The sequence below is a fragment of the Homo sapiens genome, chromosome 1, assembly GCF_000001405.40.
Source record: "Homo sapiens chromosome 1, GRCh38.p14 Primary Assembly".
NCBI lineage: Eukaryota > Metazoa > Chordata > Mammalia > Primates > Hominidae > Homo > Homo sapiens.
The window spans coordinates 23843308-23981278 of NC_000001.11; the positions used below are offsets into that span (position 1 = coordinate 23843308).

At 45.2% G+C, this 137971-nt stretch overlaps 4 protein-coding genes, 1 long non-coding RNA gene, 1 other non-coding gene and 3 pseudogenes across 23 annotated transcripts, besides 23 other annotated features; 3 read left to right on the forward strand and 6 right to left on the reverse strand.

The window, feature by feature from the left end:
• On the reverse strand, positions 1770 to 24983 carry FUCA1 (alpha-L-fucosidase 1). Of its 5 annotated transcripts, NR_174382.1 has the most exons (10): positions 24417 to 24983; positions 23350 to 23572; positions 22603 to 22664; positions 22184 to 22318; positions 19827 to 19964; positions 16491 to 16596; positions 11053 to 11253; positions 5342 to 5532; positions 2767 to 2866; positions 1770 to 2548 (listed from the first exon to the last, which is right to left on the reverse strand). NR_174382.1 is itself a non-coding variant. In NM_000147.5 (8 exons), the coding sequence occupies exons 1-8, from the start codon at positions 24977 to 24979 to the stop codon at positions 2408 to 2410; spliced, it is 1401 nt and encodes a 466-aa protein (NP_000138.2). In that variant the 5' UTR covers positions 24980 to 24983; the 3' UTR covers positions 1770 to 2407. The 5 variants fall into 5 exon arrangements, 1 of the variants encoding a protein (NP_000138.2); NR_174381.1 differs by lacking the exon at positions 23350 to 23572 and having other exon boundaries at positions 24591 to 24983; NR_174380.1 differs by lacking the exon at positions 22603 to 22664 and having other exon boundaries at positions 24591 to 24983.
• Positions 21945 to 23144: an enhancer, noted in NCBI's record as "BRD4-independent group 4 enhancer chr1:24191742-24192941 (GRCh37/hg19 assembly coordinates)". NCBI's record gives its function as "activates an origin of replication core promoter dependent on BRD2, P300/CBP, MED14 and CDK7 cofactors, and independent of BRD4, by STARR-seq in HCT116 cells {active_cell/tissue: HCT116}" and the evidence as "EXISTENCE:reporter gene assay evidence [ECO:0000049][PMID:35650434]".
• Positions 24395 to 24614: a silencer, noted in NCBI's record as "silent region_427". NCBI's record gives its function as "represses an Ori minimal core promoter by ATAC-STARR-seq in GM12878 lymphoblastoid cells {active_cell/tissue: GM12878}" and the evidence as "EXISTENCE:reporter gene assay evidence [ECO:0000049][PMID:35858748]".
• Positions 27208 to 70055, reverse strand: CNR2 (cannabinoid receptor 2). Of its 4 annotated transcripts, XM_017000261.3 has the most exons (3): positions 39838 to 40290; positions 36197 to 36297; positions 27208 to 32355 (listed from the first exon to the last, which is right to left on the reverse strand). In XM_017000261.3, the coding sequence occupies exon 3, from the start codon at positions 32308 to 32310 to the stop codon at positions 31228 to 31230; it is 1083 nt and encodes a 360-aa protein (XP_016855750.1). In that variant the 5' UTR covers positions 32311 to 32355; positions 36197 to 36297; positions 39838 to 40290; the 3' UTR covers positions 27208 to 31227. The 4 variants fall into 4 exon arrangements, with proteins under 4 accessions (XP_016855750.1, NP_001832.1, XP_011538931.1 ...); NM_001841.3 differs by lacking the exons at positions 36197 to 36297; positions 39838 to 40290 and adding an exon at positions 69939 to 70055; XM_011540629.4 differs by lacking the exons at positions 36197 to 36297; positions 39838 to 40290 and adding an exon at positions 45069 to 47215.
• Positions 38948 to 39045, forward strand: LOC124904841 (uncharacterized; annotated as a pseudogene).
• Positions 44967 to 45196: an enhancer, noted in NCBI's record as "active region_378". NCBI's record gives its function as "activates an Ori minimal core promoter by ATAC-STARR-seq in GM12878 lymphoblastoid cells {active_cell/tissue: GM12878}" and the evidence as "EXISTENCE:reporter gene assay evidence [ECO:0000049][PMID:35858748]".
• Positions 45697 to 45806: an enhancer, noted in NCBI's record as "active region_379". NCBI's record gives its function as "activates an Ori minimal core promoter by ATAC-STARR-seq in GM12878 lymphoblastoid cells {active_cell/tissue: GM12878}" and the evidence as "EXISTENCE:reporter gene assay evidence [ECO:0000049][PMID:35858748]".
• Positions 53791 to 53850: an enhancer, noted in NCBI's record as "active region_380". NCBI's record gives its function as "activates an Ori minimal core promoter by ATAC-STARR-seq in GM12878 lymphoblastoid cells {active_cell/tissue: GM12878}" and the evidence as "EXISTENCE:reporter gene assay evidence [ECO:0000049][PMID:35858748]".
• Positions 53901 to 54030: an enhancer, noted in NCBI's record as "active region_381". NCBI's record gives its function as "activates an Ori minimal core promoter by ATAC-STARR-seq in GM12878 lymphoblastoid cells {active_cell/tissue: GM12878}" and the evidence as "EXISTENCE:reporter gene assay evidence [ECO:0000049][PMID:35858748]".
• BTBD6P1 (BTB domain containing 6 pseudogene 1) lies at positions 57742 to 59701 on the reverse strand (annotated as a pseudogene).
• Positions 61741 to 61820: an enhancer, noted in NCBI's record as "active region_382". NCBI's record gives its function as "activates an Ori minimal core promoter by ATAC-STARR-seq in GM12878 lymphoblastoid cells {active_cell/tissue: GM12878}" and the evidence as "EXISTENCE:reporter gene assay evidence [ECO:0000049][PMID:35858748]".
• Positions 66904 to 66953: a silencer, noted in NCBI's record as "silent region_428". NCBI's record gives its function as "represses an Ori minimal core promoter by ATAC-STARR-seq in GM12878 lymphoblastoid cells {active_cell/tissue: GM12878}" and the evidence as "EXISTENCE:reporter gene assay evidence [ECO:0000049][PMID:35858748]".
• Positions 68924 to 69093: an enhancer, noted in NCBI's record as "active region_383". NCBI's record gives its function as "activates an Ori minimal core promoter by ATAC-STARR-seq in GM12878 lymphoblastoid cells {active_cell/tissue: GM12878}" and the evidence as "EXISTENCE:reporter gene assay evidence [ECO:0000049][PMID:35858748]".
• Positions 69867 to 70381: an enhancer, noted in NCBI's record as "NANOG-H3K27ac hESC enhancer chr1:24239664-24240178 (GRCh37/hg19 assembly coordinates)". NCBI's record gives its function as "activates a minimal SCP1, AML or CMV promoter by ChIP-STARR-seq in primed H9 embryonic stem cells {active_cell/tissue: H9 hESC(primed)}" and the evidence as "EXISTENCE:reporter gene assay evidence [ECO:0000049][PMID:30033119]".
• Positions 73734 to 73783: an enhancer, noted in NCBI's record as "active region_384". NCBI's record gives its function as "activates an Ori minimal core promoter by ATAC-STARR-seq in GM12878 lymphoblastoid cells {active_cell/tissue: GM12878}" and the evidence as "EXISTENCE:reporter gene assay evidence [ECO:0000049][PMID:35858748]".
• Positions 85763 to 85840, forward strand: MIR378F (microRNA 378f). Its single transcript, NR_039615.1, has one exon. It is a non-coding gene; the product is annotated as a microRNA 378f (primary transcript).
• A 19661-nt stretch (positions 85841 to 105501) lies between these two features.
• Positions 105502 to 114807, reverse strand: LOC124903877 (uncharacterized). Its single transcript, XR_007065541.1, has 4 exons — positions 114795 to 114807; positions 113209 to 113211; positions 109763 to 109769; positions 105502 to 105578 (listed from the first exon to the last, which is right to left on the reverse strand). It is a non-coding gene; the product is annotated as an uncharacterized LOC124903877 (long non-coding RNA).
• Positions 105709 to 106076, reverse strand: H3P1 (H3 histone pseudogene 1; annotated as a pseudogene).
• Positions 106135 to 106355: a silencer, noted in NCBI's record as "fragment chr1:24275932-24276152 (GRCh37/hg19 assembly coordinates)". NCBI's record gives its function as "represses an EF-1alpha promoter that drives an FKBP-Casp9 reporter gene in an ReSE screen in K562 erythroleukemia cells {active_cell/tissue: K562}" and the evidence as "EXISTENCE:reporter gene assay evidence [ECO:0000049][PMID:32094911]".
• Positions 114751 to 115379: an enhancer, noted in NCBI's record as "H3K4me1 hESC enhancer chr1:24284548-24285176 (GRCh37/hg19 assembly coordinates)". NCBI's record gives its function as "activates a minimal SCP1, AML or CMV promoter by ChIP-STARR-seq in naive H9 embryonic stem cells {active_cell/tissue: H9 hESC(naive)}" and the evidence as "EXISTENCE:reporter gene assay evidence [ECO:0000049][PMID:30033119]".
• Positions 115558 to 115617: an enhancer, noted in NCBI's record as "active region_385". NCBI's record gives its function as "activates an Ori minimal core promoter by ATAC-STARR-seq in GM12878 lymphoblastoid cells {active_cell/tissue: GM12878}" and the evidence as "EXISTENCE:reporter gene assay evidence [ECO:0000049][PMID:35858748]".
• Positions 115698 to 115797: a silencer, noted in NCBI's record as "silent region_429". NCBI's record gives its function as "represses an Ori minimal core promoter by ATAC-STARR-seq in GM12878 lymphoblastoid cells {active_cell/tissue: GM12878}" and the evidence as "EXISTENCE:reporter gene assay evidence [ECO:0000049][PMID:35858748]".
• On the forward strand, positions 115857 to 120155 carry PNRC2 (proline rich nuclear receptor coactivator 2). 2 transcript variants are annotated; one of them, XM_017001691.1, is made up of 3 exons: positions 115857 to 115949; positions 117622 to 117827; positions 118133 to 120155. In XM_017001691.1, the coding sequence occupies exon 3, from the start codon at positions 118151 to 118153 to the stop codon at positions 118568 to 118570; it is 420 nt and encodes a 139-aa protein (XP_016857180.1). In that variant the 5' UTR covers positions 115857 to 115949; positions 117622 to 117827; positions 118133 to 118150; the 3' UTR covers positions 118571 to 120155. The 2 variants fall into 2 exon arrangements, with proteins under 2 accessions (XP_016857180.1, NP_060231.1); NM_017761.4 differs by lacking the exon at positions 115857 to 115949 and adding an exon at positions 116521 to 116691.
• Positions 116208 to 116317: a silencer, noted in NCBI's record as "silent region_430". NCBI's record gives its function as "represses an Ori minimal core promoter by ATAC-STARR-seq in GM12878 lymphoblastoid cells {active_cell/tissue: GM12878}" and the evidence as "EXISTENCE:reporter gene assay evidence [ECO:0000049][PMID:35858748]".
• Positions 116518 to 116787: an enhancer, noted in NCBI's record as "active region_386". NCBI's record gives its function as "activates an Ori minimal core promoter by ATAC-STARR-seq in GM12878 lymphoblastoid cells {active_cell/tissue: GM12878}" and the evidence as "EXISTENCE:reporter gene assay evidence [ECO:0000049][PMID:35858748]".
• Positions 120156 to 121039: 884 nt separating the features above from the next.
• Positions 121040 to 137020, reverse strand: SRSF10 (serine and arginine rich splicing factor 10). Of its 10 annotated transcripts, none has more exons than NR_034035.3 (7): positions 136884 to 137020; positions 135346 to 135510; positions 134604 to 134966; positions 131667 to 131744; positions 128543 to 128705; positions 128266 to 128319; positions 121040 to 124416 (listed from the first exon to the last, which is right to left on the reverse strand). NR_034035.3 is itself a non-coding variant. In NM_001300937.2 (7 exons), the coding sequence occupies exons 1-7, from the start codon at positions 136946 to 136948 to the stop codon at positions 124356 to 124358; spliced, it is 654 nt and encodes a 217-aa protein (NP_001287866.1). In that variant the 5' UTR covers positions 136949 to 137020; the 3' UTR covers positions 121040 to 124355. The 10 variants fall into 10 exon arrangements, 9 of the variants coding, with proteins under 9 accessions (NP_001287866.1, NP_001177936.1, NP_001287865.1 ...); NM_001300937.2 differs by lacking the exon at positions 134604 to 134966 and adding an exon at positions 128031 to 128132 and having other exon boundaries at positions 131667 to 131770; positions 135406 to 135510; NM_001191007.3 differs by lacking the exon at positions 134604 to 134966 and having other exon boundaries at positions 128266 to 128316; positions 131667 to 131770; positions 135406 to 135510.
• Positions 136247 to 137237: an enhancer, noted in NCBI's record as "NANOG-H3K27ac-H3K4me1 hESC enhancer chr1:24306044-24307034 (GRCh37/hg19 assembly coordinates)". NCBI's record gives its function as "activates a minimal SCP1, AML or CMV promoter by ChIP-STARR-seq in primed H9 embryonic stem cells {active_cell/tissue: H9 hESC(primed)}" and the evidence as "EXISTENCE:reporter gene assay evidence [ECO:0000049][PMID:30033119]".
• Positions 136247 to 137284: a biological region, named in NCBI's record as "NANOG-H3K27ac-H3K4me1 hESC enhancer GRCh37_chr1:24306044-24307034".
• Positions 136475 to 136524: an enhancer, noted in NCBI's record as "active region_387". NCBI's record gives its function as "activates an Ori minimal core promoter by ATAC-STARR-seq in GM12878 lymphoblastoid cells {active_cell/tissue: GM12878}" and the evidence as "EXISTENCE:reporter gene assay evidence [ECO:0000049][PMID:35858748]".
• Positions 136955 to 137284: an enhancer, noted in NCBI's record as "active region_388". NCBI's record gives its function as "activates an Ori minimal core promoter by ATAC-STARR-seq in GM12878 lymphoblastoid cells {active_cell/tissue: GM12878}" and the evidence as "EXISTENCE:reporter gene assay evidence [ECO:0000049][PMID:35858748]".
• Positions 137238 to 137971: part of an enhancer, noted in NCBI's record as "NANOG-H3K27ac-H3K4me1 hESC enhancer chr1:24307035-24308025 (GRCh37/hg19 assembly coordinates)", that runs on past the window's edge. NCBI's record gives its function as "activates a minimal SCP1, AML or CMV promoter by ChIP-STARR-seq in primed H9 embryonic stem cells {active_cell/tissue: H9 hESC(primed)}" and the evidence as "EXISTENCE:reporter gene assay evidence [ECO:0000049][PMID:30033119]".
• Positions 137295 to 137344: an enhancer, noted in NCBI's record as "active region_389". NCBI's record gives its function as "activates an Ori minimal core promoter by ATAC-STARR-seq in GM12878 lymphoblastoid cells {active_cell/tissue: GM12878}" and the evidence as "EXISTENCE:reporter gene assay evidence [ECO:0000049][PMID:35858748]".

A 137971-nucleotide genomic window follows, 5' to 3' on the forward strand; every position in this document is an offset into this window, starting at 1 on the left:
TTGGGAAATGGAAGCTGGAAACTTGGGGCCATTGGAGCTGCAATGGTTTGGTGCTTCTTGCACAACTCTTGCTAATTTCATTTTAGTTACTTATATCTTTGGTTATGATAAATGGAATATTTTCATTGTATTCTAGTTTCTGGACTGTAGAAATGTAATTGATTTTTGTCTCTGATCCAACAACTTATTAATTCTAATAATTCATTTGTATATTATTTGAGGTTTTCTATGTGGACAGTTTCATCACCTGAGAACAATGACAGTTTGGTTTAATCCTTGCTGCTCCTTACATCCCTTTACTTCCTTTGCTTTTTAAATTTTATTATTTAGAGACGGGGTTTTGATCTGTCACCCAGGCTGGAGTCTAGTGGTGTGATCCATCTCAGCTCACTGCAGCCTCGACCTCCCAGGCTCAAGCAATCCTCCCACCTAAGCCTTCCAAATAGCTGAGACTACAGGTGTGCACCACCACGCCTGGTTACTTTTTGTATTTTCTGTAGAGATGGGGTCTTGCTATGTTGCCCAGGCTGGTCTGGAACTCCTGGACTCAAGAAATCCACCCGCCTCTCCTTCCCAAAGTGTTAGGATTACAGGCGTGAGCCACTGTACCTGGCCTTCATTACTTCTTTCCAGCCTTCTTTTTAACATAAACATTTAACGCTATATTTTCCTGAAGTACTTTTATTTTTAAAGCTACATCTTATAAGGTTCAATATATAGTGTTACTATCATTCCAAGTATTTTCTTTTCTTTTTTTTTTAGAAGTGTGCATGAAGTTGCTTTAAGACTGTGAAGAACCATATAAGCAATATTATTATCATCAGCTTGCTCTCTAATTCTGGGCAGAAAGTGATCTAATTAAAATTGGCTGTGCTAATCTACTTACACTAATGTGTTACTTTTTTCTTTCACAACCAGGCTTCATTTGCCTCACAAGAACTACATATTTGGAATTCTTTATATCTCATGGCACAATCCATAAATTTATGAATCAGTAACATAATGAGTTAGTGTATTTTAACTTTTACAAACACAGTTTTTTCTTCTCCAAGTTTTTGTTATTGTTCTTTAATTATATTGTAGACACTAAATAGCTTATATGATGTTGCTTCTTTGGTATTTGAGATTTGCAAATGTTCCATATGTGCTTGAGAAAAACACATATTCCTTAAATGTTGGATAAAGATTTCTAAATATATCTACTTGGCTGGGTGTGGTGGCTCACACCTGTAATCCCAGCACTCTGGAAGGCTGTGAGGTAGGTGGATCACTTGAGCCCAGGAGTTCGAGACTAGCCTGGGCAACATGGTGAAACCCCGTCTCTACAAAAAAAAAAAAAAAAAAAAAATTAGCTGGGCATCGTGGTGTGCCTATAGTCCCAGCTACTTGGGAGGCTGAGGAGGAAGGATCACTTGAACCTGGGAGGTGAAGGTTGCAGTGAGCCGAGATCACACCACTGTACTCCAGCCTGGGCAACAGAGCAAGACTCTGCCTCAAAACAAAACAAAACAAGATTTCTAAACATATCTATTAAGGAAAAATTAAATAGAAAACTTGATTAGATCTCTAACAAAGAGGCTGAACTGGTAGTCAATTCAGAAGAATGGTATTAGAAGTGAGAAGCAGAAAAAACACAGGAATTACATTTTTTGTTCAGTGTTAAGGAGATTTTGCAAATCTCCTTAAAAAAAAAACACACACAAACCAGAAACTGATCTTAAAGCTATAAGCAGTATAAGTTGAAACTAGGAAAAGAAAGCTATACCATGTTTTTTTGGTAGAAATGATTGTGATGTACAAATTTTTTATTTGATCATACTTAAAAAGACAGAGCAGAATCACATTCATTTTCTTAATAGTATCACTGTAAACATAGCGAATTTTGGCGCTTTTAGATTGCTCTGAAAATTTCTGAAGAGTTGACCATAGCAGCCTGGTAAGCCTTTTCCTTTCCCCCAAAGCTCTCCTGCCCTTTGCAGAAAGACTGTTGGTGACAACTGATGCTAACTAAATAGCATGTGGTTGAGCTTGCCAAATCCTTCCACCTCCTCCCATAGGCAACAGGGTGACTTGGCTTAAAGGCATTGAGTAAGCAAGTAGGTTATCAGAGAACAGAGGGAAGATTCCATTGTAGATAATTTCCAAATATTACAATTGATGAACTCAGAGTTCAACTGCTCAGTTCCTTCTTCTGCTGACCTGATACAGATATAATCACAATGGATCTCAGATCTTTGGTCCATTTAGACATCAGGGTAATGTACTCAGTTCCTTTAATTAAAATGTGTTGGAAAAGCCATCTCTGGGTGGAGAAGAGAAGTTCGTTGATTATAGTGATGGTACTATAAGAGAAAAACTGAAGCAGGAAAACAGTGAGCAGCGCCTCTTTCTTCTTGCACTCAAATGATTACTTCACTCCTGTCAGCTTTATAGTCCAAGCAAACTCTGCGGGGACAGCAGAGGGTGGCAACTGGGGTAGAGAGATGAAGAGACCTTTATCTGGATCTGTGGACCACTTCAGATCTCCTTGAATTCCCAGCATTGTTATCTGCAGAAAACAAAAGGGAATGAAACAAACTGGTAATGCACTAATGAGTATAGAATACAGGCTGACTATGGTAGGAAACAGCCACGCTGGGCCAGGGCAGGAAAGCCAGTCTAAAAGAGGTGTGAATATGGGAGAAACCTGGCAGGGAAGGAAGAAAGGAAGGATCTGCCAATTCCTTTACAGAAAGTTACATCTTAAGACTGACTAAGCCTCTTTACCTTTGTAGTTGAGGTAGTTATGGGGGATTCAAGGTTTAAGACTCCATTTTCTGGCCAGTGCAGAAAAATGGCATAAACAGCCGATCCCTTTGAGGTATACCTGGGAAAACAGAAACAACACTGTCAAAGATACCTGACTTGTTATCCTGATATACAACTTTATACATTTCCTCCTTTTTAATGTTAATTTTCTTTTCTTTTCTTTTTTTTTTTTTTGAGACAGAGTCTCCCTCTGTTGCCCAGGCTGGAGTGCAATGGTGTGATGTTGGCTCACTGTAACCTCCGCCTCCTGGGTTCAAGCAATTCTTGTGGTTCAGCCTCCTGAGTCACTGGATTACAGGTGTGCACCACCACGCCTGGCTAACTTTTGTATTTTTAGTAGAGATGGCATTTTGCTATGTTGACCAGGCTGGTCTTGAACTCCTGGCCTCAAGTGATCCACCTGCATTGGCCTCCCAAAGTGCTGGGATTACAAGTATGAGCCATTGCACTCAGCTCCTTATTTATTTTTTTTTTGAGACGAAGCCTTGTTGTCCAGGCTCTTGTTGTCCAGGATGGAGTGCAGTGGCGTGATCTTGGCTCACTACAACCTCCACTTCCCAGGTTCAAGCAATTCTCCTGCCTCAGGCTCCTGAGTAACTGGGATTACAGGTGCCTGCCACCATACCCTGCTAATTTTTGTATTTTTAGTAAAGACGGGGTTTCGCCATGTTGGCCAGACTGGTCTTGAACTCCTGACCTCAGGTGATCCACCCGCCTCGGCCTCCCAAAGTGTTCGGATTACAGGCGTGAGTCACTGTTTTGGGCCTAATTTCTTTTTTTTTAAGTGATGGAGTCTTGCTGTGTTGCCCAACACAACTTGCTGTGTTGTGCTGGGCTCAAGTGATCCTCCCACCTTGGCCTTAGAAAGTGCTGGGATTACAGGCATGAAGCACTGCACAAGGCCACTCATTCCCCTTTCAATTATCTACCAAATCCCAGTCCTCGAGTCTGTCACTGTTACTAGGGAGCACCAATAACTCAATACCAATGAAGGTGTGCAGGAAGGAGGCAGTCTATAAAACTCTATCTGGTGATACTATCTATTTTCCCTACCAATTGGGTTAAGTTGTCTTTAAAAATTATCTCCTACATCAGTTACTGCAAATAAATAGAGCCATTTACCTTATTATTCAAATCTCTTTTCTATTCCAAATCCATGTGAAAATAGCAGAGACTATAACAAGGACAAGACATGCAATGAAAACAAATTTGTTGTTCAGAGATTTCTTTTTTTTTTTTTCTGAGACTGCACCCAGCCTGTTCTGAAATTTCACTATGTTTAGAGAAGAGGATGAAAATCACTACTATGGTTTGAATGCATCTCCCAAATCTCATGATGGAAACTTAATCCCCAAATTCATATGTCGATGGTATAGTATTTAGAGGTGAGGCCTTTGGGAAGTAATTAGGATCATATAAGGTAATCAGGGCAGGGCCCCATGATGGGACTGATGGCTTTATAAAAGGAAGAAAGACCTGAGTGGACATGCCCACTCTCATCCCCAACCATGTCATGATGTAGCAGGAAGGCCCTTACCAGATGCTGGTGCTATGCTCTTGAACTTCCCAGCCTCCAGAACTGTGAGCTAAATAAACCTCTATTCTTTAAAAATTATCCAGTCTAAGCCAGGTGCAGTGGCTCATGCCTGTAATCCCAGCACTTTGAGAGGCAGAGGCAGGTGGATCACTTGAGGCCAGGAGTTTGAGACCAGCCTGGCCAACATGGTGAAACCCCATCTCTACTAAAAATGCAAAAATTAGCTGGGCGTGGTGGCGGGTGCCTATAATCCCAGCTGCTTGGGAGGCTGAGGCAGGAGAATTGCTTGAACCTTGGAGGCAGAGGTTGCAGTGAGCTGAGATTCTGCCACTGTACTCCAACCTGGGTGACAGAGTGAGACTGTCTAAAAAATAATAATAAAATAAAATAAAAATCCAGCCTGTGGGATTCAGTTATAGCAACAGAAAATGGACTAAGACAACCACTAAACAGAAACTCATCCAAAACAGAGGGATTAATAGAGGGATTAGATCCAGAGACCTAAGCTCTCTGGTATAATAAAAGCAGTTCCCTTTAATTGAACACTGAGTTTGTGCCTGGCACTCATCTCATTTAATCCTCACAACACTATAAAGCATCATCACTCCATTCTGCAGTGGAAAAAATGGGGCCCAAGATCAAATAACTAGATCCAGAAGTCCAAGTATGAATGGAAAGAATTTTGGATGGGGCTCCGTACAATCCAAGCATTCATTATTACTATTTTTAGGGGGCAGGGTAATAATCTCAATAAATTGACTGATGCTTTGTTGCTCCTTCCCTTTTCACCAAACCCACTCTCTCCCTTCACTAGTCAAAGATAACCAAGTAGCCTGAGACATAACTCAAATGGGGTACAAATTTTATAGGAAAATAACCTTCTGGATTTTCTCAAGGCAACTTCCAGCCTGGCTTGTGACATTGTGGACCCAAGGAGATACCAGTTCCGGATGGGGCACTGTTCTGTTCTTACACACAACAGAAGACAAGACTCACCATACAGATGTTGTGTTCTTTTCCCATTGCACCCGCCATGGTTTGGAGGCATAGATAGCCTCCCCATTGATGCTCAGCCATTTCCCAACAGCAAGAAGCCTTTCTTGGAAGATGGGAACAATCAGTCCATCTTTAGTTGGTCCAATGTTCAGAAGATAGTTGCCTCCCAAACTTACTGTCTGAACCAGTTCCTGGAGAGAACAGAAACAATGAAAGTCTAGCTATGAATGCCAAGCCTGGCATCATGCTTAAAATAGACAGAGAAGAAAAAGAATCTAGGGCACACTCTGTTTTTTAAATATCCTCTGCTGTTTTAATTTTTTTTTTTTTCTTTTTGAGCTGGAGTTTCACTCTTGTCGCCCAGGCTAGAGTGCAATGGCGTGATCTTGGCTCAACTGCATCTCGGCTCACTGCAACCTCCACCTCCCTGTTCAAGCGATTCTCCTGCCTCAGTCTCCTGAGTAGCTGGAATTACAGGCATGCGCCACCACATCCAGCTAATATCATTCTATTTTTAGTAGAGACAGGGTTTCACCACGTTGGCCAGGCCAGTCTCAAAACTCCTGACCTCAGGTGATCTGCCTGCCTTGGCCTCCCGAAGTGCTGGGATCACAAGCATGAGTCACCGCACCTGAGCTAAAAATTCTCTCTCTATATATATTTTTGTCACTATAAAAGCAGGTTAGGCTCATGTGAGTAAATGAAAAATCAGGCTATATTATATTAACTTGAATTTCAGGGAGTGGCCATGGAGCACTTCCTGTGACACTGTACTTCTCATGGTGCTGAGTGCAGTGGGAAGGGTCATGCCCCAGAAACATGAGGTGTGGGCAGGGAAGCTGAGAATTTCAGGACATTCCTTACGCATTGGGCTATATAAATGAACATGCTGCCCCTTTGGGAAAACTGCTATAAAGAGATACGTTCTTTTTTTTTTTTTTTTTTTTTTTTTGAGACGGACTCTTGCTCTGTCTCCCAGGCTGGAGTGCAGTGGCACAATCTCGGCTCACTGCAACCTCCGCCTCCTGGGTTCAAGTGATTCTCCTGCCTCAGGCTCCCGAGTAGCTGGGACTACAGGTGCGCACCACCATGCCCAGTTAATTTTTGTATTTTTAGTAGAGATGGGGTTTCACTATGTTGGCCAGGCTGGTCTTGAACTCCTGACTTTGTGATCCACCTATCTCAGCCTCCCAAAGTGCTGGTATTACAGGTGTGAGCCACCGTGCTCAGCCAAGAGATACATTCTTTAAGACTTCTGGAGTGGGATTTGGGTGTGTGTGTTTTTACTGTGACCTTGAACAGGTATTATACATATCCAGGCAGCTCAGAAAAACTAAGGTTATATAGAGAAAATTTTAAATTCATTACAGAATTTGAAGAATTCAGACAGGCATGGTGGATCACACCTGTAATCCCAGCACTTTGGGAAGCCAGGACAGGTGGATTACCTGAGGTCAGGAGTTTGAGACCAGCCTGGCCAACGTGGTGAAGGCCCTGTCTCTACTAAAAATACAAAAATTAGCTGGGCACAGTGGTAGGCACCTGTAGTCCCAGCTATGCGGGAGGCTGAGGCAAGAGAATCACTTGAACCCGGGAGGTGGAGGTTGCAGCAAGCTGAGATCGTGCCATTGCACTCCAGCCTGGGCAACAAGAGCGAAATTCCATCTCAAAAAAAAAAAAAAAAGAATTAAAGAATTCATTATAAGAATTCATTACAGTACTCCAAGTGACACCACACCATTAACTTTTGATGTCTTCTTCTAGTCTTTTTCCTATGTAGTTAATTTTATATAGTTGTAATAATATGTAACTTATTTTATTTATTTATTATTATTTAAAAAAAATTTTTGTTTCAGACGGAGTCTAGCTCTGTCACCCAGGCTGGAGTGCAGTGGCGCAATCTCAGCTCACTGCAACCTCTGCCTCCTGGGTTCAAGCAATTCTCCTGCCTCAGCCTCCTGAGTAGCTGGGATTATAGGCATGTGCCACCACGCCCAGCTAATTTTTTTTGTATTTTTTAGTAGAGACGGGGTTTCACCACATTGGCCAGGATGGTCTCGAATTCCTGACTTTGTGATCCACCCTCCTTGGCCTCCCAAAGTGCTGGGATTACAGGTGTCAGCCACCGTGCCTGGCCACTTATTTTTATTTTTTAAAATAGAGATGGGGTCTCACTATGTTGTTTAGGCTGGTCTTAAACTCCTGCCCTCAAGCAATCCTCTTGTCTTGGTCTCCCAAAGTGTTGGAGTTACAAGTGTGAGCCACCACCATGCCCAGCCAATATGTAACTTTATTAAAAATAATAATAATAATAGAGATGGGGTCTTTCTATTTTGGCCAGGCTGGTCTTGAACTCCTGGCCTCAAAGGATCCTCCCACCTTGGCCTCCTAAAGTGTTGGCATTACAGGTATGAGCCACTGTGCCCAGCCAATATGTAACTGTTTTTTCATTCAGTGCTCTAAACATTAACCCATATTAAATTTGTCAACATTTTTATGGTTACCAGGAGTTCGAGACAAGCCTGGCCAACATGAAGAAACCCTGTCTCTACTAAAAACACAAAAATAAGCTGGGCATGGTGGCACGTGCCTGTATTCCCAGCTATTCGGGAGGCTGAGGCAGGAGAATTGCTTGAACCCGGGAGACGGCGGTTGCAGCAGACCGAGATCGCACCACTGCACTCTAGCCTGGGTGACAGAGTGAAGTTCGTTCATAAATAAATAAATAAATATACACATACATACATACATACATACATACATACATACATACATACATACAAATAATCCTGGGAAGGACCTCTGCACAACTTTCTTGTGTAACTCTAATTATTTCCTTAGGACAGGTTTCTGTTAGTCTATTCAATGTCCTTAAAAGGGTTCTATTGACCTGCACTTCTATCCAGAGTACTTCCATCACTCTTACATAAAAAAGCTGGTTTTGCAGCCATAAAAGAGAATGTGTCCTTTGCAGGGACATGGATGAAGCTGGACATCACTCTTACATAAAAAAGCTGGTTTTGCAGCCATAAAAAAGAATGAGTTCATGTCCTTTGCAGGGACATGGATGAAGCTGGAAACCATCATTCTTAGCAAACTAACACAGGAACAGAAAACCAAACACCACATGTTCTCACTCATAAGTGGGAGTTGAACAATGAGAACACATGGGACACAGGAAGAGGAACATCACACACCAGGGCTTGTTGGAATGTGGGGGTGAGGGGAGGGAGAGCATTAGGACAAATACCTAATGCATGTGGGGCTTAAAACCTAGATATCGGGTTGATAGTTTGCAACAAACCATCATGGCACATGTATACCTATGAAACAAACCTGCACACTCTGCACTTGTATCCCAGAATTTAAAGTAAAATTTAAAAAAAGAGGAAAAAAATAATTAAAATCAATCATATAGTATGTTAGAAGGTAATAATAATAATAATAATAATAAAAAGTGGTTTGAGATCCATAGTTAAAAAATAGTGAACTCAGGCCAGCTGCCATGGCTCATGCCTGTAATCCAGTGCTTTGGGAGGCTGAGGCTAGATCTCTTGAGGCCAGGAGTTTGAGACCAGCCTGGGCAACATAGCAAGACCCTGTCTCTACAAAAAATTTAAAAATTAGCTGGTTGTAGAGGTGCACACCTGTAGTTCTAGCTACTCAGGAGGCTGAGGTGGGAGGACCACTTGAGCCCCAGGAGTTTGAGGTTACAGTGAGGTATGATCGTGCCACTGCGCTATTGCCTGCATGACAGAGCAAGACCCCATTTCATTAAAAAAAACAAAAAACTCCCCTCTCCCTCTCCCTCTCCCCCCTCTCCCTCTCCCCACGGTCTCCCTCTCCCTCTCTTTCCACGGTCTCCCACTGATGCCGAGCCGAAGCTGGACTGTACTGCTGCCACCTCGGGTCACTGCAGCCTCCCTGCCTGATTCTCCTGCCTCAGCCTGCCGAGTGCCTGCGATTGCAGGTGCGCGCCACCACGCCTGACTGGTTTTCGTATTTTTTTGGTGGAGACGGGGTTTCGCTGTGTTGGCCGGGCTGGTCTCCAGCTCCTAACTGCGAGTGATCCGCCAGCCTCGGCCTCCAGAGGTGCCGGGATTGCAGATGGAGTCTGGTTCACTCAGTGCTCAATGGTGCCCAGGCTGGAGTGCAGTGGCGTGATCTCCGCTCGCTACAACCTCCACCTCCCAGCCGCCTGCCTTGGCCTCCCAAAGTGCCGAGATTGCAGCCTCTGCCCGGCCGCCACCCCGTCTGGGAAGTGAGGAGCGTCTCTGCCTGGCCGCCCATCGTCTGGGACGTGAGGAGCCCCTCTGCCTGGCTACCCAGTCTGGAAAATGAGGAGCGTCTCTGCCCGGCCGCCATCCCATCTAGGAAGTGAGGAGCACCTCTTCCCGGCCGCCATCCCATCTAGGAAGTGAGGAGCGTCTCTGCCCGGCCGCCCATCGTCTGAGATGTGGGGAGCGCCTCTGCCCCGCCGCCCCGTCTGGGATGTGAGGAGCGCCTCTGCCCGGCCGCGACCCCGTCTGGGAGGTGAGGAGCGTCTCTGCCCAGCCGCCCCATCTGAGAAGTGAGGAAACCCTCCGCCTGGCAACCGCCCCATATGAGAAGTGAGGAGCCTCTCCGCCCGGCAGCCACCCCGTCTGGTAAGTGAGGAGCGTCTCTGCCCGGCAGCCACCCCATCCGGGAGGGAGGTGGGGGTCAGCCCCCGCCCGGCCAGCCGCCCCGTCCGGGAGGGAGGTGGGGGGGTCAGCCCCCCGCCTGGCCAGCCGCCCCGTCCGGGAGGGAGGTGGGGGGGTCAGCCCCCCGCCCAGCCAGCCGCCCGGTCCGGGAGGTGAGGGGCGCCTCTGCCCGGCCGCCCCTACTGGGAAGTGAGGAGCCCCTCTGCCCAGCCACCACCCCGTCTGGGAGGTGTACCGAACAGCTCATTGAGAACGGGCCATGATGACAATGGCGGTTTTGTGGAATAGAAAGGGGGGAAAGGCGGGGAAAGGATTGAGAAATCGGATGGTTGCCGTGTCTGTGTAGAAAGAGGTAGACACGGGAGACTTTTCATTTTGTTCTGTACTAAGAAAAATTCTTCTGCCTTGTGATCCTGTTGATCGGTGACCCTACCCACAACCCTGTGCTCTCTGAAACGTGTGCTGTGTCCACTCAGGGTTAAATGGATTAAGGGCGGTGCAAGATGTGCTTTGTTAAACAGATGCTTGAAGGCAGCATGCTCGTTAAGAGTCATCACCACTCCCTAATCTCAAGTACCCAGGGACACAAACACTGCGGAAGGCCGCAGGGTCCTCTGCATAGGAAAACCAGAGACCTTTGTTCACTTGTTTATCTGCTGACCCTCCCTCCACTATTGTCCTATGACCCTGCCAAATCCCCCTCTGTGAGAAACACCCAAGAATGATCAATAAAGAATAAATAAATAAATAAATAAATAAATAAAAAACTGGACACCCTACTACCCACACCCACTTTAAGATATAGATTACAACCAACACCGTTAAAGCCCTTTTGCATGCCCTTCTCCATCCCAGCCCCCTCCTAAATTTTGTTTATAATGATCTCGCTTTTCTTCATAATTTTACCTCCAAAATATGCATCTGTAAACAATATGCTGTTTTTGCAAGCTTTTGAACATTATATAAAATAAATCATACTGCATGTTAAAAAAAAAAAAACAAAAACAAAAAACTCAAAGGTGCTCTTACCGAAATGATTTCAGATTCTTCTGTAACATCAGACAATGCCATGTCACGACGATAGCCCCAGGAAAACTTGTCAATGCTGGTGCACATCTCCCACTTGTGATCTGGCAAGCTCTGTGGCTTGAATTTATCTTCACAGTTATAGTATCCTCCATGGTGACAGGAACAGTTCTGACCCCATCGGTCATTTACTACCACCTCATCCTAAGGAGGGAAAGAATATTTGGTCATGAGGAGTAAAACCACTTGACTTCTTTATGTAATACACTTTGGTAAGGCTCTATTTGGAAGCAAGAAACTTAGTCTAGAGCAGTGGCTGTCAACTGGGGGCAATTTTGCTCTGGAGGGGACATTTGGTAAAGTCTAGAGACATTTTTGATTGTCACAACGGGGGTGGTATGCCATCTAGTGGGTAGAGACCAGGGATGTTACTAAACGTCCTACAATGCACAGGACAGCCCCCACAGCAAAGAAATATTCAGCCCTAAATGTCAACAGTACTGAGGTAGAGAAACCCTGCTGCAGAGATACATGTCAGGGCTGGGAGAGCTTGCTTTAAAGATCATCTGGTAAATCACTTTTTCTATAAGAGGAGAAATGAACAGGAGAGGACCTGCCTGGGGCCATGCCCCTAGGCAGTTTCAAAAGCTGGAACTACAAATCAGGTATCTGAACCCATGGCAGGCTGTTTTCCAACTATATAATCCCAGCCTTACTTACGTAAAAAAAAAGTCTTAAGACAATCCCACTCAAAAAAAAAAAAAATAGCAAATTCTTTTTCTTACTTCAAGGTTTAGCTGAAGAATGATAAATCATACATGGAATATCTTAATGTAAATGTTAAATGCAGCATATTTTATAACAGAGTGGCCAATACAAGATAAAAACTGAAACCATTTGGGAGGCCAAGGCAGGCAGATCATGAGGTCAGGAGATAGAGACCAACCTGGCTAACACGGTGAAATCCCGTCTCTACCAAAAATACAAAAAATTAGCTGGGCATGGTGGCACATGCCTGTAGTCCCAGCTATTTGGGAGGCTGAGGCAGGAGAATCGCTTGAACCTGGGAGGCGGAGGTAGCAGTGAGCCGAGATCGTGCCACTGCACTCCAGCCTAGGCAACAGCAGAGCGAGACTCCGTCTCAAAAACAAAAACAAAAACAAAACTGAAACCATGTTCAATTCATCACGGCAAAAAGAGATTTATTAAAAGTTTAAAATTCCCATTTCTTGCCTGTTTTAGAGTCATTCACATTGGTATGAAGTTTCTCCTATGGAAGCTAGTTAAGTGCCAAAGAGAAATAGAAGAATAGTCATTATTTGTAACTAGTTCAATCCAATGTCTGGTACTTGATTATCAATGTCTGGGCATCATGGGTCACAGAATTGAAAAGGACAACTCAAGATCAATTCAAGAACAGGTATGTAAAAGCCATTTCAGAGAAAAATGGGGTATTAACAATCCTAATTCTTCATTCAACACCTACCCATCCGCTTATTCAATAAGTATTTACTCAACAACTACCATGGGGCTCACACTGTGGGCAGATACTGGGTCTCCAAGGTGAATAAAACAGAGGTCTTGCCCTCAACCATCCAGCAGAGACTAGCAGAGGAGACAGATATGTGGACAATTACAATATGACATCATATCAGAGTTTATGCCTGGTTACAAGATTATCAAGGGCTTTGAGGTTCATAGCTGGCTCCACCACCTAGTAGTCAAGGGGTCTTAGGCAGGTAACTTTACCTTTTAAGTTAGTTACTTATCTATAAAAACAAACAAACAAAACCAACCAAACAAACAAAATCCAAAGGCAAATATCACCCACCTCACAGGGGTTTGAGAGGGAGGGATAAAAGTGACAGTGTGCCCAGACTCTGGCTCAGAGTGAATAAAGGTGTCTCCTTGCCACACCTCCTCTTTCTCAGAGTCCTCAGGTGATGTGAACGCTCCCTGTACACTCAGCCTGTCAAGGACAGACACAACCATGCACTCCTTCATCCCACAGAAGCTAATGCAGTACCCTCCACTTTGGCATTCGAACCAGTGTCTATGGATTGTGGAGACCTCAGGACATACTTCTACTATCATACTGGTCACCCTACAATGTACTTTGTTTGTATGTCTGTCTTTCTCTTCAGACTGTAGTTCCCTAAGAGCAGAAACCATTCATTCAGCATTTCCAAGGCTTAGCATGCGGCATGCTACGGCACCGGCTCTCAATAAATCCTGGTAGAAATGAAGGAGAATCTACAGTCCCCATATGTCTGCGAAGCTACTGTGAAGATGGGTTGAGGCACACCCACACAGAAGGTCCTGGTTGCTTAGGAATTATTGTTTAAGAGAGGCCGGCCGGGAGCGGTGGCTCACGCCTGTAATCCCAGCACTTTGGGAGGCTGAGGCGGGTGGATCACAAGGTCAAGAGTTTCAAGACCAGTCTGGCCAACATGGTGAAACCCCGTCTCTACTAAAAATACAAAAAATTAGCCAGGTGTGATGGTGTGCGCCTGTACTCCCAGCTACTCGGGAGGCTGAGGCAGGAGAATTGTGTGAACCCAGGAGGCGGAGGTTGCAGTGAGCCGAGATCGTGCCATTGTACTCCAGCCTGGGCGACAGTGCGAGACTCCCTCTCAAAAAAAAAAGAAAAGAAAAAAAAAAGCCAAAAAAGTTCAGGCTGTCTAGCTAGTCATGCTTTTTAAATGACACTGGGGTTGATATTTTCTTCCCTTTCCCAATCCTGCATCTTTGGCTAGTCATTTTTCCTTCTGTGATACTCCTTAAGCACAAACACTAGACTGTAACCTCACGTAGCAAGCGACCTAGCTCGAGGGGTATACACCCTGAACATATATACATAGACGCCATTTCAGAGACAAATGGGGTATTAACAATCTGAATTCTTGGTTCAACACCCACCTACTTTTCCTATTTATTCAGCAACTACCATGAGGCTCACACTGTGGCAGACACTGAGTTTCCAAGGTGAATAAAACAGAGTTCTTGCCCTCAACGATCCAGCAGAGACTAGCAGAGACAGATATGCAGACAATTACGATATGACATCACATCAGAGTTCATTACCTAGGGATGAACTGCACATCTGGGAGGTCACAAACATTCATCAAGTTCCAGAAAACCACTCTTTTTTTTTTTTGTGAGACAGAGTCTCGCTCTGTTGCGCAGGCTGGAGTACAGTGGCACGATCTCTGCTCACTGCAACCTCCGCCTCCCGGGTTTAAGCAATTCTCTGCCTCAGCCTCTCGAGTAGCTGGGATTAGAGGTGCCCACCACCACGCCCGACTAATTTTTGTATTTTCTTTTTTTTTGAGACAGAGTCTCGCTCTGTTGCCCAGGCTGGAGTGCAGTGGCGCCATCTTGGCTCACTGCAAGCTCCGCCTCCCGGGTTCACGCCATTCTCCTGCCTCAGCCTCCCAAGTAGCTGGGACTACAGGCATGTAAAAATTAGGCCCGGCCTAATTTTTGTATTTTCAGTAGAGACGGGGTTTCACCGTGTTAGCCAGGCTGGTCCTGAACTCCTGACCTCGTGATCCACCAGCCTCGGCCTCCCAAAGTGCTGGGATTACAGGCGTGAGCCACCACGCCCGGCCTTAGAAAACCACTCTTAATCTGTCTCTGTGCATCATATAGAATCTGTTTTTTTCTTTCTTCCCATTTTCTGAGCTTAGTAATAGAGACCCAATGAGACCCTTAGACTTTTTTTTTGAGAAGGAGTCTCACTCTGTCGCCCAGGCTGGAGTGCAGTGGCGCGATCTCGGCTCACTGAAAGCTCTGCCTTCCAGGTTCACACCATTCTCCTGCCTCAGCCTCCTGAGCAGCTGGGACTACAGGCACCCACTACCACGCCTGGCTAATTTCTTTTTGTATTTTTAGTAGAGATGGGGTTTCACTGTGTTAGCCAGGATGGTCTCGATCTCCTGACCTCGTGATCTGCCTGCCTTGGCCTCCCAAAGTGCTGGGATTACAGGCGTGAGCCACTGCACCTGGCCAAGACCCTTAGAGATTTATGAACTACCAAGGTACCTCAGTACAAACTGCTTTTACACTTAAGATTTTCCTTTTAAATCCACAACAAATCTAGAACATGTACAATCGTGAAATTTGCTACAGTGAAGATTAGGGTTTCCGCTACTTTGCAAGTACGCTAAAATACAAACTGTAAATGGGCAGCCATTATGCACTGCCTCATAGTGTTGATTATAGGGAGGCGTACTGGGTAGGCAACATTCCCCCAAGGATTTGGATATAAGGGAAGTAAGTGTGTCCCTTGAGAGTTAAACTATAAAATCAACATAGAGTAGGTGGGATTGTAGGCATCTGCATTTTATTCCTACCATTTAATTTTGTAGGTTTTGTGTATCTTATATGTTTTCTTTATTTTTATTTTTTGGAGACAGGGTTTCACTGTCACGCAGGCTGGAGTACAATGGCGTGATCTAGGTTCATTACAGCTTTGACCTCTTGGGCTCAAGTGATCCTCCCACGTCAGCCTCCCCCCACATCAGCCTCCTGAGTAGCTGGGACTACCTCCCGAGTAGCTGGGACTACAGGTCCGTGCCACCACACCCAGCTAATTTTATTTTTTGTAGAGATGAGGTCTCACTACGTTGCCCAGGCTGGTCTTGAACTCCTGGACTCAAGTCATCTGCTTGCCTTGGCCTCCCAAAGTGCTGGGATTACAGGCATGAGCTGCTATGCTTGGCCTGTATGTCTTTTATATGTTTTCTTTGTATTTTATTATATGTTTTAATATCTTTTTGGTGGTTTTCTCATTTATAACATTTGTTTGCTTAATAGAGTTTATTTTTTCTGTAGTGGTCTGGGAATTGTAATTACTATTTTTAGTCTACTATGTAAATTTACCACTGTTTAAACCTATATTGTCAAAGTTAAGAACTAAAGGAGATTGCCGGGTGCGGTGGCTCACGCCTGTAATCCCAGAACTTTGGGAGGCCAAGGTGAGCGGATCACCAGAGGTCAGGGGTTCGAGAGCAGCCTGCCCAACATGGCGAAACCCTGTCTCTACTAAAAACACAAAAATCAGCCGGCCAGGTGGCGGGCCCCTGTAATCTCAGCTACTCGGAAGGCTGAGGCAGGAGAATCACTTGAACTCGGGAGACAGAGGTTGCAGTGAGCGGAGATCGCACCACTGTACTCCAGCCTGGGTGACAGAGTGAGCCTCTGTCTCAATTAAAAAAAAAAAAAAACAACACTAAAGGAGAAGAAAACTTATACTCTAAGGGAGCCAGGGAAGATTAAAGGAGAAACCTTTAACATCCATTAAGTGTCCCAGTCCCTACTGCCCCCATGTTGATATTCCTGTTTATTATTGCTGCTGCTGTGGTTGTCTACTCCAGAGTTTGGCTCCTTGCACTTTCTTTCTTCATAGGAGATAAATAAGAAGTCATATAATCACATACCTTGACAGGGCTGTCATTGTAGAGCCATGAAAGAAAATTTGTGGAGTTCCAGTAAGTATCAGGACATTCCCACTCCCCATCAGACCAGATCAGATCAGGTTTATAGCTGGAAGACATGTGATCAGGACAGAGCTTATTATCTGAACATGTTCACAGTAAAATCTTATGGACCATTTTTTTTTTTAGAGATGGGGTTTCGCTATGTTGCCTAAGCTTGAGTCCAGCAGCTATCAACATGTATGATCACAATGCACTATAGTCTCGAATTCCTGGGCTCAAGCGATCCTCTTGCCTAAGCCTCCTGAGTAGTTGGGACTACAGGTGCACATCACTGCATTTGACTTGTGGACTGATTTTTGCAACAAATATTTTAAAATTAATTTTCCTTCATTTTGAAAGTATGTGGCATAAAAATTATCACAGTGCAGAGGATGTGGAAAACTGAAAACATTTGCTAATAAAACCAGTTTGCTAATAAAACCACCATTTAAAACAAACACAGCAGGCTGGGCACAGTGGCTCACACCTGTAATCCTAGCACTTTGGGAGGCCGAGATGGGCGGATCACGAGGTCAGGAGATCGAGACCATCCTGGGTAACACGGTGAAACCCCGTCTCTACTAAAAATACAAAAAAATTAGCCAGGTGTGGTGGTGGGCGCCTGTATTCCCAGCTACTCGGGAGGCTGAGGCAGGAGAATGGCGTGAACCTGGGAGGCGGAGCTTGCAGTGAGCCGAGATTGCGCCACTGCACTCCAGCCTGGGCGACGGAGTGAAACTCCGTCTCAAAAAAAAAAAAAAAAAACACACAGCATTTTGGTATATTTCCTCCTGATCTTTTCCTTTCTTCCTTTTTTTTTTTGAGACTGTTTTGCTTTGTCTCCCAGGCTGGAGTGCAGTGCTGTGATCTCGGCTCACTGCAACCTTCACCTGCTGGATTCAAGTGATTCTTGCACTTCAGCCACCCAAGTAGCTGGGATTACAGGTGTGCACCACCATGCCTGACTAATTTTCATATTTTCAGTACAGACAGTGTTTTGCCATCTTGGCCAGGCTGGTCTTGAACTCTTGGCAGCAAGTGATCCACCTGCCTCGGCTTCGCAAAGTGCTGGGATTTCAGGCATGAGCCACTGTGCCTGCCCTAATCTTTTTTCTTTATGCCTTTTAGGAAATGGAGGTGTAATCAGCATACAAACAATTTGGTTTCCTTTCAGCAACTAATTCCAATTAAGAATGGGTGCAGCTGGCCGGGCACAGTGGCTCACACCTGTAATCCCAGCACTTTGGGAGGCCGAGGCGGGCGGATCACGAGGTCGGGAGATCGAGACCATCCTAGCTAACACCGTGAAACCCCATCTCTACTAAAAATACAAAAAATTAGCCGGGCATGGTGGCGGGCGCCTGTAGTCCCAGCTACTTGGGAGGCTGAGGCAGGAGAATGGCGTGAACCCGGGAGGCGGAGCTTGCAGTGAGCCGAGATTGCGCCACTGTACTCCAGCCTGGGCGACGGAGCGAGACTCCGTCTCAAAAAAAAAAAAAAAAAAAAAAAAGAATGGGTGCAGCACACCAGCATGGCACATGTATACATATGTAATTAACCTGCACATTGTACACATGTATCCTAAAACTTAAAGTATAATAAAAAAAAAAAGAATGGTGTTTCAAGGAAGCAAAGGAAACAAAATGGTGCTTCAGGACTATAAGACTAAGATTTGCTTTGAAGATGTTTTAAGAGTTGGAACTATTCATAAAATGCATTTTTGTGGATAATTACCAAAGTCTGTACTGTAAAGGACTTATGGAATCCACTGGAGCCCCATTTGTACTCTAGCATATTATTACTCTGAGCCCTATAAGGCATGTATGTTGTGTGTATATACATAAATACATATGTATATACCTATATGGTAAGCATTATTATTCTCATTTGAGCAGCAAGACTTTGATGCTCAGTAGGGCAATTTGTTTCAGGTGACAAGGCTTGTAAGTAACAGGAGGTGGAACTCAAATACAAATCTGCCCATTTGTCCACTGTACTCCATAATTAGGCAGGTAAACTCTAGGAAGATCACTAAGTGGCAAGATATAACAGATGGTCTGTGATTTACTGTGTATAAGAAATTGTACTAGGCAATTTAAACTCATTACCTCATTAGTTCTCATGATTCTAGGATATACTATTATCCCATTTCACAGATAGAGAAACCAAGATCTCGAAAGATAAGTAGTTTGTTCAAGGCAACATAGCCAAGTACGATAAAAGAGTGGGGATCTAAGATTCAGTAATTCTAAATCTGTCCATGTCTCTGATGGTCTCTTACAATTGTTACTATTTTCTTAAGAGAAGTCATCTGGATAGAATCTGAATACAAGGTAATTTTTCTTTTCTTGAGACAAAGTTTTCCTCTGTAGCCCAGGCTGAAGTACAGTAGCAGGATCTCGGCTCACTGCAACTGCCTCCCTGGTTCAAGAGATTCTCCTGCCTCAGCCTCCCGAGTAGCTGGGACTACAGGTATGCACCAGCATGCCTGGCCAATTTTTGTATTTTTTAGTAGAGACGAGATTTCACCGTGTTGGCCAGGCTGGTCTCGAACTCCTGACTTCAAGTGATCTGCCTGCCTCGGCCTCCCAAAATGCTGGGATTACAGGCGTAAGCCACTGCGCCTGGCTAAAGGTGATTTTCCTTTGCTCTAAAGTGAGGGTCCAGGCAGCTGCCTCTGAAGCTTTAAGGGTCTACCGTCCTCTATGAGTCCCCAGGCTCGAGAAAGGCAAATGGGGATAAAACATTGTGAAGAACTAGTGACAAATCCCTAAGTGAAAGTGATCATTTAAAGAATAATGGTAATAACAACAGCCTTACTTTGTACCAGGCACCGTGACAGATACATTTCACATACTATTCTGAGCCCTACAAAGAAGGCATTATTATCCCCACTTTACAGAGTGAGAATCAAGCTCAGGAGAGTGTTCTGTTTAAGGCATGTAAGTAACAGGAGCCAGAATTCAAACACAAATCTGCCCGATGCCAAACCACCCCCTCTCCAGGGTCCTGACATAGGGAAAACGGCATGTAAGAAGGGAACTAAAATTTTGACTTTCTGCCATCCTGGGTTTTGTGTGATTGTTTCAATGTAGAAGGCAATATGGCCACATGACAGAAGTTCTGAAAGGCAGGAGGAAAGAACATATTTTGTCTTAATACAACCACCACTTTTTATTATTTTGATGTCTTTTAGGTTTTTTTCATACCTATCCCTCCTCCACTTTAATGGTACCCTATAGGAAGCTCTGATTTCATTGATAAAAGTCATAGGGCCAAAATATTTCAGTGTCTTACCTGTTAACAAGGTCGTACAGCTCTGGCATTGTTTTTGCACTGACAAAATGCTGTGTTTTGAAGCCATTTTTCTTATCAAGTAGATAGAGTGGATGGAACCACTCTAAGAGTGAGTGGTATAGTCCATAGCGGATGTTCCTTAAACAGAAAAACAGAACAGCAACTGTCATTAAGCATAGAACAAATAATTTATTTTAAGGAAAATCAGTTCTAGCATTTTTTCATTTCAGTGGCACTCACTCATAAGAGCATATAGAGAGGAATGGGATCCAAAACCATTTCCTTAAATTATTCACTATTCACTTAAGCAAAATGAGGTTTACTGTGTTTTTGATTAAACACATAACTACCTTTTATACATAAATATCTTAACACCAAAATATTATTTAAACCATCTTTTATCTTTTAAGTCAATTATCCCAACAGAGTATAGTCCTGCTGGGCGCAGTGGCTCATGCCTGTAATCCCAGCACTTTGGGAGGCTGAGGTGGGAGGATCCCTTGAGTCCATGAGTTTGAGACCAGCCTGGGCAACATAGTGAGACCTTGTCTCCACAAAAACTGTAAAAATTAGCTGAGTGTGGTGGTGCGAGCCTGTAGTCCCAGCTACTTGGGAGGCTAAAGTGGGAGGATGGCTTGAGCCCAGGAGGTAGAGATTGCAGTGAGCTAAGATTGTGCCACTGGAGTCTAGCAAAGGCGACAGAGTGAGACCCTGTCTCAAAACAAAAACAAAACAAAACAAAACAAAAAACCATATAGCCTTATTTTTAAAAAATGTCTTCCCTGTCAATCATAAAATTTCATATTTAAAGAAACTGGAAAATAGAAAATCAAATATGCAAAGTACTCTTACTCAGAAATAATCATTAGTAACATTTTCCACACAGTTGAAATGAATATAGGTTTATCGTTTTATTTATCTAAGATTTACTAATAGTTCTTTCTCTTTTTTTCCTTTTTTTTTTTTTTTTTGAGATGGAGTCTCGCTCTGTCGCCCAGGCTGGAGTGCAGTGGCGCAATCTCGGCTCACTGCAAGCTCTACCTCCCGGGTTCACGCCATTCTCCTACCTCAGCCTCCCAAGTAGCTGAGACTACAGGTGCCCACCACCACACCCAGCTAATTTATTTTTTATTTTTACTAGAGACGGGGTTTCACTGTGTTAGCCAGGATGGTCTTGATCTCCTGACCTCATGATCCACCCGCCTCGGCCTCCCAAAGTGCTGGGATTACAGGCGTAAGTCACCACGCCTGGCCAAACTAATAGTTCTTAACGTACACAAAATGAAATGTGGTTGATGACCTATTTTCATATTTAATAAAGCTTGCTTTGGGTTAAGAATGGTGAGTGTTACAAAAACCTTATAATGCAAGAAGCAATTACACAGATAAAAAACAACTGAAGTATTTCATCATATGACCCAGGGACTAAATAAAGATGGTAAAAATCATGACTCCTGAAGTCCATATCTAATCAATATCTCAGAGTTTTACAGCAGGACTTTAAGCAAAGCACAGTGCTGAGAAACAAACTGAGCAGGTGACAGGAGTCAGCAAACTCTTTTTGTCTTTTTTCTTTTTTTTTTTTTTTTGAGACGGAGTCTCGCTCTGCCACCCACGCTGGAGTGCAGTGGTGCGATCTTGGCTCACTGCAACCTCCGCCTCCTGGGTTCAAGTGATTCTCCTACCTCAGCCTCCCGAGTTGCTGGGACTACAGGCAAACGCCACCACGCCCGGCTAATTTTGGTATTTTTAGTAGAGACAGGGTTTCACCATATTGGTCAGGTTGGTCTTGAACTCCTGACCTCATGATCTGCTTGCCTCTGCCTCCCAAAGTCCTGGGATTACAAGTGTGAGTCAACGCACCCGACCAGTGAACTCTTAAAGATCCAGACAGTGTTTTAGGTTTTGCAGGCCATTTGGTCTCTATCTCAGCTCTCAAATTGTAGCTTGAAAGCAGTCACAGACAGTGCATAAATGAATAGGCATGGCTGTGTTCCAATCAAACTTTATGATTTATACAGACACTCAGCCTACTCCTCAAACAGGACATCAAGTAGCATCGTAGTCTATGTTGGGTATCCTTCATCTAACCAGACATGGCCATGAACTTCTGTAACGGTGTCCCCTTTGGTCACGTGAAAACTGTGAAGCATCAAACACTGCCAATTCAAAGGCCAGAAGCCCTTCCGGCTACTTGCTATATGCAAACCTAGAAAACACACAGGAGTAGAAGGCCAAAAGCCCTTCAGGCTACTTGCTATATGCAAACCTAGAAAACACACGCAAGTAGAGGAGGTACAGAACTCTTGACAGCCAGATCCAAAGAGATAACAGAGTAACCATCCCTGGACACTCACCTCTTCCGGAGAGCTGTTCCCAATTCACCAACCAAATCCCGATGAGGCCCCACGTCTTTGGAGTTCCAGTTCCAAGACACAGGACTCGGCCAGTTTGTGAAGCCTTCGTGATGCTTTGTCGTCAAAACTACATACCTGTGGACAGCAAAACCACATGAGCAAAGGAAGTGGGCAGTGAACTTGCATGAACTTGCCCAGCATGCCTGAGGCTTTTTAAATAGCTGAAAGAACTTGACCACAACAAATGTACTTGTACCAGTGACTATATTAGTGATATCCAGGAAGCTGCTGCAGTCACAATTCCCCTTGGGCATTGCTCCAAGAATGGAAGCAGATTTGAGGAAGTCCCAACCCTCAGTCCCCAGCAAAGGAGGAGGCCCAGAGGGAAGGAAGGAGTGGGTAAGGGAAAAGAAGTGCACCTTAGCTCTCTGATTCTTCAACACTTCTGGTAGGAACGATTAACTTTCTTTCATTCTTTGCCCTGAAGGAGAAAGAGCTCTACTGGAAATGGCAGATAATAGAAAACTAAGCCATTTGCTGGCCAGGCATGGTGGCTCACACCTGTAATCCCAGCACTTTGGGAGGCCAAGGTGGGCGGATTACCTGAGGTCAGGGGTTCAAGACCAACCTGGCCAATGAGGCGAAAACCCATCTCAACTAAAAATACAAAAATTAGCCGGGCATGGTGGTGTGTGCCTGTAGTCCCAGGTATTTGAGAGGCTGGGGCATAAGAATCACTTGAGCCTGGGAGACAGAGGTTGCAGTGAGCCGAGATCATGCAACTGTACTCCAGCCTGGGCTACAGAGCAAAACTGTTTCAAAACAACAATAACAACAAAATAGAAAACTTTCTAGAAAACTAAGCTGTTTGGTTTACCAAGCCTACATAAATTGCCTCTCATTTATTATAGAGGTGACAAAAGACCCAATAACTGGGAGAAAAGGCAAGTGTTGAAATAACAACCAAATCACTCAATATTTAATTTGCTTTTATGGCACAAAAATAGGTAATGCACTTTATGGTTCAATCATTGGCCAGAGTAGGGAACTCCAGGATTTGAAGGGCCAGATAGTATTTTAGGCTCTGTGGGAGCACATTCCTCTCTGTAGTGTATTCTTCTTTAAAACATTTTACAACCCTTTAAAAATGTAAAAACCATTCTCACCTCATGGGCCTTAAAAAACTGGCAGAGGACCAATCCCTCTGGCCAGTTTGCAGACCCTGGTGCAGTGGAAACAACCTTGACGTCATGAGACCTGGAGTCTAGGACATTATATTCCTTCCTCTCTTTGGGCCAGTCATCTCATCCATGAAATAAAAGGCATGGAAAGAGGTTATCTCCCAGATTTTAATTTTTCTCACTTGTAAGTTATGGATCCCTAAGGCCCCTAGGAGACAAACACTTCCTCTGCTTAATCAAGTCTTATACTCCCATACATTTAATGGCAAACACTAAATGCCAGTTGTAACTTCTCTTTAGTACAAGTGAATTCAAAGTTCAAGAGAAACGAAAACCCGGAAGATGGCTGAGGAACCAAGGTAAGGATGGAAGACTGCTCTAAGCCAGGGGCTGGGGAAACCTCCCCGCCTCCATTTTTACTCTTCTCCAACCCACTTCTCTCCCAGCAGCCGAATGAATCTTTCTAGAAGCTGATAGTAACCACTCCCTGACTTAACATCTGTCAATACAGGGCTCTCAAGGCTCACTCCTTCAGGACAAGCCCCTGCCTTGACAACTTCATGGGTCGTGGTCTCCCCTTATCCCCACCCCAGCGCTCTCTACTCTGTTCTCTGAACCAGCCACCCCCAAGTTCCAACAGTTCTCAGAGAGAGTCAGACCCTTCCTGGACACTTCCTACGTAAAAGGGATTGAGAGGAGCAAACGAATGACTATCTGTACTGTTGCCCAAATACACTGCACACCAGAACTCCCCTCTCTTTCCCTCTTAGAGACATTAGGGCTCAAAGGGTTGTATCCTTATATAACCCCTTTCTACAACCATAGAAGAGGCTGCAGGGAGGCTGAAGTGACATGTCCAGGTTCACAGTTGAATTAGAACCAGGCTCCACACCACTGATTTGAAACCCTGGAGTCCTGATAGTGCTGTCAATCTGAAAGGGACATCAGGTATGGCCTAACTCAGCCCTCTCGGTGCACAGGTGCAGATACCCAGGGCTTCCCAGCCTGCCATCTCCCTGAACCTTCATTTATCAGTCCCCAGTCAAACGCACCTCCTCCTCCTCATCAGGTGTGCCAGGCTCACTCCTGTGGCCGCAGGAGGCCACACGCGGGCCCCGGGGTCATGGGGGCGACCGGCAGCTGCGCGCCCCAGCTGGCCGCCCAGCCCCACCTCCTGTTTGCCGCCCGAGCCGGGAAGGGGCGCCGCTCCCCGGGACCACACTCACTTGGCGCCCGCGGCCTGGAAGAGGTCGGCCCACTCCTCCGGGTGGAAGAAGCGCGCAGTGAACTGCGGTCCGAAGTCGGCGTAGCTGAAGCCGGGCGGGTAGTTGTCGCGCATGAAGCGCTGGTACTGCGGCCGCCCCTCGCCCTGCCAGTGCCACCAGAACCACTCGCTGCCCCAGGCGGGCACCGAGAACACGCCCCAGTGGATGAACACCCCGAACTTGGCTTCGTCGAACCAGGCCGGCAGCGGCCGAGAATCCAGGCTCGGCCAGTCTGGGGTGTAGCGGCGCGGAGGCTGGGCCCGACGCACCGACTCGGCCGCTCCGAGGAAGAGCAGCAGCAGCAACAGCGCGGGACCCGCCGGCCGCGACCTCATCCCCGGAGCCCGCATCGCTACCCCTCAGCGACGCGGCCCACTCTTAACGCGCAGGTGCCCGCGGGCGGCTCCGCCCACTCTGACTAACGATTGGCCCGGAAGGAAAAAGGGGTGGGACAACCTGGACAGGTTGGCCCGAGTCGCTTCCTCCTCGGGTCGGAGGAGCGCCCTCTGGTGCTCAAGAAGGGAAAGACGCAGGGAGGCGTTGACAGCGCTTCGCTGAAGGACGAATAAAAACCTTGAAAAGGGACTTAACTGCGAGGTTAAATCGTGGAGGTGAGCAAGGCCCAGTGTGTGCGGAGAACTCACATTTAAGAAGGAGTCCATTGAGCCGGACGCAGTGGCTCACGCCTGTAATCCTAACACTTTCGGAAGTCGAGGCGGGAGGATCGCTCTGAGCCCACAAGTTGGAGACTAGCCTGTCTCTATAAAAAATAAACAAAATGAGCCTGGCGTAGTGGTGCACGTCTGGAGTCCCAGCTACTCGAGAGGCTGAGGTGGGAGGTTCGGGATCGCTTGAGCCCGGGAAGTCTGGGCTGCAGTGAACCGAACCGTGATCACGCCTCTGGGAGTAGTCCATTTTGCCGCAGCAATCCTGCAGGGGTAGGCTGAAGTGAGATCACGAGTTTTATTTAGTGATCACTTGGGAGCCATAGGGGGCTTTTGAGTTGTCCTGTAGCACAAGGCTGGAGGAGGAGATAACAGACCGGAAGGGTATCTAACAGCCCTGACAGAAATAAGGAGGTAGAGGGATGATGGGAAGAAACGTTATGAAAGGAGAGGAAAGAGAAAACTGGGTACTGAAAGAGGGAGAGCGGGCAGGACCGTTTCATCTGTCTGGTATTTACTGAGCTTTCTTTGGGAATTCCGAGGCATTTCAAATAGCTTAGTTTGTACCGAGATACCGCCACTGCACTCCAGCCCCTGGGCGACAGAGCCAGACCAAGGAAGAAAGAAAGGAAGGAAGGAAGGAAGGAAGGAGGAAGGAAGGAAGGAAGGAGGAAGTGGAGAGCCAAGAGGACCCAGGATTGCCTGGCAGGGAAGTTCCCCAGTTCCTCTGCAATTTGCACATGCTGCACATACTCAAACGGGAGGTGAGGCCATTAGCGAGGGAAATACGGAAGTCAGAAGTCTCTGAACAGACAAGGTGGCTCACGCCTGTAATCCCAGCACTTTGGGAGGCCGAGGTGGGCAGATCACCTGAGGTCGGGAGTTTGAGACCAGCCTGGCCAACATGGTGAAACCCCATCTCTACTAAAAATACAAAAATTAGCCGGGCATGGGGTGCGCCTGTAATCCCAGCTACTCAGGAGGCTGAGGCAGGAGAATTGCTTGAACTCGGGAGGTGGAGGTTACAGTGAGCCGAGATCGCACCACTGCACTCCAGCCTGGGCGACAGAGTGAGACTCGGTCTCAAAAAAAAAAAAAAAAAAAAAGAAAAAGAAAAGGAAGAAGAAGTCTCATGACTCCACGTAGCACACTCAGTTCCCACATGCCAGTGAGAGAATGGCAGCACATCAGAGTTGGGACTTTGAAGATCCTAGGCACCATCCTCTTCCCTACCCTTCCCATTGTACCGAGGAGGGAACTGAAGCCCAGAGAGGGCTGGGGGGCTGCCCAAGATCATGCAGCTAGTTTGAGTCAGAGGTGGGACTAGAATACGTGTCTCCAGGTGCAAAATCTATGCCTTTGTTCATGCTGCTTCTTTCTTGCACCTCATGAGAAGTCAGAGCCTATGTTGACAGAACCCAGCACTTCCTCACTCTGGCAGTGACAAGGAGAGAAAATGACTATTGCTGAATCACAGCTGTTTTCTTTTCTTTTCTTTTCTTTTTTCTTTTCTTTTCTTTTGAGATGCAGTCTTGCTCTGTCGCCCAGGCTGGAATGCAGTGCTGCAATCTCAGCTCACTGCAACCTCCACCTCCTGGGTTCAAGCCATTCTCCTGCCTCAGCCTCCCGAGTAGCTGGGTTTACAGGTACGCCACCACGCCTGGCTAATTTTTGTATTTTTAATACAGATGGGGTTTCGCCGTGTTGGCCAGGCTGGTCTCGAACTCCTGACCTCAAGTGATCCGCCAGCCTCAGCCTTCCAAAGTGCTGGGATTACAGGCATGAGCCACTGCACCCGGCCTACAGCTATTTTCTTTATCTTCTGTTTCTTTTTCTGCCAGATTATGTTGAAATATTGCCCAAAACAGTAAGCATGAACACCTTAGGAAAAAAACCGAACCCATCCACACACATTTTCTAGTAATCGGTTTGCATAGTGGTCTTTAATGTTACAGAGCTTGTCTTGGGGAAGATAAAATGGGACATTGTGATCTTCAATTTATTTCTCCTTATCCACATAACCAAAATGTGAACCTGCAGGGACAGGTGAGAGGCACTGATGTAGAGTGGACAGAACTGGAAGTTAGGAAACCTAGGTTTGTTGCACTGGACACCATCTCGTTTGTCTCCCTGAGCAAGTCTTGTCCACTGTCTGGGCCCATTTCCTCAACCAAACAACAAGGGCAGTTCTCAGTGATATCTAGGTCCCTTTTGCACCCTTGTTCTCCTCCCTCATAAGCTCTGCTTCTCCACTTAAAGCAGACATAGGGGCTGGGAGTGGTGGCTCACACCTGTAATCCTAGCACTTTGGGAGGCTAAGGTGGGTGGATCACTTGAAGTCAGGAGTTCAAGACCAGCCTGGCCAATATGGTGAAATTCCATCTCTACTAACAATACAAAAATTAGCTGGGCATGGTGGCGGGTACCTGTAATCCCAGCTACATGGGAGGCTAAGGCAGGAGAACTGCTTGAACCCAGGAGGCAGAGGTTGCAGTGAGCCAAGATTGCATGCCACTGCACTCCAACCTGGGTGACAGAGTGAGATTCTATGTCAAAAAAAAAAAAAAAAAAAAAAAAAGCAGAAATACAGTGTGGTTCTAAAAGAAGAGAAGTAGAAAGTGTGGAGTTGCGTTTGATCAAATGATTTTTAGAATCTAGTTTTATTCATTCAAGAAGTATTTACTCAGTGCTTGTTTGTGCCAGGCACTTGGGCATTTTCTTTGCCAAAATGAGAAAGGATTCCACCGATGAATAAAGAAAGGCATGCTTCAACTTTAAGGAATGACAGTATATAAACATGCAAATTCACTTTTAAACATTTATGCTACTTGTTTGCCTTACAAAAAGATTGGTGTCTGGATTAAAACAAGATTTGATTTTCCAAAACATACGTCAGAGCTTTTCAGAAACAGTTCAGTTCCACACATATTGACCAGATCCCTTCAGATGCTCTGCTGGGTCCTGACTGAGCACTGGGGATGCAGAGGTCAACCTGGAGCTCATCTTGTTGAGGGAGGATAAACTAGTGACTGCCACTCAACACAGCCCAGTGGGTGGACTTTGTTCCTGGGTCTGTACTGAGTTGAATAGTGTCCGCCTAAACTTCTTGTCCACCTGGAATCTGTGAATGTGACCTTATTTGGAAACAGGGTCTCTACAGATATAATTGGTTAAATTAAGATGAAGTCATACTATTAGGATTAGGGTGGGCCCAAATCCAGTGACTGATATTCTTTAAAAAAGACACCAGGCCGGGTATGGTGGCTCACGTCTGTAATCCCAGCAATTTAGGAGGCCAAGGTGGGCGGATCACTTGAGGTCAGGAGTTCAAGACCAGCCTGGGCAAGATGGTGAAACCCCATCTCTACTAAAAATACAAAAATTAGCTGAGTGTGGTGGCGGGTGCCTGTAGTCCCAGCTATTTGGGAGGCTGAGGCAGGAGAATCACTTGAACCTGAGAGGTGGAGGTTGCAGTGAGCCAAGATCATGTCACTGCACTCCTGCCTGGACAACAGAATGAGATTCCGTCTCAAAAAAAAAAAAAAAAAAAAAAAAGACACCAAGAGACACAGAGGAAATGCCATATGAAGACAGAGTCAGAGGTAGGAGTGATGTTTCCACAAGCCAAGGAATGACAGGGACTGCCAGAAGTTGAAAGAGTCAAGGAATAATTCTCCCCTTAAACTTTTGGAGGGAGCAGGGCCCTACCACATCTTGATTTTGACTTCTGGCCTCCAGAATTATGAGACAGTAAATTTCTGTTGATAAGCCACTGGATTTGTGAAATTTATTACAGGAGATTAATACGGGGCCATTTAATAAAATGGAGTATATTGAGAATCTACGATGAGTTAACTTTGCAGCAATCTGATGCTACAGATAGCTAATATTATCCCTAATGAGCAATAATCAAGCAGAATTTGACTGAACTAGGACAAAAGGTTAGTGGTTAAGAGGGCAGGCTTTGAAGTCAAACAGAACTAGGTTGGAGACCTCAGCTCTGGTACTTAGCAGGGTGACCTTAGACAAGTGACTTTGCATCTTTGAGGTTGCCACATCTGTAAAATGAAGATAACTAAGACCTTCTTATTAGGTTGTTGGGAAACATGAAGTGAAATAAGGCATTTAAAAACACTTAGCCCCCTGCCTGGCACATAGTAAAGGCTCAATAAAAGTGAGCCGGCACATGGTAGGTCTATCCTACCGTTTATTGAGTTAACTCAATTAATCCCTATTACATGACATGAACCTGCATATTTCCTTTGTTGTACTGCCTGTAATTATCTTCTTTATTGACTTATTGGCTGTCTTGCAAGCAGGATATAGACTGTAAGCCCCATGAGACAGGGGCACAGTCTCATTTATGGCTGGGTACTCAGGACCCTGCACAGAGCCTGGCTCATGTTTATGAGATGAATGAATAAGTGAATAGCTAGTGGATATTTTGTCTTGAAAGTATTAAACGAAGACATGTTTAACCAATATCTTTCATTTTATTCCATTTGAGGTCCCAAATAATTGCATTAGAATTCCTCTGCAATCTTCCTGCCGCCAACAATTTCTCTTGTTGGCTGTTTTAGGCTCCTCTGGGAGGAACCCAGCCTCCCTCATATGAAAAATGAGTACCCTGGGATCTATTTTATTTTATTTTTTTGAGACAGTCTTGCTCTGTCACCCAGGCTGGAGTGCAGTGGTGCAATCTCGGCTCACTGCAACCTCTGCCTCCAGGGTTCAAGCAATTCTCCTGTCTCAGCCTCCCGAGTAGCTGGGACTACAGGTGCCTGCCACCATGCCCTGCTAATTTTTGTATTTTTAGTAGAGACAGGGTTTCACCATATTGGTCAGGCTGGTCTCAAACTCCTGACCTCAGGTGATCCACCTGCCTTGGCCTCCCAAAGTGCTGGGATTACAGGCATGAGCTACCATGCCTGGCCCCTGAGATCTTTAAAATCATGGAGCTATATTCTAGCTGGGGTCAATAGACTGAAATGTCAGCCCCATACCTGGCATATAGGAAGGACATTTCCCCTCCTCCCACTTGCTCTGCTTATTATATGTAATAGGGGTGTGGAGGAGGCAAGGGAGCTGAATTGGGGGCAGATAGGGGAACAGTTTGGAGATTTATACAATCTTTGTGAATATCTTCCTTTTTTTCTTCGAGTTAGGTTAGACTAGGACATTGCCTGCTTCCAGCAGCACCACCAGGACTGCTGCTGGAAGGACTTCAGAGGGTCAAGAAAATTCTCCAAAGATTTTTGTGTCTCAGGCGATCCCAGCCTCCTCTGTATTTCCAGGGACCTGAGGTTACAGGTGGGGATTATCAGAATATCAGAGAGGGTCCTCGCCCAAACAACAGGATGCCCCAAACTGAAGGCTTGTCATTTATCTCTGAAAGAGGCAAGTCAACACCTTAATCCTCATCATAGCATAGTCCTCGGTCCTCAGTGGCAAGGGTGACTTGAAAGTGGGGCCTTTCATAGCTCCAGAGCCAAGGAGGCCTTGACAATTAGGCAGAGAGAAGACCTGGATGTCCATCCCATCTGATACCCTGACTTCCCAAGAGAACAACCCATTCTTCTCAGATTTCTCCCAAGTCCCTCATTGCTGGGCCTGGAGGCTCGCTTTGGCTCCTGTGGTCTCTGGAGGATGCAGGCATGAAGCCTGACCTGACTTGTACTGACCCTGTCCCAGGCCTTTTGTGTCTCGCCTACCTGGCTACTCCTCGTGGCCCTACCTATCCAACAGACTGTGTGCAGGTGGGCAAGGCCAGGCTGTCTTCCAGGAGTCAGTCCCAACACTCATCAGCAAAAAGGGGTCCGTGTCTAGGTGTCTGGGACTGGTTTAAGTAAGAAGAGAGTGCCAAGACCCCTCTCTCTCTTCCAGGGAGTGAACTGATTTCTGACTTGAGTTGTTTAAATTGGGAAGAGGCCTCATCAGCAATCAGAGAGGTCTAGATCTCTGGAATCTGGCCACGGAGTGATTTTCCCATCAGCCTCTGTCTCGGTGACTGAGGATCTCGGGGCTTCTTCTTTTGCCTCTGACCCAAGGCCCCTCACACACTTCTTCCAGTGAGCCAGGCAGTGATGGGCAGAGGAGCGGATCTCTCCACTCCGTAGAGCATAGATGACAGGGTTGACCATGGAGTTGATGAGGCACAGCATGGAGCAGAAAGCAAAGGCCTTCTTGACCTGGTCACTGAGCGTAGTGGCCAGGCTGTGGGCCATGAGGGCCAGCACTGGGAACCAACAGATGAGGAGCACAGCCAACACTAGCCCTAGGGTCTTGGCCAACCTCACATCCAGCCTCATTCGGGCCATTCCTGGCACCTGCCTGTCCTGGTGGCCAGACAAGCTGGCCACATGCTGATGGGCCTTCCAGAGAACATGCCCATAGGTGTAGATGATTCCGGAAAAGAGGAAGGCGATGAACAGGAGCCAGCTCAGCAGGTAGTCATTGGGGATCAGTGGGAAAAGCTCAGAGCAGGGCCTGGGACAGCAAGTCCATCCCATGAGGGGCAGGTAGGAGACTAGTGCTGAGAGGACCCACATGATGCCCAGGGTCACCAGTGCCCTTCCACGGGTGAGCAGAGCTTTGTAGGAAGGTGGATAGCGCAGGCAGAGGTATCGGTCAATGGCGGTCAGCAGGAGGCTACCCACAGAGGCTGTGAAGGTCATAGTCACGCTGCCAATCTTCAGCAGGAAGACAGCCTTGGAATCCACACCATGGAAAACATGGAAATTCACAAAGCTGCATGCAAAGACCACACTGGCCAGGAAGTCAGCCCCAGCCAAGCTGCCAATGAACAGGTATGAGGGCTTCCGGCGGAGTTGGTGGGAGGACAGGATCAGATAGAGCACAGCCACGTTCTCCAGGGCACTTAGCAGGCCCAGAAGAGTGCACAACACAGCAACAGCTGTCTTCTGGGGACCACTCAGGATCATGTAATCCTTCATAGGGTTGGAATCCAAGCCATCCTTGGAGCCATTGGCTATCTCTGTCACCCAGCATTCCTCCATGGGGTGGGCCCTTCAGATTCCACTGAGCTTGTCTAGAAGGCTTTGCTGCAGTACAATGAGAAGAAGAAAATAATCTTTTTCAGTAAGCACAAGAATGACCTCACCTGATAACTGACTGTAGCCAAAACTGCTACCTGTATGGATGGATTCTATGTGGGAAAATCAGTTTCTGTTTTGTTTGCCTGTATTTTGCCCTTTCTCCATCCAAGCAGGAAGCCAGATCTGTCCTGGCTGCCTCAGGGGAGGTACGTGGGAATGCAACAAGCAGAAGTGACTTGTGAGATTTTTGGCCTTCCATTTTCCAAAAGACTAATCCTAAGACTTCCTTTTGAAGCAAGGGAAATCCCAAAAGGTCAAAACCAAGAGGAAATCAAAACCAAGAAGAAATGGAATCTAGAGTGATAAGGTTGAGGGTTTTTTTGTTTGTTTTACATTTTGTTTTGTTAATTTGCCAATTTCGGCAAGTAAAGTACTGAAGTTTTAACAACTATTTGGGGATGGGATTTATGAATTTGGCTTAACATCAAGTGATGGGAAGAGAAAGTACAGAAGATTAAACAATTTATTTTATTTTAATTTTTATTTATTTATTTATTTATTTATTTTTGAGACAAAGTCTTGCTCTGTTGCCCAGGCTGGAGTGCAGTGGTGTGATCTCGGCTCACTGTAACCTCTGCCTCCCAGGCACAAGAGATTCTCCTGCCTCAGCCTCCCAAGTAGCTGGGACTACAGGCACCCACCACACCTGGCTAATTTTTGTACTTTTAGTAGAGACCGGGTTTCACCATGTTGGCCAGCTGGTCTCGAACTCCTGATCTGAGGTGATCCACCCACCTCAGCCTCCTAAAGTGCTGGAATTACAGGCATGAGCCACTGCGCCTGGCCAAAACATTTTATACTAGATAAAATATAGGAGTCCAGTTAAATTTGAATGTTGGCTGGGCACGGTGGTTCACGCCTGTAATCCCAACACTTGGGGAGGCTAAGGAAGGCGGATCATGAGGTCAGGAGATCGAGAACATCCTGGTTAACATGGTGAAACCCCGTCTCTACTAAAAATACAAAAAATTAGCTGGGCGTGATGGCACGTGCCTGTAGTCCCAGCTACTTGGGATGCTGAGGCAGGAGAATTGCTTGAACCCAGGAGGCAGAGGTTGCAGTGAGCCGAGACTGTGCCATTGCACTCCAGCCTGGGCGACAGAGCAAGACTCTGTCTCAAAAAAAAAAAAAAAAAAAAGATGAATGTCAATAAGAAGTAACTTTTTAGTATATGTCACAAATATTGAAGAAAAAACCCTCAGGAACCTAGATATTGTACGGTTTATTATTAGACATTATTAGAAAGCAAACTAAACATTTATTTGGAGCGATTCACTTTCTAAACAGGTTGTATAGGAATACCACATATAAAGGCCCGTGAAATTTGAGTTCACAATGCAAAATGCATAAGGAAACATGAGCAAGAGTCAGCAGAAACGTCAGACAGTAGAATTCCACTTTCAATAACTTCATATAATTCTTGGGTATACCTTAAAAAAAAAGTCTGATATAAAAACAATAAAGAATTAAAAACATGAGTACAGAATGAGAGATTGTTTCTGGGTAGATCTGAAAAAGATTCAAGTAGAATTTCTGGAAGTCAAAAATAAAATCATTGAAAAAAGAGATCCTTAAGGGATGAGTTAAAGAGCAAAACAGAACAACTGAAAAGCATTGATCTAGAACGTAGATCTGGTGGCCGGGCACGGTGGCTCACGCCTGTAATCCCAGCACTTTGGGAGGTCAAGGTGGGTGGATCATGAGGTCAGGAGATTGAGACCATCCTGGCTAACACGGTGAAACCTCGTCTCTACTAAAAATACAAAAAATTAGCTGGGCATGGTGGCAGGTGCCTGTAGTCTCAGCTACTCAGGAGGCTGAGGCAGGAGAATGGCGTGAACCCGGGAGGCGGAGCTTGCAGTGAGCCGAGAGCCGAGATGGCGCCACTGCACTCCAGCCTGGGCAACAGAGCAAGACTCCATCTCAAAAAAAATAAAAAGAAAAAAAAAGAAAGTAGATCTGGGGCTGGGCACAGTGGCTCACGCCTGTAATCCCAACATTTTGGGAGGCTGAAGTGATGGATCACCTGAGGTCAGGAGTTCAAGACTAGCCTGGCTAACATGATGAAACCCTGTCTCTACTAAAAATACAAAAATTAGCCGGGCACGATGGTGGACACCTGTAATGCCAGCTACTCAGGAGGCTGAGGCAGGAGAATCGCTTGAACCCCGGATGCAAAGATTGCAGTGAGCTGAGATCGCACCACTGCACAGCAGCCTGGGCGATAAGAGTGAAACTCCATCTCAAAAAAAAAAAAAAGAATGTAGCTCTGAAGAAATTTCTCACAATGCAGAACAAAGAGATAAAGTGATGGAAAACAAGAAAGAGAAGTTAAGAGTTATGAAGGATTGAGTAAAAATGTTTATATCTCAGAGGAGTGTTAGAGAGGATAAACAGAGAAAACTGGTGGTGGGCAATAGTCAAAGAGGTAGTAGTAAAGAATTATCCATCCAGCCTGGGCAACATGGGAAAACCCCATCTCTACAAAAAAATACAAAAATTAGCTGGATGGTGGTGCATGCCTATTGTCTCAGCTACTTGGGAGGCTGAGGTGGGAGGATCACTTGAGCCCAGGGAGGCCAAGGCTTCAGTGAGCCATGATCATGCCATTGCACTGCAGCCTGGGCAACAGAATGAGACCCTGCCTCAACAACAAAAAAGAATTATTCAGGATCCATGAAAAATAAGACTATTCAGATTTGGAAATCACAGGGAACCCAAAGCAGAATTTTTTTTTTTTTGAGACAGAGTTCCCAGGTTCAAGTGATTCTCCAGCTTCAGCCTCCTGACATAGCTGAGACTACAGGTGTGCACCACCATGCCCAGCTAATTTTTGTATTTTTAGTAGAAAAGGGGTTTTCCATGTTGGCCAGGCTGGGCTTGAACTCCTGGCCTCAGGTGATATGCCCACCTCGGCCTCCCAAAGTGCTGGGATTATAGGCGTGAGCCACCACACCCAGCCCCAAGTAGAATTTTTAAAAACACATTCCATGTTCATGTATATCATATAGCATACATATCAGAATACCAAAGACAAAGAAAAATATAAGGCAGTAAGAATGAAAAGCCAAATTACCTGTAAGAGAACCATAATTAATTTTAAGAGCAGATTTCTGATCAGCAACAATAGAAGCCAAAAAATAAAGAAAAAACTGTCAGTCTAGAATTTTATACCCAGCTAAACTATCATTCAAGAATGAGGTCTAAAAAATTCAAAGAAAATTGTTCACTAACAGACTTTCACTGAAGGAACATCTAAAGAATGTGCATTTTAGAAGGAAATTCAACCCAAAGGGAAGAAAAGAACGGCAAGAAAGAATAGTGAGCAAGTAAGTTGACAAATATGAGTAAAGAAAAGCAAATGGCTTTATAAAACAACAATGATAATAGTGAGTAATTTATGCCCATCTTTACTAAAAACACAAAAATTAGCCAGGCGTGGTGGTGTGCACCTGTAGTCCCAGCTACTCAGGAGACTGAGGCAGGAGAATTGCTTGAACCTGGGAGGCAGAGGTTGCAGTGAGCCGAGATCATGCCACTGCACTCCAGCCTGGGTGACAGAGTGAGACTCTGTTTCAAAAAACAAAACAAAACAAACAAACAAAACCAAAGTGGAGACTGGGCACAGTGGCTCATGCCTGAAATCCTGGCACTTTGGGAGTCCAAGGCAGGAGGATTGCTTGAGCCCAGGAGTTCAAGACCAGCCTAAGCAACATGGTGAAACCCATCTCTACAAGACATAAAAATTTAGCCAGGCGTGGTGACATATGCCTGTATTCCCATTTACCTGGGAGGCTGAGGTCAAAGGATTACTTCAGCCCAGGTGGTCCAGTGTGCAGTGATCTATGATTGTGCCACCACACTCCAGTGTGGGTGACAGAATGAGACCTTGTTTCAAACAAAAACAAAAACAAAGTAGAAATAAAATTGTGAATGACAAAAATGCAAGACAAGAAAGAGATGAATAGAGTTAAAGCTTTATCTAGGAAGTGGGTAAAGACATTGATTAATTTTAGGCTTAAAAAAAAAACCAGGCATCATCTCTTATCTGGTTTATTGCAATAGCTTCCTAACTGGGCCCCCTGCTTTTAATCAGGCCCATTTCTAATCTAGTTTCAACATAGCAGTCAGGGTGATCCTTTAAAAATATAGGATCTTGTCATTTCTCTGTCCCAAACCCTGCATAGCTCCCTAGTCCACTATGTAAAAGCCAAAGTCCTTAGTGTTATGGTCCCTTCTACCATGATTCCCTTGGTGACCCAGCTTTAGCCACATTGGCTTCTTAATCAGTCTTCTCTTCAGCCACAGGTCCTTTGCACTGGCTGTTCCCTTTTCCTGGATCACCTTTCCCTCAACATTTACTTGGCTTGCTCTCACCTTGTTTAAGTCTTTGCCCAGATCTTACTTTTTCAATGACACCTACCCTGACTACCCCATGTAATACCCTAACTCATCCCAACTTCCAACTCTTTTTTTTTTGAGACGGAGTCTCACTCTGTCACCTAGGCTGGAGTGCAGTGGCACAATCTCGGCTCACTGCAACCTCCGCCTCCCAGGTTGAAGCCTTTCTCTTGCCTCAGCCTCCCGAGTAGCTGGGACTACAGGCGCATACTACCATGCCCGGCTAAGTTTTCATATTTTTAGTAGAGACGGGGTTTCACCGTGTTAGTCAGGCTGGTCTTGATCTGACCTCGTGATCTGCCCGCCTTAGCCTCCCAAAGTGCTGGGATTACAGGCATGAGCCACTGCACCTAGCCCAACCTCCAGCTCTTTTGCTTTTCTTTACACTGACCTCGTCTTTATTTTTTCCATACCACTATCACCTTCTAATATATAAAATGTATTATTTTTAGTTTTTATTTTTTTGAGATGGAGTTTCACTCTTGTCACCCAGGCTGGAGTGCAATGGCGCGATCTTGGCTCATTGCAACCTCCGCCTCCAGGGTTCAAGTGATTCTCCTGCTTCAGCTTCCTGAGTAGCTGGGATTACAGGTGCCTGCCACCAGGCATGGCTTTTTTTAATATATATATTTTTAGTAGAGATGGCGTTTCACCATGTTGGCCAGGCTGGTCTCAAACTCCTGACCTCACGTAAAGTGCTGGGATCACAGATGTGAGCCACCACACCCAGCCTATAGTTTATATATGTAATTTAAATATAAATTAACATATTACATATAATTTAAATATAATTATAAATATAAATTAATATAAAATGATCTGTTGTATAAAATTGTATTCTGACCACATAAAATTTATTTAGAAATTAATAATTAAGGCTGGGCGTGGTGGCTTACACCTGTAATCCCAGCACTTTGGGAGACCAAGGCGGGCAGATCACCTGAGGTCAAGAGTTAGAGACCAGCCTGGCCAACATGGTGAAACTCCATCTCTACTAAAAATACAAAAATCAGCTGGGCATGGTGGCAGGCACCTGTAATCCCAGCTACTCGGGAGGCTGAGGCAGGAGAATCGCTTGAACCCAGGAGGCGGAGTTTGCAGTGAGCCAAAATCACACCATTGCACTCCAGCCTGGGTGACAGAGTGAGACTCCGTCTCAAAAAATATATGTAATAATAATAATTTTAAAAAATTACTGGTTGGGCATGGTGGCTCATGCCTATAATCCCAACACTTTGAGAGGCCGAGGCGGGCAGATCACATGAGGCCAGGAGTTTGAGACCAGCCTGTCTCTAATAAACCCCATCTCTACTAAAAATACAAAAATTAACCAGGCCTGGTGGTGCACACCTGTAATCCCAGCTACTGAGGTGGTTGAGGCAGGAGAATCGTTTGAACCTAGGAGGCGGAGGCTGCAATGAGCATCACTACACTCCAGCCTGGGCAACAGAGTGAAACCCTGTCTCAAAAAAAGAAAAAAAAAATTGCTAGGCCGGGCATGGTGGCTCACACCTGTAATCCCAGCCCTTTGGAGGCCGAGGCGGGCGGATCACCTGAGGTAGGGAGTTCGAGATCAGCCTGACCAACGTGAAGAAACCTCGTCTCTACTAAAAATACAAAAAATTAGCTGGGCATGGTGGTGCCTGCCTGTGATTCCAGCTAGTCGGGAGGCTGAGGCAGGAGAATCGCTTGAACTTGGGAAGGCGGAGGTTTCGGTGAGCCAAGATCGTGCCATTGCACTCCAGCCTGGGCAACGAGAGCGAAACTTTGTCTTTAAAAAAAAAAATTACTAACAAAGTTCATAGGTATGGATCTTTTTCTTGAGATGGAGTCTCACTGTTGTGCCCAGGCTGGAGTGCAGTGGAGCAGTCTTGGCTCACTGCAACCTCCACCTCCCAGGTTCAAGCGATTCTCCTGCCTCAGCCTCCCAAGTAGCTGGGATTACAGGTGCCTGCCACCACGACCAGCTAATTTTTTGTATTTTTAGTAGAGATGGGGTTTCACCATACTGGCCAGGCTGGTCTCGAACTCTTGACCTCAGGTTATCTGCCCACCTTGGCCTTCCAAAGTGCTGGGATTATAGGCATGAGCTACCGTGCCTGGCCTCAGGTATGGATCTTTAAAAACACACTTCGGGATCCCTTCGTAGTTCATAAGCGTGATGACTGGTTTTCACGCTCACGTGTGAGATGTTCCTCAAACCTATGATGACATTGTCACGTTACCAGTCTGATGTGTGAAAAAAGAAAAAAAGACACACTTTTGAACAATTCCTGGGTCAAAAATTCATAAAGGCGATTAGAAGATACTTGGCATTGAATGACTACGAAATTGTGAGACATTAAAATGTGTGAGATTCATCTGAGTCGTATGCAAAGGGAAATTTACAGCTCTAAATGCTGATACTATCAGGTGCGGTGGCTTACACCTGTAATCCCAGCACTTTGGGAGGCCAAGGCGGGTGGATCACCTGAGGTCAGGAGTTTCAGACTAGCCTAGCCAACATGGTGAAACCCCGCCTCTACTAAAAATACAAAAAAAAAAAAAAAAAAAATTAGCCCGCATGATGGCTGGTGCCTATAATCCCAGCTACTTGGGAGGCAGAGGCAGGAGAATCGCTTGAACCTGGGAGGCGGAGGTTTCAGTGAACCAAGATTGTGCCACTGCACTCCAGCCTGGACAACAGAGCGAGACTCTGTTCTCAATAAATAAATTAATAATAAACGCTCATACTACAAGATAAAAAAGCCTCATGAGCTCATCATGCAACTCATGAAATTAGAAGAAGGGCCATGGCATACATTCAAAGAAAGCAGAAGACAGAAATAATAAGAGCAGAAATTAATGACATGGCAAAACTATAGGGAAGAGAAAGAACTGACAAAGTCAAAGCTGGCTGTTTGAAAAGATTATAAAATAGATGACCACAGGCAAGATTACTAAAGGAAAAAGGAGAGCAACCACAATGAAGAAAAATACAGGGCATGAGAGAGAAATGGTCAATAATCCTTTGAAAAGATGCGTAACCTCAATAGTAGACAGAGAAATGTGTTTCACTCCCATCAGATCGGTAAAAAAGTAAGGCTGACAATACTGAGTGCTGGAGAAGGCGTGGAGCCAAAAGAACTCTCATTGCGATGGGGGTGTAAGTTGACACAGACACTTTGAAGAGCAGCTTGGCAAAATCTGGTGAAGTTGACGATACATCAATTGCAGTCCCGGGAATACGTTCTGGAGGAACTCCTGCAGGTGCGTCCAGGGAGGCATGTACAAGAATGTTCTCTTTGGCATTTTTGAAATAGAAGAACAATTCTAAATGTCCATCAACTGGAAAATGGATAAATAAGTTGTAATACAGCCATACGAAGGAATACCACAAAGTGGTGAAAACGTGCCAACAATGATGAATCTTAAAAACAGTGTTAGGCCGGGCGTGGTAGCTCATGCTTGTAATCCTAGCACTTTGGGAGGCCGAAACAGGCGAATTGCCTGAGCTCAGGAGCTCAAGACCAGCCTTGGCAACACGGTGAAACCCTGTCTCTACTAAAATACAAAAAATTAGCCAGGCATGGTGGTGTGCGCCTGTAGTCCCACCTACTTGGGAGGCTGAGGCAGGAGAATCGCTTGAACCCGGGAGGCGGAGGTTGCAGTGAGCTGAGATTGCACCACTGCACTCCAGTCTGGGTGACAGAGCAAGACTCCATCTCCAAAAAACAAACAAACAACAAAAAAACAAAAACAAAAAAACCCCCCACAGTGTTGGGCCAATCCCTTGTAAAGCCTAATCCTTAAGGAGAGTTTAGAGGATTTATGAGTAGATAAAAGTGAAGAGAACTTGCAGGCAGGAATATAACATTTTAGAGAATCTGGAGGGATTTTCCCCAGACTGGAGTTGAAAACCGAGCCTTGCCTGAGGCAAAAGGAAAAATCTGTGCCTCTCTATAGACATCTTTATGTCTTTTTTTGTTTTTGTTTTTTTTGAGACAGAGTCTCACTCTGTCGCCCAGGCTGGAGTGCAGTGGCACAATCTCGGCTCACTGCAAACTCTGCCTCCCGAGTTAAAGCGATTCTTGTGCCTCAGCCTCCCGAGTAGCTGGGATTACAGGCACCTGCCACCATGCCTGGCTAATTTTTGTATTTTTAGTAGAGACGGGGTTGTTGGTCAGGCTGGTCTCGAACTCCTGGCTTCAAGTGATCTGCGCGCCTTGGCCTCCCAAAGTGCTGGGATTCCAGGCTGGAGTGTAGTGGCGCGATCTCGGCTCACTGCAGCCTCTGCCTCCTGGGTTCAACCGATTCTCATGCCTCAGCCTCCCAAGTAGCTGGGATTACAGGCACACACCACCACACCTAGCTAATTTTTGTATTTTTAGCAGAGACGGGGTTTCACCATGTTGGCCAGGCTGGTATCGAACTCCTGACCTCAAATGATCCACCCGATTCAGCCTCCCAAAGTGCTGGGATTACAAGTGTGAGCCACCATGCCCAGCTGACCATCTAGTTTAATCCCCGCAACTCTATGATATTAGAGTTATGCTTATTGCTATTTCACAGATAATAAAAGGTCGGCAATGTTAAAGCATTGGGCTGAGGCCACACGGCTGGTCGAGGTCAGAACTAAGGCTTTATTATTTCTGGACCTTTAGTGGCTCAGCACAATGCTTGCTGCATAGCAGGTGCTCAAAAACAATTTTTTTTTTTTTTGAGATAGAGTCTCACTCTGTCGCCCAGGCTGGAGTGCAGTGGCATGATCTCAACTCACTGCAACCTCCACCTTCCGAGTTCAAGCGGTTCTCCGGCCTCAGCCTCCCGAGTAGCTGGGATCACAGGCGTCTGCCACTGTGCCTGGCTAATTTTTTGTGTTTTTAGTAGAGGTGGGGTTTCACCATCTTGGCCATGCTGGTCTTGAACTCCTGACCTCGTGATCCACCCACCTCGGCCTCCCAAAATGCTGGGGTTACAGGCATGAGCCACCATGCCCGGCCTCAAAAACTATTAACTGAGGCTGGGTACAGTGGCTCACACCAGTAATCACGGAGTTCTGGGAGGTTGAAATGGGAGGATCCCTTGAGCCCGGGAGTTGGAGGCTGCAGTGAGCTATGGTCATGCTACTGCACTCCAGCCTGGTTGACAGAGAAAGACCACCATCTCCTTAAAAAAAAAAAAAAGCTATTAATTAATGAAATGCACTTGGATGGAAAGGGGCTGTCTTGAATACTGTAGACCCCAAGTATGAGTGTGAGGGAGATGGGAACAAACCATGTAGGTTTAAATCCTACCCAGTGACCTCTTTCAAAATACCTAATGCTTTGGTCTTCTCATTTCTCATCTGTAAAATGGGGTTTTCTGAGTATTTAAATAAATTACTATCATACATGGAAGTGTTCATTGTTGCCACTGTTGTGATTATTATTATTCTTAGGCACATCTTCAAATGGGGTTAGTTCACCTACTCTGTGAGGTTGCTAAGAATGATATGCCTGGGCCGGGCGCGGCGGCTCACACCTGTAATCCCAGCACTCTGGGAGGCTGAAGCAGGTGGATCACGAGATCAGGAGTTTGAGACCAGCTCAGCCAACATGGTGAAACACTGTCTCTACTAAAACTACAAAAATTGACCAGGCGTGGTGGCGTGCGCCTGTAATCCCAGCTACTCAGGAAGCTGAGGCAGGAGAATCACTTGAACCCAGGAGGCGGAGGTTGCAGTGAGCTGAGATTGCGCCACTGTACTGCAGCCTGGGCGACATAGCGAGAATCTGTCCTAGGAAAGAAAAAGGGTGGCGGCGGGGGGGTGGCCAGGCACGGTGGCTCACACCTGTAATCCCAGCACTCTGGGAGACCAAGGCAGGCAGATCACAAGGTCAGGAGTTTGAGACCAACCTGGCCAACATGGTGAAACACCGTCTCTACTAAAAATACAAAAATTAGCTGGGTGTGGTGGCGCACACCTGTAATCCCAGCTAACTCAGGAAGCTGAGGCAGGAGAATCACTTGAACCTGGGAGGCAGAGATTTCAGTGAGCCAAGATTGCACCACTGCACTCCAGCCTGGGTGACAGGGCGAGACTCTATTTCAAAAAAAAAAAAAAAAAGAATAATATGCCTGGTGCATTATAAGAGCTCAATAAATGTCAGTTCTTATTACAACCCAACGACTTTAAAATTTTTAAGAGGATAGGTGCTTCTTGCAATCTGCATAACCCCTGTTTATAAAACAGGTAGATACGGCCCTGTCTAGAAGCCAGGGGCTCTGACTCCGAAAGGGATTTCTATCTGTCGAAAGGGAAGACAGGGAGCTGGGTTTCCTGTTGCTCTGTGCGTCCTGACGTTGGCTTGTTAAGACCTGCATCCAAATGCCCATATTTCCTGCCCTTACCTACTTTGGTTAATAACCACGCATGTTGGTGGCCATGCCGGGGCTAGGTGAGGCCCAAAGCCAGCCACCGCCACCCCCAACATCCCTCTTCTAGGGTGGATTCTACATGGAGTAAGCCATATCTTGACTGCAGGGGGATTCATATCACTATGTCCTTTCTTCAAGGCAGCCCAGGTTCCTCTAGGAACAGATTGAAAAACCTCTCTTCTAATCCAACGCCATCATTTTGCCATCCAGAAAACAGTCCAAGAATGGGGATATAATTTGCCTAAGGTCACCCAACATATGAGCAGCAGAGCTGCAATTATCCACATATCCCGAGTCACAAGGCAAAACTCCAGTGCAATAGGCATAGAGATGGCCCTATGCAGAGAAGTTGGAGACAGACACCCTTTGCGGTTTTTTTGTTTTTTTTGTTTTTTATTTTTGTTTTTGAGGCAGAGTCTTGCTCTGTTGCCCAGGCTAGAGTGCAGTGGCACAATCTCGGCTCACTGCAACTTGTGCCTCCCGGGTTCAAGTGATTCTCCTGCCTCAGCCTCCCAAGTAGCTGGAATTACAGGTGCACGCCACCATGCCTGGTTAATTTTTGTATTTTTAATTGAGACAGGGTTTTGCCATGTTGGCCAGGCTGGTAACCTTTGTTGAGTGTTGTCAAGGTCACACCTGAGCTCAGACAGAAAAAGGTGCCAGCTCACCTCTCCACCCTGGTCACTAGTGAGTGACAGACAGTGCAAGCCTTTCTCAGCTCCCACATCCCCACTTGGCTACTTCTGAAAGTTTCCAGCTCAGGGGGCTAAGAGGATCCCTGCAACCCTGCTAGGAACCCCCTGCCCCATCACCTGCCACCCAGGGACTCTCTTCCCTTGTTTCCCTTGGAAAACAACCCCTTCCAGTCAGGAAATGGCTCACCCCATGTAGAATTCAGCCTAGAAGAGGGATGCTGGGGCTGATGGAGGCTGGCTTCAGGTCTCATCTAGGCCTGGCATGGCCACCAACATGTGTGGTTATTATCCAAAGTAGATAAGGGAAAGAAATTCAGGCATTTGGATGCAGGTCTTAACAAGCCAGCATCTGACAATGGGACACACAGAGCAACGGGAAACCCAGCTCACTGTCTTCCCTTTGGACAGCTATAAATCCCTTTTGGAGTCAGAATCTCTGGCTTCTAGACAGGGCCTTTTTCCAGGGTGAAGACTGTGTCTGAACATCCAGCACAGAGATGAAGTAGGAAATTAAGAAAATAACAGAATAATGGTATAAGTAATAATAGTAAAAATTATAGTAATAGTTAAAAAAGCTCATAAAATAAATTGCTATATTAACCAAGGCTAAAAAAAAAATTTAAGTAGCCCCCCGAAGTTAAAGTTAAAAAAAAAAAATTAACCGTCTGTCCCAAGAAACATTAACCATATCTACCCTCCACATATTTTGTAGGCTCCTTAAACTCCTGCTTCTTTCTCCCCTGCACAGCTGCAAGGTCACAAGACAAATAAGCATAAGCTGCAAACCAAGTTTTCCCAGAGATGTAAGACATGTTGCAAAAGTGTCACAACAGCCTTTATTCTTGCTCTTGTAAGCCTGCTTCCTGCTTCACATAATGCCCACCTCAAAATGCTTAAAGGGGACTCGTTTTCTTTGTCCTGGGCTCAGACTTTCAGGACACATGTCCACTGAGCCAGTGTACACCTTAAATAGACACTTTCCTGCACTCCGTTCGGTCTCTCTGGTTCCTTAATTTCCCACAACAGAGACAGACTTAGTGTTTGCCACAGTGAAGAGTGTTCTAGTTCCACCTCCACCATGGCTCATCAGGTGACTTTGGGCAAGTCCCTTCAACATTCTGAGCCCCTTTTCTTTTCTCATTTGTAAAATGACAGTAACAATACCTATGCCATTCTCCTTGAGATGCCAAATGGGCTGATGACCTCCATCATAGCTTCTTACCCTGGGTCCATGGGTAGGCTTGGATGGGAGTATCGGTCCTTTCGAGGCATATTTAAGACTTTATGTCTGTGCATGTTTTGGTTGGGGTAGAAGGATTCACACTTTTTATCAGTGTGCCAGCAGAGTTCTGAATATTAAGAATCACCGATGCATGCAAAAACATTTTGTGACCTGATGCTGTACAGATGTAAGAGTAAAAGAGAAGCGGGAGTCTTTCTGAACCTATTCTGGGCTGCCTGATTAAAAAAGAAAAAAGGCCAGGCGCGGTGGCTCACGCCTGTAATCCCAGCACTTTGGGAGGCCGAGGAGGGCAGATCACTTGAGGTCAGGAGTTTGAGACCAGCCTGGCCAACACGGTGAAACCCTGTCTACTAAAAATACAAAAATTAGCCAGGAGTGGGGGCAGGTGCCTGTAATCCCAGCTATTCGGGAGGCTGAAGTACGAGAATCACTTGAACCCAGGAGGCAGAGGTTGCAGTGAGCTGAGATTGCGCCACTGCACTCCAGCCTGGGCAATAAAGCTAGATTCAGTTTAAAAAAATAAATAAATAAATAAAGAAGAAGAAAAAGAAAAAAGTGAACCACCATGACCAAGTCCTTTCTTCACCTAACAAAAATACCACTGTTCAGAAACCATATGGCACTTCACATAGGGAGCGTCCATGGTGGGGCTGGTGTTAGGGGCTGCAGCCTACAGCCTGGTTCATACTGAGCATCTGGGAAGGGAAACTTGGGACCTGAGAACCTGCTCAGAAAAGGTGTGCCTGGGGGTTTTTCTAACCTGAAGTGAAAGCGTGAAGTGAAAGAAGCCACAGTAGCGGCTGGTCCCACGTTGCTGCTGGGTTTAAATCTCTCAGAGCTGGAGGTAAGGAAGAGAATGATACCCTGCCTGTGGCTACCACACCTACAGTGGGAAGCTGAGATTTGATGCCACAAGCCTCACCGTTTTTATCCCCAACTGGGAGTAGGGAAGCCTAGGTTCTAGTCCTTGTCCTGCTACTGAGTGACTTTAGGCAGGTCCCTTTTCCTATCTAAGGCCTTTCTTTTCTTTCTTTGATTTCTATTAAAAAAATATAGATAGTGTCTTGCTATATTGCTCAGGCTGGTCTCAAACTCCTGGCCTCAAGCAGTCCTTCCACCTCAGCCTCCCAAAATGTTGGGATTATAGACATGAGCCACCTTGCCTGACCATCCGGGCCTTTCTTTTCTCATCTTCAAAGCAGTTGGATTGATGGAGGTGATTCCCAAGGTCTCCTCGAGGAAACTTAGCATGTTGGATCACAATGTCACAGGTTTGGGAACCAGACCTTCCTGGATTAAAATTCAGCTCTGCAACTTTCAGGATGTGTGACCTTGGGCACCTTACTGCACCTCTCTGAGCCTCTGTTTCATTCACTTGTAAACTGGGAGAAATACTATCCATATCACATGATTATACAGATTAATGATACAAGTTTACCAAATTCATGTCACTGTACCTGGTTTACAGTAGGTATCTAATCAAAGGCAGGAGATGCTTAATAGAGTTAGTTTATAGTGTTCTTACAGGATTCTGTGCCAGGCATGGGGGCTCTGCCTGTAATCCCAGCACTTTGGGAGGCAGAGACAGGTGGATTATTTGAGCCCAGGAATAGCCTGGCCAACATGGTAAAACCCCATCTCTACAAAAAATACAAAAATTAGCTGGGCATGGTGCATGTATGTAGTCCCAGCTACTGGGGAGACTGAGGCAGGAGAATCACTTGAGCCCAGGAAGTCACGGCTGCAGTAAGCAGTGATTGTTCCACTGTGCTCTAGCCCGGGCTACAGAGTGAGACCTTGTCTCAAAAAAAAAAAAAAAAGAAAAGAAAAGAAAAGAAGAAGAAGAAAAGGATTCTGTCCTCCAGCTATGCCTGACCTTCGCCTGAGAGCCAAGGCAGATAGAACAATCCCTACTTACTCTCAGCTGACACTTTGCCACCACTGAGGACAAACCACCACATTTTGGAAAACTTGTTCAACCTGCAAGAATGACCCATCAGAAACAGACCCGCTGGGCGAGGTGGCTCACGCTTATAATCCCAGCACTTTGGGAGGCCGAGGCAGGCAGATCACCTGAGGTCCGGAGTTTGAGACCAGACTGGCCAACATGGTGAAACCCCATCTCTACTAAAAATACAAAATTAGCCGGGCGTGGTGGTGCACTCTTGTAATCCCAGCTACTCGGGAGGCTGAGGCAAGAGAATTGCTTGAATCCGGGAGGCGAAGTTTGCAGTGAGCCGAGATCGCGCCACTGCACTCCAGCCTGGGCAACAAGAGTGAGACTCTGTCTCAAAAAAAAAAAAAAGAAATAGATCAAAGTGACCCTCTTGACCTGCTGCCCAGCTGGCTGGGCCCCTGCTGCAGTGTTCAGCCATGGGGCTTTCCTTCCACGTTTCTTCTCTTAGTCCCCCTCTGGTCTTCTTCTTCTTTTTTTTTTTTTTGAATACAGATTGTTGTTCTGTTGCCCAGGCTGGAGTGCAGTGGTGTGATCTCAGCTCACTGCAACCTCAACTTCCCAGGTTCAAGCAATTCTTGTGCCTCAGCCACCCAAGTAGCTGGGATTATAGGCGTGAGCCACCACACCTGGATAATTTTTTGTATTTTTAGTGGACACATGGTTTCACCATGTTGGCCAGCCTGTTCTCGAACTCCTGACTTCAAGTGATCTGCCCACCTCAGCCTCCCAAAGTGTTGAGATTACAGGCGTGAGCCACTGCTCCTGGCTGGCCTCCCTCTGTTCTTTGTAGCCCTTGATTGCAGTTGTAATAAAGTTTTCTGGGATTTGGGGCTGTAGACTGTGGGGTTTTTTGACCAAATCTTTTGTGTGTGTGTGTGTGTGTGTGTGTGTGTGAGCCTATGAATTATACTGAAAATCCAAATCAGGCCAGGCACGGTGGCTCACACCTATAATCCCAGCACTTTGGGAGGCTAAGGCAGGCAGATCACCTGAGTTCAGGAGTTCGAGACCAGCCTGGCCAACATGGTGAAACCCCACCTCTACTAAAAATACAAAAATTGGCCAAGTGTGGTGGTGGGTGCCTGTAATCCCAGCTACTTGGGAGGCTGAGGCAGGAGAATTGCTTGAATCTGGGAGGCAGAGGTTGCAGTGAGCCGAGATCATGCCATTGCACTCCAGCCTGGGCAACAAGAGCAAAACTCCATCTCAAAAAAAAAAAAAAAAAAAGCCCAAATCTTACCTCTTTTTATAACTACTTTGATAGCAAAACCCACCTCCTCCAAGAAGCATTCTCTGGTCTCCCTTTATTGAGTCTTACTGCACAGACCACTGTCTACCTTGTATTATATGTGTCCATTCCACATCTTGCTTCCTGGATTGTGAGCTCCTTGTCTTGTGAGTAATATCTGGGTCTGGGAGTGGAGTCATCTTTGTATCTCACTTGCTCAAAAAAGTGTCTCCTAGCACAATGGTATCCCCACAGTAGACTCTTGGTGGAGGTCTTTTGATAGCAGCCAGAGCTGAGCAAAACAGTCTTGGGGAGATGGAACTCAGCCCAGCCAGGCAAGGCAATTTGATGGCCTCAAGCTCCCACTCCTCAATCCCAAGCCCATGACAGACACTTCTCACCACTCCAAGTCCTTGTGCCTCCTGAGCCTGACCATATTTCTCACCCTAGTGTTCCTGGCCCGGAGAACCAGACTTGCAGAAAGAGGTTGGAACCACAAGCAGCAGCCCTGAAGCAGAGTGTGAACTAGAAGGATGGTGCCTGCCCAGGCTCTTGACCTTGTGAACAGGCCACCAGGACAGTCACTCCTAAAATGGGTTTGGCAGTGGAGGTGGGACAGCACTGGGCAGGGAAGGAACTTAAAATCTCTCTAGTGATATAGGTCCCAGGGGAGGTTTATTGATATAAGGCAAAATATGGAAGCTTTCCTAGAGGAGAGATGAAAAGGGCTGGCAAAGGAGTTGTTTCCTGAGTCAATTCCTTTAATAAATTCCTCCTGGGGTTTCCAGCACCTCAACTGGCATGAAGCCTGGCACAAAGTAAGCATCTAAGTATTTAAAATGGATTTATAGAATCAATGAATGTCTATTAGGAGAAAAGCAGCCTTCTTCAGACCCACTTCTGTGCTTCTTTTTCCCTTGGCTGCCAGCAAGCCCAGAGCTCAATGCAGTGTGGAAGTGCAGTCACAGGGCCATTCAAGGTCGGTTCTTGATTTATTTATTGCTCCTTTTAGTGGTTTCTAATGCCTTGCTTTTATTTTAACTGCCCCAATTTATAATGTAGCCACCTCTACTCTTTTTAAGGAAAGAATGTGTAGGCTGGGGGTGGTGGCTCATGCTGTAATCCCAGCACTTTGGGAGGCCGAGGCAGGCGGATCATTTGAGGTCAGGAGTTAGAAACCAGCCTGGCCAACATGGTGAAACCCTGTCTCTACTAAAACTACAAAAATTAGCCAGGAGTAGTGGTGGGTGCCTGTAATCCCAGCTACTTGGGAGGCTGAGGCAGGAGAATCACTTGAGCCTGTGAGGTGGAGGTTGCAGCGAGCAGAGATCGCACCATTGCACTTCAGCCTGGGCGACAGAGCGAGACTCTGTCTCAAAAAAATAAAAGGAAAGAATGTGTAATGTATAGGTTAAGAGCAAAGGATTGTTATTAAGGTCTTCTATCTATAGTCCCTTTCTCTAATGTCTACGGGTTATCAAAGAAACTCAGTCTTCCCTGTGGGGCCGAAGGATTCCATCCCCAGCCTGCTGTCCACTCACCATTCATCACCCCCACCCAGGCTGTCTGGATTCACTCAGTCTCCCCAGACCTTTCCTGGACCTTCCTTCTGCATCATCATCTCCAGCCTCTCTCCTGGGCAGAGCAGAGCTAAATGATGTCTGAGGCCTCTTTCCACTTTAGTCAAGGTTAAGTGCCAAGGCTTTAGAAGGAAACATCACTGAGTTCAAATCTCAGGTCGGCCACTGATAGGCTGTGTGACCTTGGGGAAAGTTACTCAAACTCTCTGAGCTTCAGTTTCTTCCTCTGTGAATGGGGAAACTAATCCCTATGTTCTGTATGTGCAGATTAAATAATTATTTAAAACTAATTAAGCAGGAGATTGGTTGCCTGATTGAACTATCAAGAGTGTTGGATGTGGTGGAAAGAAAACAGTCCTGAGTTCGGAATCTCAGGTGCTCAGGGTTTGAGCCCTGGCTCTGGCACCAGCTGGATCTATCCAGAAGCCACCTACTCTCTCTTGTCCCAGTATTGCCATTTGTAAAGAAGATTGGGGGATAACGATGAGTGCTTGGCACTGTGCTAGCACTTTCTACACATTATCTCATTTAAATCTCAAAACAACCCTTCAAGAATCTTATTATTTTCTGTATTTTATAGATGAAGAAATTGGGGCTCAGGAATGTTAAGAAACTTTCTGGGGGCTGGGTACCATGGCTCATACCTGTAGTCCCAGCACTTTGGGAGGCTGAGGTGGGCAGATCACTTGAGCCCAGGGCTTAGAGACCAGCCCGGGTAACATGAAACTCCATCTCTACAAAAAATACAAAAATTAGCTGGGCATGGTGTTGTGTGCCTGTAGTCCCAGCCACTCAGGAAGCTGAGGTGGTGGATTGCTGGAGCCCAGGAGAGTGAAGCTGCAGTGAGCCGTGATCACACCACTGCACTCTAGCCTGAGTGACAGAGCAGACCCTGTCTCAAATTAAAAAAAAAAAAAGGGACTGGGCACAGTGGCTCATGCCTGTAATCCCAATACTTTGGGAGGCCGAGGTGGGTGGATCGCCAGAGGTCAGGAGTTCAAGACCAGCCTGACCAACATGGTGAAACTTCATCTCTACAGTAAAAAATACAAAAGTAACTGGGCGTTGTGGCTCGCCTGTAATCCTAACTACTCGGGTGGCTGAGGCAGGAGAATCACTTGAACTTGGGAGGTGGAGGTTGCACTGAGCTGAGATCATGCCATTGCACTGCAGCCTGGGCAACAAAAGTGAAACTCTGTCTCAAAAAAAAAAAATTTTTTTAATAAAAGGAAGGAAGGAAGGAAGGAAGCAAGGAAGGAAGGAAGCTAGGAAGGAAGGAAGGAAGGGAGGGAAAGAAAGTTGGCCAGGCACAGTGGCTCACACCTGTAATCCCAGCACTTTGGGAGGCCAAGATGGTGGAGCACTTGAGGTCAGGAGTTCGAGACCAGCCTGGCCAACACCGTGAAACCCCATCTGTATTATAAATAATAATAATAAAAAAATCAGCCAGGCAGGAGAATCACTTGAACCTGGGAAGCAGAGGCTGCAGTGAGCCACGATCCTGCCACTGCACTCCACCCTGGGCAACAGAGTGAAATTTTGTCTCAAAAAAAAAAAGAAAGAAAGAAAGAAAAAGAAACTTGCTGGGGACATTGGGAATCCACTCTCTTGTCCATTTATTTGAAAACTAGGATCCCATCCAGTTGCTTTGCATTCTCCCCTCCCATCTCCAAACAAATACTTGGTAAATTAACTGACTAATTAGAAATCTGCAACACTGCCGGGCATGGTGGCTCACACCTCTAATCCTAGCACTTTGGGAGGCTGAGGTGGGCGGATCACCTGAGGTCAGGAGTTTGAGACCAGCCTGGCCAACATGGCAAAACCCCATCTCTACTAAAAATACAAAAAAATTAACCAGGCATGGTGGCGTGTGCCTATAATCCCAGCTACTTGGAGGCTGAGGCAGGAGAATCGCTTGAACCCAGGAGGTGGAGGTTGCAGTGATCCAAGGTCACGCCACTGTGCTCCAGCCTGGGTGACAGAGCAAAACTCAGAAAAAAAAAGAAAAGAAATCTGCCAACAGGACAGTTTTGTTGAGTCTTTCCAAATATCTTCTTCCTCTTTCAATTATTTTATAATTCAGCAACTTCTCTTTTAGAGAATGGACTAATAATGCTTACATTCATAACATACTTGACAATTTACACAGCCTGGGAAGGCTCACGGCTATTATGTGAGGCAGGTTTTGCTCAACTATTCCATGAGCAAATAGATTCAGAGGGGGCAAGTCCTTTGCCCAAAAACCCATAGCAAGTGGCGGACAAAGCCAGGACCTGAGTCCTTTTTTTTCTCTCTCTTTTTTTGAGACAGAGTCTCGCTCTATCACCAGGCTGGAGTGCAGTGGCGTGATCTCAGCTCACTGCAACCTCCAAATCCCGGGTTCAAGAGATTCTCCTCCCTCAGCCTCCCGAGTAGCTGGGAGTACAGGTGCGCGCCACCACACTCAACTAATTTTTTGTATTTTTAGTGGAGACGGGGTTTCATATTGGCCAGGATGGTCTTGATCTCTTGACCTCTTGATCCGCCCTCCTCGGCCTCCCAAAGTGCTGGGATTACAGCGTGAGCCACCGTGCCCGGCCAGGACTTAAGTCCTTGTGTCATGACAAGGTCAGATTGGTAAAGAGGCAGGATGGAATGCATGACTCTGCATAGGGTGAGGGGCCCTGATACCACGCACAATCTTTTGTCTTTATTTCCAGGGGCAAATCCCATCTATTTTCTCTCTCTTTTTGACTTTTATTTTTCTGACCATTTTTTCTCAGTAATGCCTTCATTGCTACCATTAGCTGGCCTTGAGTTATTGTTATTATTATTTACTTTTTGTAGAGATGGGGTCTCACTATATCACCCAGGCTTGTCTCAAACTCCTGGCCTTAAGTGATCCTCCCGCCTTGGTCTCCCAAAGTTCATGCTCAGATTACGGGCATGAGCCACCACACCCTGCCAGGCCCTAGACTTTAGTCCTTTCCCCACCTTACTGGTGGAGTCTGGACCTTCTCACCGACAAGGATTTACCCATCAGGCTGTTGGGCTTTGGAGTCAGATAGCACTGAGTTCCGATCTTGGCTCTGCCAAGTACTATTAGCTTTTTGTTCTCAAGTAAAGACACTCACTTCATTCATCTCTTTCATTCAGTTCCCTCATCCATAAAACAGGAGTAACAAGTAGTACTTGTCTCATCAGTGGTGGGGAGGCATGAAGACTAACTGAGTTAGCTCAGGCCTAATACAGTGCCTGCCACACACTAAGCCCTCCATGAATGGCAGCTTATATAGATGCTATATATGTGAACACATTAGAGCTTTCTCCTCACTTTCTCAAGTTCTTTGCTAGTTGGTAACCAATGAGAGTGACGATGTCATCTCTATTGTGCCCTTGGGCTGGTAGGAGGAGTGTCAAAGAGGGAGATGAGAGGCAGGAGGGAAGGGTGGGACAGGAAAGCAGAGGGGGAAGACCCTGTCTCCACTCAAGACTTTTAGAGATGAAAGAACAGGAAGCTGAGATTGTGCCAGGGAGCACCTGCTAGCTTGCCGTCATGACGAGAGCCCTGGATTAAGGAGATAGGAAGGATGCTGGTTCCAGTCCCAGGTGGAACTGATGGCTGTGTAACCTCAGGCACAATAGCCTCCTTCTCAGTAGGTCCATCTGCACCAGGAGTGTTTTTTTTTTTTTTTCTTCTAGAGTCTTGCTCTGTCACCTAGGCTGGAGGCTGGAATACAGTGGCGAGATCTCAGCTCACTGCAGCTGCCTCCTTCCAGCTTCAAGCAATTTTCCTGCCTCAGCCTCCCAAATAGCTGGGATGACAGGTGCCTGCCACCATTTTTCTATTTTTAGTAGAGATGGGGTTTCACTATTTTGGCCAGGCTGGTTTTGAACTCCTGACCTCAGGTGATCCACCCGCCTCAGCCTCCCAAAGTGCTGGAATTACAGGTGTGAGCCACTGCACCCTGCCAGGAGTGGTTTTTTGATGAGATCTCAAAAGGTCCTTCAAACATGGCAGTTATGCAATTAATCACATGGGGCAGAAAACAGGGGTGTTGTCAGATTGCAAAAGAGCTGGCGAGAGAAAGGCAGATCACGAAAGCCTGGGGCAGAAGTTCTCAAACTTCGTGGTCTCAGCGACCCTTTACCGTCTTAAAAGTTACCTTGGCAATAAATAGCTTTTGTTGATGTAGGTTACACCTATTAGTACTTGCTGTATTAGAGACTAAAACTGAGAACTTAAAAAAAATTAATAATCCTATTGCATGTTAATAGAATTTTTTTTTTTGAGACCGAGTCTCAGTCTGTCACCCAAGCTGGAGTGCAGTGGTGCGATCTCGGTTCAATGCAAACTCTGCCTCCCGGTTTCAAGCAATTCTTCCACCTCAGCCTCCTGAGTAGCTGGGACCACCACACCTGGCTAATTTTTGTGTTTTTAGTAGAGACAGGGTTTCACTATGTTGGCCAGGCTGGTCTTGAACTCCTGACCTTGTGATCCACCCGCCTTAGCCTCCCAAAGTGCTGGGATTACAGGCATGAGCCACCACGCCCGCCCTGAAGTAACATATTTTTAAATGAAAATAACTTTTTGTGGCAAATCTCTTTAATTGTCTGGTTTATGAGAAGGCAGCTGGATTCTTATCTCTGCTTCAGCATGCAAACTGTTGCAATATGTTGTTGTGGTTTAACTATGTGAAGAAAATAAATTTGCCACTCTCTCCTGAGTGCTTCCTTTGTGGCAGGCACTGTGAAAGGCCTTTTACAAGCACTGTGTCCTTTTCTGTTGTTGTTCAAATCCATACTATATATTTATTTTTATTTTTATTTTTTGTTTGTTTTTGAGATGGAGTCTCACTCTGTCACCCAGGCTGGAGTGCAGTGGTGCGATCTTGGCTCACTGCAAGCTCCGCCTCCTGGGTTCACGCCATTCTCCTGCCTCAGCCTCCCAAGTAGCTGGGACTACAGGCACCCGCCACCATGCCTAGCTATTTTTTTATTATTTTTTTGTATTTTTAGTAGACACAGGGTTTCACCATGTTAGCCAGGATGGTCTTGATCTCCTGACCTTGTGATCCGCCCGCCTCAGCCTCCCAAAGTGCTGGGATTACAGGCGTGAGCCACCGCGCCCGGCTTTTTTTTTTTTTTTTTTTTTTTTGAGATGGAGTCTTGTTCTGTTGCCCAGGCTGGAGTGCAGTGGTATGATCTCAGCTCACTGCAAGCTCCGCCTTCCAGGTTCACACCATTCTCCTGCCTCAGCCTCCCAAGCAGCTGGGACTACAGGCGCCCACCACCACGCCCGGCTAATTTTTTGCATTTTTAGTAGAGACGGGGTTTCACCGAGTTAACCAGGATGGTCTCGATCCCCTGACCTTGTGATCCGCCTGCCTCAGCCTCCCAAAGTGCTGGGATTCAGGCTTGAGCCACCACGCCTGGCCAATTTTTTTTTTTTTTTTTTTTTTTTTTTTTGAGACAAAGTCTCACTCTGCTGCCCAGGCTGGAGTGCAGTGGCACGATCTTGGCTCACTGCAAGCTCCGCCTCCCAGGTTCAAGTGATTTTCCTGCCTCAGCCTCCTGAGTAGCTGGGATTACAGATGTGCACCACCATGCCCAGCTAATTTTTGTATTTTTAGTAGAGACGGGGTTTCACCATGTTGGCCAGGCTGGTCTCCAACTCCTGACCTCAGGTGATCCAACCACCTCCACCTACCAAAGTGCTGGGATAACAGGCGTGAGCCACCACACCTGGCCCGTACTATATATTATTTTTAAATGTTTTCATTCTATTTTTGATGGACAAATAATAATTGTATATATTTATGGAATACAATGTGATATTATGATACACGTATCAAAATTGCTAAAAGAGTAGATTTTAAATGTTACCACAAAGAAATGCGCTGTCTCCTTTATCCTCCAAACTGCCCTTGGAGATAGACTGTCTCATTTTCACGATCTTATCTATGAGGAACCAGAGGCTCAGCTAGACTGGATTTGCCGAGGTCACAAAGTTTGTAAATGGCAGAGTCAGAATTCAGACTCATATATCTGGTGCCAGACCCTGACCACAGAAGTTGGGCAGCCTAGATGTGAAACCACCTTTGCAAAATTATGACTGAGACTGTGAAAGAGATCTAACTTAACTGACTCCATCTTGCTTCTAACCTCCAAGGTGTCCTTGTTCATTCCTGGGCTGAACTAACTTTGGGAGAAACTTAGTTTAAAACTAAGACAATAACAGCCCTTTCCCAAAGTACACCTCCTTCTTGGCTGGGGACTAGATTGCCTTTGTAGGACTAATATTAGGCACAAGATTAGAAATTATGGTTTAGGGTCTGGTGTGGTAGTTCACGCCTGTAATCCCAGCACTTTGGGAGGCTGAGGCGGGTGGATCACTTGCGGTCAGGAGGTAAGACCAGCCTGGCCAACATGCTGAAACTCCGCCTCCACTAAAAATACAAAAGTTAGCCAGGTGTGGTGGTGCATGCTGTAATACCAGCTACTCGAGAGGGGGAGGCAGAAGAATCACTTGAACCTGGAAGGTGGAGGGTGCAGTGAGCTGAGATTGCGTCACTGCACTCCAGCCTGGGCGACAGAGGGGTCTCTGTCAGAAAGAAAGAAAGAAAAGAAAAAAAAGAAAGAAAAGAAAGAAAGAGGGAAGGAAGGAAAGAGAGAGAGAGAAAGAAAGAAAGAGAAAGAAAGAAAGAGAAAGAAAGAAAGAGAAAGAAAGAGAAAGAAAGGAAAGAGAAAGAAAGGAAAGAAAGAAAGAAAGGAAAGAAAGAAAGAAAAGAAAGAAAGAAAGGAAGGAAGGTTTAGGAGTCATGCAGCTGGAGGCTACAAGATTCTGACCCTCCCTAAACTGCTCCTGCGATCAGTGCTTGAGATACTTTGCAGACCCTGCACTTGATGGATCAGCTGGCACCACCCAAATCCATAAACTGGCTCATGTGATCTTGTGGCCCCCACCCAGGAACTGACTCAGCGCAAGAGGACAGCTTCGACCCCCTGTGATTTCATCCCTGGCCAATCAGCACTCCTGGCTCACTGGCTCCCCGCAACCAAACAAACTGTCCTTAAAAACTCTGATCCTTGAATGCTGGTGGAGACTGATTTGAGTAATAATAAAATTCCGGTCTCCCGCACAGCCAGCTCTGCATAAATTACTCTTTCTCTATTGCAATTCTCCTGTCTTGATGAATCGGCTCTGTCTAGGCGGCAGGCAAGGTGAACCCCTAGAGGCTTATAGACGGAGGGGCATGGGGTCTCTCTTATACTTCTGGGCAACCATCTCTTCCCTGATCTCTTTTTTTTTTTTTTTTTTTTTGAGACAGTTTCACTCTTGTTGCCCAGGCTAGGGTGCAATGGTGCAATCTCGGCTCACTGAAACCTCCGCCTCCCAGGTTCAAGCAATTCTCTTGCCTCAGCCTCCCAAGTAGCTGGGATTACAGGCATGTGCCACCACGCCTGGCCAAGTTTGTATTTTTAGTAGAAATGGGGTTTCTCCATGTTGATCAGGCTGGTCTTGAACTCCCAACCTCAGGTGAACCGCCCGCCTTGGCCTCCCAAAGTGCTGAGATTACAGGCATGTGCCACCGTGCCTGGCCTCCCTAATCTCATTTTTATCCTTCCCACCTTGGACCATTTTACCGAGCCACGTTTCCAGCTACCAACCAAATTGTCCTTAAAATCTCTGATCCTCGAATGCTGGGGGAGACTGATTTGAGTAATAGGACACTAGAATGGTCGCTCCAAGGGAGTTAAGGCTTATTATTTGTTTTGTTCACTCCCGTATCTTAAGTGCACCTGCCTCACCCATGGTCACTGCTCAGTAACTCTTTCTTTTTTTAATTGTAGGCAACCTTTATTACAGAAGTCCCTTATTTTAAGTGACTTTTTGCCGATTTTAGATTTGAAGGGAAGGTCTACAGTTAAGCTTGGAACCACTTAGTATCCAAGAGGGTGGCAGGAACATGCAACCCCTCAAAGCAGGTGGCATGGGTGCCATTGGGAGGGGATCTGGGGCCTGTCTTGTGCCCTAAATCTTCCTCCACCTGAGACGTGCACCCCAGTGTACCAGAGATGCCTAAGACTCCAATCCCCCAGCTCTGGCTGTGTGGAAAAGGTGCCTACTTCACAGAATCAAGCTTCAGTTGACTACATGCCAAAGAGAGACAAGGTTAAGTGTGGCCTTTCATGGTGTCAAGAAGCAGTTAGTGTCCTGATTTCCCCTCCATCCACTCGCCGACCTGCTGCAGCCTCCCCGGGCACCTCAGGCATAGAAGATGAGCTCAGGGATCTGCCCACCCTGGACCCCAGTCCCGTTGGTGCTGTCCGAGGAGCACTGGAACTGGAAGGCCACCTTTCTGCACTGCACTTGCGTCATCCCCTCCTGCCCAAAGTAGCTGAGGTTGCTGCCGTCCAGAACAGCACTGGCCATGTAGAAGGTGTCTTGTTCAACCTGGACCGGGTGTTCAAACCAGACCGGGAAGGTGTTACTGGATCTGTCCGACATGAATTTGGTCAGATTCTGAGCCAGAACTACCCCAAGCCTCTTGAGCTCAATCTTCACGCTGTACTCAGCCTTCCCAGAGCTGGACCCACACAGGCCTAGCCCCGCAATAAATACCCTTCTGTCCACTGCAAACTGGATGCTGTCGCAGCGCCCGCAGTACTGGCATTGGTTGCTGCGGTAGGCAGAAGACTGGAATAGGTGGCACCTCTGCGGGGTGAGGCCCTTCCTCTTGATCAGGGGGAAGTCCAGGCGGGGCTTGTTGGTGGCCGTGTACCACAGGAAGATGGTGTGGGTCTCCTCCAGAGTCAGGATGTCTGGATGTCTGACTGGGCAGCGCCGTTGGCAAACTCCTCTAGGGTCATGGTTGGAATTCGGATCAGATAGAGGGCTCGCCCCAAAACATGCCTCTTGTTTCGTGGGGTGACTGGCAGCCCCTGCCTCTTGCACTCTGCCTTGGCCCAGTTCAGGACGGCCTTGAAGACCACCGCCTCCTGGTGTTGAGGGCCTCCCGAGTGACAATGATCTCCAACGTCTGCCGGTCCATCTCACAGAAGCCTTGGGACCGCAGGGCCATCTCGGCCTGTGCGTCGATGACCTCCCAGCAGCGCTGGGTCAGGTCGGGCTCCTCAAACAGCCGGCTCTGGGACAGCAGGACGCAGGCGTTCTTGGCTTTCAGACTTGTCCCCAGAAAGTTGACGCAGGCTTTTGCCAATGCTGGGACGATGTACTTCTTAGCAGCCTACAGAGTGGCCAGCACCGTATCCGCTTCCAGATCGATCTCATCACTGTACACGTACTTTAATAGGATCAGAAAGGCTGCGGGCTCCACGTCTGGAATGTGAATTTCAGATTTGACTTCCGCCAGGTCCCAGTAGAACATGGCATAGAAGACGGAGCTGCAGACAGCCAGGACGTACTTGTGGGCGGGCACCGTCCTGGTCGCCCCCGGGGGTCCCACGACAAAGTGCACGTCGGCCACGAGCTCGTTGTTGAACATGAGCGCGTTCCTCTCGCGCAGCGTGGGGGACCGCGCCATTTGGGGCTCTCCGGGTGGTTGTTGCCAAGTGTGGGCTGCGCGGGCGCGGGCGCGGGGGCGCGGTGCAGGCTGCGCTGCCCGGCCTTCCTGCCCACGGCGGCGCCGGCGTTGCTGTGGGCTAGGACCGCGGCCGCGGCGCTGGCGGGGACGTAGAGCTCCGCCGCCATCCTCGAGGGCGGGGCGTCGGGGGCAGCCTCGGAGCCTGTGGACCCCCGCCCCGCGCCCTCGCGCCGCGCCGGGGCCTCGGGAGCGGCTCTGCAAGCAAAAGCAGGGAGGTCGGGCGCTGAGCGACGCGGCGGTGATGGCAGGCCAGGGGCAGCACCATTCATGGGCGGCGGCGGCGGCGGCGCTGCGACCCGCGGGGCTGCCACCCGTGCCCCTACCACCCCCGCCCCTGCGATCCTGCCAGAGCCTAGCCTAGCGCAGCCGGGCCAGGCCTGGCCGCAGCAATAACTGCTTTTTAATGGATTGGTTGGAGGTATTCTCTCTGACACATGCCAGCATCCTCAAGGAGGGTAACCTGCTTTCTAATTTTCAAAGTGAGGCCGGGTGCAGTGATTCACACCTGTAATCCCAGCAATTTGGGAGGCTGAGGTGGGAGGAGCGGTTGGGCCCAGGAGTTCAAGACAAGCCTGGGCAACATAGGAAGACCCCGCCTCTACAAATAAAAAAAAATTAGCCAGGGGTAGTGGTTCATGCCTGTGGTCCCAGGCACTTGGGAGGCTGAGGTGGGAGGACCACTTGAGCCCAGGTGGTTGAAGCTACAGCTAGCCGTGATGTGCCACTGCACTCCAGCCTGGGTGACAGAGTGAGACCCCAGGCTTTGTCAAAAAAAAAAAAAAAAGCATTTCTTTTTAACGTGCGTCAGTAAGAAGGGCATGCCTAGGTTAACATATCAAAAGTGCTCCTCATAGTATCTGTGAAACAGCCTTGCAGAACCTAACCTGCCAGGCCATAAATGCAAGGGTGAAAATGGGATTGTGGGGAGCTTCACTTTAACAATAGCTAGTTGTGTAAAATGCAATTAATCCTCACAGTAAGTCAGGAAGGGTGGTCCTATTATCATCATCTCTGTTTTGCAGACAAGGAGACGGAGGCGCAAAGATGCAGTGACTTGTCTGAGGTTGCACAAAAGGGCAGAGCCCGATGTGAACCCAAACCTGTGCCCAGGTCTGCAACTGTCACAGGAGCCTGCCTCCTAGTTGCTCAGCTGGCTCCTGCGGCTTTCTCCCGGGGACTTCTCTCTAATCTTTCTGGGGGGCCCTTTGAAATGTTAAAAAATTGCATTTGGGCTCCCGATTTTCTGCTTTACCAGATTCCAGAGTTCACACTGCCTGAAGACAGGAATCTTAGCTTTGCCCCACTAGGGAGCTCCTTTGTGATCCAGGTGATGTCACTCAGAACTCTGGTTTTTTTGTTCGTTTCATTGTTTTTTTTTTTTTTTTTGGAGTCTCGCTCTGTCACCCAGGCTGGAGTGCAGTGGTGCGATCTCGGCTCACTACAACCTCTGCTTCCCGGGTTCAAGTGATTCTTCCGGCTCAGCCTCCCGAGTAGCTTGGGATTACAGGCGCCTGCCACCATGCCCAGCCAATTTTTTTGTATTTTTATTAGAGACAAGGCTTCACCATGTTGGCCAGGCTGGTCTCGAACTCCTGACCTCAGGTGATCGGCCTGGTGCTGCTTCCAAGTGCTGGGATTACAAGTGTGAGCCACTGCACCTAGCTAATCTTCATTTTTATAACAAGAACTAAAAGGCCTATCTCCCTCTTTCAAAGAAAGTCTACTACAGAAAATTATTTGATGCTCTGTGATATTACAGCATAAATGACTGATAAGCATGTGTGGATCTCTTTCACCCTGAGGGTAGCCTGTTACTGTGAAATCTGTCAGCCATCGGGAAGTATGCATTTGTCTGGGGGTGGGAGGAGCATTGTTAAAATCACACCTGGAAGTGGCCAGTCACCCATTCTGTCCATGAAGTGCTCTCTGTAGGAAAGGAAACTTTCATACAAAGTAAGGCATTATAACCAGGGAACAGAGAGGTCTGTCCCCTGATGATGAGGACTTTTCATGGTGGCTTCTCTCTAAAGCAGGAGTAAGACAGGGTTAACCACGTGGTGAACATTCTGAATCACCTGTGGTTTGCCTCCAGGCCACTCTACCTCTTCCTGGTTTGGCCAGATCCCAAAGGGTAGAGCCCCTACCCCAGCCATGATTCTGGTTTGCTTATAGGGTTGCATCAGTCGGGGGTTGAGGTTGCAATTCAGGCTGGTTCCCAGAACAGGGGAGTTTGTGAAGCGATGTGGAGAGCCATGGAGGCTCAGCTCTTGAAACACTCTGGTGATTATGACAATAGTAGCAACTAATACTGAAATTGCACCTACTGTATACCGTGTGTCAGGCACTATTCTCTGCACTTAACTTTTCTTTTCTTTTCTTTCTTTTTTTTTTTTTGAGATGAGTCTGGCCCTGTTGCCCAGGCTGGAGTGTAGTGCATCTCGGCTCACTGCAACCTCCGCCTCCCGGGTTCAATCGATTCTCTTGCCTCAGCTTCCCAAGTAGCTGGGATTACAGGTACCCGACACCACGCCAGCTAGCTTTTGTATTTTTAGTAGAGATGGGGTTTCACCATGTTGGCCAGGCTTGTCTCAAACTCCTGACCTCAGGTGATCCACCTGCCTTGGCCTCCCAAAGTTCTGGGATTACAGGCATGAGCCACCGCGCCCAGCCATCTTTGCACTTTATATATTATATATATTTATATATTAATTTATATATTCTACACAACAAATCCATGATGGGGGACTAGTATCACTCCTGTTCTGTAGTTGGGGAAACCAGCATCAGCAGAGAGGCTTGACTCATGGGGCTGATAAGATCTGTGAGTGGTGGCAAAGGGGCTGGAGGGGACAAAGGGACAAGCTGGGCAGAGGCTGATGGATGAATTAAACCTGGCATGAGGACTCAGGCCACGGAGAGACGAGGAACAGCCAGGGATAGGCCAGACATCTGGGGAGCTGATCCTCCTGTAAGTTCCTTCTACCTCTCTCTAATAGAATTAATTAAGGTGCATTTGTGCATCTGTTGGCTTTTGGTCCCTGGGACCATAACAAAGAACACATGTTGCAATCTCTGGCCTGGGATTTGGGATCTAGCGGGATCACGGGACACTCTATCAAGCCAATCTCAGGCCTCGGGAGCCAAACTTGCAAGGTGGCCTGGATTTCTAGTTCCTGTTCCTGTTCTGTGTAAAAGAGATTCTCAGTTGGTTCTGAACACAGATTCTCAGTTGGTCCTGAACTTACCCTCGGAACCAACTGAGAATAAGGAGGAAATAGGTAGACAGAGGCAGCCTGAGTCATAGTTGTGATTCTGATTCTGCTCCCACTCTGATGTTTTTTGGAGAACTAGGCTTAAGCTGTCTTCCCCCCTCAGACTCTCTAGCAGTGGGACTCCAGGCCCACACCACTGTACCCACCTCCTGCCCCTTATTAAAGCTGTGTTCTCTCGTGCAAATTACGTCGTCTCCTTGAGCCCCACTGTCCTTGTCTGTAAAATGGGAATAATGAAAATACCTCCACTCAGGACTGTTGTGAGGATTAAACAGTATGTATGGGACATAGAAAACTTAATTTTACAAACCCCAGTGGAAACTACTCGAGCCATTTCATAATTTTCTATGGCCCATGAAAAAGGAAGTGATTTTAAATAAAATGTACTATTTACAATAAGTGTATTGTTTAAAATTTTTCTCTAACTTTTTTTTTTTGTTTTCCTATCTTTCTTTTTTTTCTTTCTTTTTTTTTTTTTAGAGATGGAGTTTTGCCACGTTGCCCACGTTGGTCTTGAACTCCTGAGCTCAAGTGATCCACCTTGAGCTTCAGCACTTCCCAAAGTGCTGGGATTACAGGCGTGAGCCACCGCACCCGGCCAATTCATACTTCTTAAAAGTAATTTTATGTTTGCTATATGATAAGATAAAATAGGTTTCATTTAGCTGGGAGTGGTGGCATGTGCCTGTAGTCTCAGCTACTTGACAGACTCAGATGAGAGGATGACTTGAATCTAGGAGGTCAAGGCTGCAGTGAGCCATGATTGCACCACTGCACTCCAGCCTGGGTGACAAAGTGAGACTCTGTGTCAAAAAAAAAAAAAAGAAAAAATATGTCTCAGGCCCCTATTTGCATGCCTCTCTGTATATGCCTTGCAGGTGTAGATCTCTTTTATACCCAGTACAGGAAAAGACAGAATACATCTTTCTCTCTTCTTACCAACCTTTGAAATGTTGTGAAGTAGTAGGATTTCTCTAATATGCCATATAAGAAAGTTGATCAGATAAATGTAATTTATGAATCTTGAAGCAGGCCGGGCATGGTGGCACACTCCTGTAATCCCAGCACTTTAGGAGAGCAAGGTGGGCGGATCACCTGAGGTCAGGAATTCGGGACCAGCCTGGCCAACATGGTGAAACCCTATCTCTACTAAAAATACAAAAAAATTAGCCGGGCGTGTGGCATGCACCTGTAATCCCAGCTACATGGGAGGCTGAGGCAGGATAATCGCTTGAACCTGGGAGGTGGAGGTTGGGACGTGGAGGTTGCAGTGAGCCGAGATCGCGCCACTATGCTCCAGCCTGGTGACAGAGGGAGACCTTGTCTCAAAAAAAAAAAAAAAAAACAAGAGAAAAAAGAAGAATCTTGAAGCAAATCTGCAGAGGAGTTAACACCATCATTTCCTTGTATTTTCTTTTCTTTTTTTTGAGGTGGAGTCTTGCTTTGTTGCCCGGGCTGAAGTGCAGTGGCGTGATCTCGGCTCACTGCAACCTCTGCCGCCCGGGTTCAAGCAGTTCTCCAGCCTCAGACTCCCAAGTAGCTGGGATTACAGGCGTGTGCCACCACACCTGGCTAATTTTTGTATTTTTTAAGTAGAGATGAGGTTTCACCATGTTGGCCAGGCTGGTCTCAAACTCCTGGCCTCAAGTGATCCACCCACCTCAGCCTCCCAAAGTTCTGAGATTACAGGCGTGAGCTACCGTACCCAGCTTCCTTGTATTTTTGATATCAGTTTCTTATGCTGTCTTTAATCATTGGCTCAGTAAGGGTATAAATTAAATGATATCAGATTAAGAGCAAAAACGATGTAAAGCCATATATCAGCCAAAGCTGTAGCTGAATGATTAATTGCCTGGTTGTGAGTCATGAGCTAGTTTGTTCTATCACCACTAACTACTGCTTTTTTTTTTTTTTTTTTTTTTTGAGATGGAGTCTCCCTCTGTTACCAGGCTGCAGTGGCGTGATCTTGGCTCACTGCAACCTCCGGCTCTCTGGTTCAAGCAATTCTCCTGCCTCAGCCTCCTGAGTAGCTGGGATTACAGGCACATGCCACTATGCCCGGCTAATTTTTGTATTTTTAGTAGAGACGGGGTTTCACCATGTTGGCCAGCATGGTCTCGATATCCTGACCTCATGATCTGCCCACCTGGGCCTCCCAAAGTGCTGGGATTACAGGCATGAGCCACCGTGCCTGGCCAACTATCGCTTTTTAAATATTTATTTTATTTTTGAGATAGGGATCTTGCTCTGTCACCCAGGCTAGAGTGCAGTAGCACAATCTCGGCTCACTGCAGCCTTGAATTCCTGGGCTCAAGCGATGCCTGGCTATACCTGCCAGATTTGATTCTTCCACTTATCCTAGGAAGATCTCACATTGAGAAAAAATCTTTTAACTATTACAATAATTATTCACTAATTTTTAAAAAAATGGAAACAGGCATCAAGACCTTCTAATGATGTGAACCTTCTGGAACATCTCCCTCCCTAGTGGGAAAAGCTGGTAGAAAGTAGTGGGAAGACAGACTTGGGTTTGACTCCTGTCTCTGCCTGTTGTGTCTCAGCCTTAGTGGCTTCATCTGTCAAATGGGCCCATTGGAAGGGAGGGAGGGCTACAGAAGGTCAGTGAAGCACCCTCTGGCTCCTTCCTTGCTCTCAGTGGGCTCTATTCCCCAGCTTCCAGCTCCATCAGATTTTCCAGGACCCAAACAGACCCAGGGAGAGACACAGAGGACGAACTCAATGAATTTGGGCTGAGGCAACACTGTGAACGCAGCTGTGGCTCTCAAAGAGGAACTTAGGGGTTGCCTCAACCTCTAGGGAGGCAAGGGAGCCTCTGAGAGACAGGTGGGGTGGTGGGGGTGAGGGAGTGGGAAAAGCTGCCTTTGACTCACTGTATGAGCAGGAGATCAGAGACCTCCTCTCTGGGCAGTGGAAGCAGGTGGGGGAGGGGAGGAGAAGCCGTGAAGCTCACCGGACACCGAACCACGAAGTCCCCTCTGCTCATGGGCTCACCCACATCCTCCCCGACTGGATGGGGCCCCAGCAGCCTTCACTCCCTCGCCTGCTGGGGAATCCTTCCCTCCCTGCTTGGCCCTAACTCCACTATGCAGTTCCTCCCCCATTAATCTGGCCTTGTCTGTCATTTTCTCTCCTTGGCATTTGAGGTCTTTGCTGCATGGCGTGAGGACTGAGTACATCCTTTCTCTCCCCAGGAGATGGAGGGAAAAGAGAACAGTTTTACACTGTTCTGGGTTCTGCTGGAAGAAGGCTGAGACCTGATCTTACTCTTCTGGTGGTCCCTGCAGCATAGCTGGGGACCGAGAGCCTTGGCTGTGCGTGGGTTCCCACTCTGCCCTCTCCCGAGACTTCAGTGTCCTCATTTATAGCTTGGGGAGAGAAAGAGAATTGCCTTTACAGGACCGAGGTGAGGATTACATAAGATAATGCCTAAGCACAGTCAGGGAAGGTCTGTCAGAGATCATCATGGAAACAGGAAGTCACCTGGGCCAAGGGCTAGAGCCTCAGGGTCTTGGCACAGAGTAGACACCTCACAAGACTGGATTGGACTGCTCAGTTTGGGGTGGGAGGAGAGAAGCCGGCCATATTCATATGATATCCCTCCAATTTCCTCCCCAGCGCAGGTTCTCGGGTTGTCCATGTGATGGCATCTGAAACGCAGCCTGGCGAGCGACACAGTAAAGACAACCCTGATCATGAGTCCCCGAGCCTGCCCTGCATCTCCATACCTAGAGGCATTTCCACTCCCGTTCTCCTATTTTGATTCCCACCACAATATGGCTTGGTTCTGGATCCAGATTGACCTGGACTTGAGTCTCAGCTTTGCCATTACCACCAGTTATGGGACTGTGGACAAGTCTCTCTCCTTCTTTTTTTTTTTTTTGAAACAGTATCTTGCTCAGTTACCCAGGCAATAATAGCTCACTGCAGCCTCAATCTCCCAGGCTTAAACAATCCTTCCACCTCAGCCCCCTGAGTAGCTGGGACCACAGGCATGTGCCACCATGCCTGGCTAATTTTTAATTTTTTTTTTTTTTTTTTTGTAGAGATAGGGTCTCACTATGTTTCCTAGACTGGTCTTGAAGTGCTGAGCTCAAGCTATCCTCCTGCCTGGGCCTCCCAAAGTGCCAAGCTTACAGGTATGAGCCACCATGCCCGGCCCCTTGGATAAGTCTTAAGCTTGTGTGAGCTTCAGTTTCTCACCTTGCAAATGTGGTTAGTGATAGCAGCCCCCTCCTAGGCTGTGGTGAGGACTTAATGAGGAACGGTCACAGAGCTCAAATGTGTAGTAAATGCTTCATCAATCTTCGCTTAAGAAAAAAACAAGAGCGGATCACCTGAGATCGGGAGCTCGAGACCAGCCTGGCCAACATGCAGAAACCCCATCCCTACTAAAAATACAAAATTAGCCGGGCGTGGTGGTGCATGCCTGTCATCCCAGCTACTTGGGAGGCTGAGGCAGGAGAATCGCTTGAACCCAGGAGGCAGAGGTTGCAATGAGCTGAGATTACGCCATTATACTCCAGCCTGGGCAACAAGAGCAAAACGCTGTCTCAAAAAAAAAAAAAAAAAAAAAAAAAGAAAGAAAAGAAAAGAAAACAAAACAAAAAAACAAAAAACAAAAAACAAGAGCCCCTTTGAGGCAGGTTGGGAATGCTATGATAGCGTCATTTTTAGAGTTGAAGAAACTGAGGTTCAGAAAGGTGATGTAACTTGCCCCAGGTTGCCTGAGTAATTGATGAGGGAGACTTGGGTTTCCATGTGATTCCATGTGATTGATAGCACAAGCTCTGAACCCACAGCGCAGGACTCTCTGCTCACACTGGCTCCGCTATTCCTTGGCTGTGTGACACTGAGCAAGTCAACACTGCTGCTGAGTCTTGGTTTTTCTCATCTGTAAGATAGGGCTGCCTGTCTCTTTTCAGAGTGCCCTTTGTGTCTCGTGGCTCGGGGACTTTTTTCAGGGGTGAGAGTAGGAAGCAGAAGCTATTTGAAGACAACCCTTCTTCCTGTCCTTTCCTGAGAACCTGAGCGCAGTGAGAAGGTTAGGTCACGTGGGTGGGGGGTGGGGAGAGAAGAGTGTCCATCTGCCATCCACAGCCAAGGGGAGAGGAGAGATTGTCCTTGGCTGGGAGGGGACCGAGGTCTTGGGCACCTAGAATTTGCTTTCTGGGAAGATGGCAGGACCTCTGGGGGAAGTCACTGGGTGATATATCCTGGATGTCAAAATGAGACACAGTGGTTTCAGGTCTTACAAAGAATCTGGACTCCAGGCATGCCAGGGAAGTGGGCAAGGCTGGACTTCAGACAATCAAGTCCATTTGGGCAATGGGCATCCATCGTAGGAGGACCCAGGAGCCTCCCTCACGCTTATGTTCTGTGTGTCCTCTGGGTCAATGTGCATGGGTGGGGATGGGAGTGAGGGAAGCTCAGTGCACTTGGAGATTAAATTTCCTCCTAGCCCAGTAGGATGAGGCTCAGGGTCCTATTGAATGTGACTTCAACTGAATAAAGAAAAGATCAATTTATGCACACCCGAGGGTGTGCAGTAAGAGTGACTGGTACTGTAAAATGAGGTGGGAAGAGAGGGGGCTGGCGCTGGAGGGCTCTGCTTGGCTGAGCCAGGCTGCCATTTTCCCGTCTTCACTGCCTTATCCTGGCCTTAGCCGGCCAAAGGGTAAAGGATATGCTTCACCTGCCCAGCGCAGGTTAGGGGGTCACTCTGGTAAGCCACAAGGTGGTTACAGAGCTGGGGCCAGGATTATTGGGACTCCACCTCCTGAGCTCTCCCTGAACTTCTCCCCAGCCTCCATCCTGGTTTTCATGCTGCCAACGTGTCTACTTGCCACTCATTCCAGGGAAAAGCAGCCAGGCCTCATTTTATCCTCATCTCAGATCCACAGCAAGAGCAGATGGGGTGAAGATCAAACTCTCCACCACAGCCATTCCCGAGCCCTGTGCTGCTGCCCGCCCTGTGCCCGCATCAGACAGTTGACTCGCAACAAGCCTGTGAGTGACCTTCTCAGGCCCATGTTTCTCAGAAGAGGAAGCTGAGCAGGAAAGAAATGGAGTGATTTGCATTAGGCCATCGAGCTACCAGTGGCAGAGCTGGGATTCAGACCTGGACGCTGACCCCAGGGCACACTGGAAAATACTGCTCTTCCCTCCGCTGAGTGGAACTTACACCAAAGCAGACCCCTGGCCTCCTGAGTCCAGTGTGCCCCTAACACTACCTTGTGGTCTCCCCATCTATAAAATGAGAGCGCAGGACTCACCTGGTCATCTCAAAGGCCTCTGCCAGCCCCTGTCATTTCCTGGCCCCCATCTACTGTTGCAGTCCACACCTCGTAAGGCAGGATAGCCTGGTGGCTGAAGGGTGGGCCGCGAAGCCGGAGTGCCTAGGCTCAAGCCAATGCTCTCATTCAATGCCCGCATGATTTCAGGTGGGTCACCTAGCCCCCACCTATCAAGTGGACAACAGTGATAGCTCCTACTGCATACGGCTGTTGTGAGGATTAAATAAATCCAACCACTAAAGGCTCTTAGGGCAGCGCCTGGCACACAGTAAGGCCATCTCTGTGTGTGTGATTCTTGTCTCTGTAATGAAATGAAAGCCAAAGTCCTGATTCTTGGTCCTAGGAGGGGGATGCCAGCCCTGAACTTTCCTGCGACTGGTCCTCCACAACCCCAGGTGTCCTGAAATGACATCTATCCCCTGCCCCAGACAGGCCCACCTGGCTTCTTGTGTCCCTGGAGGGAAGGGATAAGGTAAGAATACAGGTTTTGGCCAGGTGCAGTGGCTCATGCCTGTAATCCCAGCACTTTGGGAGGCCAAGGTGGGCAGATCACCTGAAGTCGGGAGTTCGAGACCAGCCTGGCCAACATGGTGAAACCCTGTCTCTACTAAAAATACAAAAATTAGCCAGACGCAGTAGTGCACACCTGTAATCCCAACTACACGGGAGGCTGAGGCAGGAGAATCGCTTGAACCTGTGAGGCTGCACTGAGCCGAGATTGTGCCACTGTACTTTAGCCTGGTCAACAGAGCAAAACTCCGTCTCAAAAACAAACAAACAAACAAAAAAGAATACAGGTGTTGGGGAATGAGGAAGAAGCCTAAAATAAACAACAAAAAAAGCTACTCACGGTTGTGTTGTGGGTGGCTGGGCACTGGGAGCTGCCGGGGGCTGAGGAGTCCCAGTTGTTTTCTGTCCTCTCCCAGGACCTGGCCGTGGGTGCCACTCAGAGCACCTGTTGAGTGCCACCCCAAGCCAGCTTTCTCTTGCTTTTGTACTTTCTCACAGATGAGTGAGTGTGAGGAGGTCTGGCCTTCCGTGCCTGTTACCACTTCCCCTCCAGGTCCCTGGTGCCACAATGCTCTTGCCCCTGCGGTTGAGTTATCTCTTACAACGAACTCTGGCCAGGGTGGGGCATGGGCCTAGACCCTGGAGTCAAGGGACTTGGGTTCTAATACAGCCTCGTTAAAATGTTGATTCACTTAACTTCCCCAAAGGCAAGTTTCTTTATCTGTAAAATGGGGATAATGCACCAACATTACAGTAGATCACCTAAAAGGACATGCCATTCCAATGCCTCTTCACCACTAGGCCAGAGCTTTGAAATGCAAATGCCTACAGGCAGATTAACATAATGGGTGATGGATCCTGGTGTGGGGCAATAGGGAGTGGTAGGGACTGTGGGTAATAGGGGGAACACAGGACCCAAGTGGAAAAGCTTGGCTGGAGCTGAGAGGTACCTGACCCTCTCTACTGGCCCAGCTGAGAGGTATCTGCCCCACACCCCAGACCCTGATCTGGGCCAGTAGAGAGGGGCAGGTACCTCTTAGTTCCAGCCAAGCTTTTCTGCTTGGGAGTATAGGCAAATTGTCAGATATTCCAAGCATTTGGAAGTTGTGCTGTATTTTTCAAGAGATACCAGAAATCTTGACTTATGTGATAGCTTCCTGTGTGTGTGTGTGTGTGTGTGTTTTGTTTTTTGTTTGTTTGTTTTTGTTTTGAGACCAAGTCTCGCTCTATTGCCCAGGCTGGAGTGCAATGGCGCAATCTCGGTTCACTGCAACCTCTGCCTCCTGGGTTCAAGCAACTCTCCTGCCTCAGCCTCCTGAGTAGCTGGGACTACAGGTGCACACAACCACCTCCAGCTAATTTGTAGTTTTAGTAGAGACAGGGTTTTGCCATGTTGACCATGCTGGTCTTGAACTCCTGACCTCAAGTGATCCACCCACCTTGGCCTCCTAAAGTGCTAGGATTACAGGGTGAGTCACCACGCCCAGCCACTTCCTGTTTATTTTATTTTACTTTATTTTATTTTATTTTAATTTTTTGAGGCAGGGTCTCGCTCTGTTGCCCAGGCTGGAGTACAGCGGCACGATCATAGTTCACTGCAGCCTCAAATTCCTGGGTTCCAGTGATCCTCCCATCTCAGCCTTCCAGGTAGCCGGCAGAACAGGCATGTGCCACCACACCTGGCTATTTTTTTTTTTTAATTTTTTTGTATAGATGGGGGTCTCACTATGTTGCCTAGCTTGGTTTTGAACTCCTGGGCTCAAGCAAATCCTCCCGCCTCAGTCTCCAAAAGTGTTGGGATTACAGGCATGAGCCACCATGCTCAGCCAGTTGCCAATTTTAGAATGTAAAGCCCAAAGTCACACCTTTAAAAAATGCTATGTGAGTCAAACTAAACATTATCTTCAGTTTATATTTATTAGGGAGTATGTCCCTAATGTCCAGTCCTGGGCTGGATGTACTCAGGTATGGTATCTGATATAGTTCCAAGTGTCCTCACACCCACTCTCAGATAAAATATTTAATGAGACGCCATTATATTCTAAGGATACAGAGATGATTATGGCAAAGTTTTTGCCCTTGTAAACTCATGGCCTATGATTATCTCATCAGATCCTCTCACTAACTGCTCCCCACACCCCAGACCCTGATCTGGGCCAATGAAGAAAGATTTTGCCCCTGAGGTAGAGTTGCAAGATTCTTCAAGTAAAAAATGTTACAGGCATGAGCCACCCCACCTGGCCCAATGAATTATATTCTTGAAGATGATGGAGAGTAGATTTTAAGTGTTCTCACCACAAAAATAAGTATGTGAGGTAATGCAACAATAGTTGAGACATTCAGGCACTAAAAATTACTTGTTGCTTATGTGCGATTAGAATGCTCAGCCTAGCGTGGTGGCTCACGCCTGTTATCCCAGCACTTTGGGAGGCAGAGGCAGATGGACTGCCTGAGATCAAGAGTTCAAGACCACCCTGGGCAACATGGTGAAACCTCATCTCTACTAAAATACAAAAAATTAGCTGGGTGTGGTGGTGCGTAGTTGTAGTCCCAGCTACTCAGGAGGCTGAGGCATGAGAAATGCTTGAGCCACAGAGGCGGAGGTTGCAGGGAGCCGAGATCGCCTTACTGCACTCCAGCTTGGGCTCCAGAGTGAGACTCTGTCTCAAAAAAAAAAAAAAAAGAAAAAAGAAAAAGAAAAAAAAGAATGTAACCAGGCATTCTCTGTCTTATCTGGCAACACCACCCAGAGGGGACACTTGGCAATATCTGGAGACATTTTTGGTTGTCACAACCTGGTGGAGGAATTCTACTGACATCTGCTAGGGAGAGGCCAGGAATGCTGCTAACCATTCTGCAATGCACAGGACAGCCCTACAGCAAGGAATTATCCAGCTCAAGATGCTAACTTGCGAACCCTGGTCTGGACCTAGTCCTGGCTCCTTCAGCGCAAAGCCATTGCTGGGAAGGGCCTTTAATTTGATCATTCATCCCTTTGGGAAATGGAACAGTAACAGCCTCCAGCCCTTGCATCTCTCCCAAGAGCAAGACATTGGCAGTGAGGAATGGGACAGAGAGCCCCAGGTGCCAAGAAAGAGGAAAAGAAGACCAGAAGGAGCTGGGGAGTGGGGCCCGCCTGCAGCCTACATCAGACTCCTATCTGGGCTGGAATTGGAGACCCAGGGGTGAGCTGGAAGAGATCTAGCAGATGCTTCCACAATCCTGAATCCTAGACCTCTGGCCTTGAGAAAGCCCCACATGGGGAAGAAGGGTGAGGCTGTCCCCAAACGCCTGGTCCTCCATTGCAGCCCAAAGCATGTAATTGGAGGTGGAAGGCATGAATGAGTGAAGGAATGAATGAACGAAGGAAGAAAGAAAGGAAGTTACTGAAAGTTCAAGTGGAAGGAACGCTGGGAAGCGGAGTTTTTGTGTGGTCTCTGCCATTGCCTGGCTGACCAACAAGTTGCTTCCTGTATCTGTTCTCAATTTCTCCATTCCTAAAATGAGGAAGTTGGAGATAACAGGTGCCCCTGAAACGCCTGAGTGCATGGAAGTCACCCACAGGGCCTGTTAAAACACAGATTGGGGCCGGGTGAGGAGGCTCATGCCCGTAATCCCAGCATTCTGGGAGGCTGAGGCGGGAGGAGGTCTTGCCTGAACTCAGGAGTTTGAGGTTATAGTGAGCTCTGATTATGCTACTGCACTCCAGGCTGGGTGACAGAGAGAGAACCTTGACTTGAAAAACAAAACCCCAAAACACAGATTGCTGGGCCCCACTCCCAGAGATTCTGATTCAGTATTCTGGGATGGGGCCCAAGAATCTGCATTTCTAACTAATTCCCAGGGGAAGCAGATGCTGTCGGTCCTTGGACTCCCTATGGGCAGCACTGGACAAGAGAATCAATAAGGAAGCTCCATGATCTCTCAGTCCCCTGGGCAGGGCTGATGGGGCCCACAGGGGAAGTCTGTTCTCTTTTTGCCCTGGGAGGGCCAGGAGCAATTGTAGGTGAGGGTTTAGGAGGCGGTTTTCTCAGCTCCTTGGGTAGAGCTGGCCTCAGCAGCCCTTGTACTGTGAGATGCCGCCATCTACAGGATGGATCTACCCCATGCTGGGGCCGAGTGCTGTCATATTGAGGGTCTGATCTGAGGAGGAACATTCCCGAGAGGTATACTTTTCCTGTCAGGCCACAGGGAAGCAGTCTTTGCACTGTCTGAACCAACTGACCCTAAGATGGTTCAAAGCCAGGCATGGTGGCTCATGTCCGTAATCCCAGGCCTGTGGGAGACCGAGGAGGAAGGAAGGATTGCTTGAGCCCAGGAGTTCGAGACCAGCCCAGGCAACATAGCGAGACCCTGTCTCTACAAAAAATAAAAAATTAGCTGGGCATGGTGATGTATGCCTGTACTCACAGCTACTCAGGAGGCTGAGGCAGGAGGGTCATGTGAGCCCAGGAGGTCAAGGCTGCAATGAGCCATGATCTGCACCACTGCACTCCAGCTTGGGCGATGGAGGAAAAGAAAAAAAAAAAAGATTATTCAGTTTTCAGTGTAAATGTTGGTCCCTGAATTAACTTGGGAAAATAAAACAAAATGTGTCTGCAATCATATGGGATAACATATTTTCACCAAAACTGTTGTTATGTTTTGCCTTTTAAACCCTGCTATACAGTATTCCTTTTAAAATTAATTAATTTTTTAGAATTGTCAAAAATTGTATACATTTAACATGTACAATGTGATGTTTTGTAATATACATATACATTGTAGAATGGCTAAATTGAACCAATTAGCATATGCATTACCTCATATACTTATTTTTGTGGTGAGAACACTTAAAATCTACTCTCCATCCGCCGGGCACGGTGGTTTATGCCTGTAATCCCAGCACTCTGGGAGGCCGAGGCGGGCGGATCACGAGGTCAGGAGATCGAGACCATCCTGGCTAACATGGTGAAACCCTGTCTCTACTAAAAAATACAAAAATTAGCCGGGCTTGGTGGTGGGCGCCTGTAGTCCCAGCTACTCGGGAGGCTGTGGCAGGAGAATGGCAGGAACCTGGGAGGCGGAGCTTGCGGTGAGCCAAGATTGTGCCACTGCACTCCAGCCTGGGCGACAGAGCGAGACTCTGTCTCAAAAATAAATAAATAAATAAAATAAAATCTACTTTCCATCATTTTCAAGAATATAATCCACCGGGCCAAGTGAGGTGGGGTGGCTCATGCCTGTAATCCCAACACTTTGGGAGGCCAAGGCTGGCAGATCACTTGAGGTCAGGAGTTCAAGACCAGCCCGGCCAACATAATGAAACCTGTCTCTACTAAAAGATAGAAAAATTAGTCAGGTGTGGTGGTGGGCGCCTGTAATCCCAGCTACTCAGGAGGCTGAGGCAGGAGAATCTCTTGAACCTGGGAAGCAGAGGTTGCAGTGAGCCGAGATTGTGCCACTGCACTCCAGCCTTGGTGACAGAGCAAGACTCTGTCTCAAAAAAAAAAAAAAGGAAATCCATCAGACCCAAATTTTGCCCATTTGTCAGGCCTTTTTTCCCCCAATTATGAAAGTAAACAGAAGCAGGCCGGGTGCGGTGGCTCACACCTGTAATCCCAGCACTTTGGGAGGCCGAGGCAGGCAGATCAGTTGAGGCCAGGAGTTCAAGACCAGCCTGGCCAACATGGTGAAACCCTGTCTCTAATAAAAGTACAAAAATTAGCCAGGCATGGTGGCGGGCACCTATAATCCCAGGTACTCAAGAGGCTGAGGCAGGAGAATTGCTTGAACCCGTGGGGCAGAGGTTGCGGTGAGCCGAGATCGTGCCACTTCGCTCCAGCCTGGGCAATAGAGCGAAACTCCGTCTTGGAAAAAAAGAAAAAAAGAAAGAAAAGAAAAGAAAGAAAGTAAACAGAAGCAACCAACAATGTGCCACGTCAAAAAGGAAGCAAAGTAAGCCTTCTAACATGTGACCATTTTGTAAATTAGAAAACGTCTATATATACAAGAGTATAACATATTTCACAAGGACACATTTAAAGTTAAGGATACTTATCCACCCAGAGGTACCCCAGAGGAGAGTTACTTTTGGTGCTGCGGGAAATGGGAGGAAACGGGATAAAAGAAATTCAGTCCAGCCAGGTGCCGTGGCTCACGCCTGTAATCCCAGACTTTGGGAGGCTGAGGCGGGCAGTTCACAAGGCCAAGAAATTGAGACCATCCTGGTCAACATGGTGAAACCTTGTCTCTACTAAAAATACAAAAATTAGCCAGGCGTGGTGGCACGCACCTGTAGTCTCAGCTACTTAGGAGGTTGAGGCAGGAGAATTGCTTGAACCCAGGAGGCAGAGGCTGCAGTGAACTGAGATCGCGTCACTGCACTCCAGCCTGGCGACAGAGCAAGACTCCGTCAAAATAAATAAATAAGTAAATAAAAATTCAATCCCTTGATGAACCAATTCCACAAGAGAGACCTTGGACAGAATCCATGACAGTGCGTCATAGACGGCAGGGGGCTGCTTAAGGCAATAAACCCACCAAAGGTCTCCCTGAAAAACCCAACATTCTTATTTTGGACATTTTGGAAAACTTCTTTCTATTTTTTTTTTCTCCCCCTAACCTAAATGCCCATCAATGGTATGGAAAACTTATTTATTTATTTATTTATTTATTTATTTTTTAAGACGGAGTCTCGCTCTGTCGCCCAGGCTGGAGTGCAGTGGCGCGATCTCTCACTGCAAGCTCCACCTCCCGGGTTCACGCCATTCTCCTGCCTCAGTCTCCCGAGTAGCTGGGACTACAGGCGCCCGCCACCACACCCGGCTAATTTTTTGTATTTTTAGTAGAGACGAGGTTTCACCGTGTTAGCCAGGATGGTCTCGATCTCCTGGCCTCGTGATCCGCCCACCTCGGCCTCCCAAAGTGCTGGGATTACAGGCGTGAGCCACCGCGCCCGGCTGGAAAACTTTTTAAAAATAGAAGGAAGAAAACAAAAATGCTTCTTGATCTCACCACAGGGAGGTAGATGCTGTTAACGTTTAGATGTGTTTCTTTCTGGGCTGCCACAATTCCAGGCCAGAGGTATTGAGGAACCCAGGCTGGGCCATGGGGGCAGAGGAGAGAACACAGTGGAAGAGATGAATTAGAGGGTTGATTAATAGAACCAGAGTTTGGAGCCAAACTTGGGGCTTCCAGTGTCTGAAAAAATGCCAGCGCCCAGCACGTGACTATTTCTTTAGAGCTGCCCTTTGCCTTCCTGCGCAGCCCCAGCCCAGCCCCTGCCCAGCCCCAGCAGTAAACAGTCAATTCTATAAATAGCCATGTGGGCAGATGCCAAGGCAGATCTGAGCCTACCAGGCTGCGGGACCTGAGAGCATTTAGTGATTGTCTCGACTCTCACCATAGGGCTCAGCCAGCAGTACAAGCACAGGCTGATAACGTTCCCCTCTCCAAAAGAGGACTGTGGCAGGCAGCTTTGGTAGCAGAAGATTATATTTGGATTTTCCAGCTTCCATGAGAAGCAACATAGCACAAGGATTGAGAGTCTGGGCTCTGAACCAGAGGGACCTGGGCCTCTGTTCCCAGTTTGCCACTGAATAGCTGTGTGACTTAATTTTCTTGAATTTCAGTTTTTCCATCTAGTAATACCACCTAGCAATTACATGCAAAAAAAAAAAAAAAAGAAAAGAAAAAGAAAAAATGGAAAACACCATATAAATATCAGGGGTTGGTATAAACAAGGTAATAAGATAAATATAGATGCTGTCACTGACAAACACTCTTTTTGAGCAAACTTTAGTTAGGTTCCTCTGTCTTTTCAATTAGAACTTGAACTTGGCTCTGTCCTGTCTTTGGTTGGCCCAGCCCAGTCCTAGCAAAAAATCCTGCTAAGTCATCCCCCTACCCTGGATATCTGATAAAGTTCTTCATCGCCCACCTTTGATGTGTATGTCCTGGGCCTGCCTTTAGCAAGAATCTTGTTAGGTCTGTTTAACAAGAATCTCCATATTCTTGACGTCTCCTCTTAGTAATGTTAAAATTTATAGGAGGACATTGATTTGAACTGAACTTCCTGCACGAGGCCCAATAGAGCAGACCGAAATGGAGTTCCTCGTGCCGAAGCCCATGCTACCAAGCCAAAACTAAGTTGTTTATCTGACCTTCTGAGAAACCAGGAGAGAGCCAGATAAACACCAAACCTCCAAACAAGCCAATTTTGGCAGGCATGATAACAAAGTGCTCTCTGCTTTTTAAAAACTTTTTTTTGAAACGAAGCCTTGCTCTGTTACTCAGCTGGAGTGCAGTGGCATGATCTCAGTTCACTGCAACCTCCACCTTTTGCAAGCGATTCTCCTGCCTCAGCCTCTTGAGTAGCTGGGACTGTAGGCATGCACCACCGTGTCTGGCTAATTTTTTTTTTTTTTTTTTGTATTTTTAGTAGAGACAGCGTTTCACCATGTTGGCCAGGCTGGTCTCGAACTCCTGACCTCAAGCAATAGGCCTGCCTCAGCCTCCCAAAGTGCTGGGATAACAGGCATGAGTCACTGCGCCTGGCCTGCTTTTTAGAAACTTTAAGGCCGGGTGTGGTGGCTCACGCTTATAATCCCAGCACTTTGGGAGGCCGAGGAGGGCAGATCACGGGTCAGGAGATTGAGACCAGCCTGGCAACATGGTGAAACCCCGTCTCTACTAAAAGTACAAAAATTAGCTGGGTGTGTTGGCGTGTGCCTGTAATCCCAGCTACTCGGGAGGCTGAGGCAGGAGAATCGCTTGAACCTGGGAGGCAGAGGTTGTAGTGAGCTGAGATCGCGCCACTGCACTCTAGCCTGGTGGTAGAGCAAGACTCTGTCAAAAAAAAAAAAAAAAAAAAAAAACCTTTAAATTTTTATTTTTTATTTTTTATAGAGATGAGGTCTTACCATGTTGGCCAGGCTGGTCTCGAACTCCTGGCCTCAAGCGATCCTCCCATCCCAGTCTCCCAATGCACTAGGATGACAGATATGAGCCACCACACCTGGCCCATGTTCCCTCTGCTTTAACCTTTACTAGGAAATGAATCCCCCTTTTGTTCTCTGTTTCTGCTTTCCCCACCCCTTTTCTGTCTATAAAACTAAAACCTTCTGCTTGGCTCATGGGAACACTTATTACATTTTACAGAATGAGGTGTTGCTCTATTCTAGAATCACAAATAAATGCCAATTAAGATCTTTAAACTAAATTTGTTGTAATTTTATTTATTTATTTATTTTGAGATGGAGTGTTTCAGTTGCCCAGGCTGGAGTGCAGTGGCACAATCTCGGCTCACTGCAACCTCCGCCTCCTGGACTCAGGCGATTCTCCTGCTTCAGCCCCACAAGTAGCTGGGATTACAGGCATGCGCCACCACTCCCAGCTAATTTTGTATTTTTAGTAGAGACGGGTTTTACCGTGTTGGCCAGCCTGGTCTCAAACTCCTGACCTCAGGTGATCTGCTCGCCTCGGCCTCCCAAAATGCTGGGATTACACACCAGGCGTGAGCCACCACACTTGGCCAATTTGTTGTAATTTAGTCTTTTGATAGTAAATTTCCACCCACAGACCCCCCCAGTCACTGAGCTCCTTGGCTATAAATTCCCACTTATCTGTGTTGTATTTGGAGTTGCGTCTGATTCCCCGCAATCCGTTGCAACACCCCTACTGCAATAGTCTTAAAGTTATCTTCACCATTTTAACAAGTGTCGGGATAATTTTCCTTTCACATCTCCAATCTGAACAAAAAATATAAAAGTTAACCCAGGAGAAAACCCATGTCAGGCAGTAAAATCCCACACACCCATCATAAATTCCATACTATCCCGGTACCTGGCACAAGTGTCCAACCCATGATTGGACAAATACTCAGAGAGTATTTGTTGAATGAATAATTGCTGAGTGTCCCTGGCATGGCAAAAATAATGGAAGCCATAGAGTCTGGGAGGTGGGTCTGATCTGTTCCTTTACCTCTGGAAGGTGGGATGGTGTGGGGAGACAGGACACTGGGAGTCAGAAACCCCAGTGTCCAATCCCAGCCCCATTCTAACTCTCTATAAGCCTCAGCCCCGTCATCTGTGAAATGAACAGGCTGGGTTTGGTAAGAAGTTAAAACTTTTTTTTTTCTTACTGCAATCCATGAAAGATTCATTTTATATCATGACTCAATACACATATAAGGCCGGGAGCAGTGGCTCACACCTGTAATCCCAGCACTTGGGGAGGCCGAGGTGGGAGGATCACCAGAAGTCAGGATTTCAAGACCAGCCTAGCCAACATGGAGAAACCCTGTCTCTACTAAAAATACAAAAATTAGCCGGGTGTGGTGGTGCATGCCTGTAGTGCCAGCTACTCGGAAGGCTGAGGCAGGAGAATTGCTTGAAACTGGGAGGTGGAGGTTGCTATGAGCTGAGATCACACCACTGCACTCCAGCCTGGATGACAGAGCAAGACTCCATCTCAAAAACAAACAAACAAACAACAACATAAAAACAAAAAACAAAAACAGAAACACATATAATACATACTATATGTAAAATTGCAACTTCAGTTTCGTGAAACCAATAATTCTTACTATACGGGATACACTCTGATATTTTCCTTTTTATTTTATTCAGTTCTAATTAATTTTATTTTATTTAACTATGCCATTTGTAGCCAAAGAAATAATTTTTATTACTCACCAATGGATCACAAGCTGAAAATACTTATTAGAGAGCCTCTTCTCTAGGTCTGGAATTCTAATCTGCCCACATATTTTCACCTCTACACCTTTGATTCTCTTAGCCTGCAATGCCCTCTGACTCTTGCTTATCAATTTGGTCTTGACTCCTTCTTCCAGGCCCAACATAAGTCCTTCTTCCTCCAGGAAGTCTTCCCAGCTTGTCACAAGTCCCATTTCTCGTTCAGTTTTTGTTTTGTTTCCTTAAATTGCTGTACCTGTCAATTAGCCAGCAAGTATTTATTTGTCTGTTTATGTGTCTAGAACTGTGCTTGGAGAATGAGTCAAAAAGACATAAGATGCATTCTGGGGCCCAGGTGCTGAGTTGGAGTGATCAGCAGGACACAAAGGACAGGGGACATGAGAAGGTAGCCCATTAGGGGGTGCAACCTCTTGGAGGAAGAGGGACAGGGAAAAACCTGTCTTCCACTTCCCACTCCCATCCTTGCAAGGGTTCAGAGACGTGGAGGGAGGGCAAAGAGAGTTAGGGCTAAGGACAAAACAGAGCCCAAAGGGGCCAGGGGTGGCAGGAAGAGCTGTTTTCTGTACAAAGAGAAGTTAGAGTCCAGGGCCCCAACACAGGGGTTAAAACAAATGGGTCAGAAGGAGGCGTTTCATGCCGCTGGACTGGCTGGGTCACTGGCGACTGAACAACCGCAGCAAAGTCTGCAGCTGCAGTTTCCACTCTGAGCAGATGCCAAAGCATCCAACTGGCTGGGCACTCCCGACTCCAGTTGGCTGGAGAAGCTGTGGATAGGTTTGAACTTCCAGGAAAAGTTGACTGAACGACTTCATGGTTTTATATCACAGGCTGAATAGTGACAAAGATTCCTTGACCAAACTCTACTCAGGCCTTGAACTTTTCTTTTTTCTTTTTCTTTTCTTTCTTCTTTCTTTCTTTTTTTTTGGTGGAGTTTCGATCTTGTTGCCCAGGCTGGAGTGCAATGGCGCACAATCTTAGCTCATCACAACCTCCACCTCCCGGGTTCAAGCGATTCCCCTGCCTCAGCCTCCTGAGTAGCTGGGATTACAGGTATGTGCCACCACACCCGACTAATTTTGTATTTTTCATAGAGAGGGGGTTTCTCCATGTTGCTCAGGCTGGTCTCGAACTCCTGACCTTGGAAGATCCTCCCGCTTCGGCCTCCCAAAGTGCTGGGATCACAGGCGAGAGCCGCCGTGCCCGGCCTAGCCTTGAACTTTTCAACGAGACCTTGACTTCTGTGTTCATCTCTGCATTGGTCAATGTCAGCAAGAATCCTGTGAAGTTGATTTAGCTAGAATCTCCTGTCCTCCATGTCTGATCACCCTCAATATCTGATAGGGTCCTTCATCCTCCACCACCTCCCAGGTGACATCTGATGATCCTGGCTTGCCTTCAGCCAGGATGTTAGGTTGGCTTAGCCAGAAGCCCCCCTCCCCTTACTTCTGATGTATTCTCTTAGTAATTTTTCATCCGGTGATCCCCACCCTGCTCCTTGGCTATAAATTTCCACTTGCTGATTCTGTATGTGGACTTGAGTCCCCCCAACTGCAAAACCCCATTGAAGTGGTCTTTATACCTGTCATGATGCGCCCCCCCCCCTTGAATAAACGCTTCCTTACCATCTTGAATGAGTGTCACTAATAATTTTGTCTTTAACAACAGCTTGCAGGACCCATAAAAGGGTATAGCCAAGAGTTAATAACCGGGGATTCGGGAGATCCTTGGATGGATGAGGAAGCAACAGGGGAGGAAAGACCAGATCAGAGACCAAGTTCTAGTTCTGGCACTGCCTCATCCTGCCATGTGGCCTTGAACAAGTGTGAGCCTCAGATTCTTCTCCTACAAAAGCAGAAGATGGGAGAGACCATCCTGCTCTGACTTTCCATGTGGGACTGAATTAGACATAACTCCTGCCCTCAACGTGTTTACAGTCCAGTTGGGAAGGTGAAGCATTGGCTGAACTGAGTCATAACACTTAGCCCCAGGTGGCTGGTTCTGGTGTATAGTCAATAGTTAGTAAATGTCTACTGAATAAATGAAAGGAAAACACTAATAAACCTCCTCACTGAACCCTCACTGTATACCAGACACAGAGTTAAACTTTTCACAAATATTTTCTTATTTAACCCTCACAACACTTACCAGTAAGGATTATATATCTATATTGTGTTACATATTCAAATATAACATAATATTCCCCAGGAAGTAGGTAAGAGGAGCTCTAGGTGTTTTGGGTAAGACCAAGTTCACCATCTTTTGTACTCCGGAGTGTAATCTTCACATGGTCCTATAGGCCAGGAGGCAAATCTTCTCCCACCTCACTCCAGAATTCCTGTTCTGTGACTCATTTTATTTTTAAAAATTTTATTTATTTATTTATTTATTTATTTGAGATGGAGTCTCGCTCTGTCACCCGGGCTGGAGTGCAGTGGCACTATCTTGGCTTACTGCAGCCTCCGTCTCCTGGGTTCAAACGATTTTCCTGCCTCAGCCTCCCGAGTAGCTGGGATTATAGGCTGGGATTACACCAAACCCAACTAATTTTTGTATTTTTAGTAGAGATGGGGTTTTGCCATGTTGGCCAGGCTGGTCTCGAACTCCTGACCTCAGGTGATCCACCGGTCTTGGCCTCCCAAAGTGCTGGGATTACAGTGCTGGGATTACAGCGTGAGCCACCGCGCCTGGCCCCCTGACTCATTTAGTATTTCTCCAAAGCATTTATCATCACATGACACCTACTGTATATTTCTTTTCTTTTCTTTTTTTTTTTTTTTTGAGACAGTCTCGCTCTGTCCCCCAGGCTGGAGTGCAGTGGCGCAATCTCGGCTCACTGCAAGCTCCGCCTCCCGGGTTCACACTATTCTCCTGCCTCAGCCTCTGGAGTAACTGGGACTACAGGTGCATGCCATCACGCCCGGCTAACTTTTTGTATTTTTAATAGAGACAGGGTTTCACAGTGTTAGCCAGGATGGTCTCGATCTCCTGACCTTGTGATCCGCTGGCCTTGGCCTCCCAAAGTGCTGGGATTATAGGCATGAGTCACCGTGCCCAGCCAACACCTGTTGTATATTTCATTTGTTCATTTTTCTGTTCCTCCTTCCTAAAATATAAACTTCATAACAGCAGGGATCTATATCTATTTTGGTCACTTCTACGTCCCCTGTGTCTAGAACAGTGTTTGGTACATCCCCAAAATTAGGTGTTCAACATCCATTAGGTGCTCAACTAATATTTGTTGAATGAATAAATGAATAGACGAATGAAGTAGGTGAGTCTCAGAAAAGTTAAACAAAGCAACTTATCCAATATTATCCAGCCATCAAGTGGCACAGATGGAATTCAAACCTAGAATTGGGACAGGCTTGGAGTCAATCCATTTAACCACTAAACCATAATTGTCTCATTCATGCAACAAATATTCACTGAGATCCTAATCCCTGAAGGACACTGTTCTAGGCACTGGGGATATAGCGGGGATGAAAACAGACAAAATCCTTGCCCTTGTGGTGCTTGCTTCTTAGTATTGTCCCATATGAAAAGAGATGTAGTTTTGTAAGATTGGGATGCAAGGCCCATGTGCCAACATACCTGGTTATGTATCAGTGGCAGACATAACTAATGGATCAAGACCCTTAATCCTGCCCAGCCCAGATTCTGCTCATGATCTTTCTCAACTCAGCACTCCATGCTGACACTCAGCTGACTGGAGTTGGCACCAAAATAACCCCTGTTGGTCATGTGTGAATAGGTGTTGTCTCCTCAATAAGGGCATGAATCCCAACCCTGCACTGTGTGGCCAGAACCCCTGGGACCACAAGTGGAAGTTCCATAGCTGGCACAGGACTTGGGGTTCCTTCCCACTGGCCCCAGACAGTGTTTCCCTCGTTCCTTTCCCCAGCCCCTCTGACCAGTCCTGGGGGCATGAAGAGCACAGAGCTTAGCCAAGGTACAAACTCAAAAGCCTTGAAGGCAGCCAGGTTATGCTGATCCTGGGAGGGCAGGCTGGTTAAGGAACGGGCATAGGCTCTGGAATGGATAGTTATGGGTTCAAATCATGGGTTCTCGACTCATTCACATGACTTTGGGCAAGTCACTGCACCATTCTGAACCTTAGCTTCCTCATGTGTTAAATACGGGGATTATGCATTTACTTCAAAGGGTTGACCTGAATATTAGATGAAATAATCTATATAAGGGGCCTGCCTTAGTGTTTGGAGAGCAACAGGTACTCAACAAATGTTGGATGAGGGAACAAATGAGTACCTGAGTGACTGCATGAATGAGTGTTCTGGCAGGAAAGGTAGACACAAAAGCATACCTGGTGGGTTGTATTTTCCAAAGATAACCTGAGAAGACGTTTGAGACCATTTCAACCAGTAGAGTATGTCAGAGTGATAATTTTTTTTTTTTTTTTTTGAGAAGGAGTCTCACTCTGTTGCCCAGGCTGGAGCGCAGTGGCGTGATCTGGGCTCACTGCAAGCTCCGCCTCCCGGGTTCACGCCATTCTCCTGCCTCAGCCTCCCGAGTAGCTGGGACTACAGACGCGCGCCACCCACGCCCGGCTAAGTTTTTTGTATTTTCAGTAGAGACGGGGTTTCACCGTGTTAGCCAGGATGGTCTTGATCTCCTGACCTCGTGATCTGCCCGCCTCGGCCTCCCAGAGTGCTGGGATTACAGGCGTGAGCCACTGCGCCTGGCCCGCTCTGAGAGTAAATGAAGGCAGAGCTATGCCCATCCAGCTCCGTTCACCATTCACCACCAGCAACCACATGAGAGACCCCAAGTCAGACCACACAGGCAATCCCTTTCTGAATTCCTGACCCTCTGAAACCTTGAAAGATGATGAAATGATTCTTGTTGCTTTAAGCCACTAAATTTTGGGGCAATTACTCTTCAATAGCAGAATTTGTACAGTGTGTTTGGGAACACAGAAGAGGGATCAATCAAAAGAAATTGAACATTCAGCTGGGCACAGTGGCTCACACCTGTAATCCCAACAGGGAGGCCAGGCAGGTGGATCACGTGAGGTCAGGAGATTGAGACCAGCCTGGCCAACATGGCGAAACCATGTCTCTACTAAAAATACAAAAATTAGCTGGGCGTGGGGTGGCGTGCACCTGTAATCCCAGCTACTCAGGAAGCTGAGGCTGGAGAATCGCTTGAACTCGAAAGACAGAGGTTGCAGTGAGCCGAGATCACGCCACTGCACACCAACCTAGGTGACACAGTGAGACTCCATCTCAAAAAAAAAAAAAAAAAGGTGTTGAACATTCAATGTAAAGAAAGAAATTACACTAATACATTGAGTAGGATACCCAATAAATTGAGTTGCTGTTGAAAATAATCCTTAGACGAAGGCTTTCACATATAGCAGCTCAAAGAAAGTCTCCATTCCATGTTATCTTAGGAAACCTCTCTGGAGCTCCACTCCTCCCACTTCCTGCTCTTCCTCCCCAGCCCCTGGGTCAGGTCCTGGACTCCCATAGTTTTCAGGCTGCTAAACAACAGAACGAGCACTGGACTTGGAGCCAGAAGTCTTGGGCTCAAGCCCTGCCCTTACTGCTTACTAGCTGAATAATTCTGGGCAAATCAGTTGGACCAGTTACACCTCAGCCTTCTCATTTAGGAAATGGAGATGTCACAACTGCTAATTCATTGAATGCTCTGTATGAACTGACCACTAAACCCTTTAAATTGACCACTTCACTTAATCTGCATAACCACCCAACAAGATAAGGAATATTATTACTATTATTATTATTATTATTATTATTATTTGAGACAGGGTCTTGCTTTGTCACCCAGCCTGGAGTACAGTGGCACGATCACTGCTCACTGCAGCCTAGACCTCCTGGGCTCAAGTGATCCTCCCACCTCAGCCTCCAAGTAGCTGGGACTACAGACGTGTGCCACCACACCCAGCTAATTTTTGTATTTTTTGTAGAGATGAGGTTTTGCCATGTTGCCCAGGCTGGTCTTGAACTCCTGGGCTCAAGTGATCCTCCCGACTTGGCCTCCCAAAGTGCTGGGATTACAGGCATGAGCCACTTGTGCTGGGCCAACAGGAAATATTATCTTCATTTTCCCAATGGGGAAACTGTCCCAGAGATGTTAAGTAACTTGCCCAGAGTTATGCATCGTCTGCACGGCAGAGCTGGGATTCAACACTAGGCTGCCTTGCTCCAGAGCTTGTGCTCTTAACACTGTGCTGTCCCCGCGGGGGTGGGTGAAACTCTCAGGACAGCTTGTGAGAGTGTAGAAAAGGGCTTCTGTAAATGAAAGGAGTGCATGTGCAGAGGGGAGGAAACTTTATTTATTTATTTGAGATAGAGTCTCACTCTGTCACCCAGGCTGGAGTGCAATGGCACGATCTCGGCTCACCGCAACCTCCACCTCCCGGGTTCAAGCGATTCTCCTGCCTCAGGCTCCTGAATAGCTGGGGTTACAGGCGTGCGCCACCACACCTGGCTAATTTTGTATTTTTAGTAGAGATGGGGTTTCTCCATGTTGGTCAAGCTGGTTCCGAACTCCCGACCTCAGGTGATCCACCTGCCTCAGCCTCCCAGAGTGCTGGGATTATAGGTGTGAGCCACTGCACCCGGCCGAAAACTTTTTCTTTTTTTTGAGATATGTTCTCACTCTGGTTGTTGCCCAGGCTGGAGTGCAGTGGCGCAACCACAGCTCACTGCAGCCTCGACCTCCCGGGCTCAAGTGATCCTCCCACCTCCCACCTCAGCCTCCCAAGTAGCTGGGACTACAGGCTTGAGCCACCATACCCTGCTTTTTTTTTTTTTTTTTTTTTTTTTTTTGTAGAGACTGTGTTTGGCACATGTTTATGGTTACTTGCAACTCCCTGATAGCATCTGGCCTGTTCTGCCTTATAGCAGACATAGTTGCTCCTATTTCTGGGTCTTCCTGTTAAAGCTCCTTAAGGGCAAGCCCCACGTCTTATTCCTCTCTGCACCCTCACAGCATCCCATCCAGTGCCAAGGACTGAGTTGGGATTCAGAAAAAAAAAATATTTGAATGGAGTGGATTCCTCTATTAAGCCGAAACACTAAGACAATTATACCTGCTCATAAAAACATAATGAGAACAAGAACCTTTAAGAACACATTCTAGGCCAGGCGCAGTGGCTCATACCCGTAATCCCAGCACTTTGGGAGGCTGAGGCAGGTGGATCACCTGAGGTCAGGAGTTCGAGACCAGCCTGGCCAACATGGTGAAACCCCATCTCTACTAAAAATACAAAATATTAGCTGGGGCTGGTGGCGGATGCCTGTAATCCCAGCTACTCAGGAGGCTGAGGCTGGGGAATCACTTGAACCTGGAAGGCGGAGGTTGCAGTGAGCTGAGGTTGCGCCACTGCACTCCAGCCTACGCAACAAGAGCGAAACTCTGTCTCAAAAAATAAAAAAAAGAACACCTCTAAAAATTCTCAGCATTCCTGAAACGTTTCTAATGCCAGCTTTCTATTCTGGGTTTTAAACCCAAACCAACATGTTCTTTCTTCAGAGTTTGCAGATGTGGTCACAAAAGAAGGGGGAAAAGAGGAGAAGAGAATCTTTATAACTCATTCAGACACTCCCTGACACGTTCCTCAGGGTAAGAAGGAGGTTGTCTCTTCACCAGTGTTAGAATCTGGCTGGGGAGGAGGTGCAGATGGAGTTATTTGAAAGCAGAACTTTCTTAGGAGAAGAGGCTCTGTGGAAACTTGTTTTCACCGAGTTCTCTCATGTGTGACGTGAATCAGAAGCTCTAGGAGATGTCTGAGAGAGATTTTTACGTTATGAGGCAGCTGCTTATGAAATTAGGTCCAGAAGCTTCCTTCGAGCCAAGCTTCTTCTTATAGAAGCTGGAGAACATAAATAGTTTCCATTGCAGCAAGAAGAAAAATTCTTCAGTATGTTTATGGGTTTGTCCTTTCTTTTCCACAGTGGGTAGCAAACTTCTATAACAAGTTGGCATTGAACTAAAATAGGATTTCTCAAATTCATTTGACTAATACTAAATTCAGCTGAGAGCGCTTATTCTTCTACTCATGAGCAGTCATCTGAGACTTTTGCAAATCATCAAGCTAAGCTCTAAATGATAACCAGCAACATTTCCCATTCATCTGAGACATGGAAGTAATTATGTGTGCATAGGCAGTGTAAGGGTTAAAAGCACAGCTTTGGAGTTGGACAGACTGGGTTTGAATCCCAGCTGGAGGGCCATGGGTAAATTGTTTAATCTCTTTAAACCTCAATTTCCTCTGTTACAAATCAGGCATAGTAATATTTCTGATTCCCAGGGCTGTTGTGAAGATTATACGAGTATATACACATATGACTTACTATATTAAGTACTCAGTAAATGTTAGCTATTGTAGCCTGGGCGCGGTGGCTCACGCCTGTAATCCCAGCACTTTGGGAGGCCAAGGTGGGCAGATCACCAGGTCAGGAGATTGAGACCATCCTGGCTAACATGGTGAAACCCCGTCTCTACTAAAAACACACACACACACACACACACACACACACACACAAATTAGCTGGGCGTGGTGGCGGGCGCCTGTAATCCCAGCTACTCAGGAGGCTGAGGCAGGAGAATGGTGTGAACCTGGGAGGCGGAGCTTGCAGTGAGCCGAGATTGCGCCACTGCACTCCATGCTGGGTGACAGAGTGAGACTCTATCTCAAAAAAAAAAAAAAAAGTTAGCTATTGTAGTAGGCAGCCCCTAAAATATCTTGCAGTAATTTCTGCCTCCCTGTATTCAAATCCTTTGGGTAATCTCCCCTCCTTGAGTGTGGGGATTAGTGATTAGCGTCTAACAAATAGCATATAGCAAAAGTGATGGCATATTAGGGACCTCGAAAAGCCAAAACAATTGAAAAAGACCAAAGTTGGAAGTCTCACACTTCCTGCTTTCAAAACTTACTACAAACTGCAGTATCAAAAACAGCGGGAACTAGCATAAAGACAGACATACAGATCAATGGAACAGAGCTGCCAAGACCATTGAATGGAAAAGGATGATAACTTTTCAACAAATGGGGCTGGGAAAACTGCATGTTCACGTGCCAAAGAACGAAGTGAGGCCCTCACCTACATCATATACAAAGATTAACTTAAAAATGGGATCCCTTGAGCCCAGGAGTTCGAGGTTACAGTGAGCTATGATTGTATCGCTGCACTCCAACCTAGGCGGCAGAGTGAGACTCTGTCTCTAAAAAAATAAAAATAAAAAATTAACTCTTAAAACTGATCAAATATCTAAATGTAAGTGATAAAACCATAACGTGCAAGAAAGTATAGGACAAATGCTTCATGACAGTGGATTTGACAATCATTTCTTGGCTATGACAACCAAAAACACAGGCAACAAAAGAACAAAACAGACAAGACTTCATCAAATTTAAAAACTTTTCTAAATCAAAGGATAGTATCAACAGTTTCTCAAAAGGCAACCTAGGGAATGGGAGGACATAGTTGCAAATCATATAACTGATGAAAGATTGTCTAGGGAGAAACTCTCCTAACACTGGGTTTTTCCTCTACTCTCACACCACAATGATCAACTACACAGAAGAAAACTTCTGTGACTAAGGGAGGAGACCACCCCTCATCTTGTCTTATGCCCAATTTCTGCCTCCAATGAAAGAAGAAGTACAAACTCAAAGGCAGAAATGAAATCCACAGGCAGACAGCCCGGCGCCGAGCCCTGGGCCTGGTTAAAGATGGACCCCTGACCTAAACCAGTTATGTTATCTATAGATTACAGACATTGTATGGAAAAGCACTGTGAAAATCCCTGTCCTGCTCTGTTCCGTTCTGATTACTGGTGCATGCAGCCCCCAGTCATGTACCCCCTGCTTGCTCAATCCATCATGACCCTCTCATGCGGACCCCCTTAGAGTTGTAAGCCCTTAAGAGGGACAGGAATTGCTTACTTGGGGAGCTTGGTTGTTGGAGACGTGAGTCTGGCCGAAGCTCCCGGCCGAATAAAGCCCTTCCTTCTTTAACTCAGTGTCTGAGGGGTTTTGTCTGCGGCTTGTCCTGCTACATAACCAAACGTGTGTGCATCTCTCCCTACCACCAACCAGCAGACACCAGCCAGGTGGCCTCCAATTCAGGTCTGACACTATCTACCCAGAGACAGTGCCAGATCCCACAGGTTGAGGGTTCAGTCCCCAAGACTGCTCCCTCCTTCTCCACTCTCCCAGTCACAAGTCTGGGCCTCCAGAACTTCTGACCGACTGGCTTCAAGCTGGGGTTCCCCCAGCCTCCTCTTTGGATTCGATTAATTTGCTAGAGTGGCTCACAGAACTCAGAGAAACACTTACATTTACTGGTTTACTAAGAAAGCTATGTTAAAGGAAACAGATAACCAGCCAGATGAGGGGATACATAGGGTGAGGTCTGGAAGGGGCCCAAGCGCAGGAGCTTCTGGCCCTGTGGAGTTGGGGTGCGCCACCCTCCCAGCACCTGGACCAGTTTTTCTTCCCCTTCCTGCTGGCTTCCACGTGTTCAGCTATCTGGAAGCTCTCTTGACCTAGTCAATCTTGGGTTTTTATGGAAGCTTCATGATATTAGCATTCTTTCCCACAGGGTATAGAGTGGGACCCTCTCATCGGAGAGTCTTAAGACTCCAAGTCCTGCCTTGGGGCAGATGAAAGGAGGCAGCGGAAGGTCAGAGACCTGCCCCTGAGGCCTAATGCATCCAACATTATAACAAAAGACTCTAGCCTTCATAAACAATTGTTGGTGTTCGCAATGGGAAAGATATAATGGGAATGGACAAGGGAGCTTTTTAAAATACATTTATTTATTTATTTTTTGAGATGGAGTCTTGCTCTGTCACCCAGGCTGGAGTGCATTGGTGCAATCTCGGCTCACTGCAACCTCTGCCTCCTGGGTTCAAGTGATTCTCCTGCCTCAGTCTCCCGAGGACCTGGGATTACCGGCACCCATCACTGCACCCAGGTAATTTTTGTATTTTTAATAGAGACAGAGTTTTGCTATGTTGGCCAGGCTGGTCTCGAACTGCTGACCTCAGGTGATCCGCCTACTTTGGCCTCCCAAAGTGCTGGGATTACAGGCATGAGCCACTGCACCTGACCTGTTCTATCAGTCTTAAGATCTGTTTTAATGTTAATGCTGGTCAGCTGTGTCTGAATTCCAAAAGGGAGGAGGGAATAACGAGGCATGTCCAACTCCCCCTTCCCATCATGGCCTGAACTAATTTTTCAGGTTAACTTTGGAATGCTCTTGGTTGAGAGGAGGATCCATTCAGATGGTTGGGGGACTTACAATTTTATTTTTCATTTGCAAAATATACCAATTTTCATAATCCCATTGAAACTACCTTTGCCCTCTCCCTCTCCCTCCCCCTCCCCCTCCCCCTCCCCACAGTCTCCCTCTCCCTCTCTTTCCAAGGTCTCCCTCTGATGCCGAGCTGAAGCTGGACTGTACTGCTGCCATCTCGGCTCACTGCAACCTCCCTGCCTGATTCTCCTGCCTCAGCCTGCCTAGTGCCTAGTCACGCGCCGCCACGCCTGACTGGTTTTCGTATTTTTTTGGTGGAGACGAGTTTCCCTGTGTTGGCCGTGCCAGTCTCCAGCTCCTAACCACGAGTGATCCGCCAGCCTCGGCCTACGGAGGTGCTGGGATTGCAGACGGAGCCTCGTTCACTCAGTGCTCAATGGTGCCCAGGCTGGAGTGCAGTGGCGTGATCTCGGCTCGCTACAACATCCACCTCCCAGCCGCCTGCCTTGGCCTCCCAAAGTGCCGAGATTGCAGCCTCTGCCCGCCCGCCACCCGGTCTGGGAAGTGAGGAGCGTCTCTGCCTGGCCGCCCATCGTCTGGGATGTGAGGAGCCCATCTGCCTGGCTGCCCAGTCTGGAAAGTGAGGAGCGTCTCTGCCCGGCCGCCATCCCATCTAGGAAGTGAGGAGCGCCTCTTCCCGGCCGCCATCACATCTAGGAAGTGAGGAGCGTCTCTGCCCGGCCGCCCATCGTCTGAGATGTGGGGAGCGCCTCTGCCCCACCGCCCCGTCTGGGATGTGAGGAGCGCCTCTGCCCGGCCGCCCCGTCTGAGAAGTGAGGAGACCCTCTGCCTGGCAACCGCCCCGTCTGAGAAGTGAGGAGCCTCTCCGCCCGGCAGCCACCCGGTCTGGGAAGTGAGGAGCGTCTCCGCCCGGCAGCCACCCCGTCCGGGAGGGAGGTGGGGGGGTCAGCCCCCCGCCCGGCCAGCCACCCCGTCCGGGAGGGAGGTGGGGGGTCAGCCCCCGCCCGGCCAGCCGCCCCGTCCGAGAGGGAGGTGGGGGGCGCCTCTGCCCGGCCGCCCCTTCTGGGAAGTGAGGAGCCCCTCTGCCAGGCCACCACCCTGTCTGGGAGGTGTACCCAGCAGCTCATTGAGAACGGGCCATGATGACAATGGCGGTTTTGTGGAATGGAAAGGGGGGAAAGGTGGGGAAAAGATTGAGAAATCGGATGGTTGCCGTGTCTGTGTAGAAGGAAGTAGACATGGGAGACTTTTCATTTTGTTCTGTACTAAGAGAAATTCTTCTGCCTTGGGATCCTGTTGATCTGTGACCTTACCCCCAACCCTGTGCTCTCTGAAACATGTGCTGTGTCCACTCAGGGTTAAATGGATTAAGGGCGGTGCAAGATGTGCTTTGTTAAACAGATGCTTGAAGGCAGCATGCTCTTTAAGAGTCATCACCACTCCCTAATCTCAAGTACCCAGGGACACAAACACTGCGGAAGGCCGCAGGGTCCTCTGCCTAGGAAAACCAGAGACCTTTGTTCACTTGTTTATCTGCTGACCTTCCCTCCACTATTGTCCTATGACCCTGCCAAATCCCCCTCTGGGAGAAACACCCAAGAATGATCAATAAAAAAATAAATAAATAAATAAAATAAAATAAAATAAAAAGAGAAACTACCTTTGCAAAAATTATAACAGTAAGAAAATCATGGCAGTAAAAGAGATCTGATCTAATCCACACCCATCTTGCCTTTCCCTTAATTATTCCTGGGCTTTGGGGCTGAGCTAACTTTGAGAGACATTTAGTTTATACTTTAAATGATAATAGGCCTTCCCCAAAACTCAACTGTCTTTGTTAAGCCAATGAAAGGTCATCAGGCTGTGGGAGGAGAGGAATCTGAATTCTGCTAAGGTGAAGAAATTGTTTAATTGCCAGCCACTCCTGCAGGTAACACCACTATTGTAGATTGGCCTTTTGAGTATCTTTTCAGTTTTTGGAAGTCTGAAACCAATGGCTCCACCCGTACCTGGCTCTGCCTCTACCCACCGACATTGCTCCTGTGGTCCCACTCAGAAGTAGTTCAGCACTCAGGACAGCTTCCACCCCCTATGATTTCATCTCTGTCCCAACCAATCAGCAGCAAGCCTAGCCACCGCAGCCCTTCCTCGAAAGTGCCTTTGGAAAACTCCTAAACTACCAGCTTTGGATGAGATTTATTTGAGTCCTAATTCTGTCTGTCACATTGTGTGACCGGCCTCATGTCTATTGTACTCTTTCGTTACTGCAATGCTGTGGTCTTTGTTTATGCAGCAGGCAGGAAGAATCCATTGGGTGGTTACATCATTAACCCTTACATTTTTATGTTCTAGTTTCAGAAAATTCTCTTCTCTACCCCCGGACCATATTGGGGGAACCCACCCTCAATATTTCAACATAGGTTCTTTCTATTTTCCATAAGTGTAGGCCGGCTGAGAAATAAAGAGAGACAGTACAAAGAGAGGAATTTTACAGCTAGGCTGCTGGAGGTGACATCACATATCAGTAGGACCGTGATGCCTGCCTAAGTCTCAGACCAGCAAGTTTTTATTAAGGGTTTCAAAAGGGGAGGGGGTGTAAGAACAGGGAGTAGGTACAAAGATCACATGCTTCAAAGGGCAAAAAGCAGAACCACTAATAAGGGTCTAACAAAGATCACGTGCTTCTGAGGGAACAGCTAGAATTACCATATGATCCAGAAATTTCACTTCTGGGCGTACACCCCAAAGAATTGACAGCAGGGACTAGAACAGCCTGTGAATACCTATGTTCGTAGCAGCCTTATTCACAATAGCCAAAAAGGGGAAACAACTCAAATGTCTGTTGACAGATCAATGGATAAACAAAATGGGAATATACATACAATGGAATATTATTCTGCCTGAAAAAGGAAGACAATTCTTTTTTTTTCTTTTTTTTCTTTTTTTTTTTTTTTGAGATGGAGTCTTGCTCAGTTGCCCAGGCTGGAGTGCAGTGGCGCAATCTCGGCTCACTGCAAGCTCCACCTCCCAGGTTCACGCCATTCTCCTGCTTCAGCCTCCCGAGTAGCTGGGACTACAGGCGCCCGCCACCATGTCCGGCTAATTTTTTTTTGTATTTTTAATAGAGATGGGGTTTCACCGTGTTAGCCAGGATGGTCTTGATCTCCTGACCTCGTGATCCGCCCGCCGCAGCCTCCCAAAGTGCTGGGATTACAGGCGTGAGCCACTGTGCCTGGCCAAAAGGAAGACAATTCTAACATATGCTACAACATGAAGGAACTTTGAAAACATTATGGTCAGTAAATTAAATAAGCTACAAGACACAAGAGGACAAATATGACACAAGAGAATAAATATTGTATGATTCTACTTATATGTGTTACCCAAAGTAGTCAATTGCATAGAGATAGAAACAGAAAATAGAATGGTGGTTGCAGGGTCTGGAAAGAGAGGAGGAGTGCAGAGTTATTATTATTATCATCATTATTTTCAGACGGAGTTTCAGTCTTGTTGCCCAGGCTGGAGTGCAGTGGCGCCATTTCGGCTCACTGCAACCTTTGCCTCCCGAGTTCAAGTGATTCTCCTGCCTCAGCCTCCTGAGTAGCTGGGATTACAGGCGCCCACCACCATGCCCAGCTAAGTTTTGTATTTTTAGTAGAGACAGGGTTTCATTATGTTGGCCAGGCTGGTCTCAAACTCCTGACCTCAGGTGATCCACCTGCCTCGGCCTCCCAAAGTGCTGGGATTACAGGCGTGAGCCACTGTGCCTGGCCCAGAGTTATTGTTTTATGGGTAGAGAGTTTCAGTTTTGCAAGATGAAAGGAATTCTATAGACGGGTGGTGGTGAAGATTGTACTTAATGCCGCTGAACTGTACTCCTAAAAAGGGTTAAAATAGTAACTTTTATGTCATGTGTATTTTACTACAAAAAAAAAAAAAAAAAGAGAGAGAGAGAGAGACTGGGCACAGCGGCTCATGCCTGTAATCTCAACACTTTGGAAGGCTAAGGTGGGAGGATCACTTAAGCCCAGGAATTCAAGACCACCAGCCTGGATGATATAGTGAGACCTTGTCTCTAAAAAAAAATTAAATTAAAAAAAAAGTGATGGGATACTTCTGAGATTAGGTTGCAGAAAGACGATGACTTCTACCTTGCAAGCTCTCATCCTCCCTAACTTACCCTGAGGGAAAACAGTTGCCATAATGTAAGCTGCCCCGTGGAGAGGTCCACAAGGCAAGGAAATGATGCCTCAAGTCAACAGCCATGCGGTGAGTTTGGAAGTGGATTCTTCTCAAGCCAAGCCTTGAAATGACTGCAGTCTGTGATGACACCTTCATTGCAATCTTGTGAAAGACTCTGAACCAACTCTCAATCTTGAGAGAGCCTCGTCTTCTGGACGAGCTAAGCTGCACCCAGATTTCTGACCTACAGAAACCGTGAGTAAAACGTGTGTTGTTTCAAGCTGCTAAATTTTGGAATAATTTGTTATGCATCAATAAATAACAAATACAGCTGTTACACTTTCTATAAAAGTGTGTTATTGAATATACTTTTATATAATACTATAAAACTTTTTTTAATTTGGCAATCTATTTTGACACTTACCTTTAACAAAACATAACTTTTCTTTTTCTTTCTTTCTTTTTTTTTTTCTTGAGATAGGGCCTTTCTCTGTCGCCCAGGCTAGAGTGCAGTGGTAAAACCATGGCTCACTACAGCCTCAACCTCCTAGGCTCAAGTGATTCTCCCACCTCAGCCTCCTGAGTAACTACAGGCATGTGCCACTACGCCTGGCTAATTTTTTGTTTTTTGTAGAGATGGGGTCTTACTATATTGGCCAGGCTGGTCTGGAACTCCTAGACTCAAGCAATTCTCCTGCCTCGGCCCCCACTAAGTGCTCTGATTACAAGGATGAGTGACCACGCCTAGCCATGAAAATATACTTTTCTTCAACTTGATTTTTTTATTTTTTATTTATTTATTTTTTTAGATGGAGTCTCTCTCTGTCACCCAGGCTGGAGTGCAGTGGTGTGATCTTGGCTCACTGTAGCCTCCACCTCCCGGGTTCAAGCAATTCTCCTGCCTCAGCCTCCCAAGTAGCTGGGACTACAGATGTGCACCACCACGCCTGGCTAATTTTTGTATTTTTAGTAGGGACAGGGTTTCACCATGTTGACCAGGCTTGTCTCGAACTCCTGACTTTGGGTGACCCGCCCACCTCGGTCTCCCAAAGTGCTGGGATTACAGGTGTGAACCACCGTGCCCAGTCCAACTTGATTTCTTTAATGCCACAGTATGGGGCACAGTTTAGGACATGTTACCCCAAAATATGGCCTCTTTGACATTTGAGAAAACAGCAGAAGCATGAAGGGCTCTCTGACTTTCCACTATTCTTCCCTAAAGTAAGCCATGAAAGAATTCTCTGACTTTCCTTTAAAGCTGGAGTTATTCCCTGTACCCAGAGGAAGGGAATGAAGACACAGACACAGAGAAGAATTAGGACAAATAGGTTAAGTTCCCCTGGTGTATTATCAGAAAAGGTATTGGATTATACATTTTCTTCTTCCAGTCATACTTTGCATAACTGTCCATAAAACTAAAGTTTCCCCTGTTTCTTTCTTTGAGTCTTCATTTCTTTTTGTTTTCTTTTCTTTTCTTTCTTTTTTTTTTTTTTTTGAGACGGAGTCTCACTCTGTTGCCCAGGCCAGAGTGCAGTGGCAAGATCTCGGCTCACTGCAGCCTCTGCCTCCTGGGTTCAAGCAATTCTCCTGTCTCAGCCTCCTGAGTAGCTGGGATTATAGGCGCCCGCCACCACACCCGGCTAATTTTTTTATTATTTATTTATTTATTATTATAATTATTTTTGAGATGGAGTCTCGCTCTGTTGCCCAGGCTGGAGTGCAGTGGTGCGATCTCAGCTCACTGCAAGCTCTGCCTCCTGGGTTCAAGTGATTCTCCTGCCTCAGCCTCCTGAGGAGGTGGGACTACAGGCGCCTGCCACCACGCCTGGCTAATTTTTTGTATTTTTAGTGGAGACAGGATTTCACCGTGTTAGCCAGGATGGTCTTGATCTCCCGACCTCGTGATCTGCCCGCCTCGGCCTCCCAAAGTGCTGGGATTACAGGCGTAAGCCACCACGCCCGGCCTATTTTTTATTTATTTATTTTTTTTGAGATGGAGTCTTGCTCTGTTGCCCAGGCTGGAGTGCAATGGCGCGATCTTGGCTCACTGCAACCTCTGCCTCCTGGGTTCAAGCGATTCTCCTGCCTCAGCCTCCCGAGTAGCTGGGATTACAGGCGCTTGCCACCACGCCTGGCTAATTTTTACACCTGGCTAATTTTTGTATTTTTAGTAGAGATGGAGTTTCACCATGTTGGCCAGGCTGGTCTTGAACTCCTGACCTCAGGTGATCCACCCGCCTTGGCTTCCCAAAGGGTTGGGATTACAGGCATGAACCACCGTGCCTGGCGGAGTCTTAATTTCTTAGTCACCTATGTCACATAAAATTTGTATTAAATAGATTTATTATGCTTCTCTGTTGTTCTATGTTCTCTCTTTTCTTTCTTTTTTTTTTTTTTTTTTTTTTTTATTAGACAGAGTCTTACTCTGTCGCCCAGGCCTGACTACAGTGATGCAATCTTGGCTCACTGCAACCTCTGCCGCCCAGGTTCAAGCGATTCTCCTGTCTCAGCTTCCTGAGTAGCTGGGATTACAGGTGCCTTCCACCGCACCCGGCTAATTTTTGTATTTTCAGTAGAGACGGGGTTTCACCATCTTGGCCAGGCTGATCTTGAACTCTTGACCTCATGATCCACCCGTCTTGGCCTCCCAAAGTGCTGGGATTACAGGCGTGAGCCACCGTGCCTGGCCTATCTGTTCTTTCTTATGGGCTCTCAGCCGTGAATCCTGCGATGCGTAAGGGAAAGATCATCTTCTCTCCCTTACAGATGCCTAATTAATTACGTGAGGCCATGCCTTTTTTATACATGCATTTTTTCAACAGACACAGAGAAGTTTGAATAGGCTGCATCCTGTCAGTCAAGGGAATAGTTTGGCAAACAGGCAGCCATAATGGGATTTCCTACCGGGTTTCCAGGAAGGAAAGTCCCTGTGTATAGAGCCTGTAACTCTTATGCGTCCAGATCCTTGAAAAGGAAGGAAGAAGGGAGGGCTTGAAGTGTCAACTTTGCCAGGGTCTTACCAGATAAGGGCTGCCAAAAGGAGAACCCTGAGCCACAGTATTTGGTGGCAATTGTGGTCCTTGTATGTGGTCAATGCCTGCTCCAGGATCCTTCTAGTGGAGATAGCTGTCACAGAACTATTAGATACCATAGTTGATCTACATTTCATTATATTAGATTTTAAGGACATACAAGCAAATATATTACCCCTGAGATCAGGCAAGAGAGGCCCTTGCTCTGGGCTCCACAACCCCTTGCTCTGGGGTTAGAGAACCCCATGTCACAAGCATACATCAAATTAATTTATTAAATAAGATAAAAGTGAAATATTAGTCAGGGCACGGTGGCTAACGCCTGTAATCCCAGCACTTTGGGAGGCCGAGGCGGGCGGATCACCTCAGGTTGGGAGTTCAAGACCACCCTGACCAACATGGAGAAACCCTGCCTCTACTAAAAATACAAAATTAGCCGGGCATGGTGGTGCATGCCTGTAATCCCAGCTACTTGGGAGGCTAAGGCAGGAGAATCGCTTGAACCTGGGAGGCAGAGGTTGTGGTGAGACGAGATTGAGCCATTGCACTCTAGCATGGGCAAAAAGAGTGAAACTCCATCTCAAAAAAAAAAAAAAAAGAAAAGGAAATATTAGAATCAAATTACAAACAATAACTGTTAATGACACAGACAATTATCATTCTATCTTGAAATAAATGAACACAAGAATGAAAGTTCCTAGTCTAGCTGGGTGCGGTGGCTCACACCTGTAAATCCCAGCACTTTGGGAGGCCAAGGCGGGCAGATCACCTGAGGTCAGGAGTTCAAGATCAGCCTGGTCAACATGGTGAAAACCCGTCTCCACTAAAAATAAAAAAAAATAAAATAAATAAAAAATTAGCTGGGCTTGGTGGCTCACGCCCGTAATTCCAGCTACTCAGGAGGCTGAGGCAGAAGAATCGCTTGAACCCTGAAGGCGGAGGTTGCAGTGAGCCAAGATCATGTCACTGCACTCCAGCCTGGGTGACAGAGTGAGACTCTGTCTGGAAAAAAGAAAAAAATAAAGAAAGAAACTTGCAAGTCTAAATAAACTGAAATCTTCCAGCCACGGGTTCATAGGGGTCAAAGGACTGTGTGGCTACACGGGTTACTGCACATGACAAGAACATATGGGCATGTCTGCTACTCAGTGCTGGCACCACACAACCTGTAACGCTTGACAGCCATTCTTAGGACTAACACTGTTCACACCCCAGGGAAATGCTTCTGCACATCTTTTGCTCCATGACCTCGAAACAAAAGGCAACTGCATCCAAATGACATAAAAGGTTGGGGTTAATTTAGTTGTGAATGTAAATTTGTCAAGGTAGAAAGATAGAACATCTTTTATTATTTTAAATATTAGCTTTCTTATTTAAATATTTAGACAAATGACTATGTTGAAACAAAATCCATGGTATAAAGAAATACCTTTATTTTACTTTTTTTACTTCTTCTTTTTTTTTTTTTAGACAGGGTCTTGCTCTGTTGCTCAGGCTGAAGTGCAGTGGCACCATCAGAGCTCACGGCAGCCTCAACCTCCCAGGCTCAAGTGAATTTCCCATCTCAGCCTCCTGAGTAGCTAGGACTATAGGTGTGCACCACCATGCTTGGCTAAATTTTTTTTTTTTTAGACGGAGTTTTGTTCTTGTGGCCCAGGCTGGAGTGCAATAGTGTGACCTCGGCTCATGGCAACCTCTACCTCCTGGGTTCAAGTGATTCTCCTGCCTCAGCCTCCTGAGTAGCTGAGATTACAGGCATGAGCCACCATGCCTGGCTAATTTTGTATTTTTAGTAGAGATTGGGTTTCTCCACGTCGGTCAGGCTGGTCTCGAACTCCCGACCTTAGGTGATCTACCCCCCCACCCTCGGCCTCACAAAGTGCTGGGATTGCAGGTGTGAGCCACTGAGCCCGGCCGCCTGGCTAATTTTTTATTTTTTGTAAAGACAGGGTTTGACTATGTTGCCCAGGCTGGTCTTGAACTCCTGGACTCAAGCAATCCTCTTGCCTCAGGCTCCCAATGTTCTGGGATTACAAGTGTGAGCCACCACTCTCGGCCTACTTCTTCTTCTTCCTCATTTGTAAATACACATAACGTAAAATTTACCAACTTAACCATTTATAAATGTACAGTTTAATGAAATTAAGTACATTCGTATTCTTGTGCAACCATCATCACCATCCATCTCCAGGACTCTTTTTATCCTGCAAAACTGAAATTCTGTACCCATTAAATAATAACTCCTCATTTCCTCTCCTCTCAGCCCCTGCAACCACTGAAGTTCTACTTTCTGTCTCTTTAAATTTGACTACTCAAGAAACCTCATGTAAGTGGAATCATACAGTATTTGTCATTTGTAATTGGCTTATTTCACTTAGCATAATGTCCTTAAGGTTCATTTATGTTGTATCATGTGTCAAGATTTCCTAACTTTTTAAGACTGAATAATACTCCATTGTAAGTATATTATACATTTTGCTTATCCATTCATCCATGGATGGACACTTGGGTTGCTTCCATGCTTTAGCTATTGTGAATAATGCTTTGAACATGGGTATGCAATTATCTGAGACCCTGTTTTCCGATTCCATACCCAGAAGTGGAATCGCTAGCTCATATGGTAATTCTGTTTTTAAGTTTTTGAGGAACTGCCATACTATTTTCCACAGCAATCGTACCAATTTACATCCCCACCAATACTGCACAGAAATTGCAATTTTTCCACATCCTTGCCGATACTTGTTATTTTCTGTTTTTTGTTTTGGATAGTAGCATCCTAATGGGTGTTGGGTGGTACCTCATTGTGGTTTTGATTTACATTTCCCTCATGATTAGTGTTATTGAGCATCTTTTCATGTGCTTATTGGCATTTGTATATCTTCTTTGGATAAACGTCCATTCAAGCCCTTTGCACTTTTCTTTATTTTTTTTAAAGAGACAGAGTCTTGCTTTTTCACCCTGGCTGGAGTGCAGCGCAATGATAATAGCTCACCGCAACCTTGAACTCCTGGGCTCAAGCGATCCTCCCATGTCAGCCTCTCAAGTAGTTGGGAATACAGGCATGCATACCACATCTAGCTAACTTTTAATTTTTTTATAGAGATGGGGTTCTCACTGCGTTGCCAGGGCTGGTCTTGAACTCCTAGGTTTAAGTGATCCTTCTATCTCAGCCTCCCAAAGTGCTGGGATTACAGGCATAAGCCACTACACCCAGCTCTTTGCCCATTTTTGAATTAGTTTATTTCTTTTGTTGAGTTTTAGGAGCTATTTATAAATTCTGGATATTACTCCCTTATCAGATATATGATTTGCAAATGTTTTCTCTCATTCCATAATTTTCCTCTTCCCTCTGTTTGATAATGTCCTTTTTTTTTTTGAGACAAAGTCTCACTCAGTTGCCCAAGCTGGAGTGCAGTGGTGTGATCTTGGCTCACTACAACCTCTGCCTCCCGGATTCAAGCGATTCTCCTGCCTCAGCCTCCCAAGTATCTGGGACTACAGGTTTGTGCCACAATGCCCGGCCAATTTTTGTATTTTTAGTAGAGATGCGGTTTCATTATGTTGGCAAGGCTGGTCTCGGACTCCTGACCTCATGATCCGTCTGCCTTGTTCTCCCAAAGTGCGGGATTACAGGCGTGAGCCACTTTGCCCGGCTGATAGTGTTCTTTGATGCACAAAAGTTTTTGATTTTCATGTAGTCCCATTTGTCCATTTTTTCTTTTGTTACCTGTGCCTTTGGTGCTATAATCCAAGAAATTATTGCCAAATCCAATGTCATGAAGCTTTTGCCCTATGTTTTCTTTTAAGTTTTATAGTTTTATCTCTTACATTTAGGTCTTTGATCCATTTTGAGTTAATTTTCACATATGATGTTAGGTAAGGGTCTAACTTCATTCTTTGGTATTTTACATCCAGTTTTCCTAGCCCCATTTGTTGAAAAGATTGTCCTTTCTCCATTGAATGATTTTGGCATCTTTGACAAAAATTATTATACCATGTATGTGAGGGCTTATTTCTGGGCTCTTTATTCTGTGCTATTGGTCTATATGTCTGTCTTTATGCCAGTACCATACTATTTTAATTACTGTAGCTTTGTAGTGAGTTTTGAAATCAGGAAATGTGGGATGTCCAATTTTGGTCTTCTTTTTAAAGGTTGATTTGGCTATTCAAGGTCTCTTGAAATTCCTTATGAATTTTAGGGTGGATTTTTCTATTTCTGTAAAAAATGTTGGGATTTTGATAGGGATTGCATTGAATCTATAGAATGTTTTGAATAGTATTGACATCTTAACAATATTAAGTCTTCTCTAATCTATGATGTCTTTCCACTTACCTATGTCTTTGATTTCTTTCAGTAATGTTTTTTATTTCTCATGGTATAAGTCTCTCACCTTGGTTAACTCCTAAGTATTTTATTCTTTTTGATGCTATTATAAATGGAATTGTTTTCTTAATTTCTTTTTCAGATTATTAATCGTTAGTGTCTAGAAATGCAACAACTGACCTTTGTATGTTGACTTTGTACCCTGCTACTTTGCCAAAATTTTCAGATAGTTTGAACAGTTGTGTGTCTGTGTGTGATCTTTATGCATTTCCACATATAAGATTATACCATCTGCAAATGGAGAGAATTTTACTTCTTCTTTTCCAATTTCAATCCCTTTTTTTCTTTTTCTTGACTAATTGCTTTGGCTAGGACTTTCAGTTTTACGTTGAACAGAAGTGGTGAAAGCAGGCATTCTTGCCTTATTTCAGTCTTTCACCAGGGAGTATGATGTTGGCTGTATTTCATATATGGCTTTTATTATGTTGAGGTATTTTCTTCTGTTCCTAGTTTCTTGAGTGTTTTTATAATGAAAAAATGTTGAATTTTTTCAAATGCTTTCTCTGCATCAATTGAGCTAATCATGTGGAATTTTTTCCCCTTCAACCTATTAATGTGGTATATTACTTTGATTGATTTTCATATGTTAAACTATCTTTGCATTCCAGGAATAAATCCTACTTGGTCATGTGTATAAATAATCCTTTTAATATACTGTTGAATTCAGCTTGATAGTATTGTATTTTGTTAAGGGCTATTGTATCTATGTTCATAAGGGATACTGGTTCACAGTTCTCTTTTCTTGTGGTATCTTTGTGTGTCTTCAGTATCAGAGTAATGCTGGCCTCATAGCATTTGTTAGGAAGTGTTTCCTTCTTCCATTTTTTTGAAAGGTTGAGAAGGGTTGGTGTTAATTCTTTAAACATTTGATAGAATTCATAAGTGAAGCCCTCAGGTCCAGGGCTTTTCTTTGCCAGGAGATTTTTTTTTTTTTTTGGTCAGGAGATTTTCTATTACTGATTAAATCTCATTATTAGTTATAGGTCTATTCATATTTTCTATTTCTTCATGATTCAGTATTAGTAGGTTTTGTGTTTCTAGGAATTCATCCATTTCATCTAATGTATAGATGTGTGTATAATTATTCATAGTATTCTGTGTATAATTATTCAATGTATACTGTGTATAATTATTCATAGTATTCTCTTATAATCCTTTTCATTTGTGCCCACTTTCACTTCTGATTTTAGTAATTTGAGTCTTCTCTTTTTTTTTTAGCCAATCTAGCTAAAGATTTGCCTATTTTGTTAATCTTTTTGAAGAACCAACTCTGGGTTTAAAATTTTTCTCTATTATTTTTCTTTTTCTTTTTCCTTTTTTAAATTTTATTTATTTATTATTATTATTTTAGTAGAGACAAGGTCTATGTTGCCTAGGCTGATCTTGAACTGCTGAGCTCAAGTCATCCTCTCACCTCGGCCTTATAAAGTGCTGGGATTATAGGTGTGAGCCAATGTGCCTGGCATCTATGATTTTTCAATTCTCTATTTCATTCATCTCTGCTTTAATTTTTATTATTTCTTTCCATCTGCTAGTTTTGGGTTTAGCTTTTCTTTTCCTAGTTCCTTAAGTTGTAAAATTAAGTTGTTGATCTGAGATATTTCTTGTTTTTTAATATAAGCGCTTACAGCTATAAATTTTCCTATGAGCACTATTTTCATTGCATCCTATAAGTTTTGATATGTTGTCATTTCATTTTCATTTGTCTCTAAGTACTTAAAAAATTTTTTATGTATTTTAATAGAAAACTTACAGGAACAGCACAGAAGACAGACAATGTTAAACATATGTACTTGCATGTAGGACAACTCGGGTAGAAAATATAGTGAATGGATGGAATCCACTATATGACAAAAATGCTACAAACACCATTTAGTTGCCATCAATAAGAAATGTACTTCTTTTAGGCCGGGCGCGGTGGCTCACGCCTGTAATCCCAGCACTTTGGGAGGCCGAGACAGGTGGATCGCGCGGTCAGGAGATCGAGACCATCCTGGCTAACACGGTGAAACCCCCTCTCTACTAAAAATACAAAAAATTAGCTGGGCGTGGTGGCAGGCGCCTGTAGTCCCGGCTACTCGGGAGGCTGAGGCAGGAGAGTGGCGTGAACCCGGGAGGCGGAGCTTGCAGTGAGCCAAGATTGCGCCACTGCACTCCAGCCTGGGTGACAGAGCAAGACTCCGTCTCCAAAAAAAAAAAAATGTACTTGTTTTAAAAAAACCCAAATGCTGACATTGTCCAGAAAAATTTAACAGGTTTATTTGCAATTATTGTAAAGTTGAACCACTGAAACTTGTTCACTGAAACATTTTAACTTGCATTAATGCTTTATGTTTCTGCATTCATATTAAAAATTCACACACAAACGAAAATGGAAAAACTGCCAATACCTGATTTCTGTCCCCTATTTTTCCACTCGCAATCATATACTAGGTACCTTTTGACCCCATGGGAAAAAAATATCTAATGTTCAGAACTACCAATAACAGGAAGAAGAGAATTTTTTTTTTTTGAGAATGAAATGATTCCCATCATAGTGGATTCTTAAGCACGTTCTCCACGTATGCGGCGTGCTAGCTGCATGTCTTTTGGCATAATTGTTACACGTTTGGCATGGATAGCACACAGGTTGTTGTCTTCAAAAAGGCCAACCAGATAATCCTCACCTGCCTCCTGCAAAGTACCGACAGCTGAGCTCTGAAAGCGCAGATCTGTTTTAAAGTGCTAAGCGATTTCTCGCACCAGACCCTAGAAGGGAAGTTTGCGAATCAGAAGTTCAGTGGACTTCTGATAATGTCTAATATCACCGAGTGTCACAGTACCAGGCCTGTAACGATGAGGTTTCTTCACCCCTCCAGTAGAGGGCGCACTTTTGCGAGCGGCTTTCGTAGCCAGTTGCTTCCTGGGTTCTTTACTGCTTTGTACGAGTCATGGTACAGAGACCTCCTTACTTACCCCCCTTCTCCTTCGGCTGGAGCTCGGTGAGTGAGAGGTGGCGCTGGCCTTGGAGAGTGACAGTGGAGCGGCGGCGGCTGTGAACACAATTAAAAAAAATTTTTGTTTTTAATTTATTTAATTTTTTTAGATAGTCTCACTCTGTCACCCAGGATGGAGTGCAGTGGTGCAATCTCGGCTCACTGCAACCTCCACCTCCTGGGTCCAAGCAGTTCTCCTGCCTCAGCCTCCCGAGTAGCTGGGATTACAGGTGCACGCCACCAGGCCTGGCTAATTTTTGTATTTTTAGTAGAGACCGGGTTTCACCATGTTGGCCAAGCTGGTCTTGAACTCCTGATCTCAAGTGATCCACCTACCTCGGCCTCCCAAAGTTCTGGGATTACAGGCATGAGCTACCACGCCTGCCCTGTTTTTTGTTTTTGTTTTTTTTAAAAAGCAGGGTCTCACTCTGTTGCTCAGGCTGGAGAGCAGTGGCACAATCTTAGCTCACTGAAACCTTTGCCTCCTGGTTTCAAGTGATTTTTTTTTCCTGCCTCAGCCTCCAGAGTGGCTGGAATTACAGGTGCGCACCACCACGCCCGGCTAATTTTTGTATTTTTAGTAGAGACGGGGTTTCACCATGTTGGCCAGGGTGGTCTCGAACTCCTGACCTCAAGTCATCCACCTGCCTTGGCCTCCTAGATTTCTGGGATTACAGGTGTGAGCCACCATGTCTGGCCTTAACTATAGTTAAGGGTTGTAATCAGGGAGGAAGAAGGGCAGAAGACGGTAAGAAAGTTCCTACTTGACTAGAACTCTTGTGACATTTCCCTGGCCTGACAGATAGCTAAAGCTGCCTCTTTCTCTCATGGCACTTGTTCTTCAGCAAATTCTCTTCATGAGCTCTCTCGGCTGCAATTCCTTCACAGTGGGCAATGCTTCTCCTTAGGCTGATTGCTCCCTCAGCTTCTGCCTCTTAGTACAATATCTTGCTGTAAGACTGCCATTGCAGGGGCCACACTTGTGGGCTTTGAAAATAACTCTAGCCAGGCAGGTGGCTCACACCTGAAATCCCAGCACTTTGGGAGGCTGAGGCAGGCAGATCACTTGAGCCCAGGAGGCAGAGGTTGCAGTGAGCCGAGATCGCACCATTGCACTCCAGCCTGGGTAATAGGAGTGAAACCCTGTCTCACAAACAAACAAACAAACAATCAATCAAAGAAACAAAACACATGAGGATCTATAAATACTCTAGTTTTTTTTTCTTATTTTTTTCTAATCGGCAATGAGAATATACGTGCAATTTTACTGGCCAATGATAGCATGGAACCAGAAGGGTGGCTACCTCCCATTTAGAGCATACTGTATTCCGAGCGCTTCCTAGCAATATGGACCCTGAAGACTAGATCGGTGTAGCAGAGTGGCTAAGAGCAGGTTTTGGCATCAGGCTGACCCAGGTTCAAGTTCGAGGTATGTGACTTTGGGCAAATGACTTAGCCTACCTCTTTGAATCTCAGTTTACTCATCCATTTAATGAGGCAGTACTACTAGTGACCTCAGTAGGTTGTGATGAGAATTAAATAAGAATGCGTATCAATTGTTTAGGACAGGCCGATTCAATGGCTCATGCCTGTAATCCCAGCACTTTGAGGGGCTGAGGCAGGTGGATCACTAGAGCCTAGGAGTTCAAGACCAGCCTGGGCAACATGACGAAACCCTGTCTCTACAGAAAATACAAAAATTAGCCGGGCACGGTGGCATACACCTGTTGTCCCAGCTACTCGGGAGGCTGAGGCAGGAGGATTGCTTGAGCCCAGGAGGTTAATGCTGCAGTGAGCCGTGATCTCACCACTGCACTCCAACCTGGGTGACAGAGTGAGATCCTATTTAAAAAAAAAAAATTTTTTTTTTAAATTGCTTAGGACAGTGTACCTTGCTCATAGTAGAGTGCTCGATACTTATTGTTATTATTTAATGTGCAACACATTTGTAATATGCAAAGTATCATACCTTTGAATTGCATAAGTAACAGTTAAAACAAAACAAAATAAAGATATAACAGTCAAAGGCAAGGAGATGGTATAAATATTCAATCACGGTGAACTGGAATCAAGAGATCAGACTGAACTTGAGCAAGTTACTTCACCTCCTTTTGCCTTGGAAACTGTGGGCGAATGGCGACTCCTTTGTTGCCTGCTCTACCCAAGAGTGGAAGTCATGCCACGGTGTCACCTAGCAGTTTAATCATGTGTTAAGACTATGTCAATCTGTTCTTTTTTTTTTCTGCTGTGGCAAAATCCAGGCTCTCGGGCCATGGAAGCTTGACTCATAGTCTCTTTCCAAACCCAAGCCATCAGCCAGAGAACAAACACTGGCTTGCCTGACTCAGTGGAAATTCCAGACGTTTGTAGCTCATTAACTGCCAAATTGACAGCTATGGAGGCTGTGACGAATAAGTGGACCTCATTAGCTCCATGTTCCCCAGAAAAAGCTGTCCCACAGGCATACTTTGTACAAAGGCCATACGTAACACGTGATCTTTAAAAAAACCTTTTAAAATTCTTTTGACTATTTCCTGTCAAAAGAAATTCACCGCCAGGCGAGGTGGCTCATGCCTATAATCCCAACACTTTAGGAGGCCGAGGTGGGTGGGTCACCTGAGGTCAGGAGATCAAGACCAGCCCGACTAACATGGTGAAATCCTGTCTCTACTAAATACAAAAAATATGCTGGGCGTCATGGCACATGCCTGTAATCCCAGCTACTTGGGAGGCTGAGGCAGGAGAATCGCTTGAACCCAGGAGGTAGAGGTTGCAGTGAGCCGAGATTGTGCCATTGCACTCCAGCCTGGGCAACAAGAGTGAAACTCCGTCTCAAAAAAACAAAGAAATTCACCAACGTAAATTCACCAACTCCTCTTACAGATCCAATGTCAGGAAAGCAGCTATAAACAATAAGGACAGCGAACAGTATCCTCAAAGCCAGAAGCCTGGGACTGACTTTTAGCCTGATGGTGGGGGCATACACGGATACATAATTTCTGGAAAGTATTTGGTAATATGTATCAAAAGTCTTACCTGTATATTTACCTTGTGACCTAGTACTTTCACCCCTAAGAATTTATTTAAAGGAAATTTATTTACAGAAATGAAGATTTATTTATAGGGACATCCAACTCAGCATATAATAGCAAAAAATTGGAAATAACAGTGGAGAATAGTAAATTAATCAAAGATGGTCATAACATAAAATATGGCTAACAATGAATGTATATATACATGGAAACATGCTCACAATATCCTGAGTTTAAAAAGTGAAAAAAGGGGCGGGCGTGGTGGCTCACACCTGTAATCCCAGCACTTTGGGAGGCCAAGGTGGGTGGATCACATGAGGCCCAGGCGTTCAAGACCAGCCTGGCCAATATGGAGAAACGTCGTCTCTACTAAAAATACAAAAATTAGCTGGGCGTGGTGGCACATGCCTGTAATCCTAGCTACTCAGGAGGCTGAGGCAGGACAATCACTTGAACCTGAGAAGTGGAGGTTGCAGTGAGTTGAGATCATGCCACTGTACTCCAGTCTGGGCAACAGAGCTAGACTCTGCCTCAAAAAAAAAAAAAAAAAAAAAAAAAAAGTGAAAAAAGGTAACAATAGAATATATACCACTTTTCATCTTTGTAAAAAGGAAAAAAAAAGCTCAGTAACTAAGGGCTTTCTATGTGGCAGGCACTGTTCTAAGTACTGCAGAGATGTTGACTTACTTAATCATTACACAAATGTTAGGTATTGTTATTATCCCCAGTTCACAGATGGGGAAACTACAGCACGGAGAAGTTAAACAACCTGCCAAAGTCAGTCATATGCTAGAAAGCCACAGAGCTAAGGTGTGATGCTGAGCAGGTTTTGGTGTCTATGCCCCCACCACGACTCACACTGTCTCCTGGTATAGAAAAAAGACTGGAAGGACATACTTTCCAAGCGTTCACAATGCTTACTTCTGGGAAGTGAGATGTTGAGTGAATTCTACTTATTTTTTATCTGCCTTTTCTATAGTTAATGTGTTATTAATGAGACAAAACTCCAAAGAAAATGTTTAAAATACAAGACCTTTGTTGCAGAGGTGAACGAGTCTCTCTCAACCTCAGTTTCTTTATCTTTAGAGCAGCAACTGTGCCTACCTTATAAAGCTCATGGTAGGATTGAATGAAATAAAGCGAAAGCACTTGGATGACGTAGATTTAGAATATGTTAAAAAGATGTGTAGAAGATGTTAAAAATGCTAGGGGCTATTAAAATACAAAGTAGAGGCGGGGCGCGGTGGCGCTGAGCCTCAGTTTTTCACCTGTGAAAATGCTGACAGGACCGGGTGCGGTGGCTCACGCCTGCAATCCCAGCACTTTGGGAGGCCAAGGCAGGCGGATCACTTGAAGTTAGGAGTTCAAGACCAGCCTGGCCAACATGGTGAAACCCCATCTCTATTAAAAATACAAAAATTAGGCCAGGCACAGTGGCTCATGCCTGTAATCCCAGCACTTTGGGAGGCTGAGGCAGGCGGATCACTTGAGGTCAGGAGTTCAAGACCAGCCTGGCCAGCGTGGTAAAACCCTGTCTCTACCAAAAATCTAAAAAGTTAGCCAGGCGTGGTGGTACACACCTGTAATCCCAGCTACTTGGGAGGCTGAGGCAGGAGAATCGCTTGAGTCTGAGAGGTGGATGAGCTGAGATTGTGCCACTGCACTCCAGCCTGGGCCACAGAGTGAGACTCTGTCTCAAAATAAATAAATAAATAAATAAATAAATAAAAATTAGCAGGGTGTAATGGCAGGCGTCTGTAATCCCAGCTACTCGGGAGGCTGAGGCAGGAGAATCGCTTGAACCCAGGAGGCAGAGGTTGCAGTGAGCCGAGATTGCGCCACTGCACTCCAGCTTGGGTGACAGAACAAGACTCCATCTCAAAAAAAAAAAACAAAAAAACACAAACAAACACAAATAAAACGTAGAAAGTGATAAAGCAAGCATGTTTTACAGGAATCCAGAGAATACTGTCAACCAAACACTGTGTGGGAGCTTCAGTGGTTTCATGTCTCCTTTGATTCTCTTTAGAGCCTCCCATTATTTCTGAGCTGGGGATGGTGTGTCTCTTCCTCATGCCACAGGTGTGAATAGTTGGGGGACAGGCATTGTTATGGTCTTACATGTAAATAGATGGCTCCGATATACCATTATTTTGGGGGGAGTGAGCACGGTGTGTTCCAGATTTCCTCTTCCTATCAATGCAGGTAGCAGTCTCAGCCTGTTTCATAAATTCCTCTCAAGATCGCTGCCCATCTCTCCGTTCAGCCATTGGAGAGATCGCTGCCCGTCTCTCCGTTCAGCTTTGGCCTGGGGACTGAGGCCAAAACTCTGGAATGGGCCAAGAATTAGACGGCTGGGATCAACAAACTAGCAAGGAACCCCATGGCCGAGCTTGGGAGTCCACCTGTGTGAAAATCACTTTTAAAAGCTAATCTAAACAACTCTGGGTGTTCCGGAGCTAGTTTCTGACTTGTTGGGGTTATTTGGTGTTATCACCAACTTTGAGAATTACATAGGACAAAGGGGGTCTCCTTCATAAACATGCCTCCACACCAGGGGATTGCCCTTAGCAAAACTGAAAGCAGTGATTCTCAACTGGAGTGAGACATTGGAATCAACTGGATTGGAATAGCCGCAGCCCCGTGCTCAAAGATTCTGATTCTGGGATGGGGTCTGGGCATCAGAATCCTTTAAGGGTCTTGAAGGTTGGACCCCTGGATCAGCGTCGACAGGAGGCGTGGGAGTTCATCATTGACTTCCTGTGCCCCGTTTAGTAATTAGACCAAAATGGCTGCAATGGTTAAGAACAGATTTGACACTTCTCAGGAATGTCTGAGCAAGCAGGGAGGCAGCAGATGCTTCCCCAGGAAATGAATTCATGGTGTGGGGAGGGGTGTGTGTTTTGCAATCAGTTTGGCAACAAGATCAGAGCTCTGAGGCACATCGAAACAGTGGGCAGGTGTTCCATTTCACTCTTCTGGCAGGTTCTAAGAATTTGCTTGCTTCTTCAAACTGAATTAAGCCCTGAGCGGACAGACCTGCAAAAACATTCAAAGTTGACCATCTGATTTCATATATGAGCTTAAAGAAGAAAAAGAACCAAACCAGCTTTTGTTTTGAAATGGACTCGCTAGGGCGGGGGTGGAGTTGGGGGATAATATTAAAGTACCTAACGTTTTTAGCATGTTCTGTTTATTTTTGAGACAGGGTCTTGCTCTGTTGCCCAGGCTGGAGTATAGTGGTGTGATCATGGCTCACTGCAGTCTCGACATCCTGGGCTCAAGGAATTCTCCCACTTCCGCCTCTCAAGTAGCTGGGACCACAGGGGCACACCACCTCCCACTCCCAGCTAATTTCTGTAATTTTTGTAGAGATGGGGTTTCACCATGTTGCCCAGGCTGGTCCTGAACTCCTGGGCTCAAGTGATCCTCCCGCCTCTGCCTCCCAAAGTGTTGGAATTACAGGTGTATTCTAAATCTACATCATAAAAGTGCTTTTACATTTATTATTTCATTGGCTCCTACCATGAGCTCTACAAGACAGGGAGGATTGCCATTCTACAGATGAAGAAACTGAGACTCAGCCTGAAGGCCAGTCGATTCTACTATATACTTATTCCAAAGCCATGGCAAACCTGGGTGATTTCTCCAACTACCCCGGCACTGGTGCAGTTGTATGCCTCAGCCTACAACCTGTCTCTCCCCCAAAGCTGGGCTTTCAGAAACACTTTCTTTTTTTTTTTTTTGAGACAGAGTTCTGCTGTTGTTGCCCAAACTGGAGTGCAATGGCGCGATCTCGGCTCACTGCAACCTCTGCCTCCCGGGGTCAAGCGATTCTCCTGCCTCAGCCTCCCAAGTAGCTGGGATTACAGGCATGCGCCACACGTCCAGCTAATTTTTTGTATTTTTAGTAGAAACAGTGTTTCACCAAGTTAGCCAGGCTGGTCTCGAACTCCTGACCTCACGTGATCTGCCCACCTCGGCCTCCCAAAGTGTTGGGACTACAGGCGTGAGCCACTGTGCCCGGCCCAGAAACACTTGCTTTTTGCTCCACCTCTACTTACAGATTAGGTAGATAATGTTTTCCTAATGATTTCATTGATTTTGGTTGCCACTGATACATAGCTCAAAACAGATCCTCCAGTGAAAAAATTTCAGCAAGTTGTGAGAGTCCCCCTCCTTTTCTACTTTATTTGCAGGGTCCAGTAACAATGTTTGTTACCTGCACCTCCTGAGTGAGGTTAGCAGGCTGATTTTGGCCTTGCCTGTCCTTGACTCTCAGGGGAAGAAGGGAGGGAATAAATCTTCCCAGACACTAGTTTCCCTCTCTGGTAAATTGTAAAGGAAACAGCTTTTGGGTTCCTTTAGGGCCAGGATGGAGCCTCCTTCACTGCTGTATCCCCAGAGCGTGGCATAGTGCCTGGCACAAAGTAGGCACCAGATAAATCTTTGCTAAATATTTTGTATTAAACATCCATGTATTTATTATGCATTTGGCTTCCAGTTTAGGTGAGCTGTATCCTGAGAGCTGTTTGTCGGCATCAACATTTTCCTATTTGAATTGAGAACTGCTAATAGGATTGTGCTGGTGGAGCTGAGTTTAAAGACCATATGGTTCTGGCAGAGGCTGTATCAGATGTCCCAAAAAAGGTATTATTTTAACTTCTCCTCTCTAGTTCTGAGCTGTTGCGGGCACTTGGTAAATACTAATGAATGATGAGGCTGGAGCTAGCCTGAGAGGGTGCTGGGAGTCTGGGACGCAGTAAAAGCTTTAACAGTGCTTTCCCCAAGGGCATCTCGACTCTGACCTTCTGGCAAAGAAACTGGTTCTGCCAGATGGTAGGATGGAGGCTTCTTGTTGCCCGAACAGCCCCGGCAGCCCAGTCAACAGTCAGTGTCTGCTCTGAGCAAAAAACCTTTTAGGTGCTGGAGAGCACAGATGCTGCAGGCAACCTGCAGCCTGGCCTCTTGAATCCTAGTACCTGGCTTTCAACTCGAAACCGTCTGAGCCTTCATCTGTACAGTGCGGATGAAAACAGCTCCTACCTCACAACATTATTGTGAGGATTAAATGAAATGATGTAAGAAAAAAAAATTTAGCACAGGGTAGGGGGCAGAGTAAGGATACTCTGTGTGGGTTTATACATTTCCAATGTTATGTGTGCGTTTATGCAGATAAAATTCAGAGTGGCTGAAGAGATGAATTTTTTTTTTTTTTTTTTGAGACAGTGTCTTACTCTCACCCAGGAGTGCAGTGTTGTGATCGCAGCTCACTGCAGCCTCTACTTCCTGGGCTCGGGTGATTCTCCCACCTTAGTCTCTCAGGTAGCTGGGACTACAGGCGTGTGCCACCATGCCCAGCTAATTGTTATTTGTAGAGATGGGGTTTTGCCATGTTGCCCAGGCTGGTCTCAAACTCCCGCGCTCAAGTGATCCTCCTGCCTCGGCCTCCCAAATTGCTGAGATTACAGGTGTGAGCCATGCCCTGCCATGAAAAGACTAACTCTAGACTGCAATGGCTTTGAATAATTTTCTAAACGTTTAGAGTTTAGATTTTATTCCGTATCACAATTTGGAGCCACGGAAGTGTTTTTTTGTTTGTTTTTTGTTTTTTAAAGTGACACCATTAAAAATTCATTAAATACAGCTGGCTATTATCTGGCTAGACGTCTAAGCAAACTTCTTGAATGTTTGGAAAACAGATTACACTTTCACTAAGACACCTGTTGGTTTACCACATACTTCTTATTTGAATATGATTAGCATCAGAAAGTCCCTATGCTCAAAAATACCTCTTTTATCAAATTAGATTAACAAACTGCATCCCGTAAGATGCAGTAACTTTTCTTAAGATCCAATGGCTAGAATATAGGAATTTGGGTTGGATTGGGAAGTGGGGGATAACGGTGGCAAAAAATTGAAGATTAAAAAACGAAATACAGGCCGGGTGTGGTGGCTCACGCCTGTAATCCCAGCACTTTGAGTGGCTGAGACGGGCGGATCACGTGAGGTTAGGAGTTTGAGACCAGCCTGGCCAACATGATGAAATCCTGTCTCTACTAAAAATACAAAAATTAGGAGGGTGTGGTGGCAGGCGCCTGTAATCCCAACTACTCAGGAGGCTGAGGCAGGAGAATCGCTTGAGCCCAGGAGGCGGAGGTTGCAGTGAGCCGAGATTGTGCCACTGCACTCCAGCCTGGGCGACAGAAGGAGACTCCGTCTCAAAAATAACGAATTACATGAGATTTATAAAAAGTTGGTAAATATAAATTCTGTAACGTAAACTTGGGTATATATGTGTATACACGAACAAACTGTGAATGAGACTGATTTTGTACCGTTTGGCCCAGAATTATTCACGCTCATTGAAATTAGTGCTCTTTTAAAAGATTCACATTGGGTTACTTATACATTTACTCCAAAGAAATTGCCATTTTCCCCTTACCTGCATCTGGCTGGCATAATCAACTGAACAATATTCTCTTTCTTCCCCTTTTTCACTTACAAGTGGGGCAGAAAGGGGAGGAGAGCAGTCCTCATTCTTTCAGCAAACTTACTGTGCACTTACAACGCGCGAAGGCGCTGTGCTCAGAGAAACAAAACCTAACCGGTTGTGGCCCTCGAGGGTGTGTGGGTGGGGAGAGCTGCAGCCACAGGAAACGGTAACACGGCGCGTAAAGGGCTCTAATTGAACTTAAGGACCAATGGGGCCACCAAGCAGGAAGTGACTGACTTGCCCGCGTGTGTCTGAACCGCCTTCACAGGGAGGCAACTTTTGAGTAATTGCGGGGCTGGAGGGTGGGGGCACTGGAGGGAACCGCGGGGAGGCGCCGGCTTCGGACGCGGAGTTGTGGGTGTGGGAGAGAGGCGACCCAGAAGCCGAGGCCCGAGGCGGGAGGGGGCTGCGCCCTGGCAAGAGGCTTTCCGGAGTATCTTCCATCTGTCAATACAGGCTACAGGACTCAGTGGCCCTAATTCGAGAACCAAACGTCCCCCGCCGGTCAGTCTTTTCCCCCAGGGCAGTCCCAAGGGCGGCGAGCCCGCGCGCACGAGAGCCGAGCGGTAGGAAGAGCCGAGAGCTAGCGGCCGGGGCCTCGGCGGGCCAGGGGCGCGGAGAGGCCGCCGGAGAAAGGACTAAGACACCGGTGGACCGAGCAGTTACTCCCGGCATGCTCCTCCTCCCCGGGCAGATTTCAAACCCTCTGCAGCCCCACCTCCGCGCCTTCGCCCCCGGCCAGCCCCAGCAACAGGCGGCGGCCCGCTTCTCATTGGCCAGGCCCGCGCTGTCGTGTTTTGATTGGCCGCGGAGCCTCCCGGCCCTGCTTCTGCAGTCGCTGCCGACTCCATTTTGTCGGTAGAGGCAGAAGGAGAAGGTCGGGTTGTAGAAGCTGGGGTGGCCGGCAGCTCGCTCATCGGTGTTCGTGGGCTTTGTCGGTCCGTGCCTCGTCTCTCCCTGGAAAGGGAGGGAGGCTTCGACGTCGAGAGGGAGCCGCTGCCGCGTTAGTTCCGAGCTTGAAGTCAGTAAGTAGCGGCTGCGCTAAGGGCGCGGCCATGTTGGTGGCCGCGCTCCCCATTGTTGGAGGAAGGAGGCGAGCGGAGGCGAGATCCGGGTAACCCGGGCGGGCGCGGGCGGTCACGGGCGGTCGCAGCGCCGCGACCCCTGCGGCTCCGGAGAGATGGGGCCACTGGGAAGCCAAGCCCTTGTGGCGTCGGAGGAGGCGTTTTCCGGGTTCGAGTTGGGAATTACTCACAGTCCGGAAATGGCAATTTATTTAGGGTTGTTTATCTGTTTGGAAAGCTCTCTTACCCCTTTGAAAGGAGGGGGCTTAACTATTTGGTAACTTATTTTCTTGGAACATCAAATTAAAACCAAACCTTGAAAGTTAAGCTGTTCCCTCTAGGGAGACATTTTTATATATTTAAGATGGGCTTAGACTGTTAGGGCTTGTGAGAACTTATTTTAAGACGGGGAGGAGGCGAGAGCGTTCATAACCAAAGGAAACACTGCGTGATGTCTACATGTTCCAAGAGACTGAAAATGGATGTGACATGTGTGGAAAGATTGGAAAATTCTGGTGGGAGTTTAAAAACACGGTCTCTTTAGAAAATCCGCCTGAAGCCAATTTTTTGATATGACTCAACATTTAACACTTCCTTGATTTTATACGCGAGAGAATCTGAAGGTCTTTCCCAGGAAAAAGATAAAGATAAAACTTATTGCGGGACTTGGAGACACTTACAAAAATTCCCCAGGAGTGACTGGATCTCAAGGGTGAAGAGTTTTTTTAAATGGTCGTGGTTATAAGGTCAAAGAAAGCCATCTTACGAGAAATTTTCTACCTTTTAGTTCAGGAAGTAGCCTTCTTTACAGTCAACGATTTTCGTAGTAAATCTAAATGATCACTTTCTCAACGTGTTTTTGAAATAATGAAGTAATCTTTACTTTTCTAGCTAGGACTTCTCTCAAACTTGTGTGCTGAGGAGACTCAGATGTTGGCCTCAGCTCCTAGGCTGAACTCAGCAGATCGGCCCATGAAAACTTCTGTATTGAGACAAAGGAAGGGATCTGTCAGAAAGCAACACTTGTTATCTTGGGCTTGGCAGCAAGGAAGAGGACAGGTAGTGGAGATCCTGCAATCTGAAAAGCAGACTGAAAGGTAATCATCATAATGGGCAAACATTTTATGATGGAACCATCCTAAACCAATTGTTTTTATTTTAAAATAGATTATGTAGATTTGTGGGTAAGCTCATTTTTCTTAGGGAAGGTATAACAATAAAGGTTGTGCATATATTGAAGTCTGAACGGCTTGCTTTTTTGAGTTTAAAGCAGCTGAATAGCCTGTTATTGAGTCTTGTCCAAAATATCTGGAGTTATAAGTTGGAGCCATAGAAGCTTCTTAAAGATTTTGAACTTTTCTTAATGGAATTTTACTCAATATTTGTTTCCATTCACTTGTAGGTGACAAAGAAGCTGAAGATGGGTGGTGGAGAGAGGTATAACATTCCAGCCCCTCAATCTAGAAATGTTAGTAAGAACCAACAACAGCTTAACAGACAGAAGACCAAGGAACAGAATTCCCAGATGAAGATTGTTCATAAGAAAAAAGAAAGAGGACATGGTTATAACTCATCAGCAGCTGCCTGGCAGGCCATGCAAAATGGGGGGAAGAACAAAAATTTTCCAAATAATCAAAGTTGGAATTCTAGCTTATCAGGTCCCAGGTTACTTTTTAAATCTCAAGCTAATCAGAACTATGCTGGTGCCAAATTTAGTGAGCCGCCATCACCAAGTGTTCTTCCCAAACCACCAAGCCACTGGGTCCCTGTTTCCTTTAATCCTTCAGATAAGGAAATAATGACATTTCAACTTAAAACCTTACTTAAAGTACAGGTATAAAATAAGACAAATGTTTAAATTTAGTTATGTTCACGGATAGTTGTCAATTGGTCTGAAACAAATTCGCTAGGGAATCTATTTGTGTAGAACTAATTAATGTAAAAAAAATAGACCATCTCGTGTTGTGTGCACTGTGATATAATGGTAGTATCAGTGCAACTTAAACTAATGATTGTACTTGATATTAAGTGTTCTCAACTGAGTAACTTTTAAGTGGAAACCAAGTTTAGATTTGGGGAGTGGTAAAGGAATCAGCTTTTTCTATTGTTAGGGGAAGACAGTAATTTATCATTCATGGACCAGTAGATTGTTGAAAGTTGGTGAATCGGATTATAAGCTTCTAGCTAACACAAGGATTCAGAATTAGGTAAACATCTGAAGGTTTAGTATATTAGAAACACCCAAACCAGTAATATGCTAACCTGATGCACTGCTGAAAGAAAATGTGAATTTTTCGTAATAATTGCATTTTAGTGAATTGTACAGTGGGTGGAAAGGGCATTTGGAGCTCATTAGAATGAGACATAGTACACCCCAATGGCCCTGTTTATTAAATGTAGTGGATTAAGTGTCTGTCAACAAATACACCAAAACCATTTTTTATAGAAACAGTATTTAATGGTCACTCAATAGCTTTCAAAATACATTTTTGTATTACAGCACTGCACAAGCTATTCTAATAGTGCTCTGGCCTCATCATTCCTGCAAAGCTTGCTTTGGGGAGTTGGATAATGTGAAAATTTTAAGTACCTAGGGGAGAAAGAGCCATGTAAATATCTGTAATAAACTTGTAGCATATGTAAAGTTTTCTTGGCCTTTATCTTACAAAAATGGAGTATTTTAGTATGAATTTGCTGAATGTAAGACCGTGGACTGTTTTTTATAATATGGCCTAATTTTAAAGGTCCAAAATAACTTGTTTTTAAAGTTTGCCCTTGTGCTAAAGTGCCAGTGTATGTATGTTATACTTGATTTGGTTGTAAACTATATTTCAAAGTAAACCCTAGTGTAATAAGTTTTATAACTAAAAAGGTTTAAGCTGCTAAAACTATTTTTAAGAGATGTGAAATGCAGTATGGGACTATCTTTTTTTCCTCCTCTAAGCCCAAAGATTAACTAGAGTCCCTCCAACCTTATAGATTGTTGGCTTTCACAATCTTATAACCTAGGATACAGGTAGTTTCGAGTATGGTGCCAGTGATGTTTTGTTTTTGTTTGGTCAAGGGGTAGGTGCAACCCAATGGACCACTTATGCAAAAGATGTAAACTCTTGCATAATACATTGATAACATGTTTTGCCAACTTTAAATGCTTAAACATAAGCGAAACCAGTAGCAAGTATGTGGGTCAGCTTAAAAATTTTGATTGTTAATGCCCTATTTTCTAATTTGGCACCTCTTGATGCCTAAGCAGGTAAGCAGATGCCTAAGCTGTATTTCTCCAAATAAATCAAGATGAAGTACTGCCCAAGTTAAATATTGATAGCCTAAAGACAAGTTTATGTAGTACTTAATGTACATGATATGAATGTGAAGCATAAAATTAAATAAAATTTTTCCCCATTGGCTTGGTTTTATTTTAAAAATGGTTTTGATTGCTTAATATTCTTTTTAAAAATGTGTTTTACTTGTCACTGACTTGAAGCTCATAATACACTCACAATATTCCAAACTCTTGGATTTCTCAGACTCCAGAACTATGAACCACTACATTTCTGATCATATATATATACGTATATATAAAAAAGGTCACAACTAAAATGTGATAGGACTGTTGGCTTGAAAAGGGGCAACTAGTTTGCTGACTGATACAGAAGATACTAGGATTTGACAGCTATGCAGTTAAGCAACTACTTAGGATTTCTCTCTCCCAGTAGTGTTAATTAAAAAGCAAAAAAAAGGCCACACATGGAAAACATCGCAAAGCTTTTGAAAGTTAATTCCATGATCTAGGTTCATAGAAAAAAAATTATAAGCAAATTTATCAAGTTGACAAGAACCCTTGTGTTTTAAGTATGTTGACAAATGAAAAGTATATAAGGGGACCCCTCAGAAGAAAAGCATCACAACCACACCTTTCTGATACAGATTCCAAATGATAGGGCATCTTAAAACTAGTTTGAGTAATCCTTAAAATGCTACAACTAGTCCCATGGCAAAGCTGTATTATTTTCATGCAAACTAGTTAACAATTTGGAGTTAAGGCAGAACCAGCATTTGGGTGTTCATTTTGTTTCCAGGGTAATTTCTGTGAACAATGCCAAGGATTGCAGAATTGAACTTCATGTATTGGACAAATCTCAGCCTAGGTGTCTGTTAGTTTTTAAGCTATATATTGAATCTAGTGTATATATTGAATACACTAGATTTTTAGTGACTAATCTAGTAATACACTAGATTTTTGGTTTGACTCAAGCAAAATGAGTAAATGGAAGTGGGAGTGGAAGATTACCTAACTTCATACTTTAGGAAAGGTACTGATAAAAGTTTTGGTTAGCCTATATAGAGAATGGTGATAGGAATTTCCCAAGTCGATGCAATTGCGAGAACCAAAAATAGCTGGTACAGAGAACTTACCATGTAAGGCTGCTGAAGTCAGCCATACTGTGAACCTTAGGTAAATGCTGTAATTTCAATTTGTCTTCTTTTCGATGGCAGTTATACTATGATGGAATCCAGGTCCAAAACCTATCCTTAAGCTTAAAATAAATACTAATAAACTATCCTCTTCCCTAGAACTACAACACAGGAAAAAACCTGAAAGGTTTTGTGTAAGTTTCAGTTTCTAGTATTTTGGTTGCATTCTTGTAGGCAATTTGTAAAGCAAGAGGGACAGAGTGCATCTCTAAAACCTCTTACACAAATTAGGAAAAAGTTGTACCCAGGTGGTTACAAATCTAAGAGCAAAATCTTAAAAAAACCCAAGATTTATTTTTGGCTCCTAGACCAGTTTATTTCACTTTCCAGCATTCAAAGAAATGTGATCTGCAAAAAACTAGATACAAAGGCCTTTTACTTCTTTACAAACTACGGTTAGTTCTCAATGAATTTACATGCCTCACTTTTTATTCCAAGAAAAATCCCCATTATGCAATACAAGGGTGAAACAGCTGTTACAAATACACAGAAACATAATAAAGATAACCAACACTGTTAAGAGGAAGGGGAAGAGGAAAAAACCCAAGAGAAGGAAACTTTTCCACAGTGACTAGCAGAATGTCTTGTAGATAGCAATAACCGAAGACAAACAGGTTGCTCACTTCATCCTATTTATCAAGTCATCCTATCTAAAATGAGAATAGTTCATGCCTAGGATAGGCTAACTATAGGCTTTGCTAGTCCTCCTTCCTAATAGAATGCCCTCAGATTATTCCTGAGCTATCACTCAAGTCACAGATACTTCAGAATATAATCTTAGGTTTTGTAAACAGGAACATGGTCAAAATGCAATACAATGGAAAATCTCTACAAGAGAATGAGATTTGGAAAGCCATGCTTAGAGTCTCTGAGCCACACAACCATAAGATCTTCGAGTACGTTTAATCTCTCATCCAGGAACATTATCCATTTACCTTGTAAGGTTGTGAGAAATGAATAGCATAATATGCAAGAAGCTATCACATGATGGGTATTCTACAAAGGACAATTTTCTCATCTGTAAAATGGGAATAATACCCATTTCCCAGGAGTGTTTTTAGGATTAAATAGAAATATTTGAAAAGCACATGGTTCGGCACAGTAAGTGCTCAATAATATTGACAGCATTCAGTATAGAGAGAAACAACCACAGAAGAGATCCTAAAGCAATTCATTCAACAGATGCAAAAATTAAAGGGCCTTTTCTGATTTACCATAATTAAATATTTTAGAGAACTACCAACTGTTGTTATTGTAGTTATATATGTATTTACCTAATTTTTTTTAAACAAAACCCCAACTCAATATGCACCTTAATTCTCCCCCTTAAATGTCTTAACTTCAAAAGGAAATGGAGAAGGGAGGTAGAGGGCAAAAAAGTCTATAGCCTCTACATATTCTTTTAAAAATACATAGAACCTCTGTCCATAAGAACCCCTATGTTAATGAGTGTATAACGGTATACAACAAAATACTTTTTGTAATTAAATCTAGTCACTTTGACTCTAAGTAAATTCTAGATCCCATTATATCAATGTTACTATCTCCATGAAAATAAAGCTATAAAAACACTTCCCCATTGGATTAAACAACAAACATGGTAACAAAAGATGAAACAAGTGAAAAATTATGGGCTGTAACCTAGGATCTGACACTTGCTGTGTGATCTTGGGCAAGTTCAAACAAAATTTCTAAAATAAAATACAAACAATAATACCTCCATTTCACACCTCCCTTGAAAATATACCTCTGCTATATTTTCAAAATTGCTACAAATTAAAAGCTTAAATTCCACTTCCAGATTTTTAGTTAATTTTATATGGAAAATTTTAAGTATGTGGCAAAAAAGATGACAAAAATCAAATGTGATGAAATCAATGTATAGGTAAAGAAACATCATATCCTAATAAGAAACTAAGGAATCCAAAACATTTTGTGATACTATAAAAGTTATTTATTCGCTATACACAGAACATGTCCCCTATAAAATGTACATGTAAATCACTAAAAAGTATAATTTGGTGAACATTTTCTCAATTACAGAACATACTAAATCAGTTAGGATAACAGCTCTCTGTCTGCCTCAAAATAATCTAATTATAGCACCCAGTCTCCTTTATACCTAATGCAAAGTTAAATACTTATTTTGGGGGTTATATCCTAGCATGTGTTTGGTGAGGCAGAGTAAACAATTTATTATAACTCTAGTATATTACAGTCACTGCACAATAAACCAGTTTATTACAGATTAAATCATTTTTTCATTATTTATAATAATGTGATCAAATACTGGATACTTTTAAATGGCAGATAACCACACAATTACTTATCCTTGATCGTATATTGTGTTCTATAATTACATTGATACGAATGGTGTAAAATATTGTTATGAATAACACACCTCAAACAAAACAATGAGGCCATACTGTAATGATTCACTAGATTGTGCTCAGTAGACATTTACTGAATAAGGGAATTATCTATTTTTCTCAATTATCCAGTACAATGATTTGCCCACAGTAAGGGCTCAATAAATATTTGCTGAATATACTGACTAGGAAAGAGGTGAGAAGAGATGGGCCCTCTTAGCTGGATGTCAAATATAATTGGAATTTACCTGGGAAGGAGTAGTTAAGACAGATGTAAACTGCATGTGGTGTACAAGTAAATAAACACAGATGCCAACAAAGCAAATGATTAAGCAGAAAACACTGGCACCAAAATAAACAAAGGCAAGATTTGCCAATAATGGCAAAAATGGAACTTTTATATTGGACCATACCTTTTCCCACCCAATTCAGTTTGAGACAGACCAACAGAGGCACTGTAAGAGACTATGGCTGTCTTCCTTGATATTCAGACATCCTAGTTTCCAATAATTTATTATGGACCTGTTACCCATGAATCAATATAAACCTATTCATATTTAGGGATTAGTTTCCACAAGTACAAAGTTGAATTTCCTTTTATTTGTCCTAAAATGCTTACTTTCAAACTTGAAGGGACTTCAATTATTCCATGTAGTTTTCGATAACATTCTTTTATCTTTTCAGACCAGAGTCAAAATATTCGTACAGTATTCATACTGCAGCACCTTCCACCCACCCTTTGGTCGCTTGAACTGCCCTTCTTTGGTTCTTTTTCCGCTTTCAGATCTTTCTTGAAGTGTAGTAAGCAGAACTGTACTGGGTATTCCAGCTGCAGTTTGGTCTTAAATAAAAGAAGGATGTTTGTCAGTTTGGTTTCCTTTATTCTTCTCTGTGGTATACAGGATTTTGTTAGTTGAACTGGATGTAGCAGCTTACTGGGCCAAATTTTCAAGAGAATAATACAATAGTTCCCAGGTCTTTCCCCTGGGATGTAACTTAACAGCTCATACTCTATGTAGCACCTTTCCTCTCTCACTGAAGCATTATCTCTCATTTTTCTTCTTGCTTACTTGGCTTCAAAAAAAAAAAAAAAATGCAGAGAGATCTTAAGTAAAAGGAGAGGTGAAGTGTGTCAGCCCTCATTTGAGTGTTGATATAACCATTCTATTTATCATTGAGCCCAGTCATACACAGTAGGTAAACTCAGTAAGTGGGGGACTCAACTACATCACCCAAAACTAACATAAAACACTACGTAAAGATCCTCATCAAGTATCAGTAGGATCCAAACTACCATGGGTTCAACTGTAATATAGTCCTTTTGAAGCTGTTAGGTGTGTCGCTTTAGGAACAACATATAAGATTCTCAATAGTCCAAGTCTAAAAATAAGTTGACACAAGTAAAAATAAAAATGAAATTAGGCCTTCTAGTTCTATACAGAAAATGAACAATTTCAATGAGCTATCTCCTCAATCTACTTCTCTCAAATTATAGTCTGTAAAACAAACAAAACCCCCCCAAAACTAAGGGACCAGGCCTGGGCTTAAATCCTGGCTCTGCCTTACAGTCTTTTCTTTGTGCCTCAGTTTCCTTATCTGTGATATGGGGAAAATAAAAGTATCTTTCTCATAAGGTTTTGTGAAGAGTGAGTTAACACATAGCCTTTTCAAGTGTCTGGCACATCATGAATACTTAATAAATTAGCTATAATTGTCATAAAGTAGATAGAATTCAAACCACAAAATACCTAACCTACTTCCCCAAAGAGGTTATCACTTAATATTAGTTGCTCATCAACATTCAATTTAAAATGATTTAAAATCATGTCATAAACGTTAAGCCCTAATGCGTCTTGTTTATAAGAGGGAGAGCAGAATTACTGATCCATCCAATAATGAAAATATAAACTTGGAATTAGCTGATCCAAATTTCATCTTAACACTACCAAATAACCTCTTAAGTTAGTTAACCCAAGAGGCTTAATGAGCAATCATGAAACAACTTTGATATTACACAATGAATTTTTAACTACTGTGTAAAAGATGTACCTTTCTGGCAAGTTCTATCATTTCCAAAGTAAAAGTTAGTTGTGCCTAGTGCAACAATGATTTAAAATATTCCTAAATCTATAAAGGACTGTTTCCATTGTTATTTTAGAATCATATTCAATACTGTAATAATTCCAGTTAATCATTATTTCCTTCATTTTGTTTTTATTATAGCATGTTTGCTTAATTTACAGCAAGCAGAAAATAAGCTGGGTCTTGTTTTGATCCAAACATTGATGTTTTAAAGGTTGTACACAATATTTGTTAAAAAGAACATATAAAAATACCTTTTTAGAAGCCTCTATAAGAAAGAAAATACAAAGTTTAACCCCACAACTTTCCTCTTTGCTAGAACTGTAAACTACTGCTACAGTTTTAAATAGACTTTTTGTTGTTTAAACTATACATCCAGGAAAATCTAAAAAAATTAAAGAAACGTGCATATAAACGATTGCATAGCAGAACATGAACATTAACTGCAAACAGTAAAGAAATGAAAGTTAGAAATACTATCAAATATACAAAGGTTCTAGAATCAATCCTTTAAACACATTCCACAAACAGTATTTAAAATCCATCGTTGTATTCTTTACAGGCAAAGCCTAGATTACTAAAACCGAAATTGAAAAAAGTAATCCTCTAAAAGGAATCGTTTGTCCATAATTCGTACTTGTATCTGTAAGCAAGCAATCTGAGATTTTTAAAGATGCTAGCTTTTTATTCTGAAATGAAATTGGACATGTCAAGTCACTTTTGTCCCCAAAACGATCTTTCAGAGAAATACTAGAAATTATAAATGGTTTAAGGGTATTACTTCATTTTTAGTCAGGTACTACACTGATAATCGAAAGCTCAAAAGATGTGACTCTTGCTTAAAACTGACTAATCCTTTTCCCCAAATTACCTTAAATTTCATGGCACCACAGAATCACCTAGAATGAGTGTTGTCTTACAACTTGCCTCGTATTAAATAAACTGAGGTGTGAAAAGCAGGCCTCCCTCATAAAGAGGCAGGCAAATTTTGATACAAATGCACGAGCCAAGTGCTGTAAGCATCAAAATTTCAGTTCTTTTACACTAGGCACACACACACAAAACCTACTTTGAAACAATTTACTTACTTAACAGCAGTAAGAAAACTAAGCAATATTATGGTCAACAACGCTCCTTAAACTTTAGAATAACTACATAAGAATATTCCTTTTTCCTTAAAATTATTTTTGCCATCAACGACCTGCTCAAATTTTAAGGTGAGTTTTTGTGTTTTCTATGTTCCAAATCTTCATAGGAACCAGAAAAAAAGCAGTGAAGGCTCCATGTTTCAGTCAAAAACTCAATTTCCCAGCTGGCATCATTCCCCAAGACAGTGGGGTTAACAAAAGAACTAATCCACACTGCATCAAAAATAATTATCATTGGCCTAGACATCCGGTTTTTTTTTTTTTTTGAGACGGAGTCTCACTCTGTTGCCCAGGCTGGAGTGCAGTGGCGTGATTTTGGCTCACTGCAACTTCTACCTCCCAGGTTCAAGCGATTCTCTTGCCTCAGCCTCCTGAGTAGCTGAGATTACAGGCATGTGCCACCATGCCCGGATAATTTTTGTATTTTTAGTAGAGACGGGGTTTCACCGTGTTGGTCAGGCTGGTCTCGAACTCCTGACCTCGTGATCCGCCCGCCTCGGCCTCCCAAAGTGCTGGGATTACAGGTGTGAGCCACCACGCCCAGCCGGGCCTAGACATCTTGACAAGACATAAAGGTCCACCCTGAACCTAAATGTGTCTGAGCAGTCAGTGTTGTACTGTGGCTACTACTTCACTTTTGTATCATTCTATCTTATTAGCAAGCTACATTTCTAGGTTAACAGTTCTACCAAATATGAATATGAAAGTTTATTTTTAATGAGACAATGTTGCAAATTATGGTCAACCAACATCTTTTCACCAAATACTTCAAGCATAAAAAATGAGAATCTTTACAAAAATATACAGAGACACCACAAATTGGTAGCTGCCCATAACATTAAACAAACTGGACTCTTAAGAGTGGCTTCTCAACAGCATATCATTTTAATTATAACCATTGCCTGGTACAGGGAAAACTAACAAGTGTTTTTTAAGCATCATTGCAACATTGTATTCCTGATAATTTAAGTAAACCAAACTATGAGTAAATGAATGATACATGCCTAAAAATGACCATGGTTTATACTATCAGTGGCCACTGGACTTAGGACTAGTCCAAGACCTTGATCTAGATTTTGACCTAGACCTAGACTGTGATCTTGACTGAGATTTGGATCTAGGTGGTTCTTTTTTCCTTGATTCCTTTTCATATCTTGAGCCAGACTTATAATGTGTTTTGGAATCTGTTTTAGAGGTGCCTCTAGTTTTGGTGTGAGATGCAGACCTAGAACGTGATTTAGCCTTCATTTCTTTCTTGGGCTGGGACTTGGACCGTGATCTTGAATTGGATTTAGATCTTGAAAAAGATCGATTTCGGTGTTTGAATCTTTCAAAACAGAGGAGAGATATAATTAGAGTAAAAATTAGATTCTATATTAATCAAATTTGTTATTTTTAGAGCAAAAGTTCACTCTGAAATTAAAAAATACATGAGTCTTTTTCAAAGCAAAGTTATTTACCTATCATTGTCGGAATGGCTTCTGCTACGCCGTGGTCTTCCAGTCGGTCTACTGCTAAAAAGCATATCAGAAAAAGCAGTGACAAATATCTATTCATAGAGGCAAAGTTTCTAATTAAAAGCAAACCATAAAACTTTTAAAATAAAATGCTACAGTATTTTTTGTCTCAATGAAACATTCAATGTATATAATTAAAAGTATACAAAATAGTAAAAAAAAATTAAATGCTAACAAATACATTTTTTAAACAGATCACTGTGCTACACAGCACACTTACTTTCTAGGACTATACGATCTTCTATAGTTGTAATCAAAAGACCGACTTCTTGATCTCCTCCTTTCATAACTTCGGCTTCTAGAACGTCTGTATCTGTCATAATCATCATAGCGTGAAGAACTGTACACATTCCTCCCTTCCTTGGCTTTCATCTGATTTGGTGCTAGGAAATACAAAGAACAGAAATATTTAAAAATATTAAAAACAGTATTAAAGCCCTCAATAAATAGGGAAAAAAATCCCTGCATCCCCTCTTATATCCCAAAGAGAGTATGTATGACCCGGGTGGTGGCTCACACCTGTGATCCCACTACTTTGGGAGGTTGAGGTGGGAGGATCACTTGAGCCCAGGAGTTTGAGACCAGCCTGGGGCAACATAGCAATATGCCATTTCTACAAAAAATAATTAGCTGGGCCTAGTGGCTTGCACATGTATTCCAGCTACCCAGGAGGCTAAGGGGGGAAATCACTTGAGCTCATGAGTTGGTGGCTGCAGTAAATTGTGATCACACCACCGCACGCCAGCCTGGGGGTCAGAGACCCTGTCTCCAAAAAAAAAAAGTGTGTATGTGTTTTGGTGTCTTTTTTTTTTAATTATTTTAATTTTTGAGACCAGGGTCTTGCTCTGTTACCCAGGCTGGAATGCAGTGGCGCAATCTCAACTCACTGCAACCTCCACCCCACACCAGTTGAAGCCATTCTCCTGCCTCAGCCTCCTGAGGAGCTGAGATTACAGGCACGCGCCACCACACCCGGCTAATTTTTGTATTTTAGTAGAGACAGGGTTTCACCATATTGGCCAGGCTGGTCTCGAATTCCTGACCTCAAATAATCCACCCGCCTCGGCCTCCCGAAGTGCTAGGATTACAGGTGTGAGCCACCGCACCCAGCCTGGAGTCTTTTTTTTTTGAGACGGAGTTTTGCTCTTGTTGCCCAGGCCGGAGTGCGATGGCGCAATCTCGGCTCACCACAACCTCCGTCTCCTGAGTTCATGCGATTCTCCTGCCTCAGCCTCCCAAGTAGCTGGGATTACAGCATGCGCCACCACACCAGGCTAGTTTCGTATTTTTAGTGCAGACAGGGTTTCTCCATGTTGGTCAGGCTGGACTTGAACTCCTGACCTCAGGTGATCTGCCCCTGCCCGCCTTGACCTCCCAAAGTGCTGGGATTACAGGCTTGAGCCACCGTGCCCAGCCCTGGAGTCTGTTTTAGAGGTGTCTGTAGTTTTGGTGTGAGATGCAGATGCAGAACGTGATTTAGCCAAGGCTGGGTTGAGGTAACTGCAAATTTTCATCTTGAAAAAGGCACGTATTTATTTTCAAGAAAGTGTATTAGAAGACTGTTTTATGTTAAAAATAATACTAATATCCCCAACTATTTTCAAAGTCTTCTCACCATCTAGTTTATCAGCCAAGACCTGGTAACTGTTCTGACACTGGGAATCCATACCATAAAAGGATTTTTAAAAACTCCAAATGGAAGTGAGTGCCTTTTTGTTTTGAGATTGGGTCTTGCTGCTACCCAGGCTGGAGTGCACTTGTGCAAACACAGCTCTCTGCAACTTCAACCTCCTGGGCCCAAGTGATCCTCCTGCCTAGCGGGGACCACAGGTGTGCACTATCAAGCCTGGCTAATTTTTTATTTTATTTTTTGTGGAGATGGGGTCTCACTTTGTTGCCCAGGCTGGTCTCAAACTCCTGGGCTCAGGCAATTCTCCCGCCTAGGCCTCCCAAAGTGGTGGGATTACAGGCGTGAGCTACCACACCCACATATTTTACATTTTCAAATGGCTGAAAAAAATGACCACTGAACCATATGCTGATTTGGAATGATCCCACCACAGATTCCATTCATTAAGAACACAATTAACAAAATATTTATAGGTGGCCTATGAACAATGTGCAGTGTCAACATGCAGTAATATTACAGTTCTAAGACCCTAAGTAGAATAATAAGGCATTCCTAAATGCCTTATGTACACTTCAATTCTTATCTCATTCAATTCAATGAAGCAGATACTTTATGTATTGGAGTACATATAAAAAACACAATGCATAACCAGGAATCTATTACCCAACTCAAGAACTAGAGTTCCAATAGTTTGCATTGAGTACTCAAGAGCTCCTCCTCTCCTCAGCAGCTATTTTTTTTTTTTTTTTTGAGGCACAGTCTTGCTCTGTTGCCCAGTCTGGAGTGCAGTGGCATGATCTCGGCTCACTGCAACCTCTGCCTGCCGGGTTCAAGCAATTCTCCTGCCTCAGCCTCCCCAGCAGCTGGGACTACAGGTGCAGGCCACCATGCCTGGCTAATTTTTTCTATTTTTAGTATAGACGGGGTTTTACCATGACCTTGTGATCCACCCACCTCGGCCTCCCAAAGTGCTGGGATTACAGGTGTGAGCCACTGCACCCTGCGGTTATTTTAATCTCTTAATTAGTATCTTGCCCAAGGTAACATAATGGCTAAGCCAGAATTCACACACAGGTCTTTTTGACTCTAAAACCTGTATTCCTGCCTTGTAAGTACGCAGCGAACATCTGGTAAGCCTGCATAACCAACTTTCAAAAGAGTCCACATATATTTCAGGCATTCTCATCTCCACCTCCTACTTACACTTACCCCAAAACTTACAATCTGGAACACATGATGAAATATTCAAGATACTCCATTTTCTTAAATATGATCATTTTGGGCCAGGCACAGTAGCTCACGCCTGTAATCCCAATCCCAGCACTTTGAGAGGCTGAGGCAGGTGGATCACCTGAGGTGGGGAGTTCGAGACCGGCCTGGCCAACATGGTGAAACTCCGTCTCTACTAAAAATACAAAAATCAGCCAGATGTGGTGGCATGCACCTGTAATCCCAGCTACTCGGAAGGTTGAGGCATAAGAATCATTTGAACCCGGGAGGTGGTGGTTGCAGTGAGCCAAGATCACACCACTGCACACATTCCAGCCTGGGCAACAGAGTGAGACTCCGTCTCAAAAAAAAAAAAGAAAGAAAGAAAGAAAAAAAAGATCCCTTTGGGTTTTGAACAGAAACACAAATTGCTTAAATTCTTAAAAAAAAATCTCAAAACACTAAAAAATAATGTTTCATACATATCAGGCATAAGGGTACTTACTCTTTCGATCCCCCTGGGCAAACTGTATTTCAATCTGCCGTCCACAAATCCACTTTCTGTCCAAATTATGTAAAGCGTCTTCAGCATCACGAACATCCTCAAATGTGCTAAATGTTAAGGGGCTTGGGAAGTTTTGCAAACTTTGATAATGAATGAAAGTTCAGTTGGTATGTCTGGAACAATTCACAATCTCCCAATATTATTCCAGAACATCAACCAGACCCCCACTTACTAGTTGGTGATTCAGTTGGATTCAGTCATTAACACTTCACACTATAAAAGCACTTGTGATTTCCTAAGGCACACATTTGAAAATGTATGAATACATATTGCAGTAAAGTTATTATTGAAATAAGATCTGTTATAGCTGAATCACCAAGTTGTCCTATCCAAAAATTTTCCTAAGTTTTAAGAATTAAGTTTACAAGACAAAAAAGAAAAAACAAATGTCAGTTATATGTTGTATGCTAAAATAAAAATTTCTTAAAACCAAAATACTATTTTTCATATTTGTTTCAAACGAAAAAAAGAAAATGCCAATAGTTCTTGTGTAAGCAAGCAGTATATGCCTTACCTTACAAGAGAGGAAAGCATTAACTTCAAATTTATTTTGCTGTTTTCTTTTTCATATATATCTAATACTACTATTTCATTTAACTGTCTTCCTTCCACTGCATGGGAAGACAAGCACGCTAGCCATTTGTGGGCATCAAGACCAGAGTCAAGCAGTACTCAAGACAATCACTATACCAAAAGCGTTATTACATCCATGCAGACTGTAAAAGCATGCTATCAAGAAACAGACCACTGGAAGGACTCCTAGACTGGAAAGCCCTAACCATGACCCTAAATATACAACTTCTTGCAAAGAAATGGGTTTGAGACTGGTTTCCAACTTGAGAATTTCAAGATATTATTTACCAGCCTTAAGCAGGAACTACTGGTACTTGTTTTTGATCTGAGAAGCTAAGCTGCTTGTCCTCCCTGGTCATGTCAGCAATAATACTACGAGAACTGCTGGCTTTATATAGCTATTCTGTCCAAACCTAGCTCCTTTCCTAAAACCATCATTTTAACAGAGGCCAAGTACACATTCAAGACAGTGTTTGATATAAATGGTTTGGAAAGAGAGCTAGGTTAGGTACAGGTATAGGTTTTCATTCTATCCCAAAAATCCCCATTCTAGTTTGCACATTTCTTTTTCCTAAATTTGAGAGACAACACAAGACTGCAGATTTAGAGAGGTGATTTAAAATATCCCTGAAGTGACACACTCCTTTTTTGAGACCGATACTGGTATTTTTTTATTATAGAGACTAAAAGGTCTGCCTTACTAGACTTCCCACTTTTTGTTCTGAAAGGAATTAAGGACTGCAGGTTTCCAGCTCTGTCTTCCCGAGGCCATTATGAACAGATTAAATGGAAGGACAAATTCTAAATAACTGGGCTTTCAACATGAAAAGGGAAAGGCTGATGGGGAGTTCAGAACCTTGAATACTGTAACTGAACATCCCTCAAGGTTAATGCAGCTGGGCTCTAAACTAATTAGAAGGAATACGTTCACTTAATGGGTACACTACTTTGTTACCCCAAGAGACAGAATATAATAAGTATAAAAAGGATTTATATTGAGAGCTGTAAAAATTATTAATGAGAACAGAGCATCCTCTCTGGGGCTACCCTCGAAAACAGAATCCTGGGCTGATGGCAAGTTTCTACTTTACTCGGTAAGCCAGGGATAGGAAGAAAAGGCTATTGCGAATGGAGTCAGACAGAAGAGACAGCAGCAGCAGAGGCAGCCGAGTATCACTCTGATGTCAGTCATGGAGAAATTTGTACTTTATGGTCTTTTCAAAAATGAAATTCATAAGCCTGTTACTTATTTCTTTTCAACTATTTTAAAACCATAGACTTACTGAATATGTATTTTAAAATTATCATTCTCCTTTAGATTGCTTTGAATTACTAGCCTTTTTTGCCTCAAATATCACACACTCTTGAATCAAACTACTACTGACCTTGATTCCTCGGCCACCCAACACTAGGTAAAATGAGGTCTATGTTGTAAGCCAGAACGCACTGCTACCTTTATTTACTAAGCCAGATATAGCTATTATTTTCTCTGTAATGGAGCTTTGCAACCAATTCTCACAACTGTCCTTGATCACTGGCCCTGCAGGAGTAGTTTTTGGCTTTTCCCTAAGTCTCACTAGGACTCCACTAACTTAAAAGTTTGAGGCTCACTGAATTTAAGCAGGAAGAACTTTTCCTAGTCTGAGGTCCACAACCCAAACCCTTGTTGCAGGGAGATGATCTCACTGAAAGGAACGGAAGTAAGGTCACCTGAAACTCTGGGTCAGGGACCAGTCTCCCATAGGTCCCAGTTAGGTACCTATACCAGGGAGAAGGCCTTCTGCAACTCATTCAGGGCCAACTGATCATTGTGCTAAAGCAGCGCAGGGCCAGCAGTCTTCACAGGGCTAAGTTAAAGAAGTTAAGGGTTTATATGTGTCCCCAGCAACCACTTTAAAATCTATATATAAACAAAATTTCTAGTGGTTCTGACCCTACAAGACCACCAGAGCTGTTTCTAAGTAGTCCCCAGTGCATGCACCTGTCTCTCCTTTAAGCAGGGCTCTGTGGCTTAACCCCAGAACCCCACGCTACTCCAAAGAGCACTGCCTGCTACTCCGTGGCATCTGACCACCTGGTCCAAAACCAAAATATGCTGAATTTAATCTTAAGAATATACATCCTGTTACACTTTAACTTCATAAGAGAGAGTGCATTTACACAAGACCACAATCACAACATCAAAGGCCCACATAAATCAAGTTACAGGTTTTGTCACTAGACCAAACCAGAATAATTTTGAAAATTAACTGCTTACAAAACATTAAAAAAAAAAAAAAGAAAAATAGTTATTCTGTAGGATACATCAGGTATGACTCCTTTAATCTTGGCCATCATTCAACTTCATCTTGACCTTTAACTCTTTAAGTGCTTGTCAGAAGGACTTGTCATGAGATGCTTGGCCAAATATGACAGATGGCTTTATCTTTAACTTTGAAAAACAACCTTTTCCCCCTTTTGTAGATAAAGCGAGGCTTTGTCTCCCATTAGGCTTGTCCTTCTTCCAGCTTTTCTTTATTTTTTCTTTTCCCAAACTCTCCCTTCTCTTCAAGCCTGATCCTTAAGAGGTCTTTGGCTTGTCTACTTGCCTTAAGTGTTGAACTCTACTCTAAAGGTTCTTTCATGCTTTCTCTTTGGGGTCGCCATAACTGTACAGCTTTACATTCTCTGAGGTAACAACAGAGGACAGCAAATTAGGGGACAATATTAAAGAAGTTTACCTCATTGTTATACAATTTGTTTTTGATCAAGTGATTCAAATTAACAAACAAGAATACCAAATTTTAATTGCTAAGCACAAGAACATATTAACTTTTAAAGGACTTACATTAAAGGTAGTAGCAACCAGAGTGCATTCAAATTTAAATCACATATATAATCATCGATATGAGTTTCAGAAGCATGAATGGGAATTTATATATTTTACCATTTTTGGATTAACTTTAATAACGAGAGCAATGTGTGAGTCAGAATTAATTTTCAAAAATTTGAAGACAGACATTTATTAGAGGACAAAAAGAACTACTTTTTAGATGTTACCACTTACATAAACTTGAATTTCAAACTTCAACACCCCTCACTAATCAGCCATCTGAAGAAAGGATATTGAACATAAGCAAATCCTCTTGGACGGCGAGTGTAGAAATCAAGTGGAACATACACATCAACTATAGGACCATAACGACCAAATTCACGCCGCAAGTCTTCAGACCTAAAACATCATAAAAAGACCTCAAATTTTTATGTCCAAGTCCTTAAGATGTATAGGCAATATATCTTTTTGATGAAGGAAAGCTAGGATCCAAGAATTTGGAAGATAAAAATGCAGTTTACATTAACAGGACAACAGCAGACATATGTATGGTACAAGGGAATGACCACAACTTATTTTTATCTACAGCCGTCATTTTTCATAAAAGGTACAGCAGCATTAGGTTGTATATAAGCCTTGTTTTTTTTTTTTTTTTTACTTTTACAGCATCAAATCGACTCTAGCACTCTGAAAAATACCAAGCACTTATTTTTACTCCCCAATTTTAGCGACAGATTTACACACTTAACAGTAGATAAATATGGTCTGAAAAAGTCACAAATATCGAACTTCTTAAATAGTTAAGTGTCAAGATGACGTAAAGAGAAAATTTCTCTAGATGCTAACGTAACTATTAGAAATTATGGAAAGAATTATTTATGGAAAGAATTATTGCTTTCTTTCCTTCTTAAATTTAAGACAAAAGCAAATCACAAAGCTAGCAAAAAACCCCCACGAAACACCAAAAACCCAAACCACTTATTTTCTGTGTGTAGATTCATTATTTGTGAAATAAAAAGCCTCATCTTGTAGTAAGAACTCTTCCAAAATAATCTGAAGGCAACTCGAAACAAGGGAATGGTGAGAACAAAGCCTATTTAAGGTACGTCTGAATTAATCTAACTTAGCTGTCAACGTCCTAATGACTGACGCTTCCCAAACCTCCCTTTTCAAAGGGTGACCAGAATTTCCAGGAAATAAGAAAAACTACTCGCAACATTTAACTGGAAAAATCTAACTCCCCAAATCTCAACGCTCCCTTTCTCCAAACACCTCCAACTGATTAAAACCCCCAAATATTAACAACGGCAACAACAACAAAGATAAATGGTAGCAACATTCCTCTCCCTCGATCCCGTTATTTCATCTCACTATTTTTTGGCTGGGGAAAAAAAAAAATCTCTGGGCCAAGGGGGCGTGAACCTCGAAGAATGTGAACTTCAAATCAATGGGGGGCGGCCGTCGGGTCGCGGAAAGGCCGCGGCGGGGGGCTGCTCGCGCCGGCAGGAAGCAGGGAGAAAGGGGCTGCAAACTGCGGAGGGGGAGGGGGACCGAAAAACCCCGCCACGCGGCCCGGCGAAGGCAGAGGCGCCGCCCTCGCTCCCACGCGGCGGCTGAGGCCCGCTGCGCGGCCTAGTTCGGCGCCAAAGCGGGCGCGGGACCCGCCATCTTCACTCCGTCCCCTCCCCCGGCCCAGTGCCGCCACCACCAGGGTCCTCTCCAGGCGCCTGCGGCCTCCCCGCCTAGGCCCGGAGTACCTGCCTTGTACCTACCTGGTGTCGTCGGCCACGTTCCTGACGAACAGAGACGTGTTGGGGGGACGCAGGTAGCGGGACATGGCGGCGGCGTGTCTCGGCCGGGCGCACTAACGGGCTCAGCAAACCGTCCGCGGCTCAGGCGGCCGAGCCTCAGACACACACAGCTAGAGGGCTCTGCTACGGCAACCGACTCTTCTCGCGAGACTTCACTCCCGCCTCCACTTCCCCCTCCTACCTCCGCGCAAAGTCGGGCGCAACGGTTCTTTCCCGCGAGAACACCAGGCGTCCGCCTGCGCATGCGGAGGGCTGGCGCACGCGCCTCAGCGTCGGTGTCATTCGTTGGCTTCTTGCGGTGCCTCTTACCCTCCCCCAAGCCTGTTCTTTCTTTCTTTAGGTCTTCATTTCCCGCCGTTTTCTACCTTACACTCCACTTCATCTCCACCCCCAAATCAGGAAGCAGATGTTTTAGTCTCTAGGCCAAACTTTGCGGTTACTACTAAATGGACAGATTTTTAAACTATTTAGTTCAGAGAGGCTGCCTTAAATTTCCCGGTTGGTCCAAGTTAATGTCCTGCTTTTATTTTGCCTTAAATTTCCCGTTTGGTCCAGGTTATGCCCTGACCTGCGAAAGAAGGATTTACAGCTTGTATTGAGTGTGTAAAGGAAGGAGGTGTGTGCCCTTGCGCAGAGCTGGGCCTGTCTCTCCAGTGTTTTCAGCCTGCCTTTGCCCCTCACCCACACCCTAGCCATCTCCACTTAGTCACGCATTTGGCTCCCAACCTGGGTGGGACCAAACCTCACACTGTAGGTTCATGACTGTGGTCATTTGTAGTGTATTCTTTGTTGCTGACGGCTTCCTGGGTATGCATCGGACCTGTATTGCAGCAGTTCTCAAACTTTTTGGTCTCAGAACGCCTTTATATTCTTGTGTATTACGGAAGATTCCAAAGAGCTTTTTTTAAAAAAAGTGTGGGTTATACCTATTAATAAATAGTTAATGAGAACTTAAAATAGAGGAAACTTCGGCTGGGCTCGGTGGCTCACGCCTGTAATCCCTCCCTGTACTTTGGGAGGCCGAGGCGGGCAGATCACGAGGTCAAGAG

Bases quoted from the DNA above. Each gene is read 5' to 3' on its own strand.
- CNR2 (NM_001841.3), bottom strand. From the start codon at position 32,310: ATGGAGGAATGCTGGGTGACAGAGATAGCCAATGGCTCCAAGGATGGC.
- FUCA1 (NM_000147.5), bottom strand. From the start codon at position 24,979: ATGCGGGCTCCGGGGATGAGGTCGCGGCCGGCGGGTCCCGCGCTGTTG. The intron at 5,533-11,052 runs GTAAGAGCACCT...TGTTCTCTCCAG, and splicing joins AAGAATCTGAAATCATTTCG to GAACTGGTTCAGACAGTAAG. The intron at 2,867-5,341 runs GTGAGTCTTGTC...CTGTTTTCCCAG, and splicing joins AAGAACACAACATCTGTATG to GTATACCTCAAAGGGATCGG.
- PNRC2 (XM_017001691.1), top strand. From the start codon at position 118,151: ATGGGTGGTGGAGAGAGGTATAACATTCCAGCCCCTCAATCTAGAAAT.
- SRSF10 (NM_054016.4), bottom strand. From the start codon at position 136,948: ATGTCCCGCTACCTGCGTCCCCCCAACACGTCTCTGTTCGTCAGGAAC. The intron at 131,771-135,405 runs ATATCCTTTCTT...AACATTTAGCAC, and splicing joins AGAGGATTTGCTTATGTTCA to ATTTGAGGATGTTCGTGATG. The intron at 128,133-128,265 runs GTAAATAACTTT...CTGTTTTGAAAG, and splicing joins AGCCATTCCGACAATGATAG to ATTCAAACACCGAAATCGAT.